General features: G+C 27.2%; 6 protein-coding genes and 1 long non-coding RNA gene across 15 annotated transcripts; 4 read left to right on the top strand and 3 right to left on the bottom strand.

Annotated features, from left to right (window-relative positions):
- Window positions 1-16,527: 16,527 nt before the first annotated feature.
- LOC135922393 (uncharacterized) lies at window positions 16,528-17,094 on the top strand. The gene is made up of 3 exons (XR_010570873.1): window positions 16,528-16,709; window positions 16,757-16,837; window positions 16,886-17,094. It is a non-coding gene; the product is annotated as an uncharacterized LOC135922393 (long non-coding RNA).
- Window positions 17,095-35,966: 18,872 nt separating this feature from the next.
- Window positions 35,967-41,679, top strand: LOC135931747 (uncharacterized). Of its 6 annotated transcripts, none has more exons than XM_065469034.1 (5): window positions 35,967-36,469; window positions 36,516-36,582; window positions 36,672-36,738; window positions 37,141-37,221; window positions 37,543-37,836. In XM_065469034.1, exons 1-5 carry the CDS (start codon window positions 36,448-36,450, stop codon window positions 37,681-37,683), a joined length of 378 nt encoding a protein of 125 aa, XP_065325106.1. In that variant the 5' UTR covers window positions 35,967-36,447; the 3' UTR covers window positions 37,684-37,836. The 6 variants fall into 6 exon arrangements, 3 of the variants coding, with proteins under 3 accessions (XP_065325106.1, XP_065325108.1, XP_065325107.1); XM_065469036.1 differs by lacking the exon at window positions 37,543-37,836 and adding an exon at window positions 41,617-41,679 and having other exon boundaries at window positions 35,978-36,469; XM_065469035.1 differs by having other exon boundaries at window positions 35,979-36,469; window positions 37,326-37,836.
- On the bottom strand, window positions 39,186-41,030 carry LOC135931746 (uncharacterized). Its single transcript, XM_065469033.1, has 9 exons — window positions 41,025-41,030; window positions 40,449-40,978; window positions 40,220-40,363; window positions 40,092-40,181; window positions 39,910-39,981; window positions 39,825-39,863; window positions 39,680-39,772; window positions 39,589-39,632; window positions 39,186-39,548 (listed from the first exon to the last, which is right to left on the bottom strand). The coding sequence occupies exons 2-9, from the start codon at window positions 40,777-40,779 to the stop codon at window positions 39,516-39,518; spliced, it is 846 nt and encodes a 281-aa protein (XP_065325105.1). The 5' UTR covers window positions 40,780-40,978; window positions 41,025-41,030; the 3' UTR covers window positions 39,186-39,515.
- LOC135931745 (uncharacterized) lies at window positions 40,973-43,150 on the bottom strand. Its single transcript, XM_065469032.1, has 5 exons — window positions 43,084-43,150; window positions 42,928-42,994; window positions 42,487-42,560; window positions 42,108-42,431; window positions 40,973-42,063 (listed from the first exon to the last, which is right to left on the bottom strand). Exons 4-5 carry the CDS (start codon window positions 42,133-42,135, stop codon window positions 41,138-41,140), a joined length of 954 nt encoding a protein of 317 aa, XP_065325104.1. The 5' UTR covers window positions 42,136-42,431; window positions 42,487-42,560; window positions 42,928-42,994; window positions 43,084-43,150; the 3' UTR covers window positions 40,973-41,137.
- Window positions 43,151-59,529: 16,379 nt separating this feature from the next.
- LOC135928859 (ATP-dependent DNA helicase PIF1-like) lies at window positions 59,530-60,592 on the top strand. Its single transcript, XM_065465324.1, has 2 exons — window positions 59,530-59,945; window positions 60,067-60,592. The coding sequence occupies exons 1-2, from the start codon at window positions 59,530-59,532 to the stop codon at window positions 60,590-60,592; spliced, it is 942 nt and encodes a 313-aa protein (XP_065321396.1).
- A 6,150-nt stretch (window positions 60,593-66,742) lies between these two features.
- Window positions 66,743-68,256, top strand: LOC135928848 (distal membrane-arm assembly complex protein 2-like). Its single transcript, XM_065465315.1, has 3 exons — window positions 66,743-66,858; window positions 66,907-67,035; window positions 67,479-68,256. Exons 1-3 carry the CDS (start codon window positions 66,743-66,745, stop codon window positions 68,254-68,256), a joined length of 1,023 nt encoding a protein of 340 aa, XP_065321387.1.
- Window positions 68,257-72,260: 4,004 nt separating this feature from the next.
- On the bottom strand, window positions 72,261-127,067 carry LOC135922894 (uncharacterized). 4 transcript variants are annotated; one of them, XM_065457405.1, is made up of 13 exons: window positions 126,908-127,067; window positions 114,339-114,985; window positions 86,084-86,188; window positions 85,693-85,814; window positions 85,220-85,317; window positions 84,021-84,144; window positions 83,348-83,435; window positions 83,067-83,222; window positions 81,223-81,404; window positions 76,318-76,392; window positions 75,864-76,093; window positions 75,361-75,507; window positions 72,262-75,291 (listed from the first exon to the last, which is right to left on the bottom strand). In XM_065457405.1, exons 2-13 carry the CDS (start codon window positions 114,534-114,536, stop codon window positions 72,566-72,568), a joined length of 4,251 nt encoding a protein of 1,416 aa, XP_065313477.1. In that variant the 5' UTR covers window positions 114,537-114,985; window positions 126,908-127,067; the 3' UTR covers window positions 72,262-72,565. The 4 variants fall into 4 exon arrangements, with proteins under 4 accessions (XP_065313479.1, XP_065313477.1, XP_065313476.1 ...); XM_065457404.1 differs by lacking the exon at window positions 126,908-127,067 and adding an exon at window positions 123,529-123,626; XM_065457406.1 differs by lacking the exon at window positions 126,908-127,067 and adding an exon at window positions 123,529-123,626 and having other exon boundaries at window positions 75,864-76,063.
- Window positions 127,068-137,547: the final 10,480 nt, after the last annotated feature.

Below are 137,547 nucleotides of genomic sequence, written 5' to 3'. Positions count from 1 at the left end.
GCATAGCGAATCGAGTATTATTGTTATAGTCACTCGATTAAACCCTTTCTTTATTTAACTCCACTCTGTTTAATTATATTACATGAAGTATACATAATCAATTTTTTAAAACTTAAATAAATTATGCACATCTTGTTTCCATAAATTTTTACTACATGAACTTTAATATCTTTCGTGTTGTGAGTGAACAAAATTGGAATGGCCAAGAAAAAGTTTATTATTATAAATTAAGTGAATATGGATGACAATGATTTTTAATTTTTGTCTAGCCGAATTATATTTCTTGTGATATACTAAACAAGTTGCTTTTTAAACTATGCTAAATGAAAAAGGTTATTTCTACGAATTTTATATATGATGTAGTTGGGGAGACCGATGTAAAGCGATTGACGAGGTAAGAATGTTAACGTTAATAACTTTCTAACCCTTGAGCATAAAGACCTTAAATTTAGTGTGAAGATGTATTTTTAATCTAATTTCTTACTTATCATCTTTTGAAAAATCTCCCTGGTTTGACATAATTTGCCAAAACTGTTTTTTATTCATAAATGATAAAAGTCATCCTTTAGTTTATTTTGCTTTTAGCAAAATATATTTATGTTTATAATTTAAAAATTTGCATTAATGTAAGTCTTAGCTATAAATTAATTAAAATTTATCGGAACTTTATAGCTTAACTAGAGGTCATGCAATAGTGAATTTTATAATATATCACTTTAGAATAAAGCTCTTATGGATAAAACGGTTAAATTGTCCAGTCTGATCAAAGATGTAAAAATACATTTTTTAAGTATTAACGTTTACATCATACAAAAGGATATTTTTGAGCAAAAATGAACATTAGTTAGTTTGTGTTATTTGGAATAAAAAATTTTTTTAAAATAGTCTGAAGGGGAAGAAAATTTGAAATGTACCATGTGCCTACAATGAACACACTCCAAAAAATGGGCACACATAAAATGTGCTATTTCTGATAATTTATTTCCATTTTATTGTTTTATTTAGTTTATAAAAAAAGTAATAAATAGATGTCCTCCAAATTGAAATATTTTGTTTAATAAAACAATAAAGTTGGGTTCAATTTTATTTTAACTACTGTACCCTGGCGTTTAGCCATTTAACTACGGGTAATGGGGTAAAATGGCAAAAGTAATTAATCATAGCTCCTAAAATATTAGAAGTAGAGAGCTACATATTTTATTTTGTAGAAAATTGGGCTAAATATAAATCTACAATTTGTTGTGATTTCCCTTTGTTTTTAAATTTTATGGTTGAAAATGCAAAATACCAAACATTCTACCTCGGTCTCCCCAATACATATTTAATTTTATTTCTACAAAATTTGAAGTAAATTTATTAGACCCTTTACCTGGTGGCTCTTATTTAGGGCTCTAAAAAATAACTTTTGGATACATGACAAAAAAATGACCCATTTTTAAAATGTAAAACAAAAATTGGTCAAATCAATTTTAATGAAAGATATAAGCTATTATATAGTAAACATATAAATGTTTATTTCTACAAAGTATAAAATTAATTGGTTTGGTCATTCTTGAAATTTGAATCTCCAAATTGTGTTTGAATAAAAACTGTGTCAAACTGATTTTCTAATTATTCACTATAAATAAGAAGAAACTGAAATCGTAACGAACTTTTTATTATAGGCAGACAGCTTAGAACATTTTTATTATGATGGATTTTTTAATATACATCTCACTTCACCTTGATATTTATCTTATATGAAAAAAACAATCAAAAATAATTATACTCAAGCAATAGATAAGACTAAAAAAGTATTAATAAAATATTGAATTATAATTGTCAAGATTTATCCAAGAGAGAGGTAGGGGGATCTTTTTTTTGGGGGGGGGGGGGGGGCGCCAGTTTGTATGTCTTCGGACGGGTTTTGCCTATGAAAAATTATAATATTAATACGTAACATCACCCATTAACTTTGGCTGAACAAGTGGAAGCACTAATTCTAACATCTATGCACATTAGGCAAAATTTAAATATCCCAATTTCTTAAATACAGAAATGGAATTAAATGGTTTGCCACGCCCTATGATTAAACTAGCCCGGACTCCCCACTATATACTGTTGAATACGATTATAGCAAAATCAGATAATTCAAAATTAAAACGCGCATTATAAATGATTCAGTTTTAGGCTATAATAAAATTTGTCAAGGGGTGTCGCTAGCCATTTCAATCTCAGGGGCTCCACTAAAAATATTTTACGGGGAGCTTCTCCCCCAATCCCCCCAATTTGCGGGCCTTCGGCCCGCTTTAGCCAGGCCTTCGCCCGGGTTTTATATTAATATATTATACTTTTTTAAATTTGTTAACTCTGAACAAATTCTGAATTTTAATTTTCTCATTTATTATATTATGCATACAAAATAAACTGCCATATAAATAATTAAAACAATACAAAACATTTCTAAAAATAAAATATTTTAATACAAAATCTATTTATTACAGTATAAAATATTTTCGATTGCTGATATAAAAAAAATTTGCTTCTAAAGAATTACAAGTGATAAAAAAGATTAGTTAATTCATATATATGCCTCATTTGATAATAGTTTTTAAAAACCACATAATGCAATAATATAATTCTTAGCAACTTACATTGACAAAAGGTTATCAAACTAATATAATTCTCTGTTACCATTTTAGACAATGTTTTATAGAATGGACTAATAAATAAAAATTTATAGGCCTAAACCAATTAAACAATTTTTGAAAAAGAGAGTATAAACGACCAATCCAAATAATAAAACTATATGGTGGTTAGAGCTTCCTTTTAGATGACATGATGAAAGCTAGATAAGTAATCGAAAAAATTATTGTGAGATATTAAATTTCTAAAAGATTATCTTCCATTTTAAATGATATATAAACGACTACACAGTTGATCATTATTGTTTATCTAAAATATGCAATCATATGCTCTCAGCCCTTGTAGTAATAAACTTAAAATACATAGTAACACAAATAATAGATACTGGTTAATTTGCAGTAATAACCATGACACTCGCGATCTAAACTAGTATCAAAATTTATTATGTTGGATAAATTGATAAAATAAAAACACTAAAAATCTTTGGAATAAATAATTGTGCAAATATATTGAAGCCTTGAGTTATTTACACGGCAAGGATGCCATATTAGAAATGAAATATTTTGGAACTATAAAATAAGGACCAGAATGATATGATGAAACAATTAAGATTTTATATATTTTCGCACCACGTCTAGTTTATATATTATATCTTAAAATATAAGTAGTTTGTAAAAATATCAAAAATATACTTGTATTAAAAATTTAACTCAAAACTGTTTTTTGAAAAAGAAAAAAAAATAGCTTTCCTAACGTAAAAAAGAAAAGATATCAAATTTATTACATTTATTGTAGGATGAATAATAAAATGTTTAATTTTTAAATTATTATAATTAAATAGATGGCATTGAATAATTGAAAGCAAATTGTTATTATATTTCTTATCAAAAGCATTCATTAGTAAAATTCATTATAATATTAGCTGTAATATATTTTAACTGTCAAATACATCTATAAAAGTGGCATTATCTAATATTTTATAAACAACTGTATATAATAGAGGATTATAAACTATATGTCTATTTACTTACTTGTTATTATACTTATTTGGACCTTGAAAATATTTTTAGGAATAGGTATGATAATAAAATTTAAAATAAATATACAGTTGATTAGTCATTTTGATCTCTGTTAATTAAAATATTAAATTTTTTAGTTTTCAATTAATAAATGATAATATTTATTTTATTAGGGTTATAAAATAATTTAAATAATAATAGTCACTTAAGCTTCCGCTGTTAATGCTAAATTAATATTTAGTGAGTGATATTGATATTCTATTTTTAACACAAAATTTGATTGCTAGCCAATGATGTATATAATAGATTGGCGATCATGCATAAAAAAACGTCCACCTTTTGAAATCAGCTGTAGCGCCATTTTGTAGCTTGTACGTTGATCAAATGCCTCAATAATAATAATAATTTTTAAAAATTTAACAATTTTATATCTAATAATTTGTTAAATTATGAAAAATAATCAAATGAATCCTAACCTCAACTGATCTTCAGTTAAATTACATTGGTATTCTCTAAAATAAAAAAACTCAACATTTAATCCAATAGTAGTACATAATATCATTAAATTAATTTCACCCAGAAATTATTCAGAAACATAGATTGCTACAATATCACTGAAACAAAAATCACCAAAATTATACCCATACAAAATATTCCATACTTATATCTAATACACCCTCAAATATTCAACCAATTAAGGTCCACTGCTTATATATACTTGCCAAAAAAACTTATCACACAGATTCCTTTGACTCAATCAAGAAAATACTTCTTTCAATCATAGTTTTAAGTTAATTTATCTACTTGATTAATATTATTATAAAAATAAATTTATTTTTAAACATTCCTCAACCATTTAACCCCCAATCATTTATTAGAAAATCTAATTTATTTTATACATATTAATTGCAAATATCAAAATCATTTATTTCTTTATATATATTTGTTAATTTTTCTAATAAAATTAGTTTTTATAGTTTTATCAAATTCACTTGATGTTTCAAAAAAATCTTACTATCCACTTATTGTTCATTTATGGAATCCTTATTATTAAATATAATAATATTTTATGATTCATATCTTATTAATAAATAAAAATGATGCACCAATATTTATTTTAGTTGCTGGTACTTTTAATTTTAGGTAAGTAATTTATACCTTAAAATAATAATCAAAATTTATATAAAAAAAAGAGATTTGTATAGATATAATTAAATAAAATCTACAAATTTTGTTTTACTAATAAGAGAAATCAGTGTTAATTTTTTTCTTACATTTTTAACTTATTTTTATTTTGTATTATTAATTTTATTATAAAGGATGAACCAAAGATATACTCTAAAAGTAGGTGGAGATCAATTAATTATGATAAGAAAATAAGATTTTATAAAAAAATATCCTGTCAATTAAAAATTATTTTGGATTATGTGTTCTAGATGAAATAAGTTAAACCATCTTAAAAGATGGGTTGAGGAGAGCTCATCTCACTTAATTTTTATTGTAATAATCACATTTATAATTTTTTTTGTTTTAATTATTTCATCTTAATTATAAATGACTAATGAAAACATCTTTAATTTTTTTTTTCAATAAAAACATAGTGTAATAATAACATTTTTTGCATGAGTATAAATTATTATACAAATCATTTTAATAAGGTTTATACAATAAATATATAAAAATATAAATGTGTACACTTTAAAAAACAAAATGTATTTTTAACAATGTGATGATTCACATTCATATTATCTTTGATTATAAACATTCATCCTTTTTGATTCTATCATCACCTATAAAAAATAAAATATATTTACATTAGCATAGATTATATATAATATCATAATTTTTATAATATGTCTTATATCAGGCCTGTTCTTTATACAATAAAATATTTAAAAAATAAAAGAAGATATAAATATTAATTTACATGACTTATTGATTATTAAATTGTATTGCTTTTGTAAGATTTTGCCTCATACCAGTTCTCAATTCCTGGTTTCTCAAGTCAGCAAAATGAAAAAATCTAATATTTAAATATCTTTAAAAAAAATAGTATTAAAACTAATAAATGATTACCTTTGAACAATTAATTTTACAAGAATTTGAAAATGGCTGTAACAAATCTCATGTTCATTAATATGTTCAGTAAGATCAATAAAAATATTTGTACCAATTATTGTGGAAAAAACCAACACTTCCATTTTTTTAATAATATTTTTACGTTTAATATCATTTTGATAAGTTCTAAATGAACTTTCACAAATTCGGCATAATATAGACATACTAGATGGAGGAATCACTAACCCCCCATTATTTTTAAAATTTATGAGCATATTATTTATATTATTATCAATATATGAATCACTGACCATTGCATTAATGCAAACATCACATCGTACCTTTTTTTCTTTAATAAGTTGTTGTACTATATATCCCGAAATATAAGTTGTTACATTATCTAAATATAATGATAATTTTGGGATATGAGGATTTGTTTGGCTAAAATAATAAGATAATGCCTGGGGTATTATTGGATTTGAAATAGTTTTGATAGAATTTAAATCATCGTCATGATTATTTTGAAAATTTGAACATATTAATTGAGTATTATCTAAGGAAATGCAATTTCCTGTAATTGTAGCATCCAATTTTGCCATTAATGAAATGCGAACAGCAGATCGAACCTGATATGCTGATGGATTATCATTAAATTCACCTCTGCTACGAATACTACAAAAATATAATTCTAGGTGGTCTTGAGAGGTTTTATATCTTAAAAAGAACCTTAAAAAATATTATAGTTTTATGAATAACTCTTGTTATAAATTAAATATAATACTTCATTTTGGGGGTTTCCCCAGTTAATAATTCCTTCCCCATTTCCAGGATGCTTTTCATAGAAAGAATTAACCCTTCTACACATGTTTTTTATTAGACTTATAGACATAATTTCCATTTGTTAACTTGAGTGATTTTAAAGTTTTAATGCACTCATCAAAATGATTTTCATATTCTGCAATTGTATTATTATATAAAGGGGCTTTATATCCTTTACCAAGACAATTTCTTGTATTAAGATAATCAAACATTCTATAAGTTATTCATAAATTTATATCATTATTTTTATTTTACTGATCTATCATCAATATAAAATTAATTGTACCATCGCAATTTTCAAATCCAGGAATCTCCTGCTGGGCAAATAGAAGGCTATTTGCAACAGATGCTCTAAAAACTTGAACAGCAAGTTTTACCTTTAAAAAATATTTAATAATTATAATTTATTATCAAACTTTCATTTTTTGTTTGTGGAAAGCAATATGTGCTTTGCGCAATTTATTTGCAGCACGTAAATCTTCGCACTCCTGCAATTTATGTAAATTTTGTATATGCTTCCAATCTATTAACTATAAATACAAAAAAACATTTAATCAAATTTAATATAGCTAGCTACCTCTCCATTTGATTCATTTATTAAAATTCAGGGATGTGAACCCGGACCCTGAACCCTCGTATTTTGGCTGAACCCGGACCCTTTTAAAAAGTGGAGGGTTCAAGGGTTCAGGGTATTTCATTTTATTTAGAGATTGATACCATAAATTATTTTCTAGTGTAAGTAATAATATTTTATTATGTAAATTTATTAATATGCTTTTTGCCTAAAAAAAAGCATTCATATTCAAATGTCTGAGGAGAATTTGATGAATGCTTTAGTTGAGCTTGTTACAATAAATGGAAGACCTTTCAATATTATTGAGGATTCTGGTTTAAAAAAAATTATTGATCCTATTAGTAAGGCAATTGGAACATCAATTAACCGTTTTAAAATTAAGGACTTAGTGGTTGATGAATCGAAAAAAATACAAGCAAAAATTATAAAAGAAACAAAAAACAAATTAATTTCATTAAAAATAGATTCCGCCCAAAGATTAGGGAGAAATATTTTAGGAATAAATATACAATATATTAAAGGAAATAATATAATCTTAAGAAATTTAGCAATGAAGGAGATTAAAGAAAGTTCAACTTCTGAAAATATAAAAAGAATGATAATAGAAACTTTAAATAAATTCCATATTCCTTTAAGAAACGTTTATACCATTACTACGGATAATGGTGTTAATCTAGTCAAATCTATTAAATTATTAAATGAATGTTCATTGGACGAAATGGATGATATAGTTATAAATAATGATGATAATAATTTTGAGGACATAAGTGAATTTGACATACCGGAGATAATAAAAGATTTTTCCACGAAGATATACTGTATCAGATGTGCAGCCCACACACTACAATTAGCTATTAATGATTCCCTCAAAAATAATATCTTTAAAACTATAATTGACAAAGCAAGGGATGTTGCTAAATATTTAAGAACTCCTACAATTGTACGAATATTAAAATCCATGAAAAGGCAAATGGCAATATTAGATTGCACAACTCGTTGGTCCTCTATCTGTATGATGCTAGAGCGATTAATAAGTTAAAACATTTCTGTGATGATTTTATTATAGGATCATGTGAAATCATTTTGTCAGAGGATGATTGAAATCAAATCAATGACCTTACTAGGGTTTGGTTCCTTTGAAAATTACTACATTACGATTGCAGTCAGAACAGTTGTGTTTATCCGATTTTTATGGCATATGGGTGAGATGTCGATTAGAATTAGAAAAATTTACAAGTTCCTTTTCATACGAAATATTAGAAAACATGAAAATACGAGAGCAACAATATTTGAAAAATAGTGTTGTGTATGCCTCAATATATTTAGATCCTCGATATCAGGTTCTATTAAGTATTGAGCAAAAGCAAATGGCAATAGACCATCTCGACGATTTATGGCATAACCATAACTCTATTATTAACAATATATTGGAGGCTTCAACATCTAATGGTTGTAGCGATAGTAATGATGATAGTAATATTGACGATCTCGAAATTTTATTATTAGATAGAGAAAAAAAAAAAAATTATCATCAGGATCAGATAGAAAGGTGAAAAAAATATCGATTGTATCTTTAATTGAAAAATTCTCAGAAGTTAAGAGAATTAATAGGGATAAAAGTATTTTAACATTCTGGGAGGAAAATTCTCTAATATATCCTGAATTGTATACCTTGTCTAGATTCGTCATGGGTGTACCGGCGACACAGGTACAATAATTTATATATTATAAAGATAACTAACTATCTATTTTAGGTCAGCGTAGAACGTGGATTTTCTTCTTTGAAATACATATTGTCTAATTTACGTGGAAATCTCAAGGATGATATTTTAGAAGATATTATGATCGTTAGATTGAATAAAATATTTAAAATTTAAATTATTTCATTTTGAATTATGAATGTGTATATATATTGAAGTATAATAAAAATGAATGAAAAAAAAGTCTTATTTTGAGTCATTATTTTTATGTTCCCTGGACCCAAACCCTGGACCCGGGTCCTTTAAAAATTTATTACAGGACCCGAACCCGGACCCTTTTTTTTGTTGAAGGGTTCACATCCCTGTTAAAATTTCCTCCTCCGCTAATAGATATCTAAGAAATTTGAGCATATGACAAACATCAACATATATATTTTTTCCGATTCATAAAATTCCAGCTCAATATATGGAATGATATTATCAGGATCCATACTAACACCAAGCAGTTTGCTTATTTTTTTATTAACAGCACAATTATCACATACTATGGCCTTACAGATAATTCCTGTTTCATTTAGATTGAACAATGCAACTCTCACTAAATTAGTGAGGATATCTGTATTCATTTGTGAAACTAGAAAATAGGCTTTTGGTATTTTCCAGCTGCTATTAAGACAGGTAGCCATAAGAAACAGTGCCTTTGTTGCTTCTGGACAAGATTTATCTTCTTTTGTTGATTTTGTCCCATCACCTAAATCAACATAACCATGATATTCTTCTTTGTGGGGTCATAATCTATTTGTGTTTTAATATGCATTTCATCAAGGCTAAGTAATACAACTGCTTTTTTGATTTTTTTTGGTAGCTTTTAATTTGGGTAAATGAAATAGAAAGGAAACCTTTATTTAATTTAATTTATTTTTTTAAAAATTATAATAAACCTGGCATGATTTCAATCTTGTTACTCCATGCCCTTAATGTGGATTCCGAAGGCATACAAAAGTGTGATTTGAGATATCTGTAAGCCTTAGGTGAATAAAAATGCATAGTCAATGCAAATTGACGGAATTCACTTGTATATATTTTTTTGTGGGTTTGAGATGCCTCCACTGTGTATATGTGTTTTAAGGAATATAGAAGATGTCCCTGTAAAATGCCTGTTTATAATATTTTTGACATCATCTGATAACAAATTTTCATCTTTTAGTGAAGTGATTATTGTTTGTAAATTGATTATTTTATTTTTTCCTCTTTTTGAGCTCCTATAATAAGCATGTGCCCTTTTTTTAAGCGTTTAATTATAGCCTCTTGGTAAATAATTTTTCTTTTTAATGTTTCATGTGTCGCGGAATAATTATGATCATTTGTTATATGTATAATTGGATCATTTTCATATAATATATCACTTTTTAATGGTGTTTGTATGTTATTTGAATAAACATTCGTTATCTAAAAATATATATTTTAAAATATTGTTTTAACTATGTAATGATATTGTTAACATACATCATGAAGTGGATTAGATATACTAAATATCGATGGAATTGAATCTTCCTTCAATAAAATCTTTCCGGATAAAGTATGAATGAAACAAGTATTTTTATTTAAAATGCCTTCCACAAATAATACTATATTTATTAGGCATAAAATTTTTTCTATTTATAGCCTGTAACCATTTTTCCAATAATTCTTTGGATTTTAATGGAAATCTATATTTAAAAATAGGTGAATAATAATGAGTAAAATATAAGATATATTTGACAATTGATACAAAGATAGATAGTATATAAAAATCAATATAAATATCAGATCAGTTATTAGTAATATAGTATTGAATCAGTGAAAATTTGTTGATTGGCAGAGCCTCTATTAATAATATGGTTTACATATTTCTTACAAATATTTAAAATGAAACTGTATCATAGTAAATATGTATTTTAAAAATGGCTAACTTAATATTTTATCCAGAAAAATATTTAGGCAAAGTTCAAAATAGAAATCTTATCAACTCAAGAGGAAGAAGCATTATTTGTCCTAGCAATAAAAATGAGAATACTTTATATTTTTACTAAATAAGGATTTTTTTTCAATGTTTGTAGCTTGTTAATGCTTTATGTAATAAATATGTTGCATATAAAAATAAATATATATACTTATGATAAGAAATATGTGTATTAGATTCTATTTTATTTGTTTTATTACAATTATGAACACAGCACACTCCCATTATCTAAATAAAATAATATGATAGTGATATTAAAAGATCTGTTTTGCATGTATCCTAAGATGCATTAATATATGATTTATAAGTCCATGCAGGATTAGGTTAAACTATATTTTAAAAAATTAAAAGGTGGGTTAGTCTTAGATTCATTTTTTAAATATAACCTAGTCCACCTTCATAAAAAAGTCTTATGAAAATTTAAGAATAAAAGATACTATAAAATATTATATCATAAATCGAAACCTTTAAAACTAAATTATCGTAGAAGACTTGTTTTTTCTCGTTTCCCTAACTTTCATATAAAAACCTTTCATATAAAAAATTGCGATTGAGAATAATTGCGACTTTTTTTATGATTGGTTGTGATAATTGCGACTTTATACCCATTGGTTATAAAAAATTAAACGTATTTATAATATATATTTGAAAAATTGCGATTTTTGGAAAGCCTCTATGGCCTAGTAGACAAGAGCTTGGCTTACTTATCCCATGGTCCCGACTTCGAATCCCGGGAATGGTCATGTTTTTTTTCTTATTCTAACTTGGTGGTTCCATCCTTGGGGGGATAATATATAGGAGGCCGGACTCGACCACGTGATTCCGTATTAGTATATTAAATAATAAGAGTTTTATTACATTTTAATAAATTTGTTTTATAATTATTTTATTCGAATAACAGTAATAATTAAAATGGATACTCATAAATTTTAAAAGTATATTGTATTTATATAGTTACAATATCATTGATCATACTAGATTCTTATGGATGCGCATCAGCAATTTTGATCTTTAGGTTGGGGCTCAATTTGAATCATTTAATGATTTGCAGGAAGCTATAAATAGATATGAGAATATAGTATATGTACAAATTACCTTATAGCGACATGTACTAAACTTACCAATTTTGATCAAAAAATTATTCATACAATGATTTATAAATACAAACGTTATGTCTGCATTCATGGTGGAAGAAAATTTAAAAGTCGTGGGAAAGGAAAACGACTTACCCAAACATTGCAAAAAAATTGCCAAAATAGTTTCTCAGTTAAGCACATAATAAAAGAAAAAAGACATGTGCTTGAGGTTACAAAAATGAATTCTGGTCATAATCATGATTTGGGTATATATTTTTATCAAATGTAATACCATATTATTAATTTAGATTCTAATTTATTCAAACGCTTACCGAAACAGCGTAAAATTACTGAAGAATCAAGAGCTGTCATTATTAAATGTTTAGAATATGATGCCTCAATTCCTAAAATAAAATATTACCTCCAACAAAAAGGAGTTTACACAACAAATCGAGATTTGTACAATATAAAAAAGAATATATTATATCTACCAGGGGACTCTGAGCTCCTGGATGTTTACAACTTATTAAAAAATTTAAACCCTAATAATATTATAAAAATAGTTTCTGAAAACAATGCCCTTCAGGGGATATATTATCAAACACCCAATATGAGGCAATATTTTAATGAATTTCCAGAAATTCTCATGGTTGATGCAACCTACATATTAAATCATCAAATGCCAGTGTTTACTCTCTTCGTTATTGATGGAGAAGAGCAAACAAGATTTGCTGCCATCTGGGTTGTAAAGTCTGAAAATTATTTAATAGTTAAAAATATGTGTGATTTATTTAAATCATATAATGATAATAATAATAAAATTAAAGTAATAATTGCAGATAAGGACTTCGCTGATAGACATGCTTATAGAGAAGCCTTTCCTATGGCCTCACTTGAAATATGTACATTCCATGTACAACAAACATTTATGAGAGAAATAACGGTTAAAAAGAGAAATATAAATTCTACCCAGGTAAAGGTTGTATTAAATCTTTTGAAAAAAATGATCTACTCAAAAACAGAAGTGCTTTATTGGGAAATTTATAATTCATTAATGGCCTTAAATTTTCCAGATGTGGAAATATATTTTAATAACAATTGGCACCCAATTCGACATGAGTGGTCTTATGCATGGCGATGTAAAACAACCAATTTTTCTATTTATACAAATAATAGGACAGAGCATGAATAGGGTCCTCAAAACCCTGATTAAAAAAGATTCAAATTTAATAATTTTTTTCAAAAATTTGAATATATGTATAGATACTTCAAACTAGGAAAAGGAGGGCATGACTAAAATACGCGTCCCCGAAAACTACTCGTCCCTACGCGTCCCCGGTCAAACGGGTTTAATTTATATAATATTAAAATCTTATTTAGCTTTATAAGATGAGTTAAAAAATGATTTTTATGATTTAAAAAAAAAATGATAACTTAGTAAATTTTTTAAAAATTTATTTTTTTACATCAAAAAACTACGCGTCCCTACGCGTCCCGGTCAAGATACATTTTTTTTAAAAAAATAAAATAGGATTCATATTTAGCTCATTAAATGAATATAGAAAATGTTTTTTGATTTAAAAAAAAATGATAACTTATTAAAATTTTTAAAAAATTATTTTTTTAAATTAAAAACTACACGTCCCCGGTCAAGATACATTTTTTTTAAAAAAATAAAAGCAGATTCATATTTAGCTCATTAAATGGTTATAGAAAATGTTTTTTTTTTATTTTAAAAAAAAAGTGGTAACTTAGTAAAATTTTTAAAATACTAATTTTTTACATAAAAACATTACGCGTCCCTACGCGTCCCCGGTCAAGATACATTTTTTTTTAAATAAAAGCAGATTCATATTTAGCTCATTAAATGGATATAGAAAATGTTTTTTTTTATTTTTAAAAAAAGTGGTAACTTGTAAAATTTTGAAAAAACACTTTTTTTCTTCATTTTTTGACTAAAATACGCGTCCCCAGTCAAGATAGATTATTTTTATAAAAATGAATATAGAATCGTGTATAATTTTTCAAGGAGATTCCGAAAATGGTATTTATAATTTATTTTTTTTTAATTTTTTTTCAAAAAATTTTTTTTTTGACTATACTACGCGTCCCCAGTCAAGATACATTTTTTTTTAAAAAATAAAAGCAGATTCATATTTAGCTCATTAAATGGATACAGAAAATGTTTTTTTTTTGTTTTTTTAAAAAAGTGGTAAATTAGTAAAATTTTGAAAATCTTTTTTTTTCATTTTTTGACTAAAATACGCGTCCCTACGCGTCCCCGGTCAAGATAGATTATTTTTATAAAAATGAATATAGAATCGTGTATAGTTTTTCAAGGAGATTCCGAAAATGGTATTTATAATTTTTTTTTTTAATTTTTTTCGAAAAATTTTTTTTGACTAAATTACGCGTCCCCGGTCAAGATACATTTTTTTTTAAATAAAAGCAGATTCATATTTAGCTCATTAAATGGATACAGAAAATATTTTTTTTGATTTTTTAAAAAAGTGGTAACTTAGTAAAATTTTGAAAAAACACTTCTTTTTTTTCATTTTTTGACTAAAATACGCGTCCCCGGTCAAGATAGATTATTTTTATAAAAATGAATATAGAATCGTGTATAGTTTTTTAAGGAGATTCCGAAAATGATATTAATAATTTTGATTCTATATACATTTTTAGAAAAATAATCTATCTTGACCGGGGATTCGTAGGGACCCGTATTTTAGTCAAAAAATGAAAAAAAAAAGTGTTTTTTCAAAATTTTACAAAGTTACCACTTTTTTTTAAATAAAAAAAAACATTTTCTGTATCCATTTAATGATCTAAATATGAATCTGCTTTTATTTTTTTAAAAAAAATATATCTTGACCGGGGACGCGTAGGGACGCGTAGTTTAGTCAAAAAAAAATTTTTCGAAAAAAAATTTAAAAAAAAAAAATTATAAATACCATTTTCGTAATCTCCTTAAAAACTATACACGATTCTATATTCATTATTATACAAATAATCTATCTTGACCGGGGACGCGTAGGGACGTGTATTTTAGTCAAAAAAGGAAGAAAAAAAATGATTTTTCAAAATTTTACTAAGTTACCACTTTTTTTAAAAATCAAAAAAATCATTTTCTGTATCCATTTAATGAGCTAAATATGAATCTGCTTTTATTTTTAAAAAAAAAATGTATCTTGACTGGGGACGCGTAGGGACGCGTAATGTTTTTATGTAAAAAATTAGTATTTTAAAAATTTTATTAAGTTACCTCTTTTTTTCTAAATCAAAAAAAAACATTTTCTATATCCATTTAATGAGCTAAATATGAATCTGCTTTTATTTTAAAAAAAATGTATCTTGACCGGGGACGCGTAGTTTTTAATTTAAAAAAATAATTTTTTAAAAATTTTACTAAGTTATCATTTTTTTTTAAATCATAAAAAACATTTTCTATATTCATTTAATGAGCTAAATATAAATCTGCTTTTATTTTTTAAAAATAAATGTATCTTGACCGGGGTTGATGTAAAAAAATAAATTTTTAAAAAATTTACTAAGTTATAATTTTTTTTTTAAATCATAAAAAACATTTTTTAACTCATCTTGTAAAGCTAAATAAGATTTTTTATTAATATTATATAAATTAAACCCGTTTGACCGGGGACGTGTAGGGACGCGTAGTTTTCGGGGACGCGTATTTTAGTCATGCCCGGAAAAGGATCATAAAATAATTATGAATCTTAAAAAATTATCTCCAATTAGTTATCCTCAAAATAGTGAAGATTATAAATATCAAAAAATATTGACCAATGCTGCTTTTAAAAGGATATTAGATCAGCTAAAATTATCAACATCCCATGATGAAGGAAATTCAACTTTAACAGTATTGCCCTCAAATTGTAGTTGTGGATATTTAAAATCTATTTTATTACCTGAATCAAAATGCATTTAACAAAATTTATACATACTTAAAATATGTATATAAAGATCTATGTCAACCTATTCCTAAAATTATTGAACAATTTGAACATGCTATCAATATATTTAATCCAACATCAGGATTTAAATTTAATGACATGGGTAATCATTTTTTTTTAGAATTTATTAATAAATTTTTTAATGAATTATAATATACTGTAAACTTTAAAAAATATATATAAAAGATGTCGAACAAAAACTAGAAAATCAACTGAAACAAGTTAGTGAAGTAGAAATCAATTTCAATAATATTAAAAATATTGAAATGCCAGAAAAAATGAGTCCTGGATATTTGAAAAGACGCAAAGATGCTAAAATATAAGAAAAGGTTTGATCTTTAAATTCATTTATATTATTTGTGAAAAGTGAAAGTGATGAAAGAAAAACAAATAAATAACATCAATATAATGGACAAAGAAAATAATCACAACTTTAAGCATATGATATATATGAAAGGTTATATATTTTAGAGTTACATTGATATCACTTTTTTTGGCTAAAAGCAAAAAAAATTTTTATGTCTTTACAATATATATTTTTTAGATACTAGTTTTCCCTCAATAAAAATTTTCACAAATAGTAAACCCTTGCAAACTCTTTCTGAAAACACAAGTATTTTTTTATAAATTTTTATAATAATGCATAATATATTTTCAAGATTCTACCAGTTTACATTCATCAATGCAAACATTTATAGGTTATTATATATTGTTAGATTAGATTTTTAAATAAACTTAATTTAATTTTTTTTATATATATTATTTTAAGGATGTGCTAATGCTAAAAAGCACACTGCTGGCTCATCAGATAAGAATATAGTTATCCATTCTTGTGATTATAATAGACAAAAAGATTCTTTTAGTAATGAAATTACTTAATTATATTATTATCTGATGTTTTTCTTGTAGGGCCTCTATTAAATACAAATCAATTATAAAAAAAGATATTACCAGAGGATACTTCTGCAAAAATGAACAATGTACTCCACAGTTTCTGTAAATAACTTTTATTATATATACCTGATTATTTTATTTTAGTACTACCACATGGAACTAATATTAGGCCATTAAATCCTTTTAGTAATAGACCACTTTTATAATATTTAATATTTATTTCTTTAAGGGATTTTACCAAATAATATGCCCAAACTGACATTACCATTAAAAAACACCACAAATGTCCCAACTTCAAATTTTTCTTTTGTGAAAGTTGGGAATATATCTACAAGCTCAAATCAAATTAGAACGCTATCATTTTTTAAACAAAATATTTAATATTAATTTTTATATAATCAATAGTACAAATATTTTTTTATAAATTATATATCTTATAATAAAAAATGACCTTCAAAAAATATTTGTTTTAGTGAGTCACTTCTAAATAATGCAATAATAAAGAACAGGGAAACTTTTATGCGCTGCTTTACATTATTTTGGCTATTTAAAAGGGTAAGATATATAAAAAATTAAAGATGTTTTGGAAAATAAGGTAAGATTATAGGATTTGCGAATGAATTGATCAAAATGTAGGCCAAGTTTGCAAAACAATGAAAATAAAAATTTTCTAATAAGATTTAAGAATACTATCATTTTTATAAACTTTTGATAGTTTAATTTATGTGCTAAGAATAAAATTAAGATAAAGAAATATAGTTAAAATTGAATCAAAGGTGATATTATTAAATTCAAATAAAATATATAATTTAAAATATTTATTCCATAATTATATCAGGAGAATTCACATTAAAATGAAAAGTTGTTTATTCTTTTTATTTGAATTATATAAAATATAAATTTCTCTTTTGATGGAAACAAAAACTTAATGTTTTATTATCTTTAAACTCTTTTTCTTCTACAATTTTTAACTGGCCCTTAAAAGGGCCTTTGGGTATTATATGGAGAGGTGTCAATATTATTGTTTATTTCTATTTGAAGTAAGCTATTCAAATTAATTATTTTTTAAAATATTATATTAATATTATATATCTAAAAGAACTAAAAATATATCAGTATATATATATATAAAAGTTAATTGAAAAATATATAATATAACAAATGTTTACAATCACGTTTAGTGAATAATAAGTAAATTACAAATAACCAAAGTCGACTATGGTAATTGAAATAGTTAAATTATATCAAACATATCAATTAATAATATAAGATTAACTATTTAAATTTAAGATTAATTATTTAAATTTATTTAAATATATGATCAATCAACATTCCCCCTCTTCTACAAAGAACGAAGCTTCTTCTCAGCAGTCATCGAGAGCTTGTTGTCCCAGAAGTTTTTTCCCATTTCGATTGTACTCGGTTTTATCTTGGTTAGCACATAAGTCTCAAATGTTCTCGTAGGCTTGATTCTATCACGTAGGTTTGATAAAATCGTTTATTAGAGTTGCGTGAGTTTGTACGTTTTTTGTAGGCTTGAATCAATCGCGTAGGTTTGATAAAATCGTTGAACGTTATCGTTGGCTTGATATCCTTATCGTATGTTGTTCACATTTCTCAAAATTTTTATTATCATGTTTCATAATTAATCCAGTCGAATATTGGAATTTGGAATAAATCGGAATATGTAATTTGGAATAGTTGATCAAATCAAATATATGAATAATATGCACGAATAAAATTTTGAATTTCGGAACAATAAAATATGTAATAAGGAATGATAATTTATGGAATAAGGAATAAAATTTTAATCCAGAATGAGGAATGATAAATCATAATGATTATTATTTTATTTTTAGGTGTTAAGTTAATCATAGCGTTTTATACTTTTAGCGTTTTATATTTTTAGCGTTTTATATTTTTTGCGTTTTACATTTTTTGCGTTTTACATTTTTTTTAGCGTTTCATATTTTATAAGCGTTTAATTTTTAAATTTTAAGCACGTAATCTTTTAAGTAATCAGGTTTATTTTTAATTCTTATTGGTCTAGTAATTGGTATCTTAATCTCATTCTTCGTGTCCACACTTCCCCCCTTAGAGGAATTCTTAGGGTCAATTTCATAATATTTTAAACTGTTGTAACATTATCTTTTCCTTAACTGATCAAGATGCCTTCTTACTATCCCTTTATCAGTATAAACTTGGAACATGGTGTTACTCTCTTTAAGCTTGATGCTGCCTTTGCACCACGTATCATCACCCTGTTTCTTATACCAAACATAGTCTCCTCTATTAAAAGTTCGATTTCGTGGTAACGATATGTTGACTTCATCAACTTTATCCTCCAAAGGTTTTAATAAATCCCTTCTAATGTCGCGGTTAAACATTCTCTTGGACGGTGTAACTCCCGTAGTGTCATTCGGCGTGTTTCTATAGTTGAACAAAAATCTGTCCAGCGCAGTTTCTAAGTCAATCTTTATGTTTCTTTTCATGTGAGCTTTAAATGTTCTCACCATACGTTCAGCTTGTCCATTAGATTGCTGATGGTAGGCCGACGTTAGTACATGTTTTATACCATAATTGCTGCAAAATTTTTCAAAATCTTTGCTCGTGAAATTGGTACCATTATCTGTAACAATGGTTTCAGGTATACCAAATAGTGAAATAGTTTTATAAATTTCCTTTAACGTGAATTCAGTCGTAATACTCTTTACCGGAACTATAACCGGAAATTTACTGTAAGCATCAACGATTATCAACCAATTCTTTGTAAAAAATGGACCCGCATAATCTATGTGTATCCTTTCAAATGGTTTAGTTGCTACCCATGTATTTTGTATTTTCTTTGGATTGTCATGATAAATATTACAATCATCGCAATTTTTGACTTCCAAATCAATGTCGTTGACCATACCAGACCACCACATACGATCTTTGGCTAAGGATTTAATTTTACCTGCTCCCAAATGACCTTCGTGTAACGCCTTCAGTATGTTCTTTCTCAGACTTGATGGAATTATTATTTTGTCGCTTTTGTACAGACAATCTTTAATGATACTTAGTTCGTATTCAATATTTTCATAAATTTTATTTTGGATAGGCACATTATTTCTTATGTCACTCATAACTTGAGATAGTTCAAAATCTTTGGATGTTTGATCGCGTATTTGGTCAAAACTCAGAGGTATATCGCCAAAGTCATTTATAATCGCGAATCATCAATAGCGTCATCCACACCTACTTGTGGTAATCTCCAGAGGCAATCAGGAACAACATTATATTTGCCAGCTTTAAACTTGATGTTAAAGTCGTAACCCCCTAAAATTATATTCCACTTTTGTAATCTTAAGGACATGGTACTATTATCTTTCAGTCCTTTGGTAAAAATATGGATTAATGGCTTGTGGTCGGTTATAATAGTAAACTTGGTCCCTATCAAGTATTCTTGGAATCTCTTGATTGCAAACATAATGGCCAGAGCTTCACGCTCAATATTGGTATAGTTTGTCTCGGACTTTGCTAACGTTCTCGAGGCAAAAGCTATTGGCTTTTCTTTGCCATCTTTTTCGGTGTGAAACAAAACAGCTCCTAAACCTCTTTTAGATGCATCAGTCGCAATTCCGATGGGTAATTCAGGATTAAAGTACGTCAAAGCTGGAGGAAGACTAATCAATGTCTTTAGATCATCAAAACTTTTGGAGTGTTCCAAATTCCACTCCCATTTTTTTTGATGACAATCTTGTATAAAGGATCAGCTATTTCAGCGAAGTTGTTCAAAAATTTTCTGTAGTAACCGGCCATACCTAGAAACGTTGACAATTCCGCGGCTGATTTTGGTTCCGGCATTTTAACGATCGCCTCGATCTTGTCATGGTTGGCGTGGATCTCATTGGCGTCGATGTCGTGTCCTAAGAACCTTAGACTTTTTTTGAAAAATAAGCTATTTGCAAAATTAGGCACTAAGCAGATAGTATTCTTTCAAAAACCTTTTTATGTTGTTGATTGAACTTTGTCACTACTTCCCGTTATTAGTAGATCATCAATATAAAATACGACATCTTTCATGTCACCGAAAATTTGATCCATAATTTGTTGAAAAATCGCAGATGAAGTCTTTAACCCAAAAGGAAGTCTGGTAAACCGGTAGTACCCCCTGTGTGTAGATATAGTTAATATGTCTCTGCAGGTTTCGTCGATGGGAATTTGTAGGAACGCATCCTTGAAATCTATCTTGGTAAACTTCTTCCCTTCCTTGAGCTTAGCGATAAGATCGTTTATTCTTGGAAGTGGGTATCTGAAGTCCTCAAGGGCTGGGTTGACAGTGTCTTTGAAGTCGGCGCAAACCCTAACGCTCCCATTATCCTTGTAGACAGCGGTTATCGGACTTGCCCATCGGACATCTGTTACCGGCTCAATGACTCCATCTCCTATCCATCTCGTAAGTTCTCTAGTAACAGCGTCTATCTTTGAATAAGGTAACCGTCTAGGTGGTATGATTTTCGGTTTGGCGTCATTACGTAGATATATCTTGACATTCCCTTTGGATCGGTTTTTTAGTCAGTTTAGATTCGCAATCTTTTATTAATTTCTTTATTTCATCTTCATAGTTGGTATCAATGTTTGCTATAAATTTGTTCAAAATATCACTAAAGGCATTAATCCACATACGTCCCAATAACATTTTTATTAGATTTAACTACCACGGCTTGCAAGTGTTTGGTGATACCTTCGTAGGTTACTTTAACTTGAGTGACGCAATAATTTTAATTAAGTTTCCATCATAAGCTGTGAGTTGTAGAGTGGACTTTTTAAGATCTTTAATACCTATTTGTTTAGCCATATCAGGAGGTATAATTGTGAATTTAGATCCAGTATCGACTTGCATTGTAACGGTAACATCGTTTATTTTTAAGGAAGTCATAAATGCATTGTCATTGAGTTTATGCTCGGTTAAATTGTTGTATTAAAATCACTATCATTATTATTTTGTGTAACATCATTTTTATTTTCCACAATCTCTTCAATATTCATATTACAATTGTTGCTATTACTTTGGCTCTGATCATGATATTGTATTTGTTTTCTTAGATTATAGTTTTTCCATGTATTGTTTCCACCATCTCTATTATTGTTATGCCAGGCATTATTTCTATCATAATTGTTTGAATTGCTATTATCGTGCCACCTGAAGTTTCTTCCGTTATAGTTTGAATTGTTGTTGTTTTGCCAGGCATTGTTTCTATCATAATTGTTTGCATTATTGTTATTGTGCCACATGGAGTTTCTTCCGTAATAGTGAATTGTTGTTGTTTTGCCAAGTACCTCTACCATAATTGTTTGAATTGTTATTGTAATCTTGCCGAGTGTTGTTCCTACCGTAATTGTTTGAATTATAGTTAAAATCTTGCCGAGCGTTGTTCCTACCAAAATTGTTTGAATTATAGTTAAAATTTTGCCGAGCGTTGTTCCTACCAAAATTGTTTGAATTGTAGTTGTTTGAAGATTGATTATTACTAAAATTTCTAGAGTGACCCTCGTTATTTCGGAAATTACTGTTTTGGTAGTTTCTGCTATTTATATCACTTGGCCTAAAATTATTAAGATTCCCCTTACTATTAAAAGTTTTAGAATCATTTTTTATAAAATTTTCGTTTTTATCTATATAATTTGTATCGCTAATCTCCGGCTTAATATTGCTGCCATCTAACTCAACTCCTAATTTCATCATCTTATCTAAGCCTTCGTGCTTATGTTTATTTAACTTACTTCTGATATTATCATTTAAAGAACAAGTTATTAATTTCTCAATCATTCTCGTATCGTTATCAAAATCACATTTTTTATGAAGTTTTGAAATATTAAAAAAGTATGGAAGGACTCATCGGCACCCTGTACCGCTAAGTTAAAGTTTTTTATATTAACATTCATGTCCTCACTTGGAATTATTAGTTTCAATTTACCAAAAACAATATTAAAGTCTTTTAACTGTGCTTTAGAACATATCGACGTAACTTGGTCTACAATCTCAATTGGTAAGCTACATAGTAGTGTCCTAACTTTAGATGAGTCTGACTCGATATGTCCCTCAAAGTATGTTTCAATTAAGTTAAGATAAGTCTCAGATAATTTTCTTGATAACTTGGGAAATTTAGGAACATATTGAGTGTGTGTAAGAGTTAATTTTTCGTCCATGATAAAATTTTATTTAAGTAAAGTAAACTTTCAATTTTTAAAATCGTAAAAGCAAAATATGCATGTAGTCCATTAAATTCAAATTTGAGTTGTATACAAAATTTTAATTTTAATCAAGAGAATGTGGTCCATTAAGTTTCAATATAGTTTGTCTATAAAAATTTTAATTCAAATTCGTAAAGAGGATTTAGTCCACTAAGTTTCAATATAATTTGTCTGTGAAAAATTTAATTCTAATTTATAAAGAGGATTTAGTCCACTAAGTTTTAATTTGAATTATCTATAAATATCTAGACTTGACTCGTCACTAAGAATTTCATACTACTTTAAGTTATGAAGGAAAATTAAAAAATTTTTATTAATATTCTATAGACTGTCTGTTAAGCATCGCGTAAATTTTTATTTAATAACGTATCATAGGGAAAATTTTCTATACCCTTTTATAATTTTGTAAATTTGGATAAAATTTTGACTATCGAAAAGAAAAGTCAAAAAATTTTATTTGTCCTTTTATCATCTCCAATATCCAACGACGAATTTGATAAGTAATTCCTTTACTTTTTATTTTTACAAAAGAAATCGAAAGAAAATTATTTTTAAGGTAAGGATATATTTTAATTTTTTAAACTTTTATTATATACTTTTTATTTTTAAAAAAGAAAAACGAAAAAACGTACCACCGTAACCGGGGCACAATGAAGTAAGCTATTCAAATTAATTATTTTTTAAAATATTTTATTATTATTCTATATCTAAAAGAACTAAAAATATATCAGTATATATATATAAAAGTTAATTGAAAAATATATAATATAACAAATGTTTACAATCACGTTTAGTGAATAATAAGTAAATTAAAAATAACCAAAGTCGACTATGGTGAAATAGTTAAATTATATCAAACATATCAATTAATAATATAAGATTAACTATTTAAATTTAAGATTAATTATTTAAATTTATTTAAATATATGATCAATCAACACTATTGTATACTTCTAGACTTTATTGTCACTTGTTACATAGAAGCCTTATTTTGAATATAATAAAATGATAATAAACATTGTTTAATCTAAATAATTATTTTATTATAGTGTTTGTGGTATTGATTTTTATCTTAACTTAATTGAAATATTTTAACCAATAAGTATAAGAAGTAAAACAACTTAAAATTGAATTATAAAATTTATTTTAAATTGAAATCCAAAATGGGTAGATAATATTTAACTTAGTTCAATCAGCGATTAAGCCAATAAGTCAGTTATGCAATAGTAGTAAGAGTAATATTATAGATAGCTGTTAAAAATAGAATTAAATAAAATTGGAGAAGCTTATATTAGCTACTATGGTTTTCAAGATTCTTTGGAATAATTTGGAAGCCTAAATTATTTGAAAAAAAAAAATTTTATTAGTGAATTTTCATCAGTGAGCAAAATTTTAAGGTCTCAGGTAATTTCTACTGTTTTTGATAAAATACATGCAGAAAAAATAAAATCAACCTCTGAGTGCTAATATATGAAATTAAATCAAACTGTATGTTATGATTCATTGGGAATTATTTATATCTCATTTATGCATATTCTTAGACAACATATAAATTGATAAAAATATTTGTTTCTTAAAGTATTGGATAATATTAGCTATCTTTATACCTGCAAATTATTAAATGATTCAAATTGAGCCCCAACCTATTAAATAGATTATAGAGTAAGATAAAAATTTTAGGTAAAACTTTTAATAATTACATTTCAAGTCAATAGTAAATATATTCTTAAAAATATTGTTATCTCTAAATTTATTTGACTTTTAGAAGTTACATTGTCTAAATCAAAATTGCTTTGATGCTCATCCATAAGAATCTAGTATGATATAAGCTTTTTAAAAAAATATTCATATTCAAAACTGCTATGAGAATTCACATTATAATGAAAAGTTGTTTATTTCTTTTTTGACTATAAAAAATATAAATTTTTCTTTGGATCAAAACAAAAGCTACATTTTAAAACAAAAAAAATTTCAAAAGGGCCTTTGTGTATTTAATATAAATCAGATTCTTTGGCAAAAAGAGAATACTTTATAACAATTTGTTAATCCTGTCAATAGTTTATTTCTGTGTATACTTCTTGTCTTTATTGTCGCTTGCTAAATAGAAGCCTTATTTTGAATATAATAAAATGATAATATAAAATGATTAATCTAAAAAATTATTTTATTATTATGGTATTGATCTTTTATCTCAGTCAGCCAGAATTGAGCGAATGCGAAATAACCTGTTTCATTAAATTTTAAATATTGTGTATATAAATACGATTACTTTTATAATATAAATTGAATGTCGATATTGAATGTTTAAATAATTGTTTAGTTTTTCAAATAAAATAATTATAAAACGAACATTTATAAACGAGAGCTTTCGTAATTTTATTTATTTATTTACATAAAAATAAATATATGACGTATTTTGGCGTGCTTGTTAATTTATGAAAAACATGAAAAAAATAGTGCACGCTTACCGTGCATTATCATTAGCCTATAAAGTCGCAATTATTTACCCTGAATTCATAGTGGCGCGATTGTGATTGCGATTTAGACGCGATAAATACAAAATACAGTAAATATGATATCGCATTCATAGTTACCGATCGCGCGATTTGATACGCGATAGCAAATCGCCGCGATTTTTTCAAAACACAAATCATTTTGTGTTTATCGCGAAGATTTTGAAATATTGCTTCGTTAAATACACATTTTGGTGAATTTATCTTAAAATTTAAGATTTAGCGCTATTTTTAAATTATTTGAAATGAATTCAATGGTTACATTTTTTGATGATGTAAAATCAAAGAATCATCAAGTTAAAATTATGATTTAAATTTAAAAATTTTTTTTAGAAAATAGATAAAACAGCTTTTATAGTATCAGTTAAAGAATATGTTGTATAATAAACATAATAATTTATATAAAAATATTATATACAAGAATAATATTTGGGAATTATTAGCCCACCAGTATAATATGCCCAGTAATAATTTTGCATATGTTGTATTCCATATCAAATCAACTGAAGATTCAACCCGACCCTCTTCGATTTTTTTTAAAATTTGCATGATGGTAGTATATACACTAACTAGCAATAATATAACATTTTAATTCACAACTCAGCTTACTTCATGAGATATGGCCATCTTTAGAAACGCGAAAAGTTCAAAATACACCATATTTAATTTTAAATATCTCAAAAAGTAATTAAGCTAAAGGTATAATTTAAACTTTATTAAATAACTCTAGAATAGCCCTTTAATATGATATAAAATTTATTATATTAAAAATAATTTTATTACCAAAAACCGGAAATGGTTATAAAATAAAAATTGCCCTTTTTTTTCTTTCAAAATTTTTTAACAAATAGACATTATATATCTTAATATTTGTACAAAATCCTAGATTGGGACCATTACTGGGCCAATAGTTATTACGCTTTAAATATAAATAGTATGGCTTAAATTCTATATTATACGAAATGAGTAATTATTTTTTTAACAAAAGTGATAATATTTGTGAATAATAGTATTATAACTGAAATCCGAACCCCATCTTAAGATTTATATTCCCCCCCCCCCCCAAAAAAAAAAATTTTTTTTTTCTTAAATTCGAGATTTTTGACCTGGCTATTCTATGAGTGAATTATGTAGATTATTTTCTTTGCCGGATAAAAAATTATCTTTGTGATCGTCAGAAATATATTTTCATAAAGATTATTTTATACTTATAATTAATTATCAAATAAAATAATTATCATAAAAATCAAATTCAATTCCAACAGCAACAGCCGTCATTTTTATTGATTAATTTTATAAAGCCATTTTTCTAAGAAAATAAATTATCGGTATTCATTATCCAATTTATTTTTAATTTAAAATAATTATATAAAATTAATAGCTATCTTTTATTCCTTACCAAAAAAATTTAAATGTCTAGAAAAGTTATTTCTATTCCAGTAAAGTGCTGTAATCCCTTTAAAATAAAATCTCATTCAGTAAGTTACGATCTTAGAAATGTTTTACAATGGATGATAGAAGTGAATTCTAGCTTATCAATTAATCAAAAAATTTGTAGCTCTTGCCGGAAATTAAAAAAATATTCAACAAATCTGATCTCACCTTTTACTTCTACGATCCCGATCACATTACCTTCTATTTCTAACTTACCTTCTACCTCAACTATTAATGAAACATTTAGCGATTCTGAACCTGATCAACCATGCAATAATCCCGACTCTTATACAGATTTTAATACTTCAATTTCAACTTTAAATGAAACTGCCATTTTTAGGGGAGACACCTATTAAAAAGAAAAGGTTAAATGAAAAAAAAATATCTTGTAAATAAATTTTTGAAAATTCAGGGAAAAATTAAAAAAGTTTTTAAAATAAATTTAGAGGATCAAGCAAAAAAAGATGAAGCCGAAATCATAAATCAACTGAAAGAAAAATTTGCTACAAGTTCTCGCAATGAAAATACAAATTTTAACAGTTTTACCAAAATCTTGGACTCTTGATAAAATTGAAAAGGAATTTTCAACCACAAATTTTATGGCCCGGACAGCTAAACAATTAGTTGAAGAAAAGGGTGTTTTGTCAAACCCAAAAATCATAAATTAAATATCTTAATTCCTCATGCATTTATTTCTTCGGAACAATCTTCATTTTTTAAGTCATTAAAATCGAATTTAAAGGATGGGGAATATCTAATAATATCCGATTTTGCAGAGAACTACGCTTTTGTAGTTCAGATCACGCTAAAGGCTTCCATTGGACTAATAATCAGGCAACACTTCATCCATTTATGATTTATTACTGCGAAAGCGGTACCATCAAACATATAAGTTACGTAGTTATATCAGATTGTCTAAAACACAATATTTGTTCCTTTTATTTATTTCAAATAAATTTAATTCAATTCTTGAAAGAAACATTTGATAAGATTTCAATAATTTATTATTTTTCTGATGGAGCCGTTACCCAGTATAAGAACAAAAAAAACTTTGTAAACCTCTACAACCATTATAATGATTTTGGGATCAAGGCAGAATGGCATTTTTTTGCAACTGCACATGGCAAAACTCCTTGTGATAGTTTAGGGGGAATTATAAAGAAGTTGGCTGCTAGAGCAAGCCTGCAACGTCCTTATGAAAATCATATATTAACTCTTATGGATTTATATAATTATGCGAGAATTAATATCCCGGGTATTAATTATACATTTGTCAGCAACGTTGAATATTTAAGAATGGAAACCAATCTCGAAAATAGATTTTTAACGGCCAAACTAATTCCCGGGACACAAAAATATCATTTATTTATTCCAATGGAAGGAAAAATGAAAGTCAAACGTTATTCTAATACATTAGATAATTTAAAGTATGATATTATTTAATTTAATATGTTTATAACAATATTAATTTTCCATTTGATATTCATGTAATATAAATAATTAGCTAAATAAAGTTATAAATATTTTTACAATTATTTTCTCTCTAAAATAAAATCGCTAAACTTATATGTTAAATATGACATAATGTCTACTAGTGGGCTCACAGCCCGAAACATTTATAAAAAAAATATAATCGGCCCGATCATAAAGGAATTTTCTTTTTATTTGTTTCGTAAATTATACTATATATTTGGTATAATTTAGGATTTAAGCCATACTATTTATATTTAAAGCGTAATAACTATTGGCCCAGTAATGGTCCCAATCTAAAATTTTGTACAAATATTAAGAAATATAATGTCTATTTGTAAAAAAATTTGAAAGAAAAAAAAAGAGCAGCTTTTATTTTATAGCTATTTCCGGTTTTCTATTTCTGGTTTTTGGTAATAGACTTTTTATTAATAAAATAATTTTTATATCTTATTAAAGGGCTATTCTAGAGCTACTTAATAAAATTTAAATCATGCCTTCAGCTTAATTACTTTTTGAGATATTTAAAATTAAATATAAAGTATTTTGGAATTTTTGCGTTTAAAGATGGCCATATCTCATGAAGTAAGCCGATTTGAAAAGTAAAATTTTACATTTTTATTAGTTAGTGTATATACTACCAACATACAAATTTTTAAAAAAATCGAAGGGGGTCGGGTTGAGAATCGACTTTTTTTGGTTGATTTAATATGGAATACAACATATATATTATATTTATAAACCTTTTTAGATTCATCTCTTAAAGCTCTTTGGAAAAATCTAAGAGATTGTTTCATGAGAGAAAGACTAAAAATGACCAAACTTAAGAGTGGGTCACAGGCAGACCATCATATTTCATGTGTAAATAATATCTTTAATGAAATTATGGGGAGACAAATGAATGTAAAATATAACATTTGAATTGGTAATATATTTTTTATTTAGTTGATTGTATTGATAGTGATCTTATAATAGATACTATTATTCCTAAAGGACCTCCATCACAGCTTAGTAATGAGTGTGGTAATTATAAATTTTAAAAATATACATTATTTATATTTAAGAATCTATTTTTTCTGACTCTATTATTTCATCTTGTAAATATCCTAAGAGAAGGAATAATGATATAGGTAATTTATATTTATTATTTACTTTATAGAAAATTTTAAAATAGATGAAATAAAAACTTTACTAAAATTAGAACATGAAAAAATGAAATTGGAATTAGAGATGACTAAAAATAGATATAATGAATATGCGATATGTCATGTAATGGTTTTCTATATATTAATATTTCTTGCTGACAAATAATGGATAACCAAATTACAAAATGGCGCTACAGCTGATTACAATGTGTGGACACTTTTATAATGGGGTAATGATAATGCACGGTAAGCGTGCACTATTTTTTTCATGTTTTTCATAAATTAACAAGCACGCCAAAATACGTCATATATTTATTTTTTGGTAAATAAATAAGTAAAATTACGAAAGCTCTCGTTTATAAATGTTCGTTTTATAATTATTTTATTTGAAAAACTAAACAATTAAGTATAAGCTAAATAAAAAGGTATTCTTGTAAATTTTATTCGTAATATTTTAGTTGGATTCTAAGTTAATAAATAAATATAAGCTAAATAAAAAGGTATTTTTGTAAATCTTATTCGTAATATTTTAGTTAATAAAAAGATTAAAAAAAATACTCGTAAAGTTTTCTTGTTTTATGGGCGATTTTAGGAAAATAAATCTTTAGCTAATTAAGTTTTTGATATTTCAAGTTACGTTAATAAATCGTTAGTAAATTAAGATTTTTGATAATATTTCAAGGTTAATTAATCTCTAGCAAATTTAGGATTTTTGATAATTTCAAACTTAGCTCTCTTATAAATTCCTGGATCTCTAGTTAATAAGAATTGCTATTGTTATGAACAAGGTAAATAGCCTTTATGATAATTTTAAACTTATGAACAAAGGTATATAGCCTTTTATGATAATTTCCTTTATGATAATTTTAAACTTATGAACAAAGGTAAATAGCCTTTTATGATAATTTTTAAACTTAGCTCCCTTACTTATTTCTGGATCTCTAGCATATAAGAACATTACTTCAAAATTTTCCAACTTCACAGAATTTTAGTTTAACAAACATTAATTAATTTTGACTTTTATATCTTGCTTATTCCGAAACCCCTAAATAGTTTTTAATTTTTGTTAACGGAATTTATAAATACAATTTATAGAATAAAGTAATCTGTGCCATCAAATTTTAGCAGCCCCTTATGGTCTTAAATTTTTGTAATAGTAATTTATAAATGCAATCTCTAAAATAAAGTATCTTATGCCAATATAATTACAATTTTTAGAATAAAGTATTTTATGCCATTGAATATCAAATAATTTGTATTTGAATTTAAGATATAACTTGTAAAAAGCTATCAAATTTATGAAAATGGACATATTACTAGTTGATCGCCATATTACATGCTTCAATTGTAGTCCTTGACATCGACTTACTTACTAGTTTTAATGTAGTCCTTGACTTTATTAATTTTGCTTCCCTTTCTTCCACTCGCTAATATTTTATGATTCCCTCCCAAATATGTTTCTATTTTTACTTTTTCTGCCTATTCATAAATTTGTTTAAATTTTATTTTCAATATTTCATATTTTTAACTTTCCAGGCGCCTTTGTTATATTAATTCTTTGTTTCTCTTAAAATAATAGTTTTCCAAATATTGGGCGCCATCGATCTCTATTTTCTTAACATTTAAATTTTTCTCTTTCTTATAATTTTCCAAATATTGGGCGCCATCGATCTCTCTTTTCTTAACATTTAAATTTTTCTCTTTCTTGCTTCTCGACAATGTCTTATACAACTTGTTATTAATATTTTTGTATTTATATATTTTAGAGCTTAATATAATCTTTAATTTTGGTTATTGTAAAGTTATAAGGTTATCCCGCCCTGATTTTTTCCCCCCCCTTATTATTGTTTTACCTATATATTTTTATTAATCTTTTCCTTTTCCATAGTCTTCTATTATATAAAAAAAAAAATTTTTTGTAAAGTTTTACTTTTATTTTTATACGCTTGGCTATATTTTATTTTCCCTTCAAATTTTAAATCTTTTCTATAAATGTCCATGTCAACTCGTTTTCCAAATGTGCACAGAGATATGGAGGTAAATTTTTTTTTTTCTATACAGTTGTTTTTCTGTATTAAACAATCTTTATCTTTTTCGTTTTTATTTTTCTCTTTAAGTTTTTAGGTGACCTCATCTTCCAACATTTTTGGTCTTTTTATATTAAATTAGTCCTAGGAAAATAATTTTATTTATTCATTTTTTATTATTTTTCGATTGGCTCTCCTTTAGGTAACATATGTTTTCCTTTCATCGGAATTTCATGAAATTTCCTTTACACTATTCCTTTCCTAACATATGTTTTTCCTTCTATCGGAATTTCCCTAAAAATTTCCTTTACACTATTCCCTTCCTTTTAGGTAATTAAGACAATATCCTTTTAAAATCGACAAACCCAAATTCACTTTCTTCCCCTTTTTGGCATTGCTTTTGAATTACCTCACTTTGTTTCTACTCTTTCTCTTCCGGGTTGGTCTAAAGCCTACAAACATCCTTGTCAATTTTTCTTCCTTTTTCTTTTAAACAAAAACTGTAAGAAATATATTTAGTATGACCACTTGTAATAAATCATATTATACATATATTTTTGTATACATATATCCTTTTTATCTGATAGCGCCCGAGTGGTTTGAAAGGAAATTTTATCATGTCCTCGCTTAATATAAATGGTTTAATAAATAAATTAACCATTTTTCTAAGGCTCATGGTCGACGAAAAAATGGATGTGATCGCGATACAGGAGACCCACTCAAAAGATAATAATATGGCTACCTTTAATAACTTTGAAATGTATAGTTCTGGCACCACTTCCAATAATTGGTCGGGAGTTGCTTTCTTTATCAGCAAAAGATTATGCAAATACGTGGATAAATTTGTGCCCATTTCGGAGAGATGCTGTTTACTATACCTGAATACCTGCTTCAGGCAAACAATCTTAGTTAATGTCTATGCCCCGCCTAGAAGAAACGAACGGCTCGCATTCCTCGATGACCTCGAAAACATTGTAAACTCTCTTCCTAGGAGTCGAAATTTGATAATTCTTGGGGATTTAAATACTAGGATCGGAAAAGATGACTCCTTTATTAGAGATGGGGTAATTGGGAATGCAACTCTCTCTCAATTAAACAGTGATGACAGTAGAAAGTTATTGGAGATGTGCAGGAGTATAAACCTCAAGGTCGAAAATACTTTCTTTTCGCACAGTGAATTAAACACCCTAACCTTCAGTAGAAATAATATTAAGTCTCAGATCGATTTTATCATCTCGAACATCCATAGTTGGTTTATCGATGTAAAAGTAATGCCAAATATTAATATTTCTGATCATAAATTAATCAGAGCCACTATCACTGTGAAAAATTTATGGGGAAACTCTCGGCGTCCTTCTCTTCAACCCCAGCCGAGATACCTGTCCTGGAAGAGAAATGCAACTTACCTGCAACGCCCTGCAGTCAAACTACAGCTCGATCTATTCTTAAATGATAGAGAGGCAACTTTCTTATCCTCGTCGGAGTCTCAATCTGTCGAAGAATGTTGGGCGTCTTTCAAAAACAACTTGTTTGATGCCTACAATCATCTCCCAAACATCAACATTTCTCCACCGAGACAGGAATGGCTATCCGATGACACCACTCGCATGATAGCTCAACTCAAGTTACGGGGTGAGCGCGATGGTCACTTATGGACCTCAATTCATAGACTCCTAAGGAGAGATAGAAGGATCTTTATTGCTAAAAAGGCTTTTGAGATAGACAGGGATATGAGGGAAAATAGAACTTTCGACGCCTATAAGAAACTAAATTATTTTTGTAAAGCCAAAGTGTTCAAGACACTTCCAACTATAAGACTGGATAATAATAGGTTAATTACTGACCCTGACGAACAGATAGCGTTATGGCTTGACCACTATATGGGAGTCTTTGATTCTAGGAGGCCTACCTTAATCCCATCCACTAGTCAAAATGGGGGACAATTGGATGCAAACTTTTCATCGGCGGAAATTGTGGCTGCCATTAAGAAGCTTAGGAATAATAAATCTCCGGGTACAGATAACATTACGGGAGAACATCTGAAAGCAGCTCCCTTAACGATCTCTCGGTTCTTACTTCCTTTGTTTAACAAGATATGGTTGACTGGGATGATGCCAGCGGATTGGAATAAGACTATCTTTTGCAACTTCCCGAAAATTCCAATTTCATCTAAATTCAAGGATTATAGAGCCATCGCTCTCACGTCTATTGCATCAAAAGTTTTTATGGTTCTTTTAAAAAATCGCATTCTTTCCTCTACACCAAACCTTTTGTCTAAGTATATTTGTGCTTACCGTCCAGGTAGAAATATAAACGAACCAATATTAGCTTTAAAGATTATAATGCAGAAATGTCAGAAGTATAAATTACCTTTTTACTTTATTTTTATCGACTTTAAACGTGCTTTTGATAATGTTAACCATGATGAGCTTTGGAAGATTTTAACCGAATATGGCATTGACTCTAATATTATAAGGATCCTTAAAACACATTATAGTAGTCTTTTTGCCTCCTTAAAAATTTATAATAAGGTTTCTCCATCTTTTAGGACAAAAAAAGGGGTAAAACAAGGATGTGTTCTTTCCCCGCTTTTGTTTAATATACTTATGAATAAAATCATAGTAGATACGCTGGCTACTGCGAATCTCTTAGAATTAAGTTCCAGTCAGTCTTTTTTCTTGGAAAATAGGGTGATATCTTATGCTGACGACATAGTTTTGATAACAAAAAGTTTGGAAGAAACCCAAAATTTGATCGCTATATTAAACTCCTTTAGTCTTAAGGTTGGCTTGGACATTAACTTTGATAAAACAGTGATAATGCCCTCGTCCCAGGCGCCTCTTCTGAATAATTTGGTGGTGGGGGGAAAGTTGGTTAAGGTGGTAGATTCTTTTAAATATCTAGGTGTAACCATTGACAATAAAGGTAGTTGTAAAGAAGAACTAAAAATTCGTTTACAAAATGCTAGGGCGGCTTTTTATAAATTTTTTAAACTGTGGAAAGCTAGAGAGATATCCGTTTTCACAAGACTCTGTATTTTCAACTCAACCATCATCCCGATTCTCTTTTATGGCGGTGATACATGGGAGATTACCAAGACCGAAACTAGGAAATTACAAACGTTTGTAAATAAATGCCTTAGAATAATAAATGGAATCTTCTATCCAAATATTATCTCAAATGAAAATCTTTGGAAGAAGTCTAACCATACCCAGGTTCACGTATCTTTAAAAAAGAAACGTCTTACTTTCTTTGCCCATATTTTAAGAAATCATAGTAACAATAGCCTTGTTATTGATGCCATTAATTGGTTATACTCCTTTAATGGGAAAACATATTGCAAATATAAGACATTATGGTTCTACAGAGCCTTGAAGGACATAATGGATCTAAACTTAAATTTGAAGCAATTCCTAAGGCTAAATAAAAACAAAAAATCTATAAAAAAACTACTAAAAATTAAATCGAATTACCTAAACCTCCCATAATTTATTTTCTGTATTTTTCAGGTTATTTAATTTCTTCATCTCTAAATTTTACCTCTTGATTTTTGTCTTTCACCTATTCTGTGAATTACTTACTTCACTGACTTCAGCTTTTATTTATCTTATTTTCTGAAAAAACTGCATGGTTAACATTATCAATAGCTCTGTTATAATTCACAAATGTAAAGCAGAAGGGGTTTTGTTCTTAGTTTTTCTGCATGATTATTTTTCTAAATTAATTTTGGATCCAGTATTTTCTTTTCTTGGCCTGTATATACTTATGTATTTTTGGTGTGGGTGTTATGCTTTTTCCATGTTATAGGATGTGATGGCTATAGCTTAATAAGTCTTAATTTTCTTGTGGTCTTAGTTTTTGGGTAGTTACTTAGGTAGGATTTTTGATTTCATCCCACTGCAGTAGTTCCGCTCTCCCATATTTCTATTAAATGAGGGCAAATAGGTAGCGATATTGTTATAGATGCTATTTATTTTTTGGTTTTTCTGCTGTGATATTATCTGGCCCTGGAGCTTTTGCTTTTTCTTAGTGTTTTTTCATTAGTCTTTGTTCGCTTGTTACATCATTTATGGAGAAACCAGTCGACAGGGGGGTGGCGAGGTTTGTAAATATGTTTTGCTGGTAGAGTTTTCCGTGAATGATAGACTATCATATAACAATCAAGCCAAAATGCCTTTTGTTAATCCTGGCCAACAATTACTTTTCAATTTCCTAAAACTTACGGAGCTGGCTCCTATTTCTGCGTCATAGTTTCCTTTCTCTCATATCTTTATCATTATCAAAGACCTTTTTCGCTATATAATCTATCTATCACTCCATAGAGTTTTTTGTTTCTCTGGAAAAAGGAAAAATAACCGTTTGTTGTGTGGTGTTCGTTTGCTGGATAGTCATAAACCGATTACTGACTAGTTTTTGCCTATTCACTGGATTTTTCACCTTTTAAACAATTTGTGGTAAACCCATTTTAGCTTTTCCTTATTTTCATGAATAAATTCTAATCTCAATTGATATGAACACATTCTCAATTATTGGTTAGTAACTATCAAGGCTTACATTAGATGTTAAACTTAAAATTGGCCACCACCCACCCTTAAAGTAATTAAATTATTTAGGCAGTTCATGGGTATAGGCTTTTGTTTTTGCCCTTCTCTTTTGTTGATTAGCCTATAGACGTTTAAGCGACAGTTCTCGGACTGTTGCGCGTACAAGTACGTGCGGCTTGCCCACAAACGTGTGAAGGGCTCCTCATTTTTTTTCCTCCCCTAAATTAACTATCCAGTTTGATGGATTTTTTGAGGAAAACCTAGCGTAGCTCTGTTGTATCCACAACCAGAGGGCGAAAACGCTTTTATCACCTATCACGTATTTAAACATTCAATATGGACATTCAATTTAATAAAAGTAATCGTATTTATATACACACAATATTTAAAATTTAATGAAATAGGTTATTCCTTTTACAGAACCTATTCCTTTTACAGTACCTGTTCATTTTACAGTACCTTGATAGCCAAGTATTTTTATACTCAATTTATATTATAAAAGTATATTGTTATATACTTAGTTACAATAATAATTTTATATTTAAAATTTAATGAAATAGGTTATTCCTTTTACAGAACCTATTCCTTTTACAGTACCTGTTCATTTTACAGTACCTTGATAGCCAAGTATTTTTATACTCAATTTATATTATAAAAGAATAATTGTTAAATTTATAGTTATGCTTATACAGGCACACTGGACAGGTTAAATATTAGCCTTTGTGCTACCCACCCTATTCAAATTTTTTACTTAAGTTGTTAGGCCCACCCTGGTTCTCTTTAAATACAAGACCTAATCAAAAATGTATGTAGTTGAACATACAAATAAAAACTATTTGTGATATTTGGAATGGTTAAATTAAATATATTACCCCTTATTTACCATCTCTCTATTAATTCAAGATTATGATATAAATATTAGCACAAAAAAAATCCACAGGCCATGTATATATTTTAAGAGGTTGCTCAGCCTAGCTTATAGCAAATCTCTAATAATGATATTTTTTTAAAAAGCTTATATCATACTAGATTCTTATGGATGCACATCAAAGCAATTTTGATCTTTTTGATTTAGACAATATAACTTCTACAAGTCAAATAAATTTAGAGGTAACAATATTTTTAAGAATATATTTACTATTGATTTGAAATGTAATTATTTAAAGTTTTAATCTAAAATTTTTATCTATATATATTCTATATCTATCTTATAGGTTATTGATTTTTTTATCTCAGTCAGCCAGAATTGAGCAAATGCGAAATAACCTGTTTCATTAAATTTTAAATATTGTGTATATAAATACGATTACTTTTATAATATAAATTGAATGCCCATATTGAATGTTTAAATAATTGTTTGGTTTTTCAAATAAAATAATTATATTTTTAGATTAATCATTTTATATTATCATTTTTTTATATTCAAAATAGCAAGCGACAATAAAGACAAGAAGTATACACAGAAATAAACTATTGACAGGATTAACAAATTGTTATAAAGTATTCTCTTTTAGCCAAAGAATCATTTTTATTAAATACACAAAGGCCCTTTTGAAATTTTTTTTGTTTTAAAATGTAGCCTTTTTTTTGATCCAAGAAAAATTTATATTTTTTATAGTCAAAAAAGAAATAAACAACTTTTCATTATAATGTGAATTCTCATAGCAGATTTGAATATGAATATTTTTTTAAAAAGCTTATATCATACTAGATTCTTATGGATGAGCATCAAAGCAATTTTGATTTAGACAATATAACTTCTAAAAGTTAAATAAATTTAGAAATAACAATATTTTTAATAATATATTTACTATTGACTTGAAATGTAATTATTAAAAGTTTTACCTAAAATTTTTATCTTACTCTATAATCTATTTTATAGGTTGGGGCTCAATTTGAATCATATAATGATTTGCAGGTATAAAGATAGCTAATATTATCCAATACTTTAAGAAACAAATATTTTTATCAATTTATATGTTGTCTAAGAATATGCATAAATGAGATGTAAATAATTCCCAATGAATCATAACATATTTTAGTCAGTTTGATTTAACTTCATATATTATCACTCAGAGGTTGATTTTATTTTTTATGCATGTATTTTATCAAAAACAGTACAAATAACCTGAGACCTTAAAATTTTGCTCACTGATGAAAATTCACTAATAAAACTTTTTTTCTTCAAATAATTGGCTTCCAAATTATTCCAAAGAATCTTGAAAACCATAGTAGCTAATATAGCTTCTCTAATTTTATTTAATTCTATTTTTAACAATCTATAGTGTTACTCTTACTACTATTGCATAACTGACTTATTGGCTTAATTGCTTATTGAACTAAGTTAAATATTATCTACCCATTGGATTTCAATTTAAAATAAATTTTAAAATTCAATCTTAAGTTGTTTTACTTCTTATACTTATTGGTTAAAATATTTCAATTAAGTTAAGATAAAAAATCTAAACACTATAATAAAATAATTATTTAGATTAAACAATGTTTATTATTATTTTATTATATTCAAAATAAGGCTTCTATGTAGCAATGGACAATAAAGTCAAAAAGTATACAATAGAAATAAACAATAACACCTCCATATAATACCCAAAGGCCCTTTTAAGGGCCAGTTAAAATTAGTAGAAGAAAAAGAGTTTAAAGATAATAAAACATTAAGCTTTTGTTTCCATCAAAAGAGAAATTTATATAAGTCAAATAAAAAGAATAAACAACTTTTCATTTTAATGTGAATTCTGATATAATTATTAATAAATATTTTAAATTATCATATATTTTATTTGAATTTAATAATATCACCTTTGATTCAATTTTAACTAATTTCTTTATGTTAATTTTATTCTTAGCACATAAATTAAACTAAAATGATAGTATTCTTAAATCTTATTAGAAAATTTTATTTTCATTGTTTTGCAAATTTGGCCTACATTTTGATCAATTCATTTGCAAATCCTATAATCTTGCCTTATTTTCCAAAACATCTTTAATTTTTTTTATATCTTACCCTTCTAAATAGCCAAAATAACATAAAGCAGCCCATAAAAAGTTTCCCTGTTCTTTATTATTGCATTATTTAGAAGTGACTCAATAAAACAAATATTTTTTGAAGGTCATTTTTTATTATAAGATATATAATTTATAAAAAAATAATATTTGTACTATTGATTATATAAAAAATAATATTAAATATTTTATTTAAAAAATGATAGCGTTTTAATTTGATTTGAGCTTGTAGATATATTCCCAACTTTCACAAAAGAAAAATTTGAAGTTGGGACATTTGTGGTGTTATTTAATGGTAATGTCAGTTTGGGCATATTATTTGGTAAAATCCCTTAAAGAAATAAATATTAAATATTATTAAAGTGGTCTATTACTAAAAGGATTTAATGGCCTAATATTATTTCCATGTGGTAGTACTAAAATAAAATAATTAGGTATATATAATAAAAGATTTACAAGAACTGTGGAGTAAATTGTTCGTTTTGTATTTAATAGAGGCCCTACAAGAAAAACATCAGATAATAATATAATTAAGTAATTTCGTTACTAAAAGAATCTTTTTGTCTATCATAATTACAAGAATGGATAACTATATTCTTATCTGATGAGCCAGCAGTGTGCTTTTTAGCATTAGCACATCCTAAAAATAATATATATAAAAAATTAAATAAAGTTTAACAATATATAATAACCTATAAATGTTTGCATTGATGAATGTAAACTGGTAGAATCTTGAAAATATATTATGCAATTAGTATAAAATTTACAAAAAAATACTTGTGTTTTCAGAAAGAGCTTGTAAGGGTTTACTATTTGTGAAAATTTTTATTGATGAGGGAAAACTAGTATCTAAAAAAAATATATTGTTAAGACATAAAAAAATTTTTTGCTTTTCATATAAACAATATTTGCTATTAGCCAAAAAAAAGTGATATAGATGTAACTATAAAATATGTAACCTTTCATATCTATCAAATGCTTAAAGTTGTGATTATTTTCTTTGTCCATTATATTGATGTTATTTATTTGTTTTTCTTTCATCACTTTCACTTTTCACAAATAATATAAATGAATTTAAAGATCAAACCTTTTCTCATATTTTTAGCATCTTTGTGTCTTTTCAAATATCCAGGACTTATTTTTTCTGGCATTTCAATATTTTTTATATTATTGAAATCGATTTCTACTTCACTAACTTGTTTCAGTGGATTTTCTGGTTTTTGTTCAACATCTTTTATATATATTTTTTAAAGTTTCCAGAATATATTATAATTCATTAAAAAAAATTATTAATAAATTCTAAAAAAAATGATTACCCATGTCATTAAATTTAAATCCTGATGTTGGATTAAATATATTGATAGCATGTTCAAATTGTTCAATAATTTTAGGAGTAGGCTGACATAGATCTTTATAAACATATTTTAAGTATGTATATATTTTGTTAAATGCATTTTGATTCATCTGAGATGATAATGATGATATATTTTGCATAATATCCTTTACTTTTCTGAATTTTTCATCAGATGATAGAATTTTTTTTTCATTGATAGTATGATTAATTCTAGTGCCATCGATATCATTTTGATTAATATTATTAGTAAGTATTTTATTTTTATCAGTCATCATGTAAATTTTTGAATTCATAAAGTAATCTCTCTGCCATCTTGGATGACATAAATTTTGATCAAACAGATCTATACCATTCAATCTTCTATATTCAAAAATATGCCTACATGGTAATAAAATAGATTCTAAATATCCACAACTACAATTTGAGGGTAATACTGTTAAAGTTGAATTTCCTTCATCATGGGATATTGATAAATTTAGCTGATCTAATATCCTTTTAAAGGCAGCATTAGTCAATATATTTTATATTAGAATTTTACACTATTTTCTGGATAACTTATTGTAGATATTTTTTTAAGATTCATAATCACATTATGATTCTTTTCCTCATTTGAGGTATCTATACAAATATTCAAATTTTTGAAAAAATTTGTTAAATTTGAATGTTTTTTATTGGGGTTTTGAGTACCCTATTCATACTCTCTGTCCTATTATTTGTATAAATAGAAAAATTTGTGGTTTTACACCGCCATGGATAAGACCACTCGTGTCGAATGTTATGCCAATTATTATTAAAATATTCTTCCACATCTGGAAAATTTAATGCCATCAATGAATATATATTTCCCAATAATGTGCCTCTGTTTTGGTGTAGATCATTTTTTTTCAAAAGATTTAACACAACCTTTACCTGGGTAGAATTTATATTTCTCTTTTTAACGGTTATTTCTCTAATAAATGTTTGTTGTACATGGAACGTACATATTTCAAGTGAAGCCATAGGAAAGGCTTCTCTATAAGCATGTCTATCAGCAAAGTCCTTATCTGCAATTATTACTTTAATTTTATTATTATTATCATTGTACGATTTAAATAAATCACACATATTTTTAACAATTAAATAATTCTCAGATTTGACTATCCAGATAGCAGCAAATCTCGTTTGTTCTTCGCCATCAATAACAAAGAGAGTAAATACTGGCATTTGATAATAATTTAATTTATAAGTTGCATCAACCAGGAGAATCTCTGGAAATGCAATAAAGTAATCCTTCATATTTGGGGTTTGGTAATATATCCCATGAAGGGCATTGTTTTCAGAAACTATTTTTATAATATTATTAGGGTTTAAATTTTTTAATAAGTTAAAAACATCCAGGAGCTCAGAGTCCCCTGGTTGATATAATATTTTCTTTTTTATATTATATAAATCTCGATTTGTTGTGTAAACTCCTTTTTGTTGGAGGTCATATTTAATTTTAGGAATTGAGGCATCATATTTTAAACACTTAACAATTAATGATCTTGATTCATCATTTATTTTACTTTGCTTAGGTAAACGCATGAATAAATTATAATCTAAATTAATAAATAAAAATTGTATATTTCTTAAAAATATATACCCAAATCATGATTATGCCCACTATTCATTTTGGAAACCTCTAGCCTATGTAGATCCCCTATTATTATGTGCTTTACTGAAAAGCTGTTTGGGCAATTTAGTTGTAAAGTTTGGGTAAGTCGTTTTCCTTTCCCACACTTTTAAAGTGTCTTCCTCCATGTATACAAACATAACGTATATATTTGTATTGTATTGTTCGAATAATGTTTTCATCAAAATTACCAAGCTTGGTACATGTTGCTATATGGTAATTTGTAAACACTAGATTTTCATATTTATCTATAGCTTCTTGCAAATCATTAAATGATTCAAATTGTGCCCCAACCTATGAAATAGATTATAGAATAGATAACCTTATTAAAAAAAATATGCATTGTTACTTCTATTTTTTTTGACTTGTAGAAGTTATTTCTTCATCTAAATCAAAATTGCTTTGATATTCATCCATAAGAATCTAATATAGGGTAAAAAATATTAATGAGTTGGGTATAAACTAATAATCATTATTATTTGGATTTTTTTTGTGCTAATATTTATATCATAATCTTGAATTAATAGAGAGATGGTAAATAAGGGGTAATATATTTAATTTAATCATTCCAAATATCACAAATAGTTTTTATTTGTATGTTCAACTACATACATTTTTGATTAGGGCTTGTATTTAAAGAGAACCAGGGTGGGCCTAACAACTTAAGTAAAAAATTTGAATAGGGTGGGTAGCACAAAGGCTAACATTTAACCTGTCCAGTGTGCCTGTATAAGCATAACTATAAATTTAACAATTATTTTTTTATAATATAAATTGAGTATAAAAATACTTGGCTATCAAGGTACTGTAAAATGAACAGGTACTGTAAAAGGAATAGGTTCTGTAAAAGGAATAACCTATTTCATTAAATTTTAAATATAAAATTATTATTGTAACTAAGTATATAACAATATACATTTATAATATAAATTGAGTATAAAAATACTTGGCTATCAAGGTACTGTAAAATGAACAGGTACTGTAAAATGAATAGGTTCTGTAAAAGGAATAACCTATTTCATTAAATTTTAAATATTGTGTGTATATAAATACGATTACTTTTATAATATAAATTTGAATGTTTAAATAATTGTTTAGTTTTTCAAATAAAATAATTATAAAACGAACATTTATAAACGAGAGCTTTCGTAATTTTACTTATTTATTTACCAAAAAATAAATATATGACGTATTTTGGCGTGCTTGTTAATTTATGAAAAACATGAAAAAAATAGTGCACGCTTACCGTGCATTATCATTACCCTTTATAATGCATTGAATGAATGAATCGCCAATCTATAGTTATATTATATATCATTGTTGCTAGATGACTTAGTGAAAATATAATTTATATGTATTAATTTAATCTAATATTTAAAATAGTATTCATTTAATAAATATTTAGATAGTCTTATTAATTTTTAAATAATAAAATTAAATCTATATTTTACTTAATAGAATTATAAAGGTATGAGGGGGCAAAAAAAATTTATTTTTAGTTCAGAGGTTAAGATTCCATTTAAAAAATTTTTTTTGCTTCAGGGGGCTATTCAAATTTTCCAGGGGGCTCGAGCCCCTGCGCCCCCCCCCCTCCTAGCGACGCCACTGGTACCAACCATTATTAGATATTTATTTAAAGAATATTCTGCATATTGTTATATTACGACTAACTAATTTGCTATATTACGACTTAAACTGAAATAAAAGAATTGAAATCAAATTTATTTTGAAGGTAGAACCATTATTTACATTTATTTATTTCTATAAACAATAAGTATCAGTTTTCATTGACATTTTATTCAGTAAATTTAATCATAAGGTGCAACCAATGACATAAGTTTAACCTTTAAAAAAAAATATAAGTATTGTAGTATTTTTAATTGTACTTTCATTTTTTGTTTGTGATAGTCAATATGAGATTTATTAATTTTATTAGCAGCACGAAGTCCTTCTATCTTGTAAATTGTGAAGATTAGCTATATATTTCCAATTTATTATCTATTAATTTATAAAAATATATATTTTAATAGTAATTTAATTACTGATCCATTATTATAAATTAAAATTTTTTTATCACCGAGAAGATTTCTCAACAACTTAATCATGTGGCAAACGTCCAACATAATGTAGACTTTTTCATCAAAATTTAATGGGTGAGTAAAATAGGGTATACATAGATCAGGATCTATAGATGCACCAAGTAGTTGGTACATTTTTATATTAGCCGCCAAACCATCACATACTATAACTTTACAGGAAGTGCCTGTATCATGTAATAAATGAAGAGCATTAGTGACTATATTACCAAGCAAATCTCTAGTAGTATTTGATACTAAGAAGTATCCTATGGGAATTTTCCATGTTCCATTAAGACATGTTGCCATAAGAAAAAGAGCCTGTTTGGCTTTAGGAAGAGAATCAGATGGTTTGATTTCATTGCCCAAATCAACATATCCATGGTACTCCTTTTTGTCCCATTGTACAATATGACGAATGGACATTTCATCAAGGCTTAATGTGGTGAATAATTTTACTTTCGAATCAGATTGAAATCTTTTAATTCTATCAAAAGAAGCATCGAGAAAATCTAAAATCAAATTATTTATATTTTAATTTATAAAATATAAACCTGGCCTTATTTTAATTTGTTGGCTCCAAGTTCTCAATGTAGATTCTGATGGTAGGCAAAATTGATCCCTTAAGTATTTATATGCTTTTGGAGAATAAAAATGAACAGTGGAGGCAAACTGTTTCTTTTCTTGGGAAAATTTTATTCTCCGTGGATTTTTTATGCCTCCACTGTGTAATTGGGTTTTGATAAAAGCTAAAGGGATGCCTGTAAAAAATTTTTCCAATTGATCCTCCCCTTCACCACATATTAAATTTTTATTCTTCAATTGTTTAATAATTGATTTTAAATCGATAATCTTCTTATTTCTTATAGTTTCCCTCTTATAAGAGGCGCTCATTTTTTTTTTTAATTTTAAAATATATTTATCTTGATATTTGATCTTTCTTGATAAGAATGATAAATTGGCTGTATATATATGATCATTGTGATAATTGGCTATTGTTTGTGAAGGATATTTTCTCTTAATTAAAATATAGACAAATAATAAATCTCACAAGATTTTTAATAAATAGGGCTTACATGACTAGCAGGTTTCTCCAAATCTACATCTTCAAGAATATTAATAGTGTCAATTGTTTTTGAAACATTCTTTTAAAAATATGTTTTATAATATAAATATTGTAATAAATATTAAAATATAGACAAATAATAAATCTCACAAGATTTTTAATAAATAGGGCTTACATGACTAGCAGGTTTCTCCAAATCTACATCTTCAAGAATATTAATAGTGTCAATTGTTTTTGAAACATTCTTATAAAAATATGTTTTATAATATAAATATTGTAATAAATATTTAAATATAGACAAATAATAAATCTCACAAGAATTTTAATAAATAGGGCTTACATGACTAGCAGGTTTCTCCAAATCTACATCTTCAAGAATATTAATAGTGTCAATTGTTTTTGAAACATTCTTATAAAAATATGTTTTATAATATAAATATTGTAATAAATATTAAAATATAGACAAATAATAAATCTCACAAGAATTTTAATAAATAGGGTTTACATGACTAGCAGGTTTCTCCAAATCTACATCTTCAAGAATATTTAAAGTGTAACTTGTTTTTGGAAAATATTTTCTCTAAAAAAATATTTTTTTAAATAAAAAGGTTATTATTGTTTTTTGAAGTAATATTATTTAACATTTCTGGTTAAGGTATAGTTATTAGCAGCATAGTTATGATCAATTTTTTTTATAGAGTTTGAAATTGTAATAGTATTATTCGGATTATTTGTTATCTTTGAAGAATATTTCTTAATATATATATGAATATTTTATCATCTTTGGAAATAAGATATTATGTTTTTCGACATAAAGGGAACTCATTTAAAAAAATATTAACATTAATGTAAAAAGTGATATTTTTTATTTAAAACTTAAAACACTCAATTATAAGGAGATCAAAGTTTTCGGGGACTTAATCCTATATGTTTTACCTCCTAATGACTATGTCTCATGGGTTAGGAACATAAAATATTTATATTATAATCATACATCCTGAAGAGGAATGGGTATTTTGAAAATGGTAGGTATAGATCCTTCCTTTAAACTTCGTAGCCCCGTAACAGATGGAATAAAACTATCAATGGTGAAATGATACCACATATTTTAGAATATTTGGTGGGGTTGAAGTTTTTTCTATTGATTGCCTTAAACCATTTTGATTATAAGATATGATTCTTTAGAGGGAATCTGGAGATAAATTTAAAATTCAAATATTCTTTATACATATAAATAATATGATTAAAATCTACCTATGAAAAGATTTTCTATTATTACTAGATTTTGAATTGCAAGATATTGCACAACAAAAGCTCATAGTCTTCTTACATAAATGAAAAACAAACCATTATCAAATATCAATCATAAATCATTAATATACTTGGAAAATATGAGTGGCAAATATCTTCAAATATTGAAAAATCTTTTTAAAATAACATATTTACAAATAACATCAATCTTAATCATAAAATTGGGATAATATATATTTATTTTTTTAATTCCAAAAAATTAGAAAATATATAGCACTTTTTACATGAGAATAATTACTTTATAGGTTACCAAAATGGCGTCCCCAGCTGATTTGTATTGATGTACACTTTTAATGAATGAATCGTCAGTCTAGGTATATTATATGTCATTGGGTGCAACTTAATTACAAATGGCGATATATAATTTCACGTTAATGGATGGGTGTGTAGATAATACATTAGGAAGTTAAACAACACCTATTTATTAATCATAAATATATATATAATCATATCTAACTGGCAAATATAATATATAATATGATAAAATATTACAATAGATTACTTCTTTACTACAGTAATGCATTGTCTTAATAATTCTAGATTTCATACTATAACGTCTCGTCCTGAAATATTCTTACCGTATCGTGATATAAGAAAACTTAAGGTGAGTATAATTTAGGCAGATAGTGGATGGTAATATAATTGTATTACATTTCTTATAGGTATTCCAAGTAATAATAATTGAGATGGAAGCTCCCGTATCTAAGAATTCAAAAGATTGGGATTGAATTACTATTTTTTCATGAAATTTTTTAGCATCGTATCAATCCATTGCTCGTGAAAATCAAATGGTTGAATCTCGTAAATCTATCTTTGAGAATGAATTTGAAGGTTATATCATATCAATCTATTCTTCATTGAAATCATATTGTTGAACTTCGAGTATAACAGTCTTACTTTTTTTTTATCAAATTCTGAACTTTATTTTCTACATACTTTAGAAATATGTCCTATTTTATTGTAGCTGTAACATGTAGAAGATTTGAAAGGCAGCGATTACGAAAATGAGGCCTTCCACATGCTATACAAACTCTAAAAGGATTTGCTGTATTGATTTGAATGTCAGCTTATTATTATTGTTATTTTTACCATAATTCCTACCAAATCGACAGATTATTTTCATGATTAATGTTAATTATGGTCTTGCGACTTCTATGACTATTAAATCTAATGTATCGATGTTTGAGAAACCTGCAATTAACCGATCCTATAGAAAATTATCAAGCGTATCCTAAAATGAGCAGTTGAGGGCTAACTGTTTTTGTCTTTGGACATAATAAAGTATGGATTCATCTTGTTTGGATGTAACAAATTTCCACCTTTGTATCATAGTGTTAGAAGAGAGGTATTTTTTAAGAATTTCCATCAGAATTAACAATTTCTTCTCTGTCTTAGTAGGTGAGCAAAGAGGGGCAGACTGGCGAAACTATTACCTCGTAGGAAAATGTTTTCTAACTGCTTCATTTTTATGGGGGTCACCCCTATACCCCCTATTTACGGGCCTTTGGCTCGCTTTTACCCGGCCTTCAGATGGGACCCCTTTAATTATTTATTAATATTTTACCTGTTTTAACTATTTCTTATATATTTGCACAAAAACATATTTAAAAATAGTTTAAACACAATATTATAGTTATCACATTATATTTTAAAAAAAGGTCTCTTATGAAATGATATCATATTTTCCTAAAAGACTCACGAAAATATAAATTCCCACATTTTATTTTAAGAATTACACATATAAAATCTTGCTAATTGTACATAAGAAATACTTATCACAATTGCGCAAATAATAAAATTATATTACACATATTGAATAATATTAATTGCACATATGAAATTATTACATATTGCACAATAAAATATAAATCATACATTGAATCATATTGCACCTTAAATAAGCATTATTGTACATATAAAATCGCAGGTATAATTTCCATAGAGTTTAAATAAATAAATTAAATGAATATTATATAATCTCTTTCAAAGGGCATCATGGCATCATAAATACATCCCAAAATGGGGGTATGGGGACGAAGCCTCCATATAAACGAAGCCCCCATATAAACGAAGCCGCTATAAAAAAAATGCCCACGAGGCCTTAGCGTCGCCAGTCGGCCCCTGTTCTGCTGTCAAGTGCCCCCGTAGAATTGTTAAATGTGGCTAAAAAGATCTTTTCAGGAAAACAAAGGTGCCGTAATGACAAATTTTGAGAATATTTTATATAAAATCATTTAATTATATATTATCTATATTATAATTTTCCGATGTCCTCACTACGTCATCGTGACGTCATGTCATCGCTACGTCATGTCATCGGTATGTATTTATTTTTATATATTTGTTTATTTAATTTATTCAAACAGATGATTGGAATTGATTGTGTGCACATATTTAACATGGATGAAAAACAATATTCCCTCAAATTTGTAAATATGAATGTTTTTATTTCACTTAATCCTTTCTTTATTTTTAGATTACCTTATCAATTTTCATCTCATATTATCAATTACACATTAATGAAATCTTTTTATACTCATATTCTTCTTTCATAACCAATAATTAAGAAGATAACCAAGTATATTCAAATATTTAAATAATCTTATCCTAACCTATTTATCCTTAATAACATTACATTCATCATATTATTTTTTAACTTTTAGAATATCATAATAGGCTTGATAAGTCCCCCAAAAATTTTTTCCTGATGATAGCCAAACCTTATCAATTCCTTTAATTTAATTTTTATTATTTTTTTAATATAATAATTTATACCTTCTTTTCCCCCCCCTTTTTTAATCTTATTTTTTAATTACCTTACAATTAATTAACCTTAATCCCAAAATTTTTTTATGATGATAGCCCTATAACTACTAGAAATATGCTAATTTTGACCCATCTACCGGTTTTACATATTTTAATGTTTGTTTAATTTCAACAATAGTTTATTTATATTTTTGCCTGATTTCTAATAGGCTTGATAAGTCCCTCAAAATTTTTTTTCTGATGATAGCCAAACCTTATCAATTCCTTTACTTTAATTTTTATTATTTTTATAATATAATAATTTATACCTTCCTTTTCCCCCCTTTTTTAATCTTATTTTTTAATTACCTTACAATTAATTAATCATAATCTTAATAACATTACATTCATCATGTTATTTTTTAACTTTTAGAATATCATAATAAGCTTGATAAGTCCCCCAAAAATTTTTTTTGATGATAGCCCTCCAACTACTAGAAATATGCATCTAATTTTGACCCATCTACCGGTTTTACATTATTTTAATGTTTGTTTACTTTCAACAATAGTTTATTTATATTTTTGCCTGATTTCTTTATTTGTCTAGGCTAACTAATCCTCTATTTTAGCTTCTGATGGATGATATTCCCACTATTTCTAGAGAGGTTAACCTAATATTGACTCTTCTTCAGGTTTAATACATTAATGTTTTTTATTTATTCTTTTGTTCTTATTTTAGTTAACAAGCCATGTCCTAACCTCAGTTAATGATTGTACAGGTGGTGATTTATCCGTCATTAATAAAAGAAAAAGATGGCAGGTCAATCAAAAAAAGCAACGCACTGGGGATAGCGAGGCCCTACAAAATCTACTAAGAACGCAAAATATAGTTAGCCATATATATATTTTTTTATACTCTTTTATATTATAGAATACATCTATTTTAGCTTCTGATAATGTTCCTACTATTTCTAGGGAGTTGAACCTAATATTGACTCCTCTTCAGGTTCATGGCATTTATATTTTTTATATTATTCTTTGTTTTTATTTTAGATAACAAGCCCTGTCTTACCCTCACTTAATAATTGTACAGGTGGTATATTGACTCCTCTTCAGGTTCAATGCATTTATATTTTTTAAATTATTCTTTTGTTTTTATTTTAGATAACAAACCCTGTCTTAACCTCATTTAATGATTGTACAGATGGTGATTTATATGTCATTAATGAAAGAAAAAGATGGCAGGTCATTCAACAAAAGAATAGCTATAGGGATTGTGAATCTCAGCAAAATATAACAACCAGAGTTGTTAAAAGATCGAATCAAAAGATCGACGATCCTGGATTCGATCGCAAATTTGTCAATTTTACGAGATTTATGATTCTGACTTAAATTGAGGATCGAGATCATTTTGTTTAAAATTCGATCCCGATCTTTTTAAAAATTAATTTTTTACTTAAAAAGCAATAAATAAAATAAAAATTTTGAAAATTAATTAAAATATTATTTTTTAAAAAAATATCTATCTTCATATTTTATTTACTTCCATTCCACCATTTATTTTATAGATATATTTATTCATTTCCTAAATTTTACGAGATTTAGAGCTCTTACAAGTTATTTAATATAAATTTATAATAATATATTAATATTTATTTTAATAGGTAAATGTAAATGTCCATTATAGATTTAGAAGATTCTATTGCTTCTACTATTGATGTAACAGCAGATATAAGTGAGAATGAGAATCTTTTACCATTTTTGAAATTAAGTAAGTATTTTATTTTATGTGAAATGGATGGATGCAACTCTTATAATATGATCAGCACCAAATACCGTCTCTGTAAGAAGATAATATTATCTTCCAAAATATCATCCTCGAACTTAAAGAGACATTTACAAGTAATTCATTTAAATTTTTTTTATTTGATAATCTTAATGTCAACATGTTTAAATTTAATTTATTACATTCCTGAGTTGAGCAGGTCCTACAGAAATAGAATCTAGATACAGATTCTTTATAAAAAAAATGAATTATTAGATACAGTATAATTAATAAAATATTTGATGAAGAGTTAATCTTGGTATATAATAATTAGGCATTTATTTTTTAATATTACTATTATATTAGTTTAATTTTCAAAAGAAGAGTATTTATAATAAATGGAAGTGTAATAACTAATAATTAAGCCTTTATAATGTATTTTGACTTTCTTTAATATAATTAAAACATCCAGTTCAATGTTATTTGTATTGAACTTAGCAATGTTTCACCAAAAGAAATATAAATATCTATTCTATTATTTCTTTATTATAATATGTTAAATCTAATCAATTAGTATTATAGTTTCAGTTTGAGCTTGATTATATAATCCTCTTGACAACATTTTTAGGGCTTTTTTTAATAATATATTTTGAATTGAAAGTATTTTTTGTATCATTTGACTCAATCCATAAGTTCTTAAATGCCAAAAAGCTTCATTATATTCATAATAGGAAAAAAAATCTTGGAACTGGAGGATAATATGGAGCAGGGATATCTAACTCCCGTTCTATCGATATTGATAGATAAATTAACGAAATTTAGCTGCCTGCGGTATTGTCAGCCCCTTGTAGATAGTGTTCTTAGAGGTATTTATAAAAGGTAATATTTTTTTATGCAATTATTTTATATTATCAGATATCTGCAAAATATATTAAAAAATTGCAAAGATCTGGCAAATTTAGTAAAATATTTTTAACAGGCCAGTTCTACTAAACCTTTGATATCTAGTAAAATATTAATGGGCCTTTGAAGACATTAAAAATTTATTAGATTATTTGAATTTTAAGCTAATATTTTGATTAATATTCTTTGTAAATAAATTACAATGTTAACTTCTTTGTATATTAAGTATTAAGTTTATATTTAATCAATATTTATGATATGACCCAAATATAAATAAATACCATACAGATGATGTGCCAGACTTGACTGTAAAATTTAAAAAGGTTAAGTTTTTCAGATACTTGATTTGATTTATATGAATAAAATGAACACTTATTTAATAATAAATTAATTACCATTTCATAATATAGATTTCCTTCACTGTATGATGCGGATACCTCAAATGAATGTATGGATGACATTATGCTTTTTTGGGGAAAAATACTGTACAAAATGCTTGTTTCGTTAAAAAAAAATTTATTCAAATGATGATTCCATGAATATTTTTATTACTTATATTAATTTTGTGCAACTTTTAACAATGATAGACAAAGACTATATTGTAAACTTAAAATTTAAAATAACCTATATGAACCTTTTTTAACCATATATAAATTAAATAATATATTTTAATATGTTTAACAAAATTTGTGTTGAACCCTTTATCTTTTTTTTTGTTTATATAGGTTTTACATTCCGCCTGTACATTGTTTTTTTTAACTTTAAATTTCCATATAAAATTTTAAAAATGAAATTTGATAGGAGAAGTTATTTTCATCCAACTTTGATACATACTATTTTTTTCTTTTATAAAGAAAAAGCAGTGAATTTAAAAATGAGATTACCAAACACCTCAACGAATTCTCTACATAAAAAAATATATCACTGCAAAACCAAAGTGGTTCTGGTTGCAAATCCAGACAATTTAAATTAAATTTTAACAATCTAAACATTCCAGCTGTATTGCAAAAAAAGGCAGACAAAGTTATCATGGATTTTATTATTGACACCTTTCAACCACTGTCTCTGGTTGATGATCCTTCATTTGAAAAAATGATTAAAACTTTTTCTCCTGCGACAAAAATTATTTGTCGCCAAACACTGGGCAACAGGATATCGACTTCCTTCTCTTATATAACGACAAATCTTATAAGAGATTTGTCTGAAGTTTCTTATGTATGCACCACTGCTGATTGTTGGAGTCGTCATCGAAGATATATCCCACGTTCTATAAAATTCATAATAAGGTGGTTAAGATGGTGACTGATGGAACCAACTTTGTCAAGGCATTTAAGTAATATTTATATTTAGCAAAAATTATTTAAATAAATTTATTTTTTCTAGAGTTTTTGGAGAAAATGAAGAAGATAGTAGTGAGGATATGGATTGGATGGCATATTATCCGTTGATGACCCAATTATTCCTACTATCAGCCTACCAAAACATCAACGTTGTTGTTGCCATAATATTAACCTTGCAACAACAGATGCGGAGATGGCAGATAGTGATCTCAATTATAAACGAATATCTAGATCCACTTTTGCAAAATGTTTTGCTTTAGTTAATAAACAAAATATGTCGTCAAAAATGGCGGATATTTTATTGGAGAAATTGGGAAGATATTTAATAGCTCCCAACAAGACAAGATAAAATTCTTATTACCAATCCATGAAATTAATAGATAAGATACTTTCTGAAAAGTTTTCAGAAGTAGAACAAGTATGTGATCAAATTGGATTTGCAATGTTTAGGCAAGAGGAATGTTTTTTTGTTAAAGAGTATGCCACAGTAATATAATGATATTCTCTAAATAAATTTAAATTTTATAGGTTATGGAACCTTTGGCGATCTCGTTAAAAATCTTGGAACGGGAGGATAATATGGAGCAGGGATATCTAACTCCCGTTCTATCGATATTGATAGATAAATTAACGAAATTTAGCTGCCTGTGGTATTGTCAGCCCCTTGTAGATAGTGTTCTTAGAGGTATTGATAAAAGGTAATATTTTTTTATGCAATTATTATATATTATCAGATATCTGCAAAATATATTAAAAAATTGCAAAGATCTGGCAAATTTAGTAAAATATTTTTAACAGGCCAATTCTACTAAACCTCTGATATCTAGTAAAATATTAATGGGCCTTTGAAGACATTAAAATTTATTAGATTATTTGAATTTTAAGCTAATATTTTGATTAATTTTCTTTGTAAATAAATTACAATGTTAATTTCTTTGTATATTAAGTATTAAGTTTACATTTAATCAATATTCATGATATGACCCAAATATAAATAAATACCATAGAGATGATGTGCCAGACTTGACTGTAAAATTTAAAAGGGTTAAGTTTTGCAGATACTCGATTTGATTTATATGAATAAAATGAACACTTATTTAATAATAAATTAATTATCATTTCATAATATAGATTTCCTTCACTGTATGAAGACGGTAACATTTTGGCAGCCATGATTCACCCTAAATTTAAACTTAATTGGCCTTATATTAATCTGCCACAAAATATGATGTTAAAAGAAAGATTAGTTGCCCATTTGGAAAATATGCAGGAACAATCATATGCGGATACCTCAAATGAATGTATGGATGACATTGATGCTTTTTTTTGGGAAAAATACTGTACAAAATGCTTGTTCCGTTAAAAATTTTTTTATTCAAATGATGATTCCATGAATATTTTTAATACTTATATTAATTTAAAAAAAATATTTTTTGAATATAATACACCTTTGCCATCCTTGTTTAGTAAAGCTAAACTTGTTCTAAATGAAAGACTCGGATGTTTAAATGATGATAATTTACAAAAGATTTTATTATTAAAAGCTAATTTTAATTATAAATAAATATATTATAATTGTTATATATTCAATTACAATAAATTTATACCATATTTAATTTATTTTTATATTAGTTAATTTTGCATCGGTTATATTATATTATTATTCAATTACAATAAATTTATAACATATATTAGTTAATTTTGCATCGGTTAGAAATTTCCTTCAGAAATTTAAATAGAAAAAAAGGTCGATCCTGGATTTTGATCCTCATTTTTTGAAAAGATCGTGATCGGGATTCGATCGTTTTAAAAAGATCGGTTAACAAGCCTGCTAACAACACATAATAAAGTTAGTGTATATATATATATATACTAAAAAGCATAAATGTTCTTATATTTTTTTATTTTTTAGAATACATCCATTTTAGCTTCTGATGATATTCCCACTATTTTTAGTGAGTTGATCCTAATCTTGACTCCTCTGCAAGTTTAACGCATTCATTTTTAAAAATTTTTTTATTTTAGATAACAAACCCTACTTTATTTCCTCCTTATAATTGTTTAAATATTGATATATCTACCATTAATAATCAACAAATACAAAATAAATGTTCAGAAAAACATGATAGTCTTGCCCAACTAGATAAATTTTAATTTTTGATGATAGCCTCCCAACTACTAGAGATAGGCATATATTGACCCCTTTACAGGTTCAGTACAGTATTTTAATGTTCGTTTTATTTCAATAATAATGTTTTATATTTTTGCCTGATTTCCTTATTAGGCTAACCCAACCTTGATCCCTCACATTGCTACAAAACATCATATTTCTATTCAGCGTCTACATGAGCGGGAGGGGTAGGAACAGTTCACATCCTATTTTTTGAGGGGTAGGGGGTAGGCTGCTTTAATGGGGTTAGGATAAATTTATTTCGGGGTTATCTATTAAATTTTGAGATGAAATAGGACACAATTTATTGCTGTAAAAATTAATACTTTTATTATAGAATTATTATAGTACAATTATTGACTAAATCTATATATTGCAAACAATCATACACATTGTTTTCCAAATCAGCAAGCTCATAATGCCATAATAATTAATTCATTGTAAATAATGGAGGTTTTAATTGAATTTATTATCTAAATAAGAAATTCGTTATATTCACAAAATATCGATAGTTGGTAGTATAGATAGATTAATTTAAGTTATCCTTATAAATTCTCTGAAAAAAGTATCAATATAATTATAAAGGTGAAAATAATAATAAAGAGACATTGCCGCCGACGGTGGCAGGATTTTTTAGGGGGGTAGGCAAAGGTTTTAAAGGGAATTTGCATCCAATGAAAATCCTGTCATATAGACGCTGTTTCTATTAAAGATAAGCAAAGAAAAAAATGGCGACTCAACAAACGCCTTACCCGTTCTAGAATTACAGGTATGCAGGATAATAAGGACCTACGCCTGATACCAACTCCCCTGCAGGTTTTTAATGTTTTATATATATAGATATATTTTATATTCACCCAGATACCTTCAACTGATATTTCTATAACCACTACCACATTCCCTATGGCACCTCTACCATGCATATTTCGACATATATTTGAAGACCGCCACTCACCTATATTAGATATCGGAAACATGACAGAAATATGCGCCTTCTGCAATGCTAAAATGTGGAATGGAGAAAAATTATCAAAAAGCTCATGTAGAAATATTCAGTTTTCTACATGTTGCTTGAATGGGAAGGTAATTTTATTTAAAATTTTCCAATTACCACCAAATTTATTACGTTTATTTATCGGGGATCATTGTTCATCATCCCACTTTTTAACAAACATAAGAGCATATAATTCCGCACTGTCATTCACTTCACTGGGAGTTAATATAAATAATCATTTATCCAATTCGCGATCAGGTAATTATACCTTTCAAATTAATGGACAGGTTCATCAGCGCATTGGTTCACTCCTACCAACATTAGGGGAAACACCTAAATTTGCCCAATTATATATACATGATAGTATAAATGAGATAGAAAACAGACATAACCAGGTTCCGTTTTTAGATCGTTGTCTTTTAATGGAATTGCAGGATATTGTTCACACCTACAACTCCTTTGCTTCTCAATTTTTGAGTGTATCTTCTATGATCGCTAATGGCGTTCCTAACATATCCTTAAACTTAAAATCTACTCCAAGTTTTGACATACGTTATCGCAATAAACCTACCTCATCTGAAATAGCAGTATTATTACCTGGTGATGGTAGTGATCATATAGCCCATAGAGATATTATCTTAAAAACTATATCTGGTCCTTTACGACGTATTAACGAGCTTCATTCCTCATACGATCCCTTGCAATATTATCTTCTATTTCCCAGAGGCGATATTGGATACCACCCATCCATTCCTTATAGAAACTCAACTAATAAATATGTTACCTGCAGAGAGTACTATGTCGCTTTATGGTCAGGCAGGATGAAGAGAATGTTATTTTAAGATCCAAACGTCTTTTTCACAAATTTATCGTCGACAGTTATGCCAAACAGGAAACGCTTCGATTAAATTTTATACGTAATAATCAATCCAAATTATGCGCCAAACTCTATCAAGGCATACATGATGCTATTTTAGAGGGAGATACTAATGCTGACAATCTTGGCAGAAGAATAATTTTATTTTGCCTTCTTCTTTTACCGGTGGCCCAAGGCATATGCATCAGCTTTATCAGGACGCAATGGCTATTGTATGCTGCTTTGGTAAGCCATCATTATTCATTACTTTCACCTGCAACCCTAAGTGGGATGAAATAATGCGTAAATTATTTCCTCATCAGACTCCAAACGACCGCCCAGATTTCGAGTGTCGCGTTTTTCGTCAAAAATTATATTGTCTTAAAAAGGATTTGCTCTATTATCATGTTCTTGGCAGAGTAATCGCTTATATAGATGTCATAGAATTCCAGAATAGAGGTTTGCTTCATTGTCATATGTGCCTTATACTATATATATCTTATAGGCTACCAACGGCTGATACTTATGATGAGGTAGTTTATGCTGAGATTCCTAACAAAATAACTGAGCCTAAGCTGTTTCTAATTATTAGCAATTTTAATACACATGGGCCATGTGGTATAACATTTCCTAATAGTCCCTGCATGATTGATGGAAAATGCTCAAAAAAATATCCTAAATCATTTGTGGATACCTCTTCTATTGATAAGTATGGTTATCCTTTATATCGGCGACAAAATGATGGCGTTACCTTCCAAAAAAAATTAAACGGATTTATATTTAACAACCGTTGGATTATTCCTTATAATAAACATTTATCAAAAAAATATAATGCACATATAAATGTAGAAATTTGTTCTTCTGTCCAGTCCATATACCTTTATAAGTATTGTTACAAAGGCCATGACAGAACTACTGCATCTCTTTCCATTAATAATGTCGATGAAACTACCCAGTTCATTGATGCTCGATATATATCCGCCATAGAATCGCTATGGCGTACTCTGGATTTTGAAATGCAAGATCATTCTCCTGCAGTCTATCATTTAGACCTTCATCTACCTAATCAACATTTGATCCTTTTCCAATCAAATACTGATTTAAATAACATCTTAACTAAAAATCCTGGTACAAAATTAACCGAATGGTTTAAAATTAATGATCTTGACACAGATGCCAGAAAATATATTTATGCAGATTTTGTAAGATATTATGTGTGCAAACATCTATTTAAACAGTGGATAAAACGACAAAGGGGTGGTGATAAGGTTATTGGCCGTATACGCACAGTTTCTCCTAAAGAGGGTGAGGTTTTTTATTTAAGACTATTATTACTTAATTATGTAGCTGGGCCAACATGCTTTGAAGATCTACACTCTTTTAATGAAATTGTCAGTAATATTTTTAAAGATGCATGTATTCGACGTGGTCTGTTATCAGATGATGCGGAATGGAACCATTGTTAGAGGAAGGTCTTTCATTTAAGATGCCATATAAATTGCGCCAGTTATTTTCTGTTATTTTATTACATTGTGAGCCGAGAGATCCTCTAGGTCTATGGAATTCTTTTAAATTTTATCTTTGTGAAGATTTTGCCAAAAAAATATCATCAGAGCCGGATAACCTTATCAACGAAAATCTCACGCTATGCCACATCAATCAAATTTTGATTCAAAATGGTAAATCTCTTAAGGATTTTTTAGGAATGCCTATCCCTTTATTATCCACTCAATCTCCATCTGCTACAGCTAATATTAGGTGTCACCTTATTCGGGAGAAAATTTCCTACGATACTGATGATATGTATAAAAAATATTTGGCTAACTACAATTTATTTAATCGGGATCAAAATATTATCTATGCCAAAATTATGTCCTTGCCCTCCACTCCATCCCATAATTTATTTTTTATAGATGGTCCTGGTGGTACTGGAAAATCATTTCTATTAAATACAATATTATTTAACTTGAGATCTCAAGGTAAAGTTACAATAGCTGTTGCATCTTCTGGCATTGCTTCAACTCTTCTTTATAATGGCCGTACTGCACATTCACGTTTCAACATCCCCTTAAGTATTCATGAAAGTTCCTCAAGTAATATTCCTTACAAAAGCCAAATAGCAGAATTGATAAGATAATCGGTAATTATAATATGGGACGAAATATCAATGACTCATAAACATATATTCGAGGCCGTGGATAGGTCATTTCAGGATATAATGAAATTAGATAAACCGTTTGGTGGTAAAATTATTATTTTTGGCGGAGATTTTAGACAGATTTTACCTGTTATTAAACGTGGTGGAAGATGCGACATTATTAACTCAACCTTAAAACGATCCTATTTATGGTCGCATATAGTACCATTAAGATTGGGTATTAATATGAGACTTCTACAATTTCAGGAAGCAAATGATTATCTTATTAATAATAAATACTCAAAATTTATTTTAAGAGTTGGTGAAGGCTATGAAACATTTGATGGCTCCAGGGATAAAATAAAAATTCCTGAAGATTGCTGTATAGCTTCCAATGATATCGAGGATCTTATTGCTTTTGTTTACGATATAGACAAAGACAATACGTCCTTTAACCGAACATCATTTGCTCAAAATGCAATCCTGACCCCCTAAAAACGTAGATGTCGATTCTATAAATATTAAATTGATTAAAAATAATCCGGGGGATTTAATTACATACATAAGTGCTGATGAAACGATAACCAAGGATGAAGCGACGTTTTATCCCACTGAATTTTTGAACTCTCTAAGTATATCAGGATTACCACCTCACAAACTTTTACTCAAAGTCGGGGTACCTATAATATTAATGCGTAACTTAAATTCTGCTTCTGGTTTGAACAATGGGACTAATTTGATTATAACTTCTTTGCTACCAAATGTAATTGAGGCGGAATTTGTTTCTGGTAGTTTTCTCAGTACTAAAGTTCTCATTCCTAGAATAAGTTTAATTCCTACAGATTCTGGCTTGCCATTTTCCTTAAAGCGCCGCCAATTTCCCGTGAGACTTGCTTTTGTCATGACACTTAATAAAGCTCAGGGACAAACGTTGAACAAAGTTGGCATCTATTTACCTCATCCTGTTTTTTCACATGGACAGCTATATGTGGCTATGTCTCGAGTTTGTTCTCCTCATAAATTAAAGATTATAACCAATGATAAAACAAGAACTACAACCAATGTGGTATATCATGAGGTTATATCCGATTAATCCCGGTTTAAACGAATAAGAATAAACATACTTAGTATGATGTTATTTTATAATTTAAACAATTTTATATTAGCATCCTTTTGTCGGGCTGCACAATATGCTCTTTTATCTCTGATGAATATTTTGTCTAATTGAAAATTATACAAAGTACATTTTTAAAATTTAACTAAATTAATATAACAATTTTTAAGGATCCTACTTTTTTAAAAGCTTACCATTTTGTCGTATCCACCATTGCTCTATTATCCCTGCTGATTATTTTGTATAACGCACAAAAAATATACATAGTACATTATTTTTATTATAAATAATATTATATATGATTTTATATCTATTCCAAAAAATCTTCATTTTATTTCAATAATAATGTTTATTTATATTTTTGCCTGATTTCTTTATTTGTCTAGGCTAACCTAACCTTAATCCCTCACATTGCTACAAAACTTGATGAATCTATTAAAGATAAGCTAAGAAAATAATGACGAATAAACAAACGCCTTGCCAGTTCTAGAGTTACCGGTAGCCAAAATAATAAAAAACTACGCTTGAAATTAACTCATTTATTTTTTTTATCTTATATTTTATATATATATAATTTGCATATAAGTTTCATTAGTGTTTAATGGCACTTTTATTTAAATAGATAACATTTTTTTTTTATTTAAAATAAAATATAGACAAATAATTTGAGAAATGCAAGACATACATTAAATTTATCCGAAAAGCTACAATAACTATATATAATATAAACAAAAATTTATTTTTTATATATAATTATAATTGATCATATTACCAAAAAGTATAAGAGTCGGTTATTTTTATTTCATTTGTCATGATTCTCTAATAAGTGGTTTGCCCAGGCTTTCCCAGTTTCCCTTAATACGGAATTCACATGTTTTTTTTACATCTTAAACTTATTGGTAAATCATATAATTCTCGTTCATGTGATGATAAATCAATTTTAACTATCTTCTAGGTGGGGAAAAATTTTCATAATTATATTGGATACGACTGGGCTTGGAACCTCAAAATTTATATTAGCTTGCACCTGACATGGGAATATCTTTAACTAATTATTAAGGATTGAGCTGGGCTGGATAAACTTTTATAATTATATGCTTCCTAATATTGTGAGGGATCTGGCATGACAACTTTCGTAAAAAAATGAATAAAAATCTCATTCCCCGTCATTTTTGACGGGCTTTCTACTAGTATATATTATTATGCATATTAATTGAAATGTAAAAATTAATATTTTAATAATATATTTTGTATATAGATGTGATTTTAATTTAAATTTTTTTTAAAATATAATTCAAAATTAAATTTTAACAATAGAATCTAAATTAAGCCCTATGCATTTTATAAGTATAATAAAACATGTATTCCACGTAATGTCGATTACGATTCAGCCGAACCCTTTTAAAATTGTTAAAAAATTTTGGAATTATTTAGATAGTTAAGAAAATGAGAAAACCGTTTATTTTAGCTCGCTAGCACACCTGGTTCCCGAGATATAGGGGCTCAAAGGTCCAAAAAAGAGCCACTTTGGAATCTGTAAAATTTTTAAAATGCTTATATCTCAAAAACTATTTATAGTAAAAGAAAATATTATATATCAAATTGTAGGTAAAATTAATCTCTAAAGAGCTATTTAAAAACAATAAAAATTGGCGCCAATATGAGCCGTTAACTTTCAGTTTACCTATTTTGCTTTACCTGTGTTTTTAAGCAAAAAAGGTTTGTTTTCGAAATTTTTTTATTGATTTTTATTTATACACCTTTGCTAAATATATATATGATGTCAAAACCTTGGCGACGCTATCGACTCCAAAAGTTGATGTAAAAAATAAATATAGCTTTATGAAATTATGGATGGTTAAAATTTTGCTGCTAACTTATCAATAACCTGATATTTTCACTTTTTATACTAAAAAATTTTGAATTTTTATTAAATATACAAATTAAACTGAGGAGCAGAGTGGGTAAATGCCAGACACTTAATAATGTAACAAATTTTCAATAATATCTTTCATATAATTTTTTTATTTTTAAGGTATCTAAAATCTCATTAAATTTTTCATCATTTGATGAAGATAATGGTATAATTTTAGTTGTTAAAACTTTTTTTTACTCCAGATATTTTTTTCTTGGAATATTTCTTTTCACATAAGCGTTTTCTCTTAATGAGGGATTCCCCTAGTGATTGTAGGGATATATTAATGTTATCAACAGCCTCTTGATTAATTATATGAGGGGGTGAATCAATATCTACATTGTCATTTGAAGTATAAGGAATATTTGCTAATTTTTGTCGGCATGAAGAGCATATTAACATATCTAAATTGAATGGTAAATTTTTTTTGGGTCAGCCAGAGTAGAATCTTTCTTAGATTCAAGCGATAATAAGTATGCCTCTGTAGATTAAATGGGTCGCAACATTTTAATAAATGGTACGTCCATCTGTGATATAAAATAATATTTTAATTGATATGCACTTAGAATATATGTTTTTGCACTCTCCAAATCCCTAATGTTATTGGTAGACAGTGGATAAAATAATAAGCTGCAGACGGGTTGAATTATTTAAAATTAATCTGAACGGACAAGTTAAAAATATTACGCAGAAAGAGAGATCGTTTTAAACAGTTTATTTGTAAAATATAATCGATAATATGCTGAATAAAATATTCCCTTTTGCTGCAGCTGTTATACATTATCGAGCTAATAAGTCATTCGCTATGGTAGCAAAGTAGAGATCTAAAAAATGTAAAACTTTTTAAAGATGGTGGGAGGGGAAGGGGGGGGGGGTCAGAACTGGAAAATTTTATCACATTTCTTATAAACGTATCAATATTTTCATTTTCCTTAAGAATAATATTTTTCAACCATTAGCGCCATCTACTTTTTTCTTCAATTTTTGGTAAAAATGTATATTTCGGAAAAGTTGATAGAATCGCCAAGATTTTGACATCGTATATAATTTATAACTAAATAAAAAGGAAAAAAAATTTCGAAAACAAACTCCCTTTTTTGCTTAAAAATACAGGTGAAGCAATATAGGTAAACCGAAATAAAGACTCAAATTGGCGCCAATTTTTATTATTTTTTTGATAGCCCTTTAGAGATTTCTTTTACCTACAATATGACAGGCTTGTTAACCGATCTTTTTAAAACGATCGAATCCCGATCACGATTTTTTCAAAAACAGAGGATCGAAATCCAGGATCGACCTTTTTTTTAAAAAAAGATCACGATCGCGATCTTTTTTTCTATTTAAATTTCTGACCGATGCAAAATTAACTAATATATGTTATAAATTATTGTAATTGAATAATAATATAATATAACCGATGAAAAATTAACTAATATAAAAATAAATTACATATGGTAGAAATTTATTGTAATTGAATAATAAATATAACAATTATAATATATTTATTTATAATTAAAATTAGCTTTTAATAATGAATTTTTTTCTAAATTATCATCATTTAAACATCCGCGTCTTTCATTTAGAACATGTTTAGCTTTACTAAACAAGCGCTCCACAGGAGCGCTAGCGCTTGATTGCAAAGGTGTATTATATTCAATAAATATTTTTTTAAAATTAATATAAGTAATAAAAATATTCATGGAATCATCATTTGAATAAATTTTTTTAACGGAACAAGCATTTTGTACAGTATTTTTCCCCAAAAAAGCATAATGTCATCCATACATTCATTTGAGGTATCCGCATCATACAGTGAAGGAAATCTATATTATGAAATGGTAATTAATTTATTATTAAATAAGTGTTCATTTTATTCATATAAATCAAATCAAGTATCTGAAAAACTTAACCTTTTTAAATTTTACAGTCAAGTCTGGCACATCATCTGTATGGTATTTATTTATATTTGGGTCATATCATAAATATTGATTAAATGTAAACTTAATACTTAATATACAAAGAAGTTAATATTGTAATTTATTTACAAAGAATATTAATCAAAATATTAGCTTAAAATTCAAATAATCTAATAAATTTTTAATGTCTTCAAAAGCCCATTAATATTTTACTAGATATCAAAGGTTTAGTAGAACTGGCCTGTTAAAAATATTTTACTAAATTTGCCAGATCTTTGCAATTTTTTAATATATTTTGCAGATATCTGATAATATAAAATAATTGCATAAAAAAATATTACCTTTTATCAATACCTCTAAGAACATTATCTACAAGGGGCTGACAATACCGCAGGCAGCTAAATTTCGTTAATTTATCTATCAATATCGATAGAACGGGAGTTAGATATCCCTGCTCCATATTATCCTCCAGTTCCAAGATTTTTTTTCCTATTATGAATATAATGAAGCTTTTTGGCATTTAAGAACTTATGGATTGAGTCAAATGATACAAAAAATACTTTCAATTCAAAATATATTATTAAAAAAAGCCCTAAAAATGTTGTCAAGAGGATTATATAATCAAGCTCAAACTGAAACTATAATACTAATTGATTAGATTTAACATAATATAATAAAGAAATAATAGAATAGATATTTATTTTTCTTTTGGTGAAACATTGCTAAGTTGAATACAAATAACATTGAACTGGATGTTTTAATTATATTAATGAAAGTCAAAATACCTTCCATTTATTATAAATACTCTTCTTTTGAAAATTAAACTAATATAATAGTAATATTAAAAAATAAATGCCTAATTATTATATATAAATAACAAAACCAAGATTAACTCTTCATCAAATATTTTATTAATTATACTGTATCTAATAATTCATTTTTTTTATAAAGAATCTGTATCTAGATTCTATTTCTGAAGGACCTGCTCAATTCAGGAATGCAATAAATTAAATTTAAACAAGTTGACATTAAGATTATCAAATAAAAAAAAATTTAAAAGAAAGGATGATATTTAGGAAGATGATATTATCTTCTTACAGAGACGGCATTTGGTGCTGATCATATTATAAGAGTTGCTATAATCTATTTCACATAAAGTAAAATACTTGCGTAATTTCAAAAATGGTAAAAGATTCTCATTCTCACTTATAACTGCTGTTACATCAATAGTAGAAGCAATAGAATCTTCTAAATCCATTTACATTTACTTATTAAAATAAATATTAATATATTATTATAAATTTATATTAAATAACTTGTAAGAGCTCTAAATCTCGTAAAATTTGGGAAATGAATAAATATATCTATAAAATAAATATGGAATGGAAGTTGATAAAATATGAAGATAGATATTTTTTTAAAAAATAATATTTTAATTTAATTTTCAAAATTTTTATTTTATTTATTGCTTTTTAAGTAAAAAATTAATTTTTAAAAAGATCGGGATCGAATTTTAAACAAAATGATCTCGATCTCGATCCTCAATTTAAGTCAGAATCATAAATCTCGTAAAATTGACAAATTTGCGATCGAATCCAGGATCGTCGATCTTTTGATTCGATCTTTTAACTCTGCAATATGATATATTATATATTTTTTACTATAAATAGTTTTTGAGATATAAGCATTTTAAAAATTTTACAGATTCCAAAGTGTCTCTTTTTTTCACTTTTGAATCCCTATATCTCGGGAACCAGGTGTTATCAGCGAGCTAAAATAAACATCTTTCTCATTTATATACCTATCTAAATAATTCCAGAAATTTTTAATAATTTTAAAAGGTGCCGGCCTAAAATGTGCTTTTTTGATCGATTTGACATGGAATGGCAGTATATTATCTTGATACATTTGTAGGAATGTATCTCTATCGAAATCAATGGGTTTGATAGACTCAGTTCCATCACAAATGGCTTATATTTTATAAAATACTGGACCAAGATTAATAAAATTTTTTGGATATATATATATATATTCTAAGATAAATTTAATGTGGTTGCTGATAATTTGATATGATTATGTATATATATTATTTTTTATATTTGAACCTTTCTAAAAGTAGGTTTATAAGTTATAGTAATATTTTTTATATTTGCCTATTCAAAATGAGTACATATCTTTTTTATATTTTACTCAGTAGGTATAAATCATAAGGGGATATATATATATATCATTTTTTATATTTGCCTACTCTAAACGTGTGATTTTTTTAAAATAGTTGCACACTGTTTGTACCTATCCATGGCCGCTTTTATGCTTTTATTGAATTTGAAAAATATTTATAAATATACTTCATATACACATTCGTGTAAGTATTCTACTATATTTCATTATGATCCTGATCCATCAGAAAAATGGTATGATAATATATCATTGTTATATTTCTAATCTAAATTTATTAATAGGATGCCAAAAAGAAGAAAAAATGCTCAGGATATTGCCCTTTGGCTTACCAGAATCAAGTCCACAACTTTCAAAGATACTGATAAGTTCATTGATAATCGTATAACCAAAGCTTTATCGAGTATGCAAGAGTAAATTTGATAGCAATATATTAATTATAATTGAGAAAGTGTTATTTTAAAGAAATCAATAATTTTATATATAATGTTGCTATCGAGAATCATTTAAAATATCTCATTTTAATTATTCTTAAATTTATAATAAACCCCATTTAATTTTCTAGCTAGTAAATTACTAATTTAATTTATTTTTAAAACTATTTGGTTAATGAAATTTAAGATTCTACTTTTAACATCTTAATATAATTTGTCAACAATTTTTAAAATAAGGATAGATGGAGGAATAGGCTAAAGAAAAAATTTAGGGCTGCATCCAAAAAATTAATTCAAAAACATAAAATAAACCTTTATTTAATAGAGAAATAAAAATATGGCCATAAAATATTTGTGAAATTTTTAAAAATTTTTCACTAGGTTTCCATATAAAACCTTTAAATTATATTTTTATATCCTAGTTTTAATGAACCCCTTTTCAAGAAGTATGGAGCTGATCTTGCGGCTTCAATATTTGCTTTAAAAATAGGAGGAGCTGTTCAATTTTGGGATCAAAATTATTGGTACATTGCAAGATACCAAAATGCTAAAATGCCAACCAATAAAGAGACTGAAGATGAAGACAATTCTAACAATCAAGAATTTTTAGAAGAAATGAAATTTAGTGATGATAACATTTTATTGCACACACTTTTATCTAGGTATTCAAAGTGTTCACGTAATTATGATAATAGATTTTATCAAAATATTGAAGTATCTGGTTGCATTGATTCTGATCAAATAAAAACTCCCAAGATATGTTTAAAATCTGATTATACTTCAAAAGAAAGAGAAATTTTACCATCTAACAAAACTCATAAACTTGATGTTATAAAAAAATCATCCACTGATTTTACCATTAAAAAACTTGATTTTTCGAATTCACGTATCATGTACAGAGGTTTAGAGAATTTACAAGGACTTGATTATCTACTTGAAATGAGCTTTTCTGGGTGTGCATATATTGATGACACTTGTATTTCTAGACTTCCTATTTTGGTAAACACCAATTTTTTTCAGAGTTTGGATATAAGCAATTGTTCTAAGATAACAGATAAAGGGCTTGCTACATTACACAACCTTTCCCCTGGGATTCAACGAATATTATTAAAAAATTTAATTAGCATACCAAACTCAGATAAAGATTTGATCCCTGTATTATTGAAAAAATGTATGCCAGAATGCCAATTTATCTTTTAAATAACAAGATATTATATAATTTTAATATGTGTTTCCAAATTTACTCATATTCCCTTTATCATAGTACATTTAATTTTGAAATAAATTTTTTATTTAAATTATAGTTTTCATATTTAGTAGGGCCCAACATTTGACCTATTTTTTCAAGTCAGACTTGATCTAAGAAATTTTTTTATCTGGCTGATCCAGGGTTGGCAAGTGGGTTAATTGACCAAAGGAGTATTTGACCTGATGAAATATTCTAAAATATTATTGGTGAATAAATATATTTATTTAAAGCATGTTTATCGATCTAATTGTTCCAATTTATTTAAAAATATAGTTATTTATCAAGGCATCGATTTCATTATTATTTTATATTCAAATGTAAGATTTTTATATTAAAATATATGAATTTCATTTTAAAATATAAAAATAAAAGAATTTTTTTCTTTATTAATTTGATTGGATCTCAATATAAATATAATAATGATAAAGCATAGTTTGAGAAAATTACTAATTGCCAATTAATATTACATTATGTACAATTATCCAACCAAGATGGGTATCGTCTAAAATGTAAGGAGCAAATAAAAATATGCAAGAAAGCTCTGAAAATAGCTGTTGAAAAAGTTGGATATTTGTCCGAAAGAAATTACTGATAATATATTAAATGAAGAAATATTTTGTGAAAAATTTAACATTTTAAACTAATCTTTAAGATTTTTAGCTATATTATTGTTTTAAATGCAAGGTGATACTTTGGCCCAATTAAAAGACGAGATGCTTAATTTGGAAAACAGATAATTCAATCATGCCATGATTTTTTAATTTCTCCACCAGAAAAAAAAATTAAAGATAAGTTTGAAAGAAATAAACAATCCAAATATATTCCCACACTCTGATTAATTATTTCCCCAGTATAAGGGAAGCATTTTACTAATAGTGAGTTTGATGATGTGATATAATACAAGAATTAGGCATTTTACAAGGTGATGATAATCAAAATTTAAATTTCAGAAGTATAAGCGGTGGTATATAATAGCCAAAATATATGGAAAGCCGTAACTTATAAAAAATAATCAGATTTCTGATTCAAATTGTTGGAATGGACTTTGCCCACCTTGAACATTAAGGGAAGAATCTAATGTCTTACTAATAGTAATTATACTTCTTTTTCAGAAATAAATTGGTCGGTTTGGGGAATATTTATACGAAGAAATCAATTGAAGATCTCGACAATAGGAAAATGGGTGAGAGTATATCATAACCTAAGATTTATTTAAAATATTTAAAAAAATATAATTTAATATTACATAGATTTATTTTTTACGTATATATTAAATAAAGTTAGTTGTCCTAATAATAATTTATTTGAATTTGACCAGTCAAATGCACAACCCTGGACTGATCCAATCCTAGAATTTTTTCATAGATCCTAATCCGATCTGAATTCTTTTATTATTGGGCTTTTACAAAAGCACGTTATTTTCTACAAAATCGGAAAAGTTATAAGCACTGAAGGATATACAATTTTGTTTTTCTTGAAAATAATATTTATTATTGCCAGCATGACTAAATTGTTTTTATTATTAAATAATTTATTTAATAAATCTATGTTTGTAAATCTAGTGTATAACAAATGGTGCGACTAATTTTTTTAACCCTTGAACATATTTTTCTCTGATCCGATATTTTCCGATATTGGTTCAAACCCGATTCGATACCGATCCGATATTTATATTGATTTATAACCCCCCCCCCCCCTCCCCATGAACCAAATGTAATTAATAAATATATTTTTTTTGCAAAAAATCGAATTACGTATTTAATTTAATTTTTTATTTCTACAATAATTAAAAAAAGTTTACGGATATTGGTAGTATTATGAATTTTTCATTATTCCTTCCCGTGATATTAGAATTCCACAGACAACGCATTTTGCAATTGCCTTTTGTAAAATATTTCCATAATTCAGATAACATATTTAAAAAAATTCTTTTATAAGTATAAATAATAAAATTGGCGTTATTATTTAAAAAGATTTAAAATAAATAAAACTTTGGGTGTTCCTTTCTATTTTTATAAAAAAACTCTTAAAATACTATAAATCTATTTAAAAAAATAAGGGGTGTTGTGCATTTGCATTGTTTAAGAAAAATATTATTTATAAAATATTATTAATGTAAAATAAATATACTTACGGGTATCGGCCAGATCCGATACTTTTGGAAACCTCTAAATATCGGTACCTATCCGATATTTAATATCGGCACAGCCCTATCTTGAATTATTTAAACATAAATTAGGTAGATATTCTCAGTTTAATATTTTATGAATTTTCCTATATTAACTTAAAATTAAAATTAGTGTGTGCAATTTCTTAGGTTTTTATTAGGGCGTTGAATCATTAAGTATAACGGTTCGCTTCCATTCAGCTTTGTTTTTAAATTTTGAAATGGGTTAGTTCTCTTTCAGTTATTTTTAAACAACTTATCAGTTTTATAAGATCTCGATTCTTAAGATTATTTTTAATACAAAAAAATTCACTACGATTTATTTTTAATAATGTAAAAGTCAGAAAGCTTCCCGATGGCATATTCCCGGAAGCGAAATTTAAAATTTTCATTAAAAATCCCGGGAATATTTCTTAATTAATCCTAATATTTGATATCATTAGAAAATTTAAAATATATCGAATACTTAGAAAAGGATTATTCATATACCATATCACAATAATTTGATCTTCCTCAGTGCATTTTTATATCAGCTGATTTTGATATTCATATAAAGATTGTCATTATATTTTAAACTGAACTATATCGCAAAATTACATATTTGTTATCAGAATATTCATTTCGCGCCAAACATATTTGATTCTCGTTTCAATCATTTTGAACTAACCAATGATGAGATATCATCTGGCATTCCTGCAGTCAATGTCATATTTGCAGAATTCAATCTTGATATTGTAGTTGTTTTAGGCAAATTAAGACAATTTTGATCAAAGAGTGGTTTTTGAGAAAATATGGGAAAGTGAAAAGCATTTCAACCTGTGATATGGTGGAAAGGCCATCTACACCAACCTATAAGTTTGATTGCTATATAACTTTTATCAATTCTTCGGACTAATGCTGCTTCAAAGAGAATGGTTTTGGAATAACCCATTCCAAAAAGGATAACAGACTGCAATAAACGCGTGGAATAATTTCCATAAAAGCGATTTATATTTACACCATAAAATTATTGATGCTACATATAATCATCCAGTTATTAGTATATAAAATCAACCAAAAAAACTAGATTCTTAACCTGATTCTCCTCGATTTTTTTTAAAATTTGTATGATGGTTTGGTAGCATATACTCTAATAAAAATGCAGAGTTTTACTTTTAAAATCGGCTTACTTTTTGATATATGCCCATATTTAAAAATGCCAAAATTTTAAAATACACTTCATTAATTCTAAATATCTCAAAAAATAATTAAGCCAAAACCATAATTTAAATTTTATTAAATTGTTTTATAACAGTCCTTTAATATGACATAAAATTTTATATAGTGAAAATCATCTTATTATAAAAACTAGAAATGGGCATAAAAAGAAAATTGATATTCCTAAATTTCTACAAAATTTTAGACTGGGACGTGGGAAAGAGTTATTGGGGCCTAAAAAATTTTTTTTACTATACAAATAAGCCGAATTTTATTTAACCGACTAGTACTCAAAATTTTAATTGTATCAATGATTTAAATTATTTAAAAAATCCTGACCAGCTATAAAAATGGATACACCTGCTGCATCTATCGTTTAAAAATTTGACATGTAAAAAGAGTCCTTTATTTATCCTGCTTAGATATTTTTAAAAATTTGAAATCATACGTTTAATCGTGATTGTAAGAATTGAAAAAATTATTATACACTGATTGAAAGTCGAATATATGTAAAATGGACATGATTTTACTATTTGACTATATTTGAAGAACTATCAAAATTTATTTTAAGCCAAAATTTAAAAAGAGATGCATGTAAAAGTTAGATCAAGGCAAATAGTATATTTTATAAGATTTACTCAATATAAAAATATGAGATCAGTATATCTCAATATATAAAATATCTATATATATATATATATATCATTAATTTTAACATAATATAATATTTGGATTGCATCTTAAAATATTTTAAGTTATTTAAGTTTGATGAAATTGTAGGCCGAAGTAAACTGTCGTGTATAATTCATTTGTCATATTATCTGGAACTGGAAATATGAAAATGATATATTAAAATCTATTGATTAGCATCTTTTATGAGAAGTTACAATGCTAATTTAAACAATAGTTATATCAGAGTAACCGTCCCCCTCTGTGACAGAAGTATTATCTTTTAATGATGAGTAATTATTAGGGCCCGGAGAAACTTTTGAATTTCTTTTTAGTTCCCTCGATATGGAAGCAGCGGCCTGGGGAGGCGGAGTAGAAGAGGAAGATGATGAGGATGATAAGGAAGGGGGAAGAGTAGGTGAGTGCCGCCTCAAGTCGTTTATTGCACCATAGCGAGGTTCACGTAATATCCCACGATGGGATTGGGATCCACTTCGACTCTGTCGTCTTTTCCGAACTACCTTCTTCTTTTTCTTTTTTTTACCGTCATTATTTATATCTTCACTTTTAACAACACTGCAATTTAATTCTCTTCCTTCAAAGTAATTATTGTCAATGTGGCAGTCATCTATATATACAAATCGAGGTGCAGGGTTTGAAACTGAACGCCTAAGAATCTGACGTTGATTATGTGCACCGCAAGTGGCACCAGCTGCCACGTTGGTTTCTGATCGCGCCAAAGCCGCAAGTATTGCCGCTTCTTGACTTTGTTCTTCCTCATCGCTGTCTTTGTCTTCCTCATATGTAAAGTGACGAGTAAATAAAGTTTTAGGTGGAGGGGGGAGGGTAGGGTCATTAATGCTTCCGCCAGTATGGTCAAGGCTAGAGAAACTAGTTTTCGCTGGAAGCCGATTAAGGCGTACGAGGTCAAAAGCGAAGTGAGGAAGTAGGTTAATTTCGGTTTCTGTCCCGTGTCTCCGCCTCATATGTTGTAGTGGTAAAGGAATAGTCATTTTAGAGGAATGCAATTCTGAAAGAGATAGGCTGGCTCCTACTTTACGATTGTTAATTGTCACTATGTTGGTATTTGGAGTAAATTTGGTTTTCAAAATAGGAGATGGTGTATTATTTGACCTCAAGTGAGAATTTTTAACAGGAGACACGAGCGACATTCTATAAGGTAGATTTGGTATGCTGGAAGACTTATTTTTCCTGCCATCACCATCTACTTTGTTAGCATAAAAACCTTTAAGCGACATATCATTATCGTTTTGGTATTCGTTATATCTAGCGTAAATAATGTCCTTGGAATATAGTGGATGTTGCCAAATATCACCATTTGATATTTGACTAGAACACTCTTTAGTTATATAATTATAATCTCCGAAATTTTCTTGCGCCATTATATCATAACAACCAAATGACTCTGAACTACTTTGTCGACTACAGTTTTGTCTAGTTGGATAATTGTTAAAAAATTTATGAGCTTGAATCATAGATTTAGAACGATCCATTTTTGTTTTATTATCAAATGCACCAAGTTTTAAAAGATCGTTTATGGTATTAATCGAGTGATGAGGTTGTTTGAAACGATGTCTTACATGTAAAACATAAGGAATATCATCTTGAAGTAGCTTGCGTTGTTGTTCCTGTATCATTACATTGTTCAAGCCTCTCATCATCCCAGAGGGTTTACTAATTGAGTGAAAAGATGAGGATGTTTTTTGTATTTGAGTAGGATAAACGGGTGGGCTTAAGGGAGATGAAATTGATAATTCTGAGGACTTTGATAAATTAGAATCAGATGAGGAAGATGTAAAAGAAAATGGTATTCCATTATCCTTGCTTGACATAAATTTTATATATGTCTTCCTATCTTTATTTTTATCATCCATAAGCTGGCTCTTTTTTTCACTTTTTTTCTTTTCCATTTTTCTGATCCTTGTCGGTGACGGGTAGATTAATATAGGAGTTTTTGTATCTACTTTTAAGCCTTCTGACAACAAGGTGGAGAAAGGAAAACCATTAATATCACCGAAATCATAAGATACATTATTATATTCGTATCTTCTATCTCGTTCATATCGTCTGTTACTATGATCTTTTTCAACTATCTTGGTAACCATTACATTCGGAGTTTTAATTTCAACTTTTTCGTCTTTAGCGATATAAGAATTGAATGATTTATATGGTTGCGTATAAGGATATGGCTGATCGATTGTGTTAAACCTAGATAATTGCTTGACTGTATGATCGGGCAAATATCTTTTTTTATAATCTTCTGGGGCGGATTCTTCTTTGCTCTCATTTGAGTCTCTTAAATAATAATAAGGAGCTTGATGAGATTGGCTTTTAGTTTTTCCATCTTTAAATGTTATTAAACGTTCTACAGTGGAATGTGGTTGTGGTAATCTTCTATTAGCAGGGTGATTATAAACTTCTAAAAATGTAGTCGGATCATATTTTATACTAGGAGCAGGATGCGAATGTATTCTAGAGCTTGAGCCAGAGGATGAATAAGTAAATTGTGGATGTGAATACTGTTTGTAATCTTCGATATTTTTCAAATGTGGCATAAATTGATTAAGCAATTCTGCTTGAGTCACACGTTGATTAATTGGTCTAGATGCTTGCTCTTCGTATAATTTATGGGATTTTGACATACTTTTTCTTGTGTAAGATAAGTCTTCAGCCATTTCAGGATATTTGAGCATTTCTATTTCATAATCATATGGTTCATCATCTTCTAATTTAGCAATTTTTTCCATATTGGGCCCATATAGATTTGAATATTGATTATGTGATAAATTTTCATAAATTGTTGTAGAAACTTGTGATGGCAAAAAAACTAGCTCTCCGTGTTGATTAGTGGTTAAAGACCGTGATTTAGGTCTATATACATGATAATTCTCATCCATTTTAAAACCATTTGCTACATATTGTAAACTCGTAGCTAATGTGTATTGTTTAAAAATAAAATATATAAATTTTATAAAACTAGGTTATGATATATAACTTTCACCTTTATTCGAATCCTTCATCATAAATTTATTTTGTAATGACGCAACTGTTAAATCTTGGCTAAGAACTTGAGATGTCACCAAGCGTGATGATTGAGATGAATTGTTGAAGTTTAATGTATTAGTTAAAGGGGTAGGGGATATATCATCTACGAATAAAGGTATTTAATAAATTCACCTTTAGATATTAAAAATATTGATATTCTTTAGTATAAATAAAAGATTTTCTTAATCTAAAAGAGATAAGTTTTAATTGACAAGGAAATTTGCTAAGAAATAGTTTTCATTTAAGTTTGCATCTTCAATTGACATTTATCTCTTAGTGTAAGTTTCTCTATTACAACATTTTGTGAAATTAAAAAATATTAACTCCTTTCTCCTATTAAATGAAAATGTTTAAATTTGTTTTTAAAAAAATTTATCAATTGATAATTTTCTATTCTTACAATTTAAAAAAAAATCATTTTTTATTGAAAAAAAAATATAAAACAAACTATAAAAATACCTGCAGAGGTATCCAGCATTCGGCTGCCACTAGTGGATGATGTTTTACTAAGCTGAGCTTCAACCGAACCAAATGGTGCTGTATCAGAAAGCAATGCTGGTATATTATATTTTTTATCACTCTCGAGCTGCGAGGAAACGGAAATTTGAGGCCGGGCTTGTGATATAATGGTATGAGCCATTATACTTGGGCTTATGACACTTTTTATTGAAAGGTGTGAGCTTAAAGATCTTTTACCATATGAAAATGATAATTAACATAATCTCTATTTATTACTTTAAGACTGGCTATTTAGTAATAAGTCGAACCAGAGCCGGCCTAAGCTCTATTAATATTAAATCAGTTATTACAATAAAAATATAGGGCTAAATTTTTTGTAGCTTATAATTGAGAATTATTTAATTTTTTTAATAAAAAAATGCTATTTTTCCTATGCTATTAAAATTAGGAATACCTTGTGAATGGTTGTCTATTAATTACGCTTTCTCTAACAAATGCAATAACTTCTTTTTGAGTCCTTCCGCTATATCTATTTGTAATGTTTTACAAAATTATAATAAAATAAGTTGTCTAAAATAATATTTAAAAATATGAGATGTTATAATTAGTTTAAAACCCGATCAAAACACCAACATATTTTGGCTCTAAAATATTTGACATACCACATCCAATAAAATGTTTCATGCGATCCACTCATAAAATGAACATGTTTAACAAATATTTGTTAAAAAAAATGTTTATCATCTAGCAAAAACAACACAAGCATATATAGCACCTAAAATTATCACATAAAATAATCACATAAAATAAGGTTAATTTGATTATTATGTCACTGTATTCGAAAGATCATTGCCATCGATTGATGGCTTTGAGAGTAACAAAAGATTTTAAAGAATAATATGATAATTTGTACACCTATGACTCTTCTAGGGTTTTAACAAATATGCACATTAGATATAAAATAATTGCCATCGATTGATGGCTTTAAGAGTAACAAAAGATTTTAAAGAATAATATGATAATTTGTTCACCTATGACTCTTCTAGGGGTTTAAATAACGAATATACACATTTAGATATAAAATACGAATGGATCGATAAAAAATGAATAACCTATAAAAATAACATAAATTGTTTTTTTATCGATTAAATGAACAAAGTTATTAGGAGAAACTTGAAAAGGTATGATACTGGTGGGGTTGTTGATCAAAATGGGCTCCCAACAATTAATATGAAGAGCTTACATTTAATCCAAAATAAGTCCTGCTTGATTATAAAATTTGCAAGAAAAGGCGAGAAAAATAAGATTATTCAAAAAAATTATAAATACATAAAGATTTAAATTAATTTTTTTTCCTTAATATAATAGGGCCAAAACTAGACCCAACCTAAGGCTCCACCCTTCCCTGGGTAAAGTTTATTTTGAACTAAGTAAGACCTATATAAATAATATCTCCTATGCTAATTTTTAAGTTTTAGGATATTTCCCCGACCCCAGTCTCCCGTATCATTATTATAAAGATTAAGAATATTTTTTAGACCCAAATTATTATTTTTCTATAAATAACTTCTGAAAATTAAAATATATTTAGTAGAATTCGCCTTTAGAAGGATATTTTTAAAATAGAAACCTATTTAACGTTACTTTATTTCCCTGTTTTTTACAATTTCCTTCTTATCCCTTAAATGATTTCACTGTATTTCTTGAATATCTTGTTTTAGGTGGTATTTTACATAAAGTATAGGAATATGTATATTTCTTTTTTAACGATGGAGGGGGGGGGGGTACAAGCATATAAAAATATATACAATGGAATAGTTTATTATTTTTATGATTGAAACTTTCGTTAACCCATTATGAACGGGTAATATATTAATTTAAGGGTCAATTTCATCACTCTTCATCTCCATTATATTTAAAAATTATATAAACTTTCATGAGTATCTAAAAAATGACCGTAGCATTGATGAAACATTAGGATAATATATGATCAAAATTAGAATATTTTAAAATTTGATGTTTTAATTAAATTTAAGAATATTTAGTATAGATGGATAAAATTAAATTTATTAATTTAAGAATTTTTTTATTTTTAAAAATTACCTTTAAATAAATTGATATATCTCCAAAACTAATTGATAAGCTTGTAATTTTATAAATATATATATATGTCGTATTGGGATGAATCATGAGGGATTCGGAATCCCAACGTTTGGATTCGAGATCTTGAATCCCCATGTTTTATTCGGAATCTTTTTTTTAAAAATATTTAAAACCCAGGGGATTCGGAATATATATTTTTTTAAACAATTAAATAATATTTTTTTTCTTCCTTTTTTGCCGCCTGGCTGGCACCAAAAAATTTTATTTTTTAGTGATATTTTGTTATAATAAATAAATTATCAAAAAGGAAAAGAGAATGTTTAAAAAAGTAAATAGTATAAAATTAAGGCATATAATGAATGAAGAAAGTAAAAAAGACATTTTTTTGTAAATTTATATAAAATCATAAATATTTTCACATGAATATATATTTTTAAAAATATCCGAATTGAAAAAAATTTATTTATTGCAACAATTATTCAATGCAATATGACATTTCGTTGAACATTTGATGTTCTTAAACACTCGCACATTTTATTCATGCAACCCATTTTGCAATTGCATAACGATGTTTTCCCAAATGTTGTGACATTCGGTGAAGCTCCTAAATATCTTTAGCAGTTTAGATAAAAAATTAATATATTTTATTTACATAAATTAATTTGAGTATATGTGGTTACTATAAAAATAGCTTAAATTACCTATGATTGATATATCTTTGTTGGGAACTTCAAAATCATTTAATTTTATAGTTTTATATAGACTAGAGACAATAAATGGTGCTAAGATTTTTCCAGCACACGTTTATACCCATATTTTGTTCGATTTTTGATACTTTCCCTTCTAAATTTTTAGGAATAACTCAGAGACCTGCAGAGGTACCATTTGCACGGCCCGGCCCGGATTTTTTTAAAAAAAATATTTATTTTTAATGGTGATTCAAATATTTGGGTTTAAAATATATGGTCCAGCTTGGGTATTATTAATAAAAAATTAAAATACGACATGACCCGTGTATACCCGGACCAGGCTTAGGACCGGACCTGCAGGTCTCTGAAATAACTCATTCAATAAATTTAATTTTAATATAAATCAGTAATTGTATTGGGCGAGATTTTTCTCATAGAAATTCTAAATTATTACATTTTGAAATGAAAATTTATTTTTAACATGAATTAAGAATCTTATTGGGCGGGATTTTTTTTCATGGAATATCTAAATTATTACATTTTGAAAATTTATATTAATACAATTATTTTATTTTTAATATTAGTTTAAATTTTTTTTCTCAAATTTTTTTACCCATAACAGTTACAGAATATAAGTTATATAAAACCATATTAAAACACCCAAATACAAATCTATTCAAAATATAAGCAAGGAAATGTAGATAATATTTTTAACGATTCCGTTTTTTTATTGTTTATTAATGAGCAAAATTATGTGAAAGCTATATGCATTGCTACTAAAATAGCAAAGGTTTCAATCATAGATTCACGCTTTCGAATTGTCCATAATATTACTAATAGTCCTTGTTCAAAAAATGTTGGCCATAAAATTACATGGAAAAATAGTTGTGCTACCAATTATATTGGGTAAATATTTCTAATATTTTAAAAAGCGCCCCTTCTTTTATTTTATATTTAAATGATCGTGGGCGTCAAAAAATAATTTATTCTCAAATAATTGGACAAAATAACTTTACCTTAGGTTATCACTTGTTATTACCTATCCCTAGGACAAATAGAAAATTGTCTTAGAAATTTAGAAAGGAAGTATTAAAAATTGAACAAAATAAAATATGAGTAGGGTGTGCTGGAAGAATTTCAGCACCATTTATTGCCTCTAGAAACTATAAAATTAAATGATTTTGAAATTCCCAACAAAGATATATCAATCATAGGTAATTTAAGTTATTTTTATAGTAACCACATATACTCAAATTAATTCATTACATAAAATATATTAATTTTTTATCTAAACTGCTAAAAATATTTATGAGCTTCCCCTAATGTCACAACATTTGGGAAAAAATCGTTATGCAATTGCAAAATGGGTTGCATGAATAAAAGGTGCGAGTGTTTCAAGAAAAACCTTAAATTTCAACAAAATGTCATATAGCATTGAAGAATTGTTGCAATAAATAATTTTTTTTTAATTCTGATTTTTTTTAAAATATATATTCATGTGAAAATATTTAATATTTCATATAAATTTACAAAAACAAAAATGTTTAACCTTTTTTTTCATTCACTATATACCTTAATTTTATACTATTTACTTTTTTTAAATTTTCTTTTTAAATCCCTTATTTTGGCCTTTTAATTATATGGTGCCAGCCAGACGGCAAAAAGGGGAAGAAAAAGTAATCATTTAATTTTTTTTCATGGGGATTCGGAATATTTTTAAATAAAATATTTAAAAAAAAGATTCCGAATAAAACGTGGGGATTCAAGATCTCAAATCCCCACGTTGGGATTCCGAATCCCACATGATTCCATATCCCAATACGACATATATATATCCTTTCTTTACATTATGACCAAATTTGGAAAATATAAATTGTTTCAGATATGATAAAGGTAAGTTGTATTGCTTACATGCAACGTTCGTCCTAATTAAATTAAAATGGTTGGATACCTTTTTATGAATAAGAGAATTTTTATTTTATGACCAAAAATTTTGCTAATCTACAATTATAAACCTCAATTATATGATGAACCTTTTTTTAAACTCCAATTTAAAGCCAGACTAAAAATTCTAAAGAATGTTTTTCGATGATTAGAATTTCTCTAAAATTAGGAAGCTATTAATAATTTATATTTTATTAAACTTTATAAGAATGCGTTTAATTTACAATGGCCAATTTAAAATCCTGGGGGGGGGGGGGGGTTGGTAAAATGGAAAATTAACTAAATATGTCGGATCGTGCTTATGGATTGCATGGCTCTAACCCCATTTCCTATTTTTTTGATTAATACTCTTACTAAAAGCACCGAAAAGAACAATTCTATATTACGGAGATATCATTTTTTAAATTGAAACTTCATCTCTTACAACTATAAAACATTTTTGGCATGATAAAATCCTAATACAGTATAATAACCCCCTTATAACGTTCCTCTCGGCAGAAGAAATAAAATACTGAGAAATCTTGTAAATTATATGATTTCTGGAACGCGAAATAAAAACGCGAAGAGCCGGAAAATATCATAACCAGGAACATCATACTGTATATGACGCGCGTAATTATAACCTGAAAGAGGATCCTTTACTAAATAATTTAGTTCGCTTATGTCTAATAGTCAACTTTTCATTTGATACAGGAAAATTATTAGCAACCCTGAAAAACGTGTGATATTCGATGCATTTCTTCCAAAAGTTTTTGCTTTGATTTCGTGTATTAAAATAAAATTCGACGGTGTCTTTGTAGTATCCCTTATTTCAATATTTTTTTAATAAATAGGTCATTTAAGATAATGTTTTTTATAAAAGTGAACACTTTTAAAAGTATACCACAATATATTCCAAAATAACCTCGAAAATTATTTACAGTATAACTCCGCATATAAAGTTTCTCAGGGAAAAAGAATACATATTAAAGACGGTAAACGATAAACATTGTAAATTATATAAGACATTTTAGAACTCAAAATAGAATGCTTATAGTGGCAAGATATTCATCATATCAATCGAAGAAGACAAAGAAAAAGAAAATAACAAAAATAATAGCGAGAAAATAATGATAATAAAGATAACAAGAATGGCATGGTGAGTTTATTGACTGAAAGGAAGAAAATTTATAATTTATAGAAAAAAATCATTTTAATTATTAATTAAAATTAGCCATTCCTATTAATTTGGATGTATTATACATTTTCATTTTTTTAGACTATTAAAATCCAATTGTCTTTTCATCATTACCTTTGACATGCCTTTTGTTATTTACCCACCTTTCACGTTTTAGAATTTCAAATAAATTCAACGACGCTGGCCTGTGAATCAGACCGTTTAGCTCAGATTTCAGGGACCATTGGCCTGTCTCAGTGCGGTTGATGTTAGCAGCAGGGATGGGATTATAATTAATCTGATAGTAAGAGTATGCAACAACGTTTGCAAAATCCGCTCTCAGATTTTTTTTCATTATCCCTCGCCTTTGGAACTTCCGAATTCAGATGCGTTATTGGGCGTATAGCTACTTCAATCCTCGAGCACAGTTCCGGGAAACTTACGAACCTGCACACCAGAATCGCGGGGTTGAGTTTGATATATCAGCCAGACTTTATCCATTCTTGATACTACAATAATAGTTTTTATCGACCTATTCGAGTATCCTCACCAAATGCATAATCTTGAACAAACGCGTCCACCATTATGGGTTTGATTCTCTGGCTAAAAGAATTTGTAAAAATATTATCCCTTCCATCATTATTGACTTCTTTTGGCGAAGAGTCTTTGTAAAAGAATTAGAGAGTGACAAATTTATTGGCTTACTTTTGCATTATTAAAATTAAATCTTAGAATATTGGCCAAAATCTTTAAAGTTAAGGGTAGGAATATTAATAATTATCGTTAAATTAATGGAAGGATGTAATTTTTAATTTTAGCAAGGTTTTAAATTAGAAATATTTTCTGGCAGATAGAGTTTTGGTTCCCGAACGAGTCAATGATGAAGTTACTCCGATAAAATCATCAAATGTGGGACCTTTATGGAATCGGATCCTATCAATGACACGCTATAAGTGTTGTACCTGCGCATGGTTAGAAACTGTAACCAGGGTAGAGAAGCCATATTATTAAAAACCTATAAAACCAACGATAGTCAGCATGTTTTATGGGCACAAAGGTAAAAACATTGTTGTACATGAGAAAAATTTGACACCATATCTTAAATTCGACGGTTATAAGCGGGTTACACTGTAAAATATGTTATACTTAAGTTTGAAACCTTTTACCATAACAGACTATTATTTTTTACTTTTCCCTTTTTATTTTTAGAGCAGCATGTTAAAAAAATAGAATTTTTTTTAAAAACAATATTTCATTTATATATAGAAGTATTTTGTAATGTAAAGCGAATTTAGCAACAAAGATTTATACATATTCTTCCGGGTGAAGCTTAATCAAAAACTTTTTTCGTTTAAAGCTCAATTTTCGAATCTTGACCCAGGAAAAGGTATTTATGCGTATATTGTTTTGATATACTAAAATACCAGTATGTGCGACGGCTAGATTTAAACCTACACCCTCGTGATCCTAAAAATATATTCGTAAAAAAGAAAGAGTAGTTCAAATATTAAGATTATAAAATAATATATAGAATAATAAGAAATTCGCCATCGATATTATGATTTAAAAGTAATTTTATGATTTATCCATACCTGGGCAGGGTGCAACCTAATTCCATACATTTCAACTCTTCGAGCGATATCCAAAAAATTTAGATCTGCTTCCGCAGGAGTCTGACCACTGATTTTATTATAATTTGAGTTTTAATATATTACTATTAATTATACATATCAACTAAATAAAGTTAAAAGATGCATTTTATAAGCAAATTAGATGGATCAATAAATATGTGTTTTTTGTAAATATTCCCTTTATTAATAATATCAGAGATTTGCAGGCTCTTATAAAACCGCTTATAATAAAACTAAAAACACGGTTCCTTTTGAAACGGTTTACAAAATACACAGCAAAAATTATCTAGAATGACCGGCATAAAATTTTTCTACTGTTACAATTGCAAATATCAGAGGCCTGCAGAGGTACCATTTGCACGACCCGGCTTGGTCCAGGTTTAATATTTTCATGCCCGGCCTGACGCGAATATTTTAAAATTTTTTGACCTGGCCAGGATTTTTCTAAAATATATTTACATTTATTTTTAATTTTTATAGCTAATGGCGATTTGAAATATACGGCCTGGCCAGGATATTTAAAATAAATTTTTTTTAGGCACGAGTATATTTAAAAATATTTAAATACGGCCCTTTGAACGAACTCGCTGCAAATATAAAACTTAAATAATATAATTTAATATCAGTATTTAACGCGTGTTTTTTGTGATTTTCCATAATCATTTTTTCAAGTTGAGGCGTTTGCTGCGGAAAAAACTTGATACCGGACAGGTAAGTGTGATCAGGATAATCTTCGAAAGAATAATCCCCACAATCAGCTTTTTAATTTTTAGAAAAGATATTTTTTTAAATGGAATTTATAAAATAAATGTTCACAACTATAATATTATCAATTTTCATTCATGAAATTTTAAAGATATTGATATTTATATAAGATTACATATATTTAGTATGAGATCCAGTGGTGGCGTAACACAAATTCTCGCAAACCCCATTGTGCGGAAGGAGAGGGGTGTGATTAGAATCCCCCCTCCACCCATTCTATATATTATTAATAGATCCAATTCTTTAGTGTTGTTTACATCCATTATAACATGTTTTCCATTTTTAATATTGCCTACCATTTTTCAGAATTATTAAATTCAATTTCATCGTTAACCTTATTCTATTCTCTTCCTTTGACAAAGAAAAAAAGGGCTCGAGCTCGACAGATCAAAAAATTGATGAACTTTGTCAAAATAAATTGCAGTTAAGCAAAAATAAATATTAATATTATTTTTAATCAGGTTGATGAAGCGTTCGATAAAATATGTCAACACTTAATTTTTCTAACTTTAATTTATTTTACAATAAAGCAAATTTTCTAAATATATATAATAAAAATCCCATTATTTTAATATTTAATAAAGAAATATAGGACATACGTTTCTAACAACCGGAAAGACCGCAACAGCAGAAAGCCATTTTTAAAAGCTAGATCTAATCAAATATCATATTTATAATTCAGATTAAGTTATTTAGTTATGATAAAACATTGAGAAACCCATCACTTAAACTTTAATAAAGAATATGATATTCCATGAATTTGCGTCAACTTCGAAATAGAGATAAAAAGAAAATATATTTATATACTTAAATTAAAATATTTATAAATGCTTTTTATGCTTAACTTTATATAATTTTGAATTTTATGCAGTAAAGTTATAATTTTACTAAATTGCTTTTATGTGATTAATATAATGTAAATTAAAATGATAATTTAAATGAGATTATGAAGGCCCAAGAAATTTATAACGATGGAGGAGAGTTGTTACGCCGCTGATGAGATCCCATTAATTTATAATCTACAAAAGGAAAATAAAACATTTTTTGGTTAACCAGTTTATCATTTACCTTGAACTATATATGAAGCTAGAAGGGCAGAAGTGCTATCTGAACATGGCATGGTACCATCTGATAAATCTCTCTTTAATTGTAGGCAATACAAATATCTAAGGGATTTACATTTATGCACAAATATTTATAAAGTTATTTAAGGGTTTTCAGAATCAAATTTTTATTTATTAATAAACTAGTTAAAAATTTAAACAGTAGACGGGCAGCGGGTCGAACAAAATTTTAAATATCTATCTTTTTTATTTTACAAAAGTTTGTATATTTTATAAGTTTGAGCAAAAAAAAATTAACTAAAATAAATAGAAAAAAAATAACCAATCAAATTATTTAAACAAATGGGGATATGATATTTTTAAACAAAAACTTAAACATTTAAAAACAATGGGCGAGCAGGCCTATGCTAAAACCCTGCAGAAGTTTAGTTCCAAGTTTTAGTATCCATAATATTTATTTATTTGGAAATGGAATACCGTGTATATTCTTCCTCTAATTGAGTTGGATCTGGAGCGTAAAATTTGACACAAAATTTAAAGATGACATCATGTGACATGTCTACTTGATTTATTATTAATTTTTCATTATCTACCCAGCACTAAATTATACAAATTAAAATTTATAAACCAAAATATAAATCATTTTTTTAGAATGAAGGATGTCTACAACTGTCCCTCATTAATAGATAACGATTTTTTTTAACAAAGATGATGTTATTCTTTCCTGTAATTCTTTTTGTCTCCTACCCAATCTCTCTTGTTTTTGTTAGAATCTCAAAAGTTTTATAACTATGAGAAAAAGAAACCATAACATTAAAAAAACGTGTTATGAATTTTAATGTATATTATAATATATCGATTATAAAACTTTATTGCTTTCCTGATCTGCATATTCCAGTCCAAAATAATCCGTTTCTAACAAGTTCAAACTTTGAGTGACTTCGTCTAAAAGATTTTTACCAACGGATTTATGCTTATAAAAAGAATATTAATATGATAATTTTAAAATGGGTATATATATATATATATGATAGTAATACTAATACAATACATATTTTATTATAAAATTAGGGTGCAGCGGTCTATAACAAGTCTATTTCATAGGCTTGCCTATAGAAACTTGCTGATTTCTGCGCTTCTGTCCTAGCCTATAGACCTTGCTGCTAGGGTATGTTCGTTTTTTATAGCATGAAAAGTGTTTATTATAATTTAATCATCTGGATATTAAATAGACACTTATAAAAAATCATTTTTATCATTGAGAAATCTGATGGTTCGATTTTTTTTTAAAATAAGAAAATGGGAATGGCTTTAAAAATATTTAGACATAATTTTATATAATGTATAAGAAAAAGAATTTAACAAAAAATTAATCTAAAATGCAGAGTTATAATTAAAAAATGTAATTATGATGATGTCCACGCTAAGATGAACAATAATTCAAAAGTGAATGGTAAATTAAAATCAAAATTTATAAAAGTGAAATATTAACTCAATAAGTTATATATAATTGTTAAAAAATCGATTTTATAGTCTAAATATTTGTTATGCTTGAATTTTGAATATAGCATAAGTAAATGATTTAAATTATTTTAGACAATAAAAATAGAAAGTAGGGGAGATCGAAATATGCAATGAATTTTATAGGGGTCATAAAACTTAGAGGTAGTGACTAAAATGATCGAATAATACCTTTAACGATGGTCTAAGATCCTTCTATATCATATAAGTGATGAAAAAATACACTTTAAAATTTGTTTAATATTGAAATTTTGGTCAGAACAAGCCAAGGTGGATTGAACTAGGGGTGTTTTTCGATGGGGGGGGGGGAGGAGTGCTAGCCCCTGCCAATTATTTTTTGATATTATGCTACCTTTCCTTATTTTGAAGAGGGACTGAGCTCCCTCGCCAAAGAATTTTCGAAAGTGTTAAATTTGAATATTTACTATTTATAAAATGCGATTTGATATATTTTTATATTATATCTTCTTCTTTATCATGCTAATCCCAAAAAATTGGGTCTTCAAAACGCGTCCTATCCTTCCATAGAGCTCGGTATTGGGCCATATCAACGACAATTTACTTATCCAAAACATCCTTGCGGATTTGAGAAATCCAAGTTAGTCGTTATCTGCCTCTAGTTCATTGGATCGTAACTACAAGATCGAGAACTTGCTGATTCATGTTAGTTGAGACAGTCCTTATCAAATGTCCATACCATCTTAGTCTATTTTCATTTATTTCCAACCAGGGAGCTACGTCCATCTTTCTTAAGCTATTAGTCACACGATCCAGCTTGGTATAACCTAGGCTCCATCTGATCATATGCATTTCGGTTATCTTTATCTCTTTTTCTCAGCAGCTCACAATGCCCAAGTTTTACACCCATACAACACGACAGGTCTGACGATAGTTCGGTAAGCCTTACCTTTAAGCCACAATGGCATCTTGTCGCAAAGCACCCCTGATATGCTTCTCTTCATCCAACCCTTCTGTATCTTAGCGTTGACTTCGTCAAGACAACCTTCTTGATGTATTGTGCACCCAATATAGCTAAACCTTTAAACTTTCTTGTATGGAGCAACTTGCACAACCGGCATTCAATATTGCCAGATACACTGTCTTAGGCGAACTGATGCGGAGGCCATATCTTGCCAAATTAACTGCCTAAACACCGGCCCGCTGAGCTGACATTTCTACAGTTTCCTGGCATAATACGATGTCATCTGCATACACCACTGACCATGTAGCTGGCCTCTGCAAATCATCGGTTATAGTATTAAGGATAAGTATGAAGAGAAAGTGACTTAACGCTGACCCTTGGTGTAGCCCGATTTCTATGGGAAACGGCCTTGAGTCGCCAACCGCCGTTCTAACTATTGAAACTGAATCCTCGTACATAATACATGTAATGAGTTACACAACCCTCTGGGATTGTTCTTTTGCTCATACACCACCATATCAAATTTCTTGGTATGGTATCGTATGCCTTTTCCAAGTCAATGTACATCATAAGCATCTCCTTAATCTCGCCATATTTTGATTAAGTCAATGGTAGAACAGCCTTGTACAAATTGACTTGGTTGGGGGGGGGATAAACCCTGATGTTTAAAAAATATTATAAAAAATTATGAAAATGAGGAGAATTTGATTTAATTTTTTTAAAAATAAAATGAAGAATATCAAAAGAAGAAATCTATTTGATCAATAAAGAAAAATCGCATTCATAACAACCATTATAGGGTTAACAAATATTATAATAAATAATTATGAATTATATATTTTATGTAGAGGGTCAATTGGTAATAATGAGATTTTTTTGTTATTAATTGAGAATGTGATTAGAGTTATATATAGAGAATTTTCTATACCAAGTATGCCAAAATTTAACATCTTAAATAGAATAAAATCTATTATAAATTATTAAATATCTATCTATATCTAGTAATAGGAGATATTATTATTTATAATACTATATATTTTTTTTTAACATATATTATTTCATATAATTGGGAATGAGAACTATTGAAACCAAATCTAATTTTGAAAATGTCATTTCACGAGATGATAATAATAATATTATATATGGTAAATGGAATTATTTATGATCATTGTACTTGCTCCAATGAATATTATTAATACAAATTTTTCAGATAAATAATTATTTAATAAATTATGAATGTTATTTCTTAATATATTCCAGCAAATTAAATAAAAATAATGATATGGGGAAAAAGTATATATAAGATTTTAATAAGAAATGAAAAGCTAAAGTAAATTTTATTTAAAAAATGGTGTTCTTTTTAAAAGAATATTTTTAGAAGTATTATATAAAATTAGAAATTAAGATTTGGCCTGACCGAGTCTGAGAAAATGTTTGACTAATTCGAATCGGTCGGATCAAATATGTATGACTCTATTAAATATTTTTTTTATAAAATCATATTTAGGAGCGCCCTACAATTAAATAACCTAGATTATATATATATATATACACACACTTAATAAAAAAAAGCCAGCAATGCTCTGTATTATCACTCACTGGAATAACTTTACAAAAATGCGCTTCATAAATAATATACTTTAAAAAGAGATATACTTTTAAAATTTTCATTTTATATGTGGTATAATATAATTATTTTATGGTCAACTTAATAAATATTAAAAATATCAAAGCTTATTAAAATAAAGCTTGGAGTGACTAATAAGAGTTTTAAAATATCCCTACCTTGCCATTAAATAATGTTTTCCACTTTACTGATGAAGGTTTTCCATTTGTATTGTCCACCCCCCCCCCCCCCCCCCTTTTCTTTGAAAAAATAATTTTTATAATTTTAAATACGTTTAGGCTGCTATTTATGTAGAGCCTTGCATCGGACTTATTTTTTCATTCTCGATCCGAGAAAAAATTATATCTGCTTAGCCGTCTGTATAGCTTCTTCTAAACAGCCTAAAAAGAAAGAGGTTATTAAGATTTACATAAATGATCAGCTATATAAACCTTAAAAATATAAAAATGACATAAAATATTTATATACAAACTGATTTAATTACAATCTAAAAAAATTTAGTCCAAAATATAGAAGTACTCTAACTGACCACCCTCTAAACTTTCTATCTATTAGAACAATTCTCTCATAATTGGCCAAAATGTGTATATTTGTGACATTTACTTTATGTTCATTCCTTCAATTCTGATCCAAAAAAAAGTTTTTAGTGCCTCGTGAAAGCCGATTTAGGTTGGTTTTTAAGACGGCCCGATTAACCAAAATATTATTATGTAAGCCTCGAGATTTGGCAAATAGAGTGCAAACCTTTCTGCCATCCATGAGAAAAATTTCCAGGCTTATATAATATTATTTTGGTAAACATCTTAATCGGGCCTTTTTAAAAATCGACACAAATGGGGACTTTTGAACAAAACTACATTTTACCTTCAAATTACTAATTATTATCTGATTTATTTTATATTGAAATAAGTATGTTTAACATGCACATAAAAGATCCCAACCAATTTAAAAAATTAATTTAATTAAACAGATGAGTCTGATAACCGGAGATGTTAATATTAATCAAATGAGTGTCAATTAGGCTTTTGAAAAATTAAGAAATATTAAAGTTACCTCCTTATACACATATTCTATATTGCAATAATGCAATATTTCATGACAATAACCTTCAATATTGGTATACGGCCAGTCGAAGCAAACCAGGTGTTAAATGGTCCGAGGAAAAACTTTTGCATGAACTCATCTAATGCAAAAACTATTATAGCTTTTTTTTATAGTAATGACTGGGCTATGATATCGAAATTTATATGATCAAAACCAATTCTTAACCCCATTTTTTTAAGGAAATCATAGTCATACAACTTATTCCCTATATTATAAACTTTATAGTTAAGAAAGGAGTCGAAATGGTGAAACTTTGATATGATTGGCCTAGACTAGAAGGGGGCCATGGCCTTGTTTAGGATCCTGGTGTTATTTCATTGTTTTCTATAATTGGCCTTGTTTAATATTATAAAAAGGAAAGATATAACAATACTACTTAACTTTAAGTCATCTTTCTTAATAAAAAATTATAAATTTTAAGTTATAAATTATTCATTTTTTATAGAATAAAATTTAGACAATTAAGGCTATAATTTTTTAATTTAATTATTACTAAGCATAATTAAATATTTATGCAGTATATAAATGATAAATAATTTATAAATAACTATATATATTTCTTTTTTTTTCTTTTTAGCTTCACCCTCAACTTTATTATTCTACTCATGCTATATATTTTTATCTAATTTGTATTTCTGATCGATTCTATTTGGATCTCCCACCGGAGTATCGCTATCAAGGCCAAAGTATCTAGTATCTGGATCTCGCACCGAAGTATATCGACAGATATCCAACCGGAGTATTCATCACACAGAAGTATCAAATTGGGGTCATTCCATGTCAAATCAATCACTTTTCGGCCGACCCCTTTCGATTTCGATGAAAAATCGTAGGTTGGTTATATATGTTCCCATTAGATTATAAACAAAATTTTAGCTGATTGGCAACTATATTAGCGGAGATATTCGGGGTTAAAGGTCTAAAAAACGTCTTTTTTTGCTTTTCACTGATGTTAAATAACTAGTTTTTAATTTTAAACTAAATATGATCAAATATTGAATATAATATCAATAGCTAAGTTAATAATTGATGATTATGGCTAAAACATCAAAATTAATTTTTGATAAAATATGGGTCATCTTATGGTCAGTTGAAAACTTGAAATTAATATTTCGAAATGTATATAATCTCAGATTTTTAATTTTTTTAAGAAATATTATCCGTTTACTATTTTTTTAATAATTTCTTCAACAATTAGCATGGCTGGATATTTATTTAAAAAAATATTGCGATTTTTATACTTTAAAAAATATAGATGGCGCTATATACAATAGTTTTAATATGTTAAAATTCATTTTTTTTATTGATTTAAAATATTTTAATGTATATATATCATACTAAATCGATTACAATGTCCATTATATATATTTATTTGAAATTCAGATCATAAATTTTTAAAATCTTCACAAATTTAGCCTAATTAAAATAGTTTATAAATTAATTAAATCTTACTTCATCTAAAGGAATACAAAGCCTGGCTAGCTTGTGAGATTTCTTCAGGAGATAATATATATGTTTGACTGGTGGGAGTAGAAGGATTGACCATCGAGAGAATATGAGATTTAGGCAACACAAAAATATCATCTTTCAGAGGAAATTTAAATGAGGCTGAAGGTCCACAAGGCTGTAAAAATCGGATTTTTACTTCTTCATTTATATCATTTTTATCGATTATATATCCTAACCACCATTTATCATCATATACACATGTTATATATCCATTAATATTTTAAAAATTAATTTTCTCATTTAAAAACGAAACTTGTTTTATATTATATTTTTTGGAATTAGAATATATTTTGGTTTTTAGTCTATTTTGATCAATGGGAATAACCCCGTGATTTTTTTGAGTCCCACGTATAAGCAGTGCATTAAATCTTTTACGAAGGGCTAATTCCTCTTCGATATATTCTTGATTGGATACATATTCAAATTGAATTCCATTAATATTTTCTTTAGCATAATTATATAATTCTAATGAGGTTAGGATTTGATTTTTATTTGGCCTTTGAAGACTAGCTCTGGCAACTAATCTTTTGACAGTTCCTCCGATACCGTCACTTGCATTTTTGCCGTGAGCAGTGGCAAAGAAATGCCATTCGGCAGGAATAGTAAAATCGTATTTATGAAGGCATATGTTCAGAAAAATTTTGCGATTCTTGTATTGAGACGCGGCTTCATCTGAAAAATATATTACTTTTTTCTGGCTTAGAATTAAATTTGGATAATAACAAAATTTATATTTTTTAATTCTTCTCCAGATTTATATGCTACAAATGGATGTATAGGGGCCTGCACGTTGCTCCAATGAAATCCCTGAACTTCATCTTGTAAAATGAAGGAATAATTCTCTGAATAATCTAGAATTGTTAAAAATTCCCCATCTTTTAAATTTTTCTACATTTGTCATTAATTTCACATTCTGATGAATGGCGCAGACACAAACAGTGTGTGTGCCACTAGCTCCAACTAAAATACAGTTTTTTGGTCTAAGTTCGGCAAATTTAGAGAATCCAATTAATATATTTGGGTATTCTTCCTTAAACATCTTGAATATTTATTTAAGCTTATTTAATATAAGTCTTTGGACTGATTCTTTCTCGCCTTTAACAGATATACAATCTTTTATTCCAGGCATGAGTCGGCTTATTTCATCAGAACTATAATTTTGTTTATTTTTATTGCTTAAAAATTTTTTCAAAATCTTCGAAATTTTCTTTATCTCAGGTTATTTTAATAATTTAAGATAATGACAATTTCATAACATTCTTGATCTTGATGGGTATGACTTAGTCTGGGGGGGGGTGGAGGGTTGGGGGTAGGCCTGGTAATTAATGTGATTTTCGATTTTTCCCTTAATAATTTTCCTGCACTCCTTTAATCCTGCTTTTTTGTTAGTGTGCTAGTCGGATTTTTTAATTTACATTGAAATATTTAAAAAATTATTAAAATTTTTTATCCTGCGAATATCTCAGGGGAATAAGGTTTACAAAGTTATATAATAGAATTTTATGATATATTATACATTAAAATATTTTTAATCAATAAGAAAAATGAATTTTAACATATTATAACTATTATATATAGCGCCATCTATTTTTTTTAAAGTATAAAAATTGCAAAATTTTTTTAAATAAATATCCAGCCATGCTAATTGTTGAAGAAATTATTAAAAAAATAGTAAAAGGATAATATTTCTTAAAAAAATTAAAAATCGGAGATCATATACATTTCTAAATATTAATTTCAAGTTTTCAACTGACCATAAGATGACCCATATTTTATCAAAAATTAATTTTGATGTTTTAGCCATAATTATCAATTATTAACTTAGCTATTGATATTAGATTCAATATTTGATCATATTTAGTTTTAAATTAAAAACTAATTATTTGACATCAATAAACCAAAAAAAGACGTTTTTTGGACCTTTAACCCCGATTATCTCCGCTAATATAGTTGCTAATGCGCTAAAATTTTGTTTATAATCTAATGGGAACATATATAACCAGTCTACAACTTTTTATCGAAATTGAAAGGGGTCGGCCGAAAATCTTGATTTTTTTGCTCATTTGACATATCCCACCGGAGTATTCTTATCGATTTCATTTCTCCCACCGGAGTATCAATCCCGATGGATCTCCCACCGGAGTATCGTTATCAAGTCCATTGTATCTTGATAGACATTGAGCTTGAATGGCCCCCGAGGTCACCATTATTCTAGCGCTAGCCACGAAATCGTTATCATCCTTTAATGACCCACGAGTTCAGCAGGCCGTCTTTATTTGGTTTTTATTGGACAAGTATCCTAGCACCCGGCTGTCCAAGCCTGTCGGTGACTGGGGTGGCATTTCTCAACTCAGAAATTTATCATATCATATGTCTATACACATCGGTCATCGAAGAAAAACTAGAAAAATTTTAGTTCCTTACCAGGATTGAATCTGGGACCTTCTGTTTCCAAGCCTACATCATACACCACTGGGCCTTTAATTATTACTAAGGATCATTAAATATTTATGCAGTATATAAATCAGAGACCTGCAGAGGCACCATTTGCACGGCCCGGCCCGGTTTTAAATTTTCTAGGCCCGGCCCTGATATTTTTTAAAAAAATTTTTTACGGCACGCGGCTCGGATTTAAAAATTTAAGGCCCGGCCCGGACATTTTTAAAAAAAATTTTTTACGGCCCGACCCGGATTTAAAAATTTCAGGCCGGCTCGGAATTTTTTAAAATTATATTCGACCTGGTATATACAAAAATTCACCTATGAGGTATTTTACCATATTTTTCAGTGAGTATTATCGCTTATTATTTAAAAAATACATGAAAAAAGCTAATATTTTGAGAATATTATATTGAATTTATAAAAATTATAAAACTGTTATTTATAAAAATGGATATTTTGAGCATATACTATATTTTATATTGCATTTATAAAAATAAAACTAATATTCATAAAAATGGTAATAATATTTTGAGCATATATTATATTTTATATTGCATTTAAAAATAATAAAACTAATATTTAATTTATAAAAATGGAAAATATTTTGAGAATATAATATATTGTATTTAATTTACTATTTAATTTATAAAATAAAAATAAGTCGCTATTTAAAAAAATGCATCATGTATAATAAATAGTATTTTGAAAATATAATCTAATTGCACAATATTAATATAATTTATTTTATAATATAAATTTTTAACAAAAGAAGATAATTGTATTATATAATATTGTAAAAAAAATAATGAAAAATGTTGGATTAAAAACTTTCATGACTCAAGGTAAAATATAATAAATGCAATAAATATTTGACAGTTTGCAAAGTAAAAAACCAGCATGATTGACGAAACCCTACTCAAGAAAGATATTAAAAATTCACAAATTATCATGAAGATAGAGAAGCATATCTACCTTTTCAGGTTGAAGATTACTTCTTCTTCAGGAATTGCCAATACCCGTTTTGCCAATTTCGCTAAAATTGGAAATTCGCTTTGATGAGCCGCCCACCACTCTAACAAATTATCCACCTTAAATGTTTCATCTATTTTTTTATTTATGTAATTATAATATTCATCATCGGGTATTGACATATTACCAGAATTACCATCGCCCCATTTGTCATAAAACGATTCAGTTTGTTTAACAACAGTCGTAATTTGACTGGTCGATGGTATTTCATTTACTTCCTGAGCCTCTTGTAATTTAATATAATCTTTTATATAGTTTTCCGTCATCTTGCGATCTGTCCCTGACGACATACGTAATTGCTTGAATTTGGGACAGAGAAAAAGAGAAATAAAATGATACTTGTGTAAAACAAATTTTTCAATTAAAAAATGCTTTATATTAAGTAAAATCAATTTTATTTCTCCTTTTTCGCTTTGAAAGGTATTATAAACTTCAAGAAGTTCATAATACCAAATTACCACTTTAAAAAGAGTACAAGAGTCCGACTGTAACTCAACAATAGCTCTGTTAAAATTCTCAAGGATTTTGACTAGATCCAGAAGAATCGGAAAGTCTATAATATAATACTTTTCCGATCCCCCATGTTCTTGAAGAACTTTTATAATTTCTTCATTTTGAGAATAAACAGAATTGAGCATATTGTATTTAGAGTTCCAGCGGACTTCTATATCTTGATAAAGGGCTTTCAAATGCTGGCATTTATTACTTTGTTTTAAATGCCCCACTAATATTTTAGTATTATCTATTGTTGATTTTATTAATGGGGCACTTTCCAAATATTTGAAGTTATATGAATATCTTAAAATTGTATTTAATATATGACAAGAACAATTTAATCGTTTAACTCCAATGCTTTTATAATATTTTTACCTTGGTTTGTAACAAATATTATATTAATAAAATCGTTAGTGTTAAAATTAAAATTATGAAAATTTTTTAATAGTTCATCCTTAACTACTTTGCTAGTCTTTGACACTTCTTTAAATTTAGCGGTAAATAGGTTTCTCTTCACTAACTTCTAGTCATCTGATATATAGTGCATGTTAACTGTTATAAACGAGTTCTTTTTATGGTCATCGCACCATATATCAGTGGAAGAAGCCATAAATTGATTCTTGATTACTGGGGCAATAGTATCAACCAAAATGTTTCTTATTTTATTATTTTTCTTTAAGGTGGTGGTATGAGAAATCAATGAGTTGATATCTATTTTACCATTCTTTGCCCCAACATCGACTAGGGCCTGGCTGAATTCAATTCCCAGCTATCATTTCGAAAGGTCTAATATCGTTTGCGCAAAGTGTTAAGGAATGATCTATAAATTTTTCTTTTAAATATTTTATATTACATTTATAGGTTGGTTTTTAAGGTGTAAAAATTTTTTATTAATTTTCATGGATTTACCATCACATTTATGTCTTTTTAAATGTGATGTACCATGTTTATAATTATAAGATAATATACTTGAACAATTCTTACATTGTACGTAGCCAATGTTTTTTTTATTTTCATCTATGATGATGTTAAATTTAGCCCATATTTCAGATTTTAAATTATTATTTGTATTTCTAAAAGAATAAATATTATTTTTAATTTTATTAATTATATCATTAGTATTTTGTGCCATGATATTCCTTTATATGATTGTTTTGGTAAATATTCTAAAAATTTAGATATGAATTATAAAAAAATATATTATTAATACTTGAATATTGGGGCTTATTCAAGATATTCCTTTATTTGATTGTTTTGGTAAAATATGTTGTAAAAATTTAGATATGAATTATAAAAAAATATATTAATACTTTGAATAAATTTGCAGGAAATTAATAATTAGATCGATCTGTGGGTGTTAGGTAGTGTTAACCATCACCCAATATTATATTAATCATAACTATAATATAATATAATCTTATAACCATTAACTCATAATGTAAAAATTTTTATAAAAAATATTAAGGCCCGGCCCGGCCCGGCCCGGGTTTAACAATCTTAGGCCCGGCCCGGATATATTTTAAAAAAAAATTTTTAGGCCCGGCCCGGATATGTTTAAAAAAAATTTTTTAGGCCCGGCCCGGGTATATTTAAAAAATTTAAAATACGGCCCGGGCCGAGCCGGGCTTAGGGCCGGGCCTGCAGGTCTCTGATATAAATGTTAAATGATTTATAGATAACTATATACATTTATATTATAATAAAATAAAACTCATATAAGAAAGTAGTGGTTAGCTAACTTTTTGAAAAAATAATTAATTTGAAATAATAAAATTGGTAGATTAGAAATCATAAAATATAATCTCATATTTAAAACATCTAAAAAAAATGACCAATATAATAAATCCCAAAAGATAATTTCATAGTTAAATGCAGGGATCCGAACCGAAACAAATATAGGTTCGGATAAAAATAACGGTTCAAAGTTCAGTTTCGGTTCGTAAAAAATAAATATATCGGTTCGGTTCAAACCTCTAAAAATCGGTTTGAACATTTTTGTATTCAAATCTACATTCGAATTATGTATAGGGAGGTACATTTTTTTTATTTCATCATTAAAATAAAAAACATACATAAAACCTTCATTTTTATTAATTGCAGATTATAAAATAATATTTAAATTATAAATCATACAATTAAATATCATGATTAATTTTAATATGAACAATATTTAACTTAATTTACTTAAAATTTTTTATTAGGCCGCACAATTAATATATTTTCAAGATTCGTTCTCACTCAAATTACATTTATAAAGAGATAGTATAAATTTAATTGTTGAAAAACATCTTTCCACACTAACTTGGGTAGCTGGCACTGCCAGTATGATATCAAACAATTTACATAATTCTGAGCATCGATTACTCTGATATCTCTAATAGATTAAAATATTCATAATTTTATTTAACCTAGGTTCTTTAGAAAAATTACCTATAATATATATTTCCTTGATTATATTTTACCAAATACTTAAGGCTATATTCTGCAACATTAGATTAAATATTTTGAGAATTAATTTTAATTTTACCCACGGCTTCTAATAAGGATCAAGAATTTTTTTTAAACCCGCTATCATCGATTAATTTGAATGGTCAACCATTAAAAGTGACCAACTCAGTACAATCATCGATTATTTTTTTTATTTAGTTTTACTGATATTGTTTGTTCTTTTAATGCTTCTTCTATTGTCTGTTGGCTTGATGACATCTTAAACTTTATTTTATTAGGCTTTTGTTGTGATATTTTGTTAATTTTATCAAATTCTAGATTTTTTTTGTGACGCTCAAGATTTATGATGGCCTTTCATATTTATTTAACAATCAGTGATATTACATTTTGATATGTCATTTATAATACTATATATAAATAATTTATATATTGAATTTAATTTTCTCTAGGCATTATAATTTATAAGCTTAAAATATTTAAAAAATGCTGTAAAATGGCAATATACTAAAGTTTATAAAAATTATGACTGACACTTATCAATCAAATGTGATTGATAATAATCTTTAAAACAATTTGAATATAATTAAAATTTTTGCAATATACTAGTAATAATTTACACATTATTTTATAGGCATAAAATTATGAGGCTCGAACCAGTTCAAAGGCATTTTAGCGGTTCGGTTCAGGTTTGGCTAGAAATTATTTTAGTGGTTTAGGTTCGATAAAAAATACCGGTTTTCGCGGTTTAACGGTTTGGTTCAGATTCGGTTTGGATCCCTGGTTAAATGTCTAAAAATAGGTAATAGATTAAAATAAATCGTAAATTATAATTTCATAATTTAAATAAGAGAAAGGCCTGGCCTGAACCTCCCCTCCCTCCCCGTTAAGAATTAATTGGACCAGTCTATAAATATTTACAATTATAAGTCTGGTCTGCAATATTTTTTTGTAAAGAAAAAATATAAATTTGCATTATTAATGTTTAAAAATATTCGGGGCCGGAGATCCATAATATTTTGCAGAAATTGCATTGTCGAATTTTTTTAGTGAACATCTCTGGTTATAGTATCTTAAAAAATGTATAATCTCATGTTTTTCAAACATTTTGAGAGAGTTTTCCAAGGGTTTGAGACCATACCGAAAGGTATTATTACCATGAATGTCGTTCGGCGAAATTATTTTGCAAAAATTACCTCGAAAAAATAATCTATGCATTGCACAATGTATATTCCTGAATGCATATCAGCGAATATATTACAATAAAAACATTACCACGAAAGCATTACAAGCTAAGGTCTGGTGTGATATATTAATTAATTAATATTTTTTAAATTTCACCGAAAAGGTATGGATAAGGCCTGGGTTGCCCGACCGATCTAATCTAATTATTATTTATTTTTTCAAAGATCTGGGTCTGATCTGATCCAAAATTTAATCCGAATTTTCTTATTGGATTGTTGAGTATATGAAATTTTAAAGAGAGTGGAAAAATTTATAAAGTTGTAGGGGTTATTCCTTGAAAAGAATATTTATAAAAACTTCGAGAAAACAAAATATTAAAAAAATGTCGTCCAAGTCCGGTATAATCCGAAATAAATCTCAAATTCAAGGTTCGAATCCAACCGAGTCTAAATGACCAATTTCGGTCAAATCGGATTTGAATAGGATTCAGATTTGGTTTATCAATTCTTATGCTTATTGATATATTTTATTAAAAGGGTAATAAAGTGCGAAACATTTTAAAAAAAATATATAAAAGAAAATAGTTTAGATAAGAATTTGGAAAATTCCTAAATTTCTTTGGATTTTAAGGGGAAAAAATGGAAGTAACCCCTTTACAAATTTGAACGTTGTTCTAAATTGCTAAATTACAAATTTAATATCATGTATAATACTAGTTTATCTGATATGTTATAAAAATTTCATTATTTAAATTATGCTTATAAAATAAATTCTCTAAACTCAATAATCGTCTCTGTTTAACCTTTATAATTAGATTAATATGAAAAAGTAATCTATTATAATAATCCTCAAAAAACGTCAATCAAATTTAACCAATAGTGTTCTTTTAAAAAATATTTGTCCAATGATAATCATCATAGCAATTTTAAGCCAATAGTAATTCCCATGTGATTTGTAATATGGCGAATTTTTGATAGCAATATTTTATACAACTATATATCTTTTAATTAGGAAATTTTTATGCATAAGTAAATATTTGCATCTCTCTTATCTTTTCTGAAAATTTAGCCTTTCTACATGCATTCTATAGTGTAGTATATTTTCTCATAACTTCATAATTGTAGAATGTATGTTATTCATAACTTATTATAACTTTTTTGATTAATAGAATATCTTTTTATTTTTTCTATTGTAATTTAATATCAATGTCTTAAATTTAATTTTATAATTTGTAACTAAGTAATAAATCATTTGGAAAGGTGGTAGTTTGTTTAAAATTTAAATTAGGATGAACATATTTTCAGCATGGTACTTTAATATGTATTCATGAATTTCATATAAATACCAGGAGCTAACCAGTAGAATGATAGGTAAATCAGATATTTCCCCTTCATTTGTTGAAAATTTTCCCAATGATATAAAATGGCAAAAAAATATATACATATTAGACAGATTTAATTCTTATAAACCCCTTACTATTTTTCTAGATGCTAGGAAAAAATAAATTATTCTGGGTTTTCCTGGGCTTGGGAAATATTTTTCACAATTAATATGGACTTGGACGTAGCTTGGGAAACATTTTTCAAAATTAATATAGTCTTAGATTCCTAATTTTTTAATTTTAAATATGGGCTAGAAATTGGCCTGAAAATTTCTTTTGAAGACATGGTAGGCCTGATCAAAAACCAAGACCCATGCAACTTTCATATTCTAATTGTATTTTTAAATACATTGTGACAACTACCAAAATTATTATGGTTCTTGGCTGGTTTGAGAAAATTTTCCTAAGTGCGGGGACCTGGCTTGGGAATTTTTTTAATATTAGGCATAGGTGTGATATTTAACACAGAATATTTATATGGCCCTCAGGTAAAAGCTAATTTAAATATATTTTTTATCTTAAAAATAGTATTCACAGGCGCGTACGCAGCAAGGAGGGACAGGGGGACAACCCCTCCCCCCCCCCTTCTCAAAGCCAAAAAATGCAGATGCCGGATATATTTTTCAGAAATATTATTGTTTATATTAATTATATTTGTTAATATTTATTCCTATCTCATATTGAATATTTAATTACATTTATTTATCACATTCATCTACTAAGTTATTTTATCAATTAATTTCGATTTCAAGTTTTCCGGCGTGATATTTACTTTTTATTTTCAAATTTTTAGTGGCGTAATATTTATCTACCATTTTCAAATTTCTAGTTAAATAATAATTATTTCTGAAACTCATTGTCCTACAGGGAGAAAAAAATTGCAAGCTTGTCCAACGAGATCGAGTCTCCGCAATCAAGCAGTAACAATTTTTATGGAGTTAGAAGAGCCGATATTCCAAATTTATTTTCTCATTAGAATGTATTATTTAATTATACAACTACTAGTTGAAACCCCGTCAAGAATGACGGGAATAATAAAATCTTGAACAATTATATGAATTTTTTTTTCAACTATATGTAATACTTTTCAAAAACATGACATCGACTTGATTAAGAACATGAGAATAGCGGAGAGCATTTTATTAGAACTCAAAGAAATTAGTGCTAATGTTGATGAAGAATTTCTTATTTTATATGTTATTGTTGAGTCAAAAGCAGAGCTGTGTTTAATATTTGTCTCCCTCAGTGGCGTAGCCAGGATTGATCCATGGGGGGGGGGGGTGAAAAATTTTTTGGGGGCTTCGCCCCCAAACCCCCTTATCAAAATTTGCCAATATTTTGTGTATTATACCCAGGCCAGCATAAATATTAAAAAATATTAGAATTAAAATTTTTGCCAAATTTATAATTAATAAGCGACTGAAAGCATTATTTTGAAAATGTTATCAATGTTTAGTAAATTGTATATTAATTCAATCTATTCGATGTAAAAAAAATTTGCCTCCCTCCAAACCTTCCAATTTTATGATCAACTCAATATATCTTATTCTATGTTAAAAATAATTATTTAAATTAAATTTTTGCATATAACAATATTTTGCAGAGATTTTATTTATTATTAACTTTATTTATTTAACTATGTATTTATTTTAATAATATATAAATAAATAAATTTCAAAATATATAAATTTTATACAGATTACTATTTTAAAAATTGATTGTAAATATCTATATTTTAAAAAAATAAAATTACAATAAAATATAAGTAATTCTTGTATGCAATTTAAAAAAATATAATTTAACAGTTATATTTAATACAAATGAGTATATTATATAAATAATTCTTATTGTAGGTGCAATACTATTATTAAATATAGTATAAAAATATCATGACTAAAAATTCATTATAATTCATATAAAAATTTTATGACTAAGAAAATATTACAATTATATGATTTGAATTTATAAAGAGAGGTCTACTTTTCTCTGAGATTTGGCTAATTCATCTAGAATCAAATTTTTATCTAGAATAATCTCCTTATAAATATTTAATAGGGCTAATCCATTTAAACGGTTTTCACCGGTGCTATTTCTTAAATAGGTTTTTAACCTTTTCAAAGTTGAAAAAGACCTTTCATTAGTGCAGGTACTAATCGGTAAAGTAGCTAAAATAAAAAACAATGTTTTGATATTGGGCAGGGAATCTAAAGTGCAATTACACATGGAAAGGGCCTGCAAAGCATTTTTTGGTCTCAAAGAGTACTCTATTCTGCCAAAATTTTTATACCAAAATTCGACATCACAAAGTAACTTATCATACGACCCTAATAAATCATCAGAATAAAACTCTGAGATGTTCTTAATATCCTCTCGCGTTTCAAGTGTAATCAACAATTCAGACTCAACCGGCAAAAGAAAATAAAAGATTTTAAAAATAAAATTGTGACTTATAAATCTTTCCTTTAATTGAAATAAAAATGTATCAATAAGTGGAATAAAAATGTTAATTTTATAAAAATCCTCAATCGTAGATGCATCAATATTTGAGCGATTGGATTGTCTAGAAACTACTCTAGGTTTAAAAATTTCATCCCAAACATATTAGCGATCTCCTTTACTTTCTCATATATTTCGTGAAATTTTTCATCCACATTATCTTTGATATTTGTTAATATTTCAACAATATCCTTTGCCCTATTCATAACCTCCCTTAAATCCAAATCAATTTTTTGTAACATTTTGCTAAAATCATATGTATAATTAAATAAAAAATAAACACATTGAATTGAAATTAAAAATTGAGACTTCGTAATAGCCTGTAAAAGATTTTCCGCATCTGCGGAATCTTTTTCTTTGCGTAATATGTATGATTCCAGTGCCGCAAAAATAACCTCATATAACTCGATGAAAACCTTCACCGATTGTTGTCTTTCAATGAATCTTGTGGGACAAAATCTTTTTAATTTTTTTTTTGAATTTTTTGAATCAATTTCATCGAACGTTTGGGTAAAAATCTCCCTCTTCTTGGGTGGGGTAAAGAAGTCACAAACCGACGATATTGTTTCTAAATTTTGAAAAATATATATAAATTATATAAAGATATCTATAATACATAATCTAATAAATTTCAATTAAATCAAAATCTTTTTACGTAAACTGTTCCGGATGTCTCTAATTTCACATGCCTCAGTTATCATCAAATTCAGGCAATGTTAACTGCAGTGAACATAAAGAGCTGCGCTAAAAAGCTCTCTAATTCTTGACTGGACCCCTTTAACATGGCCACTCATCGAGGGAGCTCCATCGTACCCTTGGCCTCTCAGTAGATTTAAATTTAAATCCAGGTTTTGAAGTGATTTAATAATTTGATTAGCAATCGTTTCTGACTTAGTGTCAGGTAATTCAATAAATTGAACAAATAGTTCCTTCATTTTATAATTACCTGATTCCATATCAATAAACCTTATTGCTATGGATAGTTGTTCAATATTACCAATATCGGAAGTTTCATCCGCCAAAACACTAAAAAATGGTGATGCTTTGACTTTTGAAGAAACTTCCTTTAATATAAACTGATTGCATATTGATATTTTTTTATTTTGAATAGAGGGACTTAGGTAAGTAGCATTTTTAGAGGAGCTTTCAAAAAGCTTTAGGTAGTTGTCCCATGGAGTGGTAATGGTATGTCTGGTCTTTCTAATTGCATGATTTAAATAAAAGATATTATAAATAATACCATTACCTTCGTCATCTGAGGATACAACGAAAACCAACTCAACTGATGGCTGATTTTTACTAGCAAGAGCAACATCTATATATATTTCTAATTCAAATTATACAACTTAAATTTTTATATACCTTTTTCTTTTTGTTGTTGACAAAAAAACTTACGGATATCCATATTTAAAAATTATAAAAAATTAAAATTTACAAACTATCTATATAGTTTAAAAATATATATTTAATAATTAAATTTATAAATATCTAATTTAACTATGCCAAGCCAGAAAATATTTACAAAATATCTTTATTGTTATTTAATAAATTTAACTATGCCAGAAATTATTTACATACAATATATCTTTATTCTTTTATTGTTATTTAATATTTTAGTTCATATAATTTATATATATTTTTAAACGATGTGATCATTTAAAATTAAAACTCCTTTTTTATAAATATATTTCATTGTGATATTCATATTCATATTGTATTATATATAATATATTATCTTATTTCTCTAAATTGAAACCGTTTTTTAAATATAATTATTCGCAATAAAAAAAAAATAATTTTTTTTTTATAAAAAAAAAAAAATTTCCATGGGGGGGTTTCGACCCCCCCCCCCCTTGTCTACGCCACTGGTCTCCCTCGACCTGCAGCAAGGCAAGCTCATCGTTAAAACATTAATATAGGATCAGTAGAAGAGTATTATAAAACAAATGTCCCCTCTCTTAGATACATTTATAACCCAAATAAATGAATGGTTTTTAATTCATCATGCAACACTTATCAATCTGCAGATATTACTTCCACAAAAGCCTTACCAATCTTTTTAAGATGGTGATAGAAAAAAAATATTTGTTAGATTAAAGTATCTATGATGCCTTATTAGCTGAATAACTATGTTTATATTAACTATGGTTGATATAGTCCCAAAAAATGATATGGATGCTTTGCATTTTAAACATATTTTAGATTATATTCCCAATGTAATAAAAGGGTTTATATATATTAGCAATATTAAACTAATGAAGAGAACACTCTCTTTTTTAAGGAATAACAGAGCCCTGCAGAGGTACCATTTGCAGGGCACAGCTCGGATTTTTTTTAAAAAATTTTTACGGCCCGGTTCGAGTTTTTTAAAAAAAATTGCCCCGGCTTTTTTTAAAATAAAATTTTCAGGCCCGGCCCGGATTTTTTTAAAATAAATTATATTTCTTCTTGATTTTTATAGCTAATAATAACGATTTCATATATAGGCTGTTTTAAAATATACAACCCGGCCTGGATTTTTTAAAAAATTAAAATACGGTCCGACCCCCGGTCTCTGAAAAACATACCAAGAAGTACAACTTCTGAAAGTAGATTGAAAGGTTTGGATCTTTTGAATATTCATGGGCTTTGACGACAAGCAAGGATGAGATAATTGAAAAATTAGCTCAATCCCAACGAAGATAGGATTTTACATGAAAATATATAACATACAAAATACAATTATTCCTAAGTAACTTTTTGTGTATTAATTTATATTTCCAACATTTAAATTTTATATATATTTTAAAGGCTCAAAAAATTCAAATTTCTATTTCATTTAAGTGATTCATATAGTGGTTATATTCACTTTATATTTTATAATTCACATTTATTATAGTTTTTCTATACCGCCAGTTATATCTGTTTCATATTTTTTAATTCACATTTATTTATAGTATTTTATATGATGGTTTATACATATAATTTTTTAAAATTCACATTAATTTAAAATTGTGTATTAGAAATAGTTATGTTCTAATAAATTTATGCTTGTTATTTTTTAAAAAAAATAATATTTCTTAAAAAATTTTATTACCCCCCCCCCCCCCCCCCCCCCCCCCATACCAAATTCCCGCATACGCGCCTGAGTATTCACTCTCTAAATGGGTTGGCCTTGGTCTGAGAAATTTTTTTTTATAAAATTATTATGAGTTGGGCTGGGCTTGGAAAATATTTTTATAAATTATATTGGGCTGGGCTTGGGGAAGATTTTTCAAAATTATTATGAGCTTGGACGCTTGATAATTTTTTTATTATTAACTATGGGTCAGACATTGGCCTAAAACAAGTTATTTTGCAGGCCTGGGATCGGCCTGATCAAAAAAACAAGGCCCATGAAAATCTGATTTTGATTGTATTTTTATATTCATTATGATTATTTAAATATTTTATTTCAGTTCTCAACTACCAAAATTATTATGATCTTTCATTAGGCTTGGAAGAATTTTTCTAAATTATTATGACTTTGTACTTTGCCTGGGAATTTTTTTTTAATATTAAATATTAGGTATAAGTGATCAGTAGTATTTAACAAATAATATTGGTATAATCAAATAAAAGCTTTTTTTTACTCAAACCATAGTATTTACACTTAGTTTTAATGAATTGAACCTGGCCTGAAGGAGGGAGGGAGTAAAAAGAATAAAAATTGAATATTATTTTCAAATAACAGGTAACAGCTAGAAAAGTAAGAAGAAAATTCTCATTCCCCGTCATTTTTGACGGGCTATCTACTAGTAATTAATAAAGATTAAAAGATTTTCTTTTTATTTTACAAGATTCTAAACTACAAAAAATATATCACTTTCACATAAATACAAATAATATGACGAAAAAACTGAATATAAAATAAATCATATAATAAATATAATAATTATAAGATTTAAAAAATAATTAAATTTATTTCAAACATTTTTATATGATATTTAAATTTATTTTATCTTGGAATTTGTAAATAAAGACAGTTATGAAAACTCAAAATAATATAGGTTAAAAATTAAAAAAATATAAACATTCTCCTAACTTTGTCAATGTTAATAAACAAATATACAACAGTATTATTAATTTTTAAAAACTAGTGTTGTTAAAAGGCCCGATGGCCCGATTAAGACTTTAACCATAATAATATTATGTAAGATTTTGTTCATAGATGGTAGAAAGGTTTGGACCTCATTTGCCAAATCTCGAGGCTTACATAATATATTTTGCCTAAAATCTTAATCGGGTCTTTTTAGAAATCGACCCAAATATAGGTCTCTTTACCAATAATATGTAAAAACATTAAAATTTGAATTTAACATTTGATTCCTTATATTTATAATAAAACAAAGCCGTGCTAAGACTTTGCACAAGAGCAGGGGCGGACTGGCGACGCTACGGCCTCGTGGGCATTTTTTTATAGCGGCCTCATTTATATGGGGGCTTCGCCCCCTTCCCTTATATGGCTTCTTCGATTTACATGATTTTTATTACTTCTTATTTTTGAAAATAAGTTCAAAAGATTTACATTTTTAGTAAAAAAAAGAATAGTATTTATAATTTATTTTTAAAAAATGCACATCTAAAATCATCACTACCAATATAAAATAATATTCATTGCACATATATATTTTTTTATATTAGATTTATAACGATATTGCACTATAAAATCAAATCATACATCTGTTAAATATAAAAATACATACTTAATATATCAAATCTATTGATTTTACACATATAATTATTGCAGTTATACAATATTACAGCGTATAAAATTGCTGCACTTATAAAATCAGGCACCGATCATATTGTAAATAGATATTAATAAAATTCAAATAAAAGAATTAAGGAAATATATAATTTTTACGTTAATAAATCTCTCATTAATTTTGAACCTTTACGCAAATATACAGGAATATCTTCTAGTTCAATCTGCGCCAATGGTTCTCATTCAACTGACATCATTAAAAACGCTTCTAATTTTTCTTGGTCAATATTAGATCTCAGCTTATTTTTGTAATTTTTAATTTACTAAATGTTTTCTCGCAATTAATTTGCGTAAATGACAAAGTTAAAATGTATTCATATGCCAATAAATTAGTGTCACTTGTATGCATATTGCATCTTTTAAAAATTTCATACGCGCATATTCAACATTTGTTACACTTATAATCACACTCTGAGTTATTATGATATTGTAATATTCCTTCTTCTTCATTTGACTCCTCACTTGTTCATACGATCATCTTCCATTTCATTTATTCTGCTACCATATCTTTGAATATACTGGCAAATGAACATTATTTGTTACGTAATTTAACACGCAATATATATATCTTTACTATTTATTTCATCAAGAATGAAATCCTGAAATCATACTTCTCAACCTCATAGGATTTTCCACACATTGTAAGAGGAAATTAAAAATTATTCTATCTGCTGAATATCCTCAGCCAGGGATGCGAACCCGACAAAATTTTTGCCCGGGTTCGGGGTATAAAAAAAAAGGTGGGTTCGGTTCGGGTTCGGTTCAGGGAAATATTTTTGAACCCGGGTTTGGTTCGGGTTCAAGAATTTTTGAGTTGATAAAAAAAATTCTATATTTAAATCATAATAAAAAACTAGACATAAATTTGATATAAAAAATAAATTTTTTATTTTATTTATAGGCAAATATAGTTAAAAATACAAAGCATATAGTCATGTATCAATTTTAAAAATTTTATTTAGACGTATTAGCATAATATCTTCCAAGAGTTGTTCACTCATCCTCGATCTATGTGGTGAATGAATGAATTTCAAATGTGAAAAAGATCTTTCAACGCTAACCTATGTTAAATGTATTTATATGTGAAAATATGGTAAATTAACTTGGGTTGCAGGAACAGCAAATAAGATTTTAGATAAAATATATAATTCAGGGTGTTCCAGCTTAGCAGACTCCCAAAAATGCAAAATATTTTCCTTCTTATCTAATCTTTTATAATCGCTAAATCCAGTAATTATTATTCCAATACTTTTCTCAGCAATCGTTGGCCCTCTTTTAAGTATTTTCTCCTGCCTTTCTTTAAGTTGTATTAATTTCTCTAAATCATCTTCTTGTTCAATAACTTCATCGGAACTAATATCATCAGATAAAATCGGCGTTGTTAAGCTTTTAATTCGTCTCCATAAATTGACAAGATGCCTTTTAGCACAAATCTTATCATCATCACTAAGTAATACCTGTAATATTTAAGGATTTATATTGTTTATATTTAAATATTCCATAAAATAACAATTTTAATATAAATCTAAAATAATTAATTTACTAAGCTTTTAATTAACCTTGTATCTTGGGTCCAGGTATATGGCAGCTAAGAGAATTTCGTTCTTTATAAACCTTTCTTCTCTGTTTTTAAGACAAGAATATAGTAATTGAGCAAAATGGTTTGGATTTTTTTCCAGTAAGATGCAGCATCTTAACCATGCTGCATAAAAATCTGTCAGTGTTAACTGTTCAGATTGGAATTGTTTGGTTGCGATTTTTAGCGGTTTTAAAATTTCAACAATCGTTATTATCTCTTTCCAATCTTCAGTCAATAAATAATCAGATTGCTCTGAAAAAAATCTTCGATATTGGGTTTTAGTAAAATCAGCCTTTCTAACATATCATGGGTTGAATGCCATCTGTGGCAATCTAACACAGGCTTAGGGAGTTTCATATTTTTTAATAACTTTTGGTAAGTGGGATGTCTTAATTTTAAATTTAGGCTCCTAGCTTTTGCAATGGTTTCCACAATAGGTGATAATTTTATAGCATCTTGAAGTGCCAGCTGAAGTGTGTGAGCTGCACACCGTACACTATAAATCGGATAGGATATAACAGTTAATAAAAAAGTATTTTGTATATCATCAATATCATATTTATATACATTTACATCCATATTTTCCTCATCTGCTGATTCACTCCTTACATCATAATCAGTTTCAAGTTGCAGGAGCTTTATAGCTCTTAAAAAATTACAACCTTTATCAGAAGTAATTGTGTATATTTGTTCAATATTAATTTTAAATTTTAGTAAAGTTTTTAATATATTCTCTTTTATATATTCTATTGTACATCTCTCTTTCAGCTCTACAATTCCAAGAGTCCTCAAATTTATAATGGACTTTGATATAAATTGAATATTTACACCAAGAATTGACCTATCTAGTCGTTGAACTGCATCAACTTTTAAACTTATTAATTTTCCTTTTACCTCTCTCGATATTTTGTCTCTAATTGATTGGGCTGTTTTATTAATAGTTCTGGATAAATTTTCTTTGTTTATAACTAAATTGAGCCCAGATAGGAGTGGATTTATAATTCTTTGAAATCCCGAATCTTCAATAATTGATAAAGCCATTTACAGTAACAAGTTCTAGTATAGAACTCATCAAATCTTTAGATGATATATTTATACTTATATGCTTTTTTGGAAAAAAGGTTTCTATATTAATTTTAGGTTTTTTTGCCAATAACAATTCCTGATATTTGGTTTTTTCATTTAAATAATTTAAATATTCATTGTTGTGATTTCTTTCCAGGTGACTTTCTAAATTTGACAAGTGATTACCAGACATTTTTACTTTGCAATAAGAACATATTGATTTTTTTTCTATTGTATTAAGGGTAAAATGCTTATCAAATATGACTTTATCTTTAATCTTAAATCTATAAAAAGAGAACAATTTTTTTAAATAGCAATGATTTCAGAATTAAAAAAGAGATATTTATAAATTTAATTTCATTTATAATATGCACTTCATTAATATCTTGTAAAAATTAATCTGAACCAAAAATAAATGATTAGCATATATAAATTTTAAAATCATTTTAATAAGTTCACAAAAACTGCCCTACATTTAACAATTTTTAAGTTAGATGTTTAGAATTTTTTAAATTAACAATATAATAATTTTTACTTTGATTTGTTAACCATTTTCTTCTAATTAATAATCTTTAAGAATAATAAGATAAAAATTTAAAAATAAATGGCGTAAATTAATTCAATTGTTTAAAATATACACTGAACCCGCTTGAACCCGGGTTCAAATAAAATTCTTGGGTTCGGTTCGGGGTTTTGAAAATTTTATAAATGGGGTTCAGGTTCGGTTCGGGTTCAGAGTTTTTTCCTAAAAACCCGGGTTCACTTCTCCGGGTTCGGTTCGAATCCCTGTCCTCAGCAATATAAGATTTGCAATCTAAATTTTAAATAGTTAAACATTTTAAAAGGGGGTATATCATTAAATTATTTTTCTGGCATCCCCTTCCTGTAGAGCCTGGCATAATTTCCTTCTTTTTTCTTTTTTTTCTCTTTAGCTTTCACCTTTTCTGGTGCTCCTTCAACATCTCTCTCCACTTTATGTTATTCATACAATCTCTTATATCTAATTTATACTTCTTTATATTGGCTCTAACTTTATGGCCCCATTGAAGTTTTGGCCTTCCTCTTTTACGTTTGCTCATCACTTTCAAGCTCTCAACCTTATTTCCTATGTAGTTCATAGGCCTTCTCATTGTGTGCCCATACCACTTAAGTCTGTTTACCATTAACTTAGTCTACCTTTAAACTACTTAGTATTCTTGTACTGCGCACTTTATCCTTTCTTGTTACCCCAGCAATCATCCTCAGCATTCTCATCTCCATAGTTTGTAGACTTCTCTCGTCTGATTCCTTGGTTGGCCATGTTTCCGAACTATATAGAATAGTTGGTTGTATTATGGAACTGTAAATTGTTCCCTTTAATTTGTGTGGGATTCTTTTGTCAAATAGCACTTTTAACCACCCATGATTAATTTTACTCTTTATCTCTTTTTGCCGTTTGTTTGTATAGTGGAGCCCAAATATTTGCAGCTTTCAATTGCCGATATCTGCCATTCATTTATATCAATACTCTCTGTTTCATCTCCTCCTATCACCATATATTCCGTCATTTCTCTATTTACTTTTATTCCGTGCTTTTTTAGGATATTTATCTAATTCACTAATCTTTCTTTCATTTCATCCTTGGATTCGGCAAGTATCACAATATCATCTGCAAATATCATATTCCACGGGACTGTTTGAGGTATAGATTGTGCTAATACATCTATTACTGTAATGAAGAGAAGTGGGCTGAGAGCCGATCCTTGATGAATTCCTTCGGCTATTGTGAAGCCTGCTGAAGTACCAGTTGTGCTACGGACCATTGTTGTATGGCCCATATACATATCCTGTATTATTCTTATATATTTTTCGGGAACCTTTTGTGGCGTAGCGCCCACCAGATAAATTTTCCGGGATTCTATCGAAGGCCTTTTCTAGATCGAGAAATTTTTTGCAGCTTTCTCAACTTATTTTGGCCAGATGAATTATTCTGTTTCACCTAAGCATCCATCCTTTAATCTGATTCACCGACCTGGATTTTATTTGATTTCAATGAATTAAGAACAAGAAATGTTGGCTATATTATTTCTACAATAAATCAATGTATAAAAATGTAATATAATGAATTAATCAAAACTTAGCTTTCACTCTACTCAAACGGAAGCGTTTTTACTTCATTTAAAAAAAAGCAAAGAAAAAAACGAGGTAATGATGTATAGCGTCAAGCGACGTTACTGGTATTTTATGCATTAAATTATAGTAAACGACATGACAATTGTCAAGGAATGTGATATTCAAATCATAGAGATATCATTAAAAATAAATAAATGATAATAGTAAATAATGTGAACATAATAATATATTTTTTTTCTAATCGGCCTCTTTTTTGATATTTTCCTCTGATCGGCCTCAAAAATCGACATTTAACGCGGCCTCGTGGGCAAAATGCCCACCTGGTCTTATACCCAGTCCGCCCCTGCACAAGAGTCATAATTTGGTGCTCTAAAATTCTAATTTTGATCCCTAATTTTGCCCCCTCGTCTGCAAGGAATGAATTTTTGCTTGATTGTTGATATCAGGATAAGTTCGAAAAAATGTGATAAGATAAGGATTTTATATATATACTACTTAAACTTATATCTTTATTATCTTAAGAAATCGGGAGAGGGGGTGGGGGAATACATACTATATCTGTCCCTAGCGTTTATGCCGAGACCGAAAAATATATATCGAGAATATTATGAGAAACTATAAATAAATGACTAACATTAAATATTATCTTGATCTCATGATTTATAATAAATTTTAAAATAATCTGCTGCATTTTTGAGAGCCCTGCATCAAACCTATTTTTTCAGGTCCGACAAAATTCCCCATATAGATTAAGTTTCGTTCCGATCGGATCCGAATTTTTATTATTGGACTGTTAAACAAATATACAATGTTCCAAAGGAAAAGATTTAAAAAATTAACAAATATAAACTATATTTTTAAAATTCCGGAGGAGAACCAAAAATCGGAACTGGGCCGGGATTGAAAATTGGAAATTTTTTTAATATCCGGGGAGTGTAGTTCACATAAGATTTAAAATAAATCAGATAGTTCACAACAACACCCATTTATTGTACAAAAAAAGATCCTTTAAACTATGACTCTTTGATTTGACCAAAAAATATGATAAATGTATTTGCATTAAAAAAATGCATATTCTTAATATATATGGCTACGAAATTTTATTACATTTGAATTATTAATTTTTCTTAAACTTATTTCTAAACTTAAAATCAGTGAATGTACCGATACCATTTTCGATACCGAAATACTGTCGAGTAGGAGGGGAAGGGGCGATTCTACCGATATTTATATGAAAAATTACTTGAAAATCTACAATAACAACCATATTTTATTTTATTTAAATTTAATTAAATTAAATTCGTAAACCTCTTTTTTATATAAAAAAATTTATTTTAGAAGGAATGAAAATTTAATAAAAAGTTCTTTAGTAGTACATATAATATTTAATTAATAATGATTAAAATAAAAGTTAAAAATATATACCAGAACTTGAAATGGCACAACAGAGTCGTCCAGCAACATGGCTTTACAAATCATCTTTTTATGATGTAGGTTCCTTTTGCCGACTGGTCCACAGCCACTTTTTTTATCTTCTCTGTCTTTGCCATTCATTATAGATTTCTGATTTATAGGTAAAGATTTTTTATTCGATTTAGGAGACGGGGATAAGGTTATCGTCATTTTTTTACTCGTAATTTATAGGGTATATGAATCCAGAAATTTTAATCAAAGTATATGCGGTAGTTCTAGGATGATTATAGCGATAGGATATTGATTTTTTCCTATTTTCTAATTTTAATTTGTCTAACTATTTTTATAGTGTAAAAGAATTTTTTTGACTGACTGAAAATATAAAAAATTTAAAGGCCATAAAATGAATCAATAAATTTAATTTAATTATTGTCTTTTTTACGATTAAACAAGTTTAAAATTTGAAATCTATATTAAAAAAAATTTTTAAATTTTAATTTAAAGATTATTTAAATAATTTATGGGAAGAATAAGTTTAGTGATTTTATAACGGTATGAATTTATCGTCATTAAGGGGGTATGGAATATATGGATAGAATGTTAGTCTTCGAAGATAGTATTGCAACATTTGTCGCTCCTATATAGGCGTCAATTTTAACCTTAAAAAAATTATGATAATATTATACAAATAAACAGCTTATAATATTTTTCAAGGAGTAATAAATTTAAAAGATTAAATGAAAGCGGGAGGCGTTAAAAAGAATTCGTAATATTATTTATTAACATTTTTTTTATTCAAATTTATTAAGCGAGAAAGAAAGATTAGCTCCAATCAGTGGAGTACTAGACACCCCCCCCCCCAGACCCCGTACCCGATTTATTGCAGATTACGGGAGTTAAGAATTTGCATAGAGGGGGGGGGGGCTAATAAGTTTAAGAAAATTTCAATAAAAATAATTAATTAAACATAATTACAATTATCATGCTTTTACAATATTTAGCATATAATAATTTCAAAAAAGCCTTGAGTTTTATATTTCATTTTGTGTTCAATGGACTTTAATAGCCAAGATATTATCGGAAATTTTTTTTTGGCTGTGTGCTATATTATTTATTTTATCATATTATTATTTTTTGTGTGTGATAAAGAATTATATTTTTTGGTGTAGGCATATATATAAGCTTAACTTTTGCCTCTTTAAAAAAATAGATAAAATTTAATTTATAAAATCTCGCAATAATCTTTGGTTTCTAAAACAAAATTAAATTTTTAAAAGTTTTATATTTTTTTTTGATAAGTGGGTAGCTATTGAGACATTATTTTAAATATAACTAGATCTCTATGACTTTTTAACTCACTAACCCTAAAACCTCGTCCAAGACGTTTATTTCAGAAAAATATTGGTCACACTGAGATTAAACAAAAAAAAATTATATTAAAAGATAGATGGCGTTACCCGCTTACCATATTATTATATTCTTACTGATAGGGTATTTTACTATCATCAAACATGATAACATAATTAATAATTTTTTAAGATAAAAATAAAAACAAAAATAATTAGGTTTATAATAATGCTTTTTTAGCTTATAATTTAAAAATAGTATAAAATTCTCCCTAAACTTAAAAAAAAGTAGTTTAAAAAAATAAATAAGTAAGAATTGACCAAAATTTGACATACAAGGTATGAGCATAATTACTCAAAAATTTTAATTAATTCCTCTTTCAAATTTTTTTATAATCAATTATATTTACTAATTCCTTTTTTTAAAACGATAATTAATTACTTGTAATAGTGCTGGAGTAATTATAATTACATAATTACAAGTCCTTTTTTAGTAAAATAAAAAATTAATAAAGTAGGATTTGATTAAAAATCATATAAAATAACGAGAAACTTTATATATGATATATAATATAATTATAGTAATATTTTTTTCTTTATTATAATTTTTTTATGTTTGAAAAATATGAAGGTTTTACTCGTTCAATATAAAGTAGAAAATTATCATAAACATTATATTTATATATTCGATTATAATAAATGCAATCAAATTCTGTGTTACAAAATAGAATATCATTTATGATGTCTAGGTATAAATAGATATATGAGCATTAACATCTGAAGCTATTTCCTAATCGACAAATGATATCGAATATATTTTTAACTAATATTTAACAAAAAACATTAAATTTTTATTAAAAGCATCAATTTTTTAAATACGTTATTTAAACGTGTTCTATCATACTATTTAGTAAAGTTTCAAAGCTACATAGTCTTTCTACAGGTGAGGATGAAGACAACAATGTATTATAATTTTTTTAATCGTTGGAAAACTTTCAACATTTTTATGACCTCTATCATCTTTTAGATAAGTAAGCATCATAGGTTCAGTTTAATTGGATTTGGGATAGGACAAAATTGAATAAATTATCATTATTGTTTTTAACAATTTCAGGACTTTAGATTTAGAAATATTTATTGAAACAGCTTCAGATATTATTTATGATTTTAAATCAATTTGTTAGCTATTGAACTCATTTAAGCTTAAAATATGGGTGTTATATAATAGTAAGAAAGCAGAGCTTAATTTACAATCAAAGTCTGAAGATCTTGTAATCCTAATAGCCTTTAAAAAAGTTACACAATGACGTAGGGAAGAGTTTTTAAAAGAATTCGGATTGAATATTGACAATTTAGATTAATCTTCTACTGAATGTAAGATTGTATTCGAAGGCAATTATCAGTTTTCATCAGAGTTCAAGATTAAAGTTCAGAATCACTTATATTTCCGCTAAAAATATGAATTAAAATTGCAATTTTAATAGTTTTAAAAAAATGTTAATTGCAATTATTAAGCTTCTTTCATTAAAAAATAATTAAATAATAAAAAGAATTATAATTGTAATTATGAATTATAACTGCTAATTACTAATTACATGACTGAAAAATATGATTAACTATCATTAATAACTCCCTTTTTTAGGTGCCAATAATTGCCGTTACTATTTACTATAAAGGAATTGAAATTATGAAATTAATTACATATGCAATGCAATTAATTACTGCCTGCTATAACTTACGATAAGGATATCAAGCTTACTATTTAAACAAACCAACGTGCAAATTCAAAGACGATTTGAACAAACCGACGTATGAACACAATTAACATTTGGACAAGCCAATGATTACTGACTTATGCAACAACTTGAACAACCAAAACGATAAACCATTTGAACAACAAGCTCTCTACTAAAGCTTAGATGAAATTATGGAAAAGCTTTTCAAAGAGAGTGAATGTTGAATAATAATATTTAATTTATTTAACAGTTATTCAAATTATACTTTTATTTTTACTTTTACTTTTCGTTTGATGATTTAACCTTTTCTTATAAATTTGTGATTTATATATTTTAATTTCTAGATATAAAAATGTATATATATTATTAACATTTTAAGAAAATTTAGTTAAAATTAATTTTAAGAATAAAATTATATAGCTCACAGAAACAGTAGTTATATTTTTAAAACATGGCATCCCGGGTGGGGAAAACCATGTTTGGAGAAAAAAAAATTTCTTCAGGTCTTCTTTACCTGGGAAATCAAAATTTTTAAATTCAGATTACTTATAAAACAAAACATTATCTCCTGGTCCCGGAAAAAAAAACTCTCCGGTAATAAAAATTTCTTTTTTTGAATACCTGATATATTTTTTTCTTCCATTTCGTCGTAATGGGGAAATTTAACATGCAAAAATAAAAAAAAAATTTATTCAGGTCTTCTTTACCTGGAAAATCAAAATTTTTAAATTCAAATTACTTATAAAACAAAACATTATCTCCTGTCCCGGAAAAAAAAACTCTCCGGTAATAAAAATTTCTTTTTTTGATATATTTTTTTTCTTCCATTTCGTTGTAATAAGAAAATTTAACATGCAAAAATAAAAAAAAATATTCTTATCAACATTCAGTATATAAAGGTAAAAAATTGACAAATTTTTATTAAGTAAAATTTAAACATTTCGATAAATCATCTGAATCTATGTTTGCTTTCAGAATTACCAATATCCCCCGCTGTATATCAGTCCATGATATTCTTTTTGAGTTTACCGACAATCCTGACATAGATTATATACGTGAACCCAACGCGTGGGAGTCCTTTTTGAATTCTACAACTTAAAAAATATGTTGAAATATTATGAGGCCCTTAACGGGAAATTCTATATATTTGGGGACTCAGAATTCATGCAGATTACGCTCATCTTTATTAAAATATGAATGATAATGCTTTTTAGATATACCATTGATTATTTATCTTTATAGAAACAAATGTTAACGTTTTTTTGAAACTTTATTAATTAGCGAATCAAATAAACAATAAAAAAAATTTTAAATTATTATTAATGGATATTAAACATACCTTAGTATACACGTGTACTTGATTATTTTACGACCAGCACATCATCTGACTCTGTTAAAATAAGTACTCTCTCCAAACCGACGTAGGATAGAAATATTTTAAATAATAAATTTAATCTAGCTTATCAAGGCCCAAATAAAAATTTTCTTGAGTGGTACGTAAGACTGTCCAAATTAAATAAAATAATGTTTTTTTAGACGATAATTGCATTAAAGAGAAGCTAAGAAAGTCCATTTTAAATGACAACATAAAATATAAATTAAGTAAAGATATTAATTTAACCTTAAATGAAATGGTGGAGATAGGGAGTTGGTTAGATAGCATTAATATTAAATCAGATATTGATAACGTAAGTTATGTTAATAAGGATAAAAAGTCCAATAAAGATAAAAACTTTAATATTAGAAATAATGAACATAAAGGTTTAGTTAACCAAAACACTTCCGATAACATTTTTCCTTGATACAATTGCAGGAATGATAACAATAATTATTATAGACCTAATAACTTTTAGAAACAATTTTAGACAAAATTATGATAATAGAGAAAACAATTATAATAGGAATAGGAATTACGATAATAATAATTTTAGCCATGATAATTATAATAATAGCAACTATAGTAACTATCGCTACAACAATAGTAATCAATCTAATTAAGACAGAAATAATACATGGCATGATAATAATCAGAGGAAACAGATCCAATACGATGATCGAAATCGCAATAATTACCAATCATAGAGTAACAACTCAAATTATTATAGAGGAAGTGATCACAATCAGAGAAAGCAAATAAATATAACAACAACAACTATAATATGAATATTGAAGAAATTGTTGAAGATAAAGTCGACTCTACAAAAAATAATGAAGATAATGATATATTAATAACTTAACTGAGGACAAGCTTAATGATAAAGATAATGCATTTATGACTACTTTAAAAGTAAATGATGTTATAACAACGATGCAAGTCGACACAGGCTCCAAGTTCACCATAATACCTCAAGAAATGGCTAAAAAAGTTGGCATTAAAGAAATTAAAAAATCCAAGTTGCAACTTACCGCCTATGATGGAAACTTAATTAAGATCATCGGCATTACGCAAGTCAAAGTGACTTATGAAGGCATCACGAAATATTTACAAGTGGTAATAGTTGATTCAAGAAAAAATGCCTTGTTAGGACGTACATGGATCAAGGCCTTCAAGAATATTTTGAATAAATTTATAGCAAACATTGACACCAATTACGAAGATGAAATAAAAAAACTGATTAAAGAGTGCTAATCCAAATTAACTAACGGACCAATTAACAAAGTGTCAAACTACATAAGAAGAGATGCCCAACCTAAAATTATATCACCTAGACGTATAACCTATGCAAAGATTGATCTTGTGGGCAAAGAACTTGATAAATAGATACATAATAAAATTATTGAGCCGGCCAATGATAATAGATGGACAAGTCCTATTACCGCTGTCTACACAGATGATGGGAGCTTTAGGCTTTGCGCTGATTTTAAGAACACTGTAAACCCAGCTCTAGAAGATTTCAGATACCCTCTACCACGAATCAATGATCTAATAGCTAAACTTTCAGAAAGAAAGAAATTTACCAAGATCGATTTTAAAAATGCTTTCTTACAGGTTCCGATTGATAAAAGTTGCAGAAATATTTTGACTATATCCACGCATAAGGGATACTACCGATTTACTAGATCTGCAATCTTTCAACAGATCATGGTCCAGATCTTCGGTGACGTGAAAGATGCCATATTTTATATTGATGATTTACTAATAACCGGAAAAAACGATGAAGCTCATCTAAACAACATAAAAAAGTGTTTGAAAGAATGTCATCATTTGGGTTAATACCTAACTTCATCAAAAGGGTTTTCTTTAAAAATAAAGTGAGGTTCCTGGGTCATGATATTGACGCCAAGGGGATTCACGATAACCACGACAAAATTGAAGCAATAGTGAACATGCGAGAACCAAAATCAGCTGCTGAATTATCATCATTTCTGGGAATGGCTGGCTACTACAGAAAATTTTTGAACAATTTTGCAGAAATAGCTGCGTAAAATAATCAAGTACACGGTCAATGAATAGTTCCGTTAAAAGTCCGCCTAACTTAGGAAATTTATAAGGTATGTTTAATATCCATTAATGATAATTTAAATTTTTTTTATTGTTTATTTGATCTCTAATTAATAAAGTTTCAAAAAAACGTTAACATTTGTTTCTATAAAGATAAATAATCAATGATATATCTAAAAAACATTATCATTCATATTTTAAAAAAGATGCACGTAATCTGCATGAATTCTGAGTCCCCAAATATATAGAATTTCCCGTTAAGGGCCTCATAATATTTCAACATATCTTTTAAGTTTTAGAATTCAAAAAGGACCCACGTGTATATTCTATGTCAGGATTGTCGGTAAGTTCAAAAAGAATATCATAGACTGATATACAGCGGGAGATATTGGTAATTTTGAAGGCAAACATAGATTCAGATAATTTATCGAAATGTTTAAATTTTACTTAATAAAAATTTGTCAATTTTTTACCTTTATATACTGAATGTTGATAAGAATATTTTTTTTAATTTTTGCATGTTAAATTTCCCCATTACAACGAAATGGAAGAAAAAAAATATATCAAAAAAAGAAATTTTTACCGGAGAGTTTTTTTTTCTTTTTATTTTATAAGTAATCTGAATTTAAAAATTTGGATTTCCCAGGTAAAGAAGACCTGAAGAAATTTTTTTTCTACAAACATGGTTGTCCCCACCCGGGACGCCATGTTATAAAAAAATAACTACTGTTTCTGTGAGCTATATAATTTTATTCTTAAAATTAATTGTATCTAAATTTTCTTAAAATGTTAATAATATATATACATATTTATATCTAGAAATTTTATATAAATCACAAATTTATAAGAAAAGGTTAAATTATCAAACGAAAAGTAAAAGTAAAAGTATAATTTGAATAACTGTAAAATAAATTAAATATCATTACTAAACACTACCCAACCTTGATAATACTTATCTTAAAATTAGAAAAATGAATATAAAGTTAGGGCCGAGGAGGGGCGGTATTTGGGAGCCAGTCTCCTACAAATATTTCTATCACACGAAAGATTTAAAGGTGTTAGTAAGTTCTAATTTAAAAAGTTATAAATATTATATAAATGCTTATATAATCATAATTCAGTCATTTATTATATAAAGTAACTATATTTTGATATAATAAATTGCATAAATAATACCTAAAACATATTCTAAACTTCTTAGTCACTTTAAAAATGACGAAATTACTATTATTGTCGTATGAAAAAAGATAGCAGGAAAAAAATCGAAATAAATTTTTGCAATCATCTCTTGTTACGGCCCTGGAAAGTTTATTTTTACTGGCCGCAAGCAATAGATTTTATCAGCCAATTAATAACTGTAGGATAGGGTTTTTAAATTTAATTTTCAAGTGAAGGGGCTCTTGAAACGCTAAATTAAAATTATGATTTTAAAAAGGATACACATAATAGTGATCTGCATCGGGCCTAATTTTTCAAGCCCGGCCCGAAATTTTTTTAAAAATTTTTTGCAGGCCCGGCCCGGATTTATTTAAATATCGAAATTCATTTTTATAATTACTCAAAATAAAAGATATATATTATATGACGTCTAATTTTTATAAATAAAATCAAATATTTTTATTTTACATAAAAAATCGAACCCGATTTTTTTTAAAATAGGCCCGGCCCAAAGCCCGTTCGGGCCGGGTACGAGCCTGGCCTACTTTTGCAGATCACTTACATAATGAATTTATTTATTATAGGAGTAATAATATAATAAAATATCTTTTAATTTTAAATCTATCGAGAAATATTAATTATAGTATTGATTTTAAAAAAACGTAAAAACAAATCATCAAAATATCGAAAAAATATTTGATAAAAATTATTTTGAAAAATTGTCATAAATCGATTAAATTTAATAAGGAATGGGATTGGATTTTGTTAGTCGTGTATATAAATAGTAAATTACATATATAAAGAATTTTTTTTTGACTTATAAAATCCTCAATTTTTACTAATCGATATAAGTAAAAAAAGGATATATAAGTTAATATAAGGGAAGTTAATAAATATACATAATTCCTAAAAAATATTTTTTAATTTTTTACAATATATTTTCTAAAAGTCCCGGAAGTATTGCTAATTTCGGGAGAGAGGGGCGTGAATACCAATATTCAAATATACAAAATAATAATAACATCTAATTTAAATTTTTTAATAGATGTCCTAGAAAAATTTTACCGATATCAAAACACATTCTTTCAATAGCGTAAACAATTTAAAGCTAAATATGGTGGCATGCAATCAATGACTTGAGTTAACAGGAGAAAACCATAAGAATTATATAGAAAGCACCCATTGTAAGAAGTAATATTATTATATCACCTAACTTTAGCCAGCTAGAATAGAGCATAGCCAAAAAATTCACTTAAACCTCTAAGTTGAGCCTAAACTTAATAATTGAGACAAAATAACTATAAGATAAAAACTTGGCTAAGCCGTTTTGAAGTTTGCGAAAGATATTAAATTTAACATTGGCACGAAGTCAAGAGCCAGGTTTTTTATAAAAACTTTTTAAATATAAATTTTTATAGTATGTTTTTTGGTGGCCGCGGCATTTAAAAAAATTACATCGGTCTGGTCAGATAATTATATAAACTAAACGTATATCGTAATCTAAAAAAACTTTTTTTTACCACAATTAAATGAATTGTATCCAGTAGAAGATCCATATAATTATCAAATCACACAAAACCTAGAATTTCATAAAACTCGAAAAAAAAAACAAAAAAATCTGCATTTAATCATTATTGATATTGATGATTTTAAATCATATATAATATTATATATTATTTATTAGAAATGTAAAATTAAAACACTTGGTATTTTTATTTTATTTTAAATTTATAGGAATTGATTATAAAATATATTAGTAACATGATAAAATCAATAAAAAAATAATAATAATAAACAATATCTAATAATTTTGTAATATCTAATAATTTTGTAATATCCATATTTTATTTTATTATTTTTTTTTTATACTTTTTATAAAAAAATATGCTAACTACAATAATACCACTAATATTTATAATGTATTTTAAGATAAAAATTGTAATTATGATAGGAAAAAGAAAGACAAAAAATATTTGCATTTGGTTAATGAAGTAACTAAGCATTCTTCCTTTTGGAAAAGTCTTAATTACTATTATTATCAGATTTAATGGAATAGATAAACTAAGGGTTTTATTATATACTAAGTATAAAATATTAGTGATTTAAATAAACTTTATTCAATAAACCCGAAACAAAAATGACTATTAATTATTGTGTTTAATATTTTTAGCTGCGTTTGGGACCCAACTAAAAAGGATTCAGGCTATATTATATATATTTTCGAAAAGTGGTTCTGGTTTCAATTCTAAATTTTTGTTCATAACGGATCAGATTCCAGTTTGATTTATAGTAGATATCCCTATTTTAAGATACCCTAACATAAACTAAGGCTTTTTAGTCCCCATACTATACCTAGTTTAAATAAAATTTTTATTGATAACTAGAGCAAAAAATGGTAAATTTATCTAAACCCCACCCTCTACTAATTCCTTATAAATAATTTTCGAAAAACACCCATGCGAGATTTCATTATATTAGGAGCCCATTAGGAGGAACAGATGGAATTTTCAAATTTTTAAATAGTCACTTGCAATCATTATTCCTCAAACTACCAGTTTAAAAAAATTATCCATCCATCAAGCTTATTTTATTCTCAAAAATGTCATTCCTCAAGTTCAATGTTTAAAAACCTCAGGTGCTTTCACGTTTGAAACTCTTTAAAAGAATACAAACAAAACTTTTTAAGAATGTTCGGGAGGCTTAGGCTTTAAATTTGCTATAACTATTGCTCTTGTTTTTCCATATCTTCTATAAAATCCGTGAAACATATCATTTCCCAGATCATTTCAACTGATAATGAGAGTTTGATGGACGAGCCTTAAATTTCTAGACCACGATTTCTTGCCAAATATACCTCAACCAGAGTCATCAAAGCAAAAAGATGTATATAAGATTAGTATCTCGTTCCTTCGCTTACCTAAACTTGAGCGATGATCAACAATACAAGTCACTCCTTGGGACGCTTAATTTTAGCAATTCAGGCCATGATTGGCTTGATTCCTACCACAGTAGTTTAAACAATCAACTAATAGATAACGACTCATGTTATGCAATCAGTTTGCGCCTGGGCATACCATTTTTAAACCAATACACGCAACAAATGTAATCAGGTTGCAGTCTGTTTTGGACGTCAAGCGCCCCATTGTAAATTCATATCATTAATCCACACACAAAATTAACACACTGATTGCCACATTTCTCAATAAGGCAAATCTCCCTTATGTTTGAACCCACGTTCAGCAAAGATAAAAAACGCCTTGACGCCTAAACTATAGTTCCCTTTGTAACTGGCCAGCCCTTGGTTTGGGATTTTACTTGAATATACCCCCTTACCCCTTATTATAATGTACATGACCCTCTTCTCAGGGCTGAATCATTAAAATTTCAAAAATATTGTTATCTGCACTTTATCCCCATCATAGCTACATCATCCCTGCTTATTTGGGCAAGCAGTTATGAATCTTTTCAAAACGGTTTCCAAATCCATAAGGAAAAAAACACATATCTTTCTTTTTTATAAACTCAAACACATTGCTATCACAATATTCGTTCCAAATATTTAATGTAAGTTCTTGGCCCGAATTAATTTTTTTTGCTTTTTTTAAAAAATATTTGTTTTTTTTAAAATATTTTTCATGTTTTATTTAACATAGATTTATCTGTAAATTTCTAATATATATTAATTTTCAAGTAAAAAAAAAGATTCAACAGGAGCAAGATGTAAGAAAAGACTTCCAAAATCTTTTTTTGGTCTGAGGCCAGGCGTAAAAAACTTTCTATTCGGGTCCGGCAAATAAAAATGATTAGAAAATATCGGATAAATTTCAGTCTAATTTATTTTCTTCACCGAATGATAGAACTAATTTAGTATCTAGATATTTTTTGATTTCATTTCCATAATCTGCAACTTAATGACTGCTACTCTGCAATTCTCAAAATACTAGTTTGCTATTTAGAAAAAAATACGATTAAGTAGCTGAAAAATATAAATACAATATTCTTCTTACATTTATATTGAAACTATTATTAATTCATAGGCGCCCAAAGGGATGGTCTCCTTTATAACTTCCCTTAAAAATTGTTATACTCATATTGCAATTTTTTAATATACTTAAAAGCCTTGCCCCGCCTCCTAACTTTATAATACATGCTTTCAGAGTTATTTAATTTTATTTTATATCCTTGAAATTTTAATAAATAAATCCTAAAATACCTAAATCAAATTTTATATCCAGAAGTTATATCTTTGATCACAACTAAATCTTAGAAAAGAATAAATTTGTTAAAATCCACCATATTTTATATTGACTTAAATTTTTTATCAACTATATTCACTTCTACAGTATTCATCCAATTTCTTATTGTGCCTTTGATATAGCACAAACATTTTATGATGATTTATAGATTAGTTAACTTGGGTTAAACATATTATTCTTTGAAATAAAAAGTCAATCAAAGTATTAAATTATTGTTATATTCTACTTACATCCGTAACACAACACCTTGTAGGGTTGTGCTTTCTACTTGCATAATAAAAAACTTATGAGTGAATTTTTTTGCTCTTAATTTTCTAAAATCTCCTGCAAATGAATTAAATATATTAAAATTAAACTTAATTAATTGGATATTATATACAAAATAAAGGCTCCTATTTAATCGGTCAGAATTGGAACTGAAATGCTCAGAAAAAAGAATCCTTAAACGCTCAGAATAAATACTGAATGCCCAGAATTATTATCTAATGCTCAAAAATAAATATTTGACTAGATACAAAACTAAAACCCACAAATAAAATATCGAAAAACACACAATTAAAATTATTAATTAAGTAAGAGAAAATTTATATAATATTAATAATTTAAATAAGCAAAAATTTATGATTCTTCATGCAAAACGTACCATTGGCTTTTGGGGGCCACTAATCCTCTCGAATTCTGCGCATCTTACTCGCGTTTCAGTTTTTGTCATTAATTTTTGCTTTAATCGGCTGAGATTCAAATTCCTTTTTAGTGCCAACGTTATAATTTCCTAAGCACAGGATGTTCAATCAGGAGGTCTCGGTCATCGAAAGTGTAAAGCTGAGATAAATGATAAATAACAATTATTACATTTTGGCAATACATATTCAAAATATATAATCATATGATTATAAGTATACCTGAACGCTGAAGTTTCAATTAGTAGCGGCGGTTTTTTATATTTATTTATCGCATTCATCGGCACGCCGAATTAACCGCCCCCTAACGAATAGGGACAGCGTTACATTTTTTAAATTAATTTGATTTATAATTCAATATATTACATTTTTTATAATTTATTTAGGCACTTAACTTCAACATTGTTAATATAATTAAGTGCGTTAAATCGTTTCTTTCCCAGCCTTATTAGAAATCGAATTTAGTAATATTGTAGAATAAATATTATTTGTTGAGATTGGTAGGGCATAAAGAGGTTTTTTTGTCGTTGAGTATTAATCCAGCGATGAAAAAGATTATATCATTAGGTGTGTTAGTTGCAGGTATACATACTATTCCTAGCTAAATTCGTAAGTCTAGTCGCTTTTCCTCAAAAGATTAGGGCATCCAATTCTGGTATATTATGCTTGCTGAGTAAAATACGGCATTCTTGTTTTAGATTGTTAGTGTTATTAAAATCTTGGTTTAGAAGGGGATGTTTACAAGCTATCTTATCTATATATGAATTGGATGTTTGCCGATTATATCTAACTTGAATCTCACTTTCAGCATTTCTACCTTGCTTTGTAAGTTTTAAATATTATTAAAAATTTTAATAATATTGTAGAATTCAAATTTAAATATTCTGAAACAATTTTAAGATTATGAAATCGATATAACACTCTCAAAATTATTATCAATAAGGCACGCTCGTTTTCCTGTAGACATTTTTAGCCATACTTAAGTCTTTCGGCAATAATTATTATGATTATATATTGTTGAAATCAATCAGATTTATTTGTAGGAACATTCAGCGTCCGCTCTGACTAATCTGGCACCCTACACATATAAAACACTAATCTACCTCTTTTATGCAAAAAAAAACTAGAAAAGTACTAATTTGGGAACAGATATGATCACATCTCATAAATTAAAGTATTCAGCACAATATCATTTACTAAAATTTCCTTGTCGCCAGCGTTTATCCGTTAAAATAACTTCAAATTGATCATTTTTATCACAGCTATTTTGACATTAATTTGCTATTTTGAATATTTTGGGAAATAAAAATTCAAAATGTTATTAAAATTTTATGAAAATCAATCTTTAATACAAATTTTTGCAGGGTCCTGTGAGTGTTAATAAGTCCTACATTTTATTTTTTTTAAATAATGCAGTCATCATAAGATTCGTTGACGTCCTCTTTCCTTCTTATGTTGACTCCATCCTATTAGTCCTGATTAAATTTGGGTAATTACTATATTTTTAGCCGTTTAAGCCAATTTTTAAACGGCTAAACCAAGTTTTTAACCGAATATCACTTTGACTTCGGGGTTTTTCTTAAAAAGATAGCAGCTCAAATTTGAAAGAAACTAATATAAATTAAAACGCCTTAATGCTAACGTATTGTCACAGATATCTGAAGATTGAGCCGAATAAGCAGACATTTAGCTATTACCCCTATCACATTTGTAAATTTCCAAATTTTAATTTTTTCAATTTTCATCAGTGCCTCTTTTAACCAGTAAAAATCCTTTATATTTGAATTTCCTTCCACATCTATGAAATAAAACTGATATTTGCTTAGTCTGCAAACAATCCAGTAGAGTCCTGCAAGTTGGCTCGAAGACCGGCTCGGGTCGATTCATACCAATCGTAGATTCTTTTATAATAAAAAACAACAAAAAAAATATTTCCTCTTTTTTTTAAAAATAAAATGATAATTTATCAGCGATAAGGACAAAGAAATTAGCAATTTTTACTTCATAAAAATTCGTTAAATTTGTACAAAATTTTCGGACCGGCCCAGACTCAGGGCGAAAATTTTTTTAATTTGCATGACTCTACAAAGCGGTGTATGGAAATCATTTGCGTTTTATGCGTATAATTTCGGTTTAAATTGAATTTCTAATTAAATAATATTATTTGGTTTTGAATATTTTCCCCAATTTCTTGAAATTAAATAAATAACAAATGCCAAACATTATTGATCCATAAATAAAGATAATTTTAAAAAATATGGGCGATGTTTAAAAAATTGCTTTACGTTGAGCATCTCCAAAAATAAATTATTAGCCATTCTAAACAAATTAATTTTGATAATAAATTTTACAATATTTTTAAACGTCCGAATCAAAATTTGATGGCCACTACATACTTGGGTAATGAGAAACTTATATTAATGGTAGTTTTAAATATTATGAAAATGATTTCAACAGGGGTTCAAACCGAACCTGGAGAATAAAAAATTTGAACCCGAACCGAACCTTAACTCCGTTTGTAAAATTTTCAAAACCCCGAACCGAACCCGGGAATTTTATTTAAACCCGGGTTCAGTGTATTCTTTAAATAATATATTTGTATAATTGTAAATACAAATGTTAATAATTTACATGGCATTTTATAATATTTTCAAATTTCCATTTAAGTGAAGTGTTAAGAAATTTATAACAACTTAATTCATTTACTCCATTTTTAAATTTATTCTCAGATTCCTATTGGATTGTTAATAAATTTTACAATTAAATTCATTTACGCCATTTATTTTTAATTTTTAACTTATTCTCAAATATTATTATTTAGAGGAAAATGAAAGTGAACAAGTCAAAGTAAAAATTATTATATTGGATATTGTTAATATAAAGAAATACGTCTAAATAAAATTTTTTAAATCTATACATGACTATGCTTTGTATTTTTAACTATTTGCCTATAAATAAAATAAAAAATTTATTTTTTATACCAAATTTATGTCTAGTTTTTTAATTATGATTTAAATATAGAATATTTTTTTTATCAATTCAAAAATTCTTAAACCCGAACTGAACCCGAAACCAAACCCGGGTTCAAAAATATTTGCCTGAATCGAACCCGAACCTACCTATTTTTTTAACCTTAAACCGAACCCGAACCAAACCCGGGCAAAAATTTTGCCGGATTCGCATCCTTGGATTATATTGAAATATAATAATTTAATTATAATTTTAAAAATATTTCACACAATGCTAGTGTTGTTAAACGGCTTATTTTGAGCCGATTTTTAAAAACGGCTAACTCAATATTATAGCCAGAAAAATATTGTCTAAGCCTCAAGATTTCGTTAAAAGATTTTCAAACCTTTGTGCCATCTATGAGAAAAATCTTAATTGCATAATATTTTTCCTAATAAAATACTGAGTTAGCCGTTTTTAAAAATCGGCTCAAGAGCCGTTTAACAACACTATATCAAGCCGCCTTCAATTAACTGTTAGACCTCTTTTATAGTAAGAGCAATTTGCATCCCTCCATAATAAATTATACCTAATTTTCCTGCTTTTGTAAATAAGACATTGACTTAGGCGAATCGCGTTTACTATAAATGAAAATGTGTCTAGACCAAAAAATGGTATTTGATCCAAAATACTGGTATTATTTTTACAAATCAAATAATTTCTTAATAGGTACAAAACAAACAGATTTGATTTGAAAATTAAATGCCTTATAATATTTTCAAAAGTAAAAAAATTTATCGAATATAAAAAATGATTAGTATGAAAATAAAAAGTTCCATAAGAATGTTGAATGCTTACGAATATTTTCAAATATTTACAAAAGGTTATTATTTGAGGAATAATATTTATTATTATTCATATTCAATTCGTCTTTGGTATAGGCAATGACATAGTCAAAAATGACCCAAGCATGGCACCACAAAGACTAGTGTTGTTAATCGACTAAGTCTAGTCGACTTAGCCGAAAATTGGAGTCAAGTTTTGGGTCGAAAAAATTATCGACCCAAAACTGACTCAAGTTGTGAACTCAAGTCTATCAACTTGAGTCGACTAGAGGACGAATAGTTCTATCAACTTGAGTCGTCGACTAGAGACGAATAGTTCTATCAACTTGAGTCGTCGACTAGAGGACGAATAGTTCTATGAACTTGAGTCGTCGACTAGTGGACGAATAGTTCTATGAACTTGAGTACTAAAGGACGAAGATTTTAGATTATTTATTATTAATAAAACATTTGTTTTTTTATTTTTAACTTTAGACTTCCAACTTGAGTCGTTATACGAAATATAATATATTTGAGTCGACTAGAGGACGAATAGTTCTATGAACTTGAGTCGTCGACCAGAGGACGAAGATTTGAAATTTTATTATTAATTAAACATTTGTTCTGTTTTTTTTATTTTTTACTTTAGACTTCCAACTTGAGTCGTGAACACGAGTTATATACTAATGTCGACTAGAGAACGAATAAATTATTGGGAATGTGGAAGATCGTGATTTAAAGTCTAGAATTTTTAATATATTTTTTTAAAGCTTTTATCAGAATTGTGACAAACATTATAGCAATTTAATATAATATAGCGATACACTTTATACCAACAAGATGTTTATTATAAATCGCGAAGGGGTGAGGGGGGGGGGTGTTACTGCTTAAAACCTATTCATATTGTGATGTATATTGCCTTAGAAGAACCAGAGCTCTATTATGACGAAAATAATTTAGCTGGCTCACTAATTTTATATTCCTATCCAGGCCTGAAATTTTTTTTTTAATAATTAATATAATTTGAATTTATTTTTTGTTTCTTCGAAACACTCCCTTTTTTCTCTTTTTAATAATATATTATTTGTTTTCATGGTACTTTTAAAATAATTAAGATTTTTATATTTTATTTTATATTTTTTTTTAGTTATATTAAAAAAATGTAACATATTTTATTGTTTTATTTATAAAAATTTAATTATTAATAAAAAATTCATTCGCTTAGATTTTTTAGTTATTCAAATGTCTTATTTATGTGAACGATAATTCTATATTTAATATTCTCGTAAAAATTATGCGAGACATAATTTTTGATATTTGAGAATTTTCTAAGCTGAGGTAATTTTAAAATACATTCACTGTTAAACTTTATTTTAACTTTACATAAAAATTATTTATTAAAATAGAGAAACATAAATTAAAATGTTTTTGATCTTTGATTTTAAATTTGTGAAAACTTAGATAAAATCTAATAAAAAAAGGCATATAATCTTATATTAAATAAATTATTACTAAATGTCTTCAAAATAATATATAAATTACACAATATTTATTTATATTTTAAATATTTATTGATAACTGTATAATACAAATAACAAGATTTATAATAGAATCAATAAGATACAAATGTATATATATATAGATAATGATTTCATATTGAAACATCCCAATTATTTAAACACATACAATGTTTAAGTGTTGTCGGTGACATCCTGTTTTGCTTCTTGGTCAAAAAATCAACGGCCTTGCTGAATGCTCTTTCGCTTGGAACTCTGGACGTTTGTTGAGATAGGTAATCCTTAGCTATCAGCGACAAATCAAGTATATTCGTTGACGCTGGGGCAACCGGTTCTTTGACATATTCTATTATTTCATCTCTTGTGAGATCTGGAAATTCACAAGCTTCTCTAAAATTATAAATTAATATAACCAAATATTTATAATTTATTTCTCAATTCGTGATGCATACAGACCGAATAAGGCTGTGTTTCCAAATCATGAGAGAAGTCATATACATTTGCTTTGTGTGGCTACCCATAGTTTTTATATAATTTAAATTTTTCATTATAATCCTGCTTTGCTACAAAATGAGGCATATATTTCATTTTAGTTTTCGGATCTTACATGGTAGATTCATAATTGCTGAATGTGCTCAGATAGTTTTTATACGTTCCACATTTTATCGGCATTTTACTTGCCGCATTTTTAATATCATCATCTGGATGATTTTTGGAAGCCTCCCCTAAAATTTTGTCTATCTTTACTATAAATAAAACAGCGGTTCCAATTGTAGTGGTATCTGACGATATTTCGAGGTTATTTTATAAAAAGGCAAAAATTTTCAACTTCTTTTAGAGATTTTGCCTCCCTAACGCTTATATCGAAAGGCTCTGTCATACATTTTTTCCTAGCTCTTTAATTGCATCTAAATTCTATATAAATTAAATATATTATTAGACAAGGCAATGTTATATCTCAAAAAGGTTATCAAAAGAAGAATGTAAAAGACATTATGAAAAAATATGATTAAATATTTAAAGTTCCATCTAGTTACTACATCTAAAGGAATCCTCGTTCCTCCTGAGAGCTCCAAGTACTTTTGTAAAAGTATTGGTGAAGAATGTAACTTCTTTACAAGATTAGTTATTTTATTTAGTTTTTTATCTAAGGCTGAAATCCCCTCTTTAACTATCAAATTTATAATATGGACTAAACATCGGTGGCTGTATAAGCTTGTTTTATATTTTTCATGATAAAGTGTAATCATTTTTTTCAGCAGCGTTTACTATGTTTAGTGCGTTATCATACGTGATGGAGATAATCTTGTCCTGGATCTCAAATTCATCGAGAGTTTCTAACAAATATTGTGATATCTCCTCACCACTATGAGGATATGGTAGCTGAATTAAATCTAGAAGACAACTTTCCATTTTTCACTTTTTATCGATATAGTGGCATGTAATTACACAAAAAGACGATGAGTTAATGGATGTCCACATATCAGTTGTGATAGCCAATTTACTTTTAATATTCTTTAAATTTTTTATGAGTTGTAATTTTGAAATTTTATACATTTTTTCAATGTATTTACAAGCAATCTGTCTGGTCCAGATTTTCTCATGCTTGAATATAAAGGAGAATATATTTCTGAACTCCTTACTATCCATATAAAAGGAATGTTGTTTTTTATAATAAATTTCAAAATTAATTTGTTAAGGCATTCGTTTTCCTTAGGTAATAATCTACGAATGCCAACTAGGTTTTTGGGTATATCTTCGCTCTCTCCATTCCCAATTAAATCTGGATGATTTTTTCTAACGTGATTTTTAAATTGGCTATAAAAATTAATATAGCTCATAATTTTTATATGTTATAATACTTGTTGCAGTCTGAACGCTACAATATCTATTACACATTTTACACATTCGGCGATTTTTGTTGGGGCTTAATTCAAACATGCTCTTTGTATTAAAAGAATATCTATCGATGTATTACTGATGAATCATATATTACTGATATCTGACTCATATTTATATCTTGATCTTGATCATCCAGAAGATCTTGGTTGTATGCAAGGTCATTCTACTCACATTTATAATTACAAAAAATTGTTACATAATTCTACCTCCGAATCAAGGTCCATGTTATTTAGTAGAAGGTTGCTGTTATCTTCATCACTATCTTGGTACGACATTTTAGTATGAAAAGATGTGAAATAAAAAAAAATGGAAAATGATTTTTTTAAATATGTTTTCATATAAAATAATTTTAAATATGATTGTGCAAAAAAAAATAATTAATAAAATATAAGAAATAAATAATTAAAAATTATTAGTAACCCCCCACACCTCAATTCTTACTTTTAATTTTATATATAAAAATATAACAACGTTAGTGCGTTTTGTAATATTTTTCAAAGAGAATAGTGGATTAATTATTATTCTAGAATTTTAATTATATATAATATTAATAAATAATAATTTTATATTATCATAAAAATCTTGATAATTTAAATTCAATATTTTTATCCTTGCTAAATTATAAAACTTTTTGTAGGTGTGTAACCAACTGAATCATTTTTATTATATGCTTAAAAAATTGAAAGAAAGAGGATTCTTAAATTTTATATGGGGTCAAGGGCTGTTTAGATCTTTTTTAATAAAAAATGGGGAGGGGGGCAGATGAATAGCATATACAAAAAATAATTATAATTTCACATTCTTTCTTTCTTCATGATTGAATATCCCTTATAAACATTGAAATTAAAATCTAACAATTCTACAATTATATTTTAAAAAAAAGATTAAAGGAAAATATTTAAATTAATTCAATTTATTAGTCATAATTAGTGGTGTTAATCGACTAAATTTAGTCGACTAACAGACGACTAACTAATTGTTTTAGTCGAAAAATTCGACTAAAAATTTTAGCAACTAAATTAGTCTATTAGTTGACTAATTTGGTCGACTAATTTGGTAAAGCGATTAATTTAGTGGCTAATATAGTTGACTAAAACTACTAATTTAGTCGACTAAAACGACTAATATAGTCGACTAAAAAGACTAATATAGTCGACTAAAACAACTAATTTAGTCGACTAAGTTGATCTATTTAGTTTTAGTATATATTGTAAACATATTAAGTTAAAATTTATGTGAAGATTTACCATAGAAAAGTAACAATTGTCATATCGTTATTTTTTAATTTTTTTGAATTTTTTTCAAGTAAATAGGTAAAAATATATATTGTAAAGATGTTAAAATAAAATTTCAGTGAAGATGTACCATAGAAAAGTGACAATTGTCATAATTGTCATAATCGTTATTTTTTTTAACTTTTTTGAATTTTTTTAAAACAAATAGGTAAAAATATATATTGTAACGATGTTAAAATAAAATTTCAGTGAAGATGTACCATAGAAGAATGACAATTGTCATAATCGTTATTTTTTAACTTTTTTAACTTAAATATATATTGTAAAGATGTTAAAATAAAATTTCAGTGAAGATGTACCATAAAAAAGTGACAATTGTCATAATCGTTATTTTTGAACTTTTTTCAAAGCAAATATGTAATAAAATTTCAGTGAAGATTTACCATAGAAAAGTGACAATTGTCATAATCGTTATTTTTTAACTTTTTTGAATTTTTTATAAGTAAATAGGTAAAAATATATATTGTAAAGATGTTAAAATAAAATTTCAGTGAAGATGTACCATAAAAAAGTGACAATTGTCATAATCGCTATTTTTTAACTTTTTTGAATTTTTTTAAAGTAAATAGGTAAAAATATATATTGTAAAGATGTTAAAATAAAATTTCAGTGAAGATGTACCATAGAAAAGTGACAATTGTCATAATCGTTATTTTTTAACTTTTTTGAATTTTTTTCAAGTAAATAGGTAAAAATATATATTGTAAACATGTTAAGTTAAAATTTTAGTGAAGATACCACAGAAAAGTCACAATTGTCATAATCGTTATTTGTGAACTTTTTTAAATTTTTTCAAAGCAAATAGGTAAAAATATATATTGTAAAGATGTTAAAATAAATTTCAGTGAAGATGTACCATAGAAAAGTGGCAATTGTCATAATCGTTATTTTTGAACTTTTTTGAATTTTTTCAAAGCAAATAGGTAAATATATATATTGTAAACATGTTAAGTTAAAATTTTAATGAAGATACTACAGAAAAGTCACAATTGTCATAATCATTATTTGTGAACTTTTTTAAATTTTTTCAAAGCAAATATATAAAAATATATATTGTAAAGATGTTAAAATAAAATTTCAGTTAATATGTACCATAGAAAAGTAACAATTGCCTATTTTTCAACTTTTTTGCTGAAACGAGCTGACTTTTAGCCTACGCCCCTTTATCTTATTGGGCGAGCTAGCCAATTAATATCAAAAATTACGAGCGGACTGGTTAAAAATTTTTTACTTTTAATTTTTATTCAAAATTTATCAGGTAAACATTAAAAAATATATGCTTCATAAAATTTTAACATTTTTCCAAAGTACAAATAATTGTTGTGGATGTTATATGTAGGAAAAGCTTATGAGATTAAAAAACTTCTTAGATTTGATTTGCATGGATGAATATAAATCGAAGTGAATAAAAATATGATTTCACCTGTGGCCCAAAAGAAAAGAAAATTCAATTATTAAATTTTAAATGCAATGTTTGAAATAGGTAGCATCCACGTCAAGATTAAATCACAACAGAAGAGTAGATGAGGTTATGAGAGGAGAGCACACCTTTTAATTACTTAACCATTTAAATTTTAAAGTAAGGTGATTGATTTATTAAGGCCTAGCACCATTCTTTTTTGTACATTTATTTAATTTATTATTTTAGAAAATAAATGACCAATCCCTCCTACGTTTCTCTCTCCCAATGTTATTTAAAATTTGTAACAATAATTTAGCAAGATTTTGGTTCTTTAAATTATTTCATTAAAATGTATTATTTATATTATATTTATTATTTTAAATTTCAATGATTATAGCGCCTTGACGGCATCAGTAAGTTTTTGTTTAAAATTTTTATTTTTAAAAAAATTCTTATTTTAATTTATATTTTAAAAAAATTTATTCGTTTCTATTTCCAAAAATAAATCTCTTTTTTAAAATAAATTATTCAATTATAGAGTAGTTTATCTTTATCTTCTTCTTCGAGTAATGCCATTACTATGATGGATTCTCAAGAGATAGTAGAAGATGAAGTAATTTATATTAATTTTATATTTAAAACTAATGAACCCAATGTTTTATAAAAAAAAGACCTTATTTTTGGAGTTAGAAAATACTAATAATATAATGGATT

The sequence above is a fragment of the Gordionus sp. m RMFG-2023 genome, chromosome 1 (genome assembly GCF_954871325.1).
Source record: "Gordionus sp. m RMFG-2023 chromosome 1, tfGorSpeb1-WG-v2, whole genome shotgun sequence".
NCBI lineage: Eukaryota > Metazoa > Nematomorpha > Gordioida > Chordodea > Parachordodidae > Gordionus > Gordionus sp. m RMFG-2023.
This window is presented reverse-complemented; position numbering and strand designations above follow the sequence as displayed.

Bases quoted from the DNA above. Each gene is read 5' to 3' on its own strand.
- LOC135928848 (XM_065465315.1), top strand. From the start codon at position 66,743: ATGGCCGCTTTTATGCTTTTATTGAATTTGAAAAATATTTATAAATAT. The intron at 66,859-66,906 runs GTATGATAATAT...ATTTATTAATAG, and splicing joins CCTGATCCATCAGAAAAATG to GATGCCAAAAAGAAGAAAAA. The intron at 67,036-67,478 runs GTAAATTTGATA...TTTATATCCTAG, and splicing joins GCTTTATCGAGTATGCAAGA to TTTTAATGAACCCCTTTTCA.
- LOC135928859 (XM_065465324.1), top strand. From the start codon at position 59,530: ATGACTCATAAACATATATTCGAGGCCGTGGATAGGTCATTTCAGGAT. The intron at 59,946-60,066 runs GTCCTTTAACCG...TACATACATAAG, and splicing joins GATATAGACAAAGACAATAC to TGCTGATGAAACGATAACCA.
- LOC135931745 (XM_065469032.1), bottom strand. From the start codon at position 42,135: ATGAATAGTGGGCATAATCATGATTTGG. The intron at 42,064-42,107 runs GTATATATTTTT...TTATTAATTTAG, and splicing joins TGGGCATAATCATGATTTGG to ATTATAATTTATTCATGCGT.
- LOC135931747 (XM_065469034.1), top strand. From the start codon at position 36,448: ATGGACATTCAATTTAATAAAA. The intron at 36,583-36,671 runs GTATTTTTATAC...TTAATGAAATAG, and splicing joins TACAGTACCTTGATAGCCAA to GTTATTCCTTTTACAGAACC. The intron at 37,222-37,542 runs GTAACAATATTT...TATTCAAAATAG, and splicing joins CAAGTCAAATAAATTTAGAG to CAAGCGACAATAAAGACAAG.
- LOC135931746 (XM_065469033.1), bottom strand. From the start codon at position 40,779: ATGAATTCAAAAATTTACATGATGACTGATAAAAATAAAATACTTACT. The intron at 40,182-40,219 runs GTTTGATCTTTA...ATTTGTGAAAAG, and splicing joins TGCTAAAAATATGAGAAAAG to TGAAAGTGATGAAAGAAAAA. The intron at 39,864-39,909 runs GTATTTTTTTGT...TATATTTTCAAG, and splicing joins AGCTCTTTCTGAAAACACAA to ATTCTACCAGTTTACATTCA.
- LOC135922894 (XM_065457405.1), bottom strand. From the start codon at position 114,536: ATGACGATAACCTTATCCCCGTCTCCTAAATCGAATAAAAAATCTTTA. The intron at 85,318-85,692 runs GTATTCCATTTC...TAAATCCCTTAG, and splicing joins TTAGAGGAAGAATATACACG to ATATTTGTATTGCCTACAAT. The intron at 83,223-83,347 runs GTATGGATAAAT...ATATATTTTTAG, and splicing joins TTAGGTTGCACCCTGCCCAG to GATCACGAGGGTGTAGGTTT.